Source organism: Natrix helvetica, assembly GCF_964273705.1.
Source record: "Natrix helvetica genome assembly, chromosome: 2".
Taxonomy (NCBI): domain Eukaryota; kingdom Metazoa; phylum Chordata; class Lepidosauria; order Squamata; family Natricidae; genus Natrix; species Natrix helvetica.
In genome coordinates, this window is record NC_138552.1 from 65,407,560 (window position 1) to 65,551,738 (window position 144,179).

The 144,179-nt window shown below is 40.3% G+C and overlaps 1 protein-coding gene across 2 annotated transcripts; it reads right to left on the reverse strand.

The window, feature by feature from the left end:
* Positions 1-11,206: 11,206 nt before the first annotated feature.
* On the reverse strand, positions 11,207-88,044 carry ERCC6L2 (ERCC excision repair 6 like 2). Of its 2 annotated transcripts, none has more exons than XM_081941701.1 (20): positions 88,027-88,044; positions 87,611-87,699; positions 84,241-84,662; positions 82,240-82,359; positions 76,512-76,705; positions 74,202-74,363; positions 73,062-73,269; positions 68,651-68,791; positions 65,300-65,413; positions 63,066-63,185; positions 58,079-58,150; positions 56,751-56,896; positions 52,225-52,320; positions 52,032-52,131; positions 42,195-42,347; positions 41,464-41,535; positions 38,691-39,855; positions 36,900-37,054; positions 17,364-17,551; positions 11,207-13,856 (listed from the first exon to the last, which is right to left on the reverse strand). In XM_081941701.1, exons 3-20 carry the CDS (start codon positions 84,592-84,594, stop codon positions 12,926-12,928), a joined length of 4,491 nt encoding a protein of 1,496 aa, XP_081797827.1. In that variant the 5' UTR covers positions 84,595-84,662; positions 87,611-87,699; positions 88,027-88,044; the 3' UTR covers positions 11,207-12,925. The 2 variants fall into 2 exon arrangements, with proteins under 2 accessions (XP_081797827.1, XP_081797826.1); XM_081941700.1 differs by having other exon boundaries at positions 87,982-88,033.
* Positions 88,045-144,179: the final 56,135 nt, after the last annotated feature.

The window sequence follows — 144,179 nt, forward strand, 5'->3', positions numbered from 1 at the left end:
CAGTATTTACAAATAATATGCTACATTGTGGATGTAAGTTGAGGACTAGCTGTAAGGACAAAACAGGCTGTTTTTTTTTAAATCTTATTAGCAAGAGTTCTGCCTCAGTCTGTATGCTGCATATGCCTCTAGAGGCCAGCAGAGTATTAGAAAACAGCTGCACTGAAAGATGAGGTAGCTGCTGTGCAAACCCCGAGTTGCTGCACTCAGTTTATTACATTACAAGCTTCTGCCAGCTATCCAAGATTGGCTTGGCTGTTTTTATCAATTTTTTTAAAGTTTTTATTTTAGAATGTGCACCAGGTGGCCTGCTCTTCCAGTTTCTGGCACTTCCGCAGACATGAGGACCAGCTGGCCGGTGCACTGGAACCCGGAAGAATGACAGGCAACTGCTCATGTGCCCGGAGAGATGGCTCTGTGTGCCACTTCCAGCACTGGTGCCATGGGTTCACCATCATGGTTCTAGGTGCTTTTTGATGCCTGGAATCCAGAATTTCTCCATTTGCCCTTCCATACTGAGGGCATGCATTTTTCTGAAAGCCAATGAGAATACCCTGGAGAAAAAGCAGAGTGGTTATAAAGTACCTTGCCAGAGGCTCACAGATCATTTGGAAGAGGATGTGGCTGAGAAAACCTGCCAGGCAAATTAAGAAGGCAGCAGGTTCCGCCAACTTCTTTATTTGCTGCCCAATATAAAACCATCTACAGAAATATTTTTCCCACTGGAATATTTGGGTAAAATGTTATTCACAGTGTGCAATATCATATACATCAATACAATACAATACAATAATACAATACAATACAATAGTAGAGTTGGAAGGGACCTTGGAGGTCTTCTAGTCCAAACCCCTGCCTAGGCAGGAAACCCTATACCGTTTCAGACAATAGCTACCCAACATCTTCTTAAAGACTTCCAGTGTTGGGGCATTCACAACTTCTGGAGGCAAGCTGTTCCACTGATTAATTGTTCTAACTGTCAGGAAATTTCTCCTCAGTTCTAAGTTGCTTCTCTCCTTGATTAGTTTCCACCCATTGCTTCTTGTCCTACCCTCAGGTGCTTTGGAGAATAGTTTGACTCCCTCTTCTTTGTGGCAACCCCTGAGATATTGGAACAATGCTATCATGTCTCCCCTAGTCCTTCTTTCTCTTAAGCTAAACATACCCAGTTCCTGCAACCGTTCTTCATATGTTTTAGTCTCCAGTCCCCTAATCATCTTTGTTGCTCTTCTCTGCACTCTTTCTAGAGTCTCCACATCTTTTTTACATCATGGCGACCAGAACTGAATGCAGTATTCCAAGTGTGGCCTTACCAAGGCATTATAAAGTGGTATTAACACTTCACGTGATCTTGATTCTATCCCTCTGTTGATGCAGCCTAGGACTGTGTTGGCTTTTTTGGCAGCTGCTGCACACTGCTGGCTCATATTTAAATGGTTGTCCACTAGGACTCCAAGATCCCTTTCACAGTTACTACTACTGAGCAAGGTATCACCTATACTGTACCTGTGCATTCCATTTTTGTTGCCTAAATGTAGAACCTTACTCTTTTCACCATTGAATTTCATTTTATTAGATAGTGCCCAATGTTCAAGTTTGTCAAGATCCTTCTTTATCTTAAGCCTATCTTCTGGAGTGTTGGCTATTCCTGCCAGCTTGGTGTCATCTGCAAATGTGATGAGTTCCCCGTTTATTCCCTCATCCAAATCATTGATGAAGATGTTGAAGAGTACTGGGCCTAAAACAGAGCCTTGGGGTACATCAAATGCAAATTCAACATAATTTTACCAAATATATTTTCAGCCAAGATATACCATGTTTTCCAAAAAATATGACATGTCCTGATACTAAGTCCAATTGGGCTTTTCAGCACATGGGTTATAATATAAGTCCCCCTCCAAAACTACTTAAACGCCTGCATGATGAGAGATGGCAGGCTTTTCAGAAGTTCACCAAATCTGAAAGATGGGGTAATGCGGGGTGGGTGGGGGTGGGGCTGAGGAAAGGTGAACGAAATAGTATTTAATAGTAAGTATAAAGTAAGTATAATATTCTCTTTAAGCCCAATGAATTGGAGCGTGGAAGAAGGAATACCCCAATTAGGAACAGTGAGGTTTTAAAGAGTCCTTTTTGGCTGTTTTTGCTTTCCACTAATAATTCAGAGTTTAAGAACAGACTTCTAACTATGTGAAACAGCTCCTACTCAATAGGATTGTACAGATCTGTGAGGTCATTCACACAATCAGCAGATCCTTAAGAAAATGTACTGCTGCTAACTTTTTTATTCATGAAGATGTCACCTTAATAAAGATGTTTCCATTATTCCTTCTGTCTACTTGATGTGAACAGTACAGTAGCAGGATTCTGGGAAAATTCTGGGATTTTGAACAACTTGTTGCAAAGATTTATTTTTCAACTAATCTCATCAATTAAATTTATTAAAACTACCATTTGGGAACTAAAGAAAACCATGACTAAGGACCTCAAGATTCTATTCCTTGTATTTTTATCCATGAGAGTGTGGCAATGACCCTTATTTCAATTAGCAAGTCTCTCTGGTTACCTTTAAATAACATGAAATGATCCACTTTTATCTTTTTAGCTTGATTGGAGTCTTGAGGAGTCAGTGTGAACCGGGGGTCTAGAAGGTTGTTGCTACTCTATCATCAGAAGGCATTTTTCAACAAGGCCACAGTCCTGTGGGTGGGCAGAAAGATGGATGGATAGACAGACAGACAAAAAGGGAGTTTCCTCTATGGGTTTCCAATAATTGTTATGTGGTTTACATTCCATTCATCTGAAGGACTGGGATATTAATCAGAAACAGGCACTGGCTATTTTAATACCTCTAGCATCCACAAACATGTGCCAGAGTCTTTTCTCACATGCCTCAGTACCCACTGCCCCTGGAGAGAAGCTGTGGTCATTTACTGCTCTAAGTTCAGTTCTGCAGGTACTATAGTAGGATCCTTTTTTCCAAGGAAAGGTTTTGCTGATTGCTGGTTTCAGAAGAGGAATTACTTTATAGTAAAGGAGACTATTATTCCTCCCTTTCCAACAGGCATAATTTATGTACAGGAGAAATTGGTGTGGGGTCCAATCCAACTTTGAATAACCTCATCTGGATGTAACCATGGCTGTCTGGCACTTGGTAGTTGGACATTAAAGAAGCCAGGCAATGAATAAAACTCCTCTGCTTGGCTGTGGGACTTACTTTGTGGTCCAAAAAAAGTACAAACTATCAGGATAAAAGTGCCTCATGGTAACCCAGATGGATCATTTGAATGTTCCCCTAGAAAGACTAAGCAACGTGGCTTCTGCATTCCATGACTAACTGTACTGAGAATAAGCTTATAAAGAAAGTTTAGATCCTAAACTATGATTATTGACGTATGATATAACATGCTGGAGAACAGAGTTCAAATCCCAAAATGAGCATGAAATTATAAGACATCCTTTGGTTGAACACTGAGCATCCCATTCTTCATCTGTAAGGAAAGGGAGCAATTAATATAATAATATTTTATGCCATGGCCTTCTTTAGTATGGTAAAGAGATCACAATACAGCTGTCCTGAATGGACATCCCCATAGATTTTGACTAACCATTCCTTATCATGTACATCAGTGGTGGGTTCCTACCAGTGGTGGGTTTCAAAAATTTTTAGAACCTCTTCTGTAGGTGTGGCCTGCTTTGTGGGAGTGGCTTGCCGGCCATGTGACTGGGTAGGTGTGGCCAACTTGTAAAATGTGGTGAAACTCACTTAACAACACTCTTGCTTAGCAACCAAAATAATGGCTCAGGAACTCTGGCATTGAAGTGTTCAAGTCTTAAAGCTGTCAAGTTACAAGACCCTTGCACCCCTAATCCTTTAGAAAAAAACCCACAGGGGTGTTCCAATTTGACAGCTTTAAGACTTGTGGACTTCAACTCACAGAATTCCTCCTCTTGCTCTTCATCTTGATGATGTGCAGATGGGCGGGGAGAGGGAGCTGGAACAGGTTCTGTAGATTTGTGGAACCTCTTCTATAGAAGAGGTTAGCACTGGCAGGATCCCACCCCTGGTTCCTCCAGGCTTGGCCCGGTTCGATTGAACAGATAGTGATTTGGCAGCCTGGATCGCTGGAACAGACAGCAACACAGGCCTGCCATGCCCCTGAACCGGTTCTCTGGGCGGTGCCGTAGGCACCACCATCTTGTTTTGTGCTTCTGCTCATGTGCAGATCAATTTTTATTTAATAGTGCCTGCCGGACCTCACCCCTGATATACATGACATGGTGCATGACAAGGAGTTCAGGAGGATCCCATTCAGGTCTTTGCAGAGATTCTGCACTAAAACAGTCCACTGCCTGGATGCGCCACAAAGCCTGTTGATCCCAGAATCAAAATGATTTCTTTAAGCACACGTGCGAAGACATAGCACTGACTAAGCCTTAATTTTAAATACTATAAAAATATTCAAAAAATATTTTAACATTTGTGTGCTTTATTTTGTTTTTAAAGAAAGGTTGCTAATATGGTGCTATATGAAACAATTTATTCCAAAAGGATTTGGGTACAAGGTCTGCTTAAACACACTATTTTGTGGATGTTAGAATTGTTTTGCATTCAAATTGTTCAATGAAAATTAAATGCTGATATGGTTTAGCATCCTAGTAGGAACATGGTGGCTCAGTGGCTAAGACACTGGGCTTGTCGATCAGAAAGGTTGGCAGTTCGGCAGTTCTAATCCCTAGCATGACATAATGGAGTCAGCTCCCATTATTTGTCCCAGCTTCTGCTAACCTAGCAGTTCGAAAGTACATAAAAATACAAGCAGAAAAATAGGGACCACCTTTGATGGGAGGATAACAGCATTCTGTGCACCTTCGGTGTTTAGTCATACCGGCCACATGACCACAGAGATGTCTTCGGACAGTGTTGGATCTTCAGCTTTGAAATGGAGATCAACACCGCCCCCTAGAGTCGAGAACGACTAGCATATATGTGCGAGGGAAACCTTCACCTTAGAGTCCTTGATACAAAAAGCTCATTCCCAGCCAACATTACTTTCTTCTTCTTCTTTCTTTACCAACCATGATTAAATCTCCTCTAGATATCCACTCCATGTAATCTAACATCAAAAGCTCAAGTGGCCTCTCTGAATGTTTATATTATTTCCTGACCATTTTTTTTTTTTGCTTTCAGATTATTATAACCAAGCATTCCAGGAGAAGGGAGGATCCATCCTGAGTCAAATAGCTTATTCGCTTTTGTGAATAGTAGCAGTCCAACACAGAACCGTTGTCTATATTTTGGAAGGCATTCAGAGACCCAGGTTTTGCTTGAACTGAGAATGAAACCTGCCCTGCAAAACATGAGAAACTGGCCTCAGACCACACACACACACACACACACACACACAGCAATTGCTGAACTCTGGCTCACTCCCTTCGTCATTCTCTCCACTTCCCCTCCTGCCACTGTCCCTCCCTCCTTCTCCTCCAAAATAAGATGATGAGTGACATTAAATCCTTTAAGCATCGGACTACAATGAATGGCAAAAGGAGGTTTTCAGAGCTTAGGCGGCTGATTGTTAGCAATGAGCTGATGAAAAAATGGATTACTACAGTATGCGCTTGCCACGGTGAAGAGGAAAGTCACTAAAATCCTTTCCCCACCGCATGCTCTTTTTTTCTTTTCCCAAAAGAAAAGGCAGCTGATCTGTATATTGTTGTCTTTTCAAGTATGCCTCCCCAACTCTAGGGGGAAGGGGTTGAAGGGGAGTCCTGGGCACTTTTCTTGTGGTTATTTGTAAAGGCAAGCTAGAAGTAATAAAAGTAATAAAAAGTGGCTTCACCTGGTACTCCGTGCCTTTGTTTGGTAGCTTTAAAAAGGCAGTCTATTTTTGTGCCATGCAATGTGCTCTCTAGCTTTAGTCTTTCAAAGTGGTGCTACTCATTTGTCATTTCCAGACAGTGCTATTTTTTCTTCCTTGAAAAATTGTTATAATTTTGACTATACAAAGAACAAATCTCATGCAATCTCATGCAATCTCTTTATAATCTGTTTTCTTCAAATAAGGGACTAAAATGTCTATCATTTATCTGTTTGCCTGTCTTTCTATTATCTATCTATCTATCTATCTATCTATCTATCTATCTATCTATCCATCCATCCATCCATCCATCCATCCATCCATCCATCCATCCTCTATCATCTATCAATCATCTCTATCATTTCTATCCATCCACCCATCCATCCATCTATTTATCGATCAATTCCATACAACCCTTCAGGTGTCTCATAATTTTGCTACATTTCCTGTCAAAAAGGAATTATAGAAAATATATACATGAGGTGAATTATACTTAATTCCTTCATATAAAAACCTAAGTGATGTGGGATCGATTATACTATTTATACCTTCAAATTTCTGTTATGTATTAAATATGCATTTCATACATATTATGTGTTTTGACATATTACAGTAGTTATCATTTTCTTCAACTTAATTGAAATCACCTATAGCTTTCACTTGGATACCTCCATGAGTGCATAACTCATTTAAGAATATTCCACATGTTGAATCACTAACATTCTGTTATCTTTGAGCTCAGATATTGCCATTCACAACATCCTGGTGAAACTTCTGATGGAGATTATTTGTTTAACAAGTGTGTATCATATACCCTTAATGTCTTTTGCTACTTCCTATAATGTTGAAGATGATGTTGAAATATCAGGTCAAATAGTCATCATACTATGGTGTCATCAGCCCCTACAGTCTTCCAAGGAGTTGTATGATGTATCATAGTGAAAACCTTAGGTTTATGGAACTGAAGTGAGTTGTGTGCGGGTGGAGGTGGTGGTTTTCAACCACGCTTAATTTGGCTGAGTGTATTTATCATACAAAATAATTCCTTGACACATTTATTTTAGGGTAGCAGTGGATATTTGATGTCAAGGAATGGCTAAATTAAAAAGAAACAATTCCGTACATTGGTTTTTAGTAGTACTGAGGGGACACTGAGTTCTACAGGCAGATAGTAAAGAAGGCAGTTATGGGAAGCCCACAGAAATGGGGCCTTTCCTAACTTGATTTAGCTCTACCGAAGAGCATTTTTAAAAGGTGGGATCTATGCCATGTGTACAAAACACATGGTACTATAACATAAGGGTTTTATCTTCCTTTATATTTGACAGACCTTTGCCACTTTTTAACCAACTCTTTATGGTAAGAAAACAAAAATGCTGTTATCGCTCTACGTAAGCACTTATTTTGCTCTACAATACAGCTCTTTATGATCAGGGCAAGATGTAATCAACAGAAGGAGGCAACCTTCTCTTTTGGTGGCCTGCTATCTGATGGAAAAACAAGTGTTGGAAACTTGGGATTTTATAATAATATAACCATATGTGCAAATGTTGCCTTGCAAAATACTTTTTTAAAAAATGCATTCAATGACATTGGCAAGATCATCTTCTGAGGGAAACATGCATTGTTGGGAATGGAAACAGGTACAAAAAGATTCTCAAACGCTAAACGAAAAGGGGGTGAGAAAGGTAACCTTCAGTACGGAATGGAAAAACTCGCCACAGCCAACTTGCTGTATAATCGATTTATAATCCACCTCATTTGCTCCCAGTTAATTCGAAGAGTTGTGGACTGTTAGGGATAGCATCACATTCTTGGGATATGCAGGGTGGAAACAAGTGTTGGTGGATCAGAGCAAAGATAGACAGCTCCACCATTCTTTCCTTTCCTGGAACCCCATTTATTTATTTGCTGTTATTTTAATTCCACTTTTCAAGCACCTAAACCTGATTCATACAACACACTTAACTCGTTCAGACACTAACCAACTACCGTGTTTCCCCAAATATATGACATGTCCAGATAATAAAACCATGGCACATTTTTCTGGTGGGCAAAATAAGATCTCCCCTGTAAATAAGCCCCCTGGACAACCCCACCCCCTCTGGCCAGGCAGAGCGCTGCTCACCAACCTAGTGGTATTCCGAAGGTGCCAAACCATGGGAACCGGGGGGGGGAAGGTGATCGCATTGCTTGGCGCCTTTGGGATACCGCTAGGTTGATGAGTGGCACTATGCCCAGCTGGAGAGGGGGGTTGCCGGGCGGCTGCTCTCTTGCAAGCGGACTCAGAAGTGAACAGCTGGGTTGTGCTGTCGCGGTAGCGCAACACAGCAGCCATGAAGCGACCATGCTCACGAGCAGCCACCCGACTAACCCCCTTTCCAGCTGGGCACAGCGCCATTCACTGACCTAGGGGTATCACCAAGCCACGTGAGCGCCTGATCGCTGCCGCCCGGCTCCCGTGGCTTGGCACCTTCAAAATGCCAGTGAATGGCGCTCTGCATGGCTGGAGACGGGGGGCTGTGCGAGCAGCTGTTCCACTCCCGCTCGCACACCTCCCAGCCTCACAATGCCCTGGCCCAGCTCTCCCCGCATAGCCAGGGCACCTCCACTGCTGCCGCCGCCATCCCAGCATAGCTTTTTCTGCGACTCCCAAGCCAAGTCTTCCGGCAGTGGCCACTCTGGGTATATGCAGTATGGTTGTGGGCTGGCTGCTGGCAGAGCGTACTCCCAGAGCATACAACCATAGAGCGTATGCCCAGAGTGGCCACTGCCGGAAGACTCAGTTTGGAAGCTGCCGAAAAAGCCATGCTGGGATGGCAGCGGCGGGAGTGGAGGTGCCCTGGCTCTGCAGGGAGAGCTGGGCCAAGGCATCGTGAGGCTGGGAGGCATGTGAGCGCGAGTGGAACAACCGCTCGCGCAATCCCCCCTCTCCAGTTGTGCAGAGCGCCATTCACTGGCATTTCGAAGGCGCCAAGCCACAGGAGGCGGGCGGCGGTGAACATGCATTCAAGTGGCTTGGCAATACCCCTAGGCCAATGAATGGTGCTGTGCCCAGTTGGAAAGGGGGTTTGCCGGGTGGCTGCTCATGAGCGTGGTCGCTTCATGGCTGCTGTGTTGCGCTGCTGTGACAGTGCATCCCAGCCGTTCGCCCCTGAGGCTGTGCCTGGCTCTTTGGTAGCCCGCTCGCAAGAGAGCAGCCGCAGGGCAACCCCAAAACAATAAGCCCTCCCCTGATAATAAGGCCCAAGCCAAAAGAAAATAAGACCACGGTATTATGTTTTTAACTTTAAGATATAATAGCACACAATTGATCTAACTGGGGAAAGTGTTGTCTGGTAGCTCACAAGTTCTTGAACCAAAGAATTGGCAAGGCTTCGTTATAATGATGCTGCTTTCCCTATTGAGCAGGTAAGCAACATTGAAAGTGGCTTAGGCACTATATCTGATAAGTATTTGGAAGCAGACTGTGATTCTCAAACATTGGTGGAGACAGTTTGAACAGAGTTCCTTATCTCTTAATCTGCTGTTCATCTTCATTTCATTGCTTCAGAGGATTGACCAAGGTCTAAGCATTACAGAACTCTACAGTTCATTGGGTTAAATTCATATATTTACATTAGTCCCAGCACAATTTTAGATTAAAAATTCTTGTTTTGCTCTAGTATTGACTGCATTAACAGGTTCACAAAGTCAAACGGAGCCTTCATGAATCTGGTCAAGTAGACCTCACGGTTTTATTAAAGTATCATTTCTTTAAAATGTAAATCAATTCACCAGAGGGTACCTTTCCGAGCACCCTTAGAAATTCGATGCCAGAATATGTTGAATAGTACCAGTCTAACACCTGAGTGTTTGTTTTCTGTGTGACTGCATGTGTAACACACCACATTTATCACACCTGGGCAGCATCAATGACCTCTGACCCTCATTGCAAATAGAATTGCTACTGAATGGAGGAAATTGTAAATGCCTGTAGATGTAAATGCAAGCACCAAGTTGGAAGGGAAAGAACATAAGTGTTATGGCTGTTGTTTCATAGTGGCTGTGCTGGGGAGGGAGGGGGCTAAAGTTGCTTACATACAGCCTGTCTTTTGCAAGGGATAGCATTTTATGAGCAGTTGAAGAGAAGTTGATTTTCAGTAAGGTAAGGAAGCAGCTTTTTCTTTCCTTATATTTTTAACTTTGCTGAATGAGAATTGCTGTTTCATTCTTCCTATTAACACTATATTATTTTACTTGCTTATTTCCATTATTGCCATCACGCAATCTCATGCAAAGTCTGATTTCAACCTTCTCCAGAGATTTCAGCAACCTACACGGTCTCATGCAGAATTGCTTCTGTGCTGCCAGTTCCTGATGTAATTATTTGATTATTCATTTTATTTTAATGTACAGTATATCACAGAAATAAGTACAACCCCTCACGTGTACTTTTCCTTGATGTACATGTAATTTAATACAATTTATTTTCCTAAAGGAAAATATACCATATTTTTCGGATTATAAGACTCACCAGAGTATAAGACGCACCAAGATTTTGAAGAGGCAAATTAAAAAAAAGTTTTTGCACTCTGCAGACCTACCAAAAACGGGCCTGTTTTTCATGAAAGCGGGCCCGTTTTTTGTCAAAAAAGGGGCATGCATAGCCTTTAGGAGGCTTGTAGAGTGCTCCTGGGGGTTGGGGAGGGCAAAAATGAGCAAAAAATGCCCCGTCTTTCACTCATGTTTGCCCTTCCCAGCCCCCAGGAGCACTCTGGAAGCCTCCTAAAGGCTATGCACGGCCATTTTTGCAAAGGGGGCATGGTTTCAGGAGGCCAAAAATGCTGTATTCAGTGTATAAGATGCAACCAGATTTTCACCCTCTTTTTTGAGGGAAAAAGTTGTGTCTTATACTCCGAAAAATATGGTATAGACACCTATATTTTAACGGTACATTGTAGGGCAACAATTTTTGAACCAAGGTACCTCAAAAGGGATAATTTACAGAATGTGTCCAAAATGTGAGACCCATAACTCCTGTGCTACTGAAATTTGGCAAATTTTATAAAATGTTTTATGACATTAAAAATTATTATAAAATGGTTTAGGACATAACGCAAAGTATCATAAAACATTTCCTGTGCTGATGTCTGAACATGCTATACAGTTCAACATGGGCTATTTTCAAGACAGATACATTTCTGAATGTATCCCAATTTTGCTACTGAAGGCAACATGTTAAAAGGTCATTTATTGTTTTTCTAGTAGTTCATACTTAACTTGCAAGGGATATTTTTAAAACCGTTTTATCATGTAGATTGAAAGAATATTCAGTTAAGAATTAACATTTAAGAGATTTCATGGGGGCATAAACTTTACACTTTTATGCTTTTAAGCAAGAAACATTTTTATTTGCAAATGGACAGTTTACAATAATATTATCCAAGTTAAAGTTTCCTAATCATCTTTTAATAATCTGTCACAACCACATAGCTTTGGTGAAATGCAGTTAGGAAATGTTTAAAATAATTTACAGTATATACACACAGAACTATTTATAGGTAAAATAGCGAATATCATAATGTGATTTTTGGTGATCTACAAAAATTCTGTATTGAAATGAAAAGATACAATCCACTTAACAAATGTTGGTGGGAAATTTTCAGTGAGGTATTATAGTTAACAGTTTTCAAGTTATTAAAAAATAGATGAATAGTAGAACATTATGAAAGATTTGTCTTTTTATGTGCTTAAAATTCTAACATCCAGAATTCTTATGGACCCAAGAAGATATCCCACACATAAATAATTACTAATTTCAGGTATTAAAATGCTTTTTTTTAAAATAAGTTTTTAAAACAAATATTAAAATACAATTGATTTTTTTTAAAATAGAAACAGATAAGGGGACATTACCATATACTTCATACACTGATCATTTTAGTTTTAAGTAGGTAGAAATACTAATTCATCCACTGCAGTCCTGTTCTGCTATTTACATCATCGCAGTGGAATTTCTCTCTGTCCAAATATTCTCCGAATTGTAGTGTACAACTATCTCCTCTTATTCACAGAGTACTTTCAAAACATTTTGAGTACATTGTAACCAAATTTAATAATGCTCAGGGAAGACACTGAAAAATTGGAATTGAAATCCAAAAGTCCCATTATTTTGATGAATTCATTCTAAGCAAGATTTAATTGGTACATAACCCCACAATTTCCAAGTGTTTACAAATTACTTAGTTTTTATTTTTAAGTCCAAGGCTATATTGTTTTCAGTGTAGTCCCAATTGAGTTTTCAATTGCTTCAGAAATGTAATATAAACCCCTACGATCCAAACATCATCAGAGCATGAACAATTTAAAAGAGTATGACACTATAATATCTGTTGTGCCCTGACCACACTAAATACATGATAAAAATACATGTAACTTAACTAAGTAGAAAGCGAGTAATGTGGTTGACCTCAGAGATTGCATGCAAAGAAAATGAGATTCTGCTTAACCTCCTCAAGATGCTGCTTTTTCATACAGAGAAGGATAATACTTTGCAGGCAAGGGGAAATTTCAATGTGGAGATTTAACTACAATGCAAATTGGTAAAATCTCCACATCGAAAACATTTTTGAAATTTGATTGCTAATTTGAAGTTGAAATAAAACTGATTCCCTTCAAATTGATCAAGTGACTCACTTGCCTTTTGCAAATATGCAAAAAGGCTGTTCAGTTTTTCAAATCTACTTGTTCCAGTTCCCACTGAAAAAAACAGAAGATGGGGAAAAAATACCCTCACTCAATGTCTCTGAATTTTCTTCAATTCTTTTTAAAGGCGTATCTTTTCCTTTCTTGCAAATTTCTTAAAACAGATAGAAAATGGCTGAAAAATAAATACATACATTTTCTTTGTAAGCTTTCTGAAAGGAAGGTATCCTTGAAAAAGCTTTTTAAAAAGCTTGACATGTGTTATATTGTTTAATTAACTTAATTATTTAATGCATTAAGCCAGTTCTGGGAATAAAACGTAACTCAAGGAGGTCTGTGAACATTTTTATCTCCCCCCCACTCAATATTTAAATTCCAGATTAAATAACAGAAAAAGATTCATCATCTGTGTCAGGTTTCTTATCTATTTTCCATAAGAAATTGTCATTTTCCTTCCAAAGTGATTTCTCACTCTCTTCTTTCTCTTTGGACAAAGAAGTGAAAGACGGTCTTTCACACAGTTTCTCTATGACTGTCACATCTGTGAGTCTTTGGAGACACTCCTCATTCTCTTCATTCAGCATGTCCCAGAAATCTTTTGGTCGAGTTGCTGCTTTTTCGGCAGGCCCATTAAGAGGCCTCCTGGGTCTGTCGGCTGGACTATTTTCATTACTTGTGAAGAGGTCATTTAAAATAGAGGTGTCTCCTAGCAAGTCTGCAACAGCATTTTTCTGGCAGATTTCAGCCTGACTGCTTGCCGAGTCAGACATGAGAAGTTTTTTGGGCGACAGTGTCCCCTTCAAATTCAGCTGTCCTTTAGAACTACTTGCAGACAGTCTCTCAATTAGTCTTGATTTACTGGTTAGTGACTCAGATGCCATAAAGTCTTTGGATGCCAGACTGTTTCTCCCATTAATGCCGTCTTCGAGAATATCAGCTGGCAATTGTTTGTCTTCCCCATTTTGACCCCCAGGAGCCTGTGCAGAAAGCTTATGCTGAAATCGTTTTTCTACAGCATCAGATCTACCTGGAACACCCAGATCTATAGGAAGATCAGGCTTCAATTGCCCAGGGTTACAACTGGAGTGTTTTTTCCTGAACTTGGTTTTACGCTTGCCGCCTTCCTTGTTTTCTTCTGAAACAGAAGCCGAGACATCAACTTTTAAAAGATCTTTTAATTCTGGGTGTTTTGCACTGTAAAATTCTGTCAACATTTTCTGCCTTTCTTCTGATGTAGCTTGAGTGATGTACTTTGCAAATTCTTCCACAGGAGCTTTATAAAAAAGATCTGCCATCTCCTCAAACTGCTTCCTGCAGCAATTGGGGAAAAGAATAGTTAATTCTCTCAAAGGACAGGAAAACAGATAATCGATATCAAGGTTAATCAATGACACTACTTTCAAAACCAGGTTAGGGCTAAGAGGGAAATATGGTCACAAAGTCTGATGTTATGACTACATCTAGATCAGTGAGTTATTTTGGAAGGGAAAAAGGTTGAGGTAACAGCATGGTCTGAATTCCTTGATTTATCATTCACTATTTTTATTGTTCTGCTTGTGAGATTATGCAAGTGAAAGATGTTAATATTAAGTAGGGAATAGAAAGACTTTTCTTAACTGGTCCCTCTGCCCCAGCTCCCAAATCTTATTAAGAATTCAGATTCAGTGGTGGGATTCCAAATGTTTTCCTACCAGTTCTTTGAGAGAGCACTCTGCGCGCGCGCACAGCACTCAAAGACCACCCTTGGTGTCAGTGCTGGTGAGCTGAGCTGCTTTTTGCTTAGCTGAGGCGTGGCAATCCGCTCTGCCGTGAGAATCAGCTGAGCTAAAAAACAAGGGAATATAGGACAGGAAATGACGGGGTGGGAGGGTGGGGCCAACCAGAGGTGGTATTTGTTGGTTCTTCGAACTACTCAAAATTTCCGCTACCGGTTCGCCCAAACTGGTCCGAACCGGCTGAATACCACCTCTAAATGTTGAGCTAAGATTTGTGAATGGCTACTAAATTATGATTCTTTTAAAATCATGGTTTGAAATCCAGACACAGGAAATGTTGGATTGGAATTTTGTTTAAATAAAAACAAAACATGAAATGGGTGGGGACCCTACTTAAACTTTGCAGATTGGGGTTTGGAATCTAAAGCAATGTTTGTGCAAACTACCTAAAACAACCCGAAATGAATTTGGCAATTAGGTAAACACTGTCATCTGCATCAGTTTTAAGCAAAATGCTAGAATTATACTATGGATCATCTGAGAAGGATAATTTTGTGATGTTGTCAGATCACAGAGGTTTGGTGTTGGATCTGAATTGATGCAGAATTTTCAAAAATAACTTTCTTATAGGGAATAGAAATTTTCAACCCCTGAAAAATAATGACATATGGACATCTGCAATTGTCAAAGAGATCAGGGGGGAAAGTTTTCTTTCCTATTACAAAACTTTAAAAAGCTTTCAAACAAGGACAGTGAAAAAATGTAGAGAGGTTTTTTAGAAAATATAAAAATATCTATTTTATCATTAGACTCTACGATCTGAACAAAAATACCAAGACCTATTCATTTGTTTAAACTTATTTACTCATCTCTCAATATACAATCTTTCTTCTTACTAAAACACATGAAAAAGCTCCCTAATTTTCTGTAAACACAACCTCTGGAATTTTTCCCAAGGAAGCATAAACCAAGTTTTTCAAACCACAAGAAATGTTTTCACAGAGCATGTTAAAGCTTCTGATCTGGTAAAACGTCTCTCTTCCTTCCATCTGCCTTCGATCTTTATTATATTACTATTTATACTGATTGTAACTTTAATAATTCTACTTTCACTAAATAAATTATAGTAAATTTGGCAATATTTGTGTTTCATACTTATTTTATAGTACATAAAGTATGATTTGTACTCTAATTTGCACAAACCAAATTGCTTTTAAAATATAATTGGTCTAATCCAAGAAAGCAATATATTTCATTATGGAAGTGTCATTAAGACCTTATGATCTCAAATGCTTATATGTTTCTTAAACTATGTTAATGATTTCAGTGACTGCTAAAACCATCTCCCTCAATTTTGGAGTCTAGCATCAGTCTAGATTCCTGGATATGGTAAGCTAAAGAGAGGTAAAAAGCCTCTAAAGGCCACTCCTTACTTGTATTTCTGAAATGACAAAGGCCCCAAGTAGGAGGACATTAACCTTAATCTGCCCCATATGAAAATTACCAGAGATCACATCAAAGAAAGCATTCTTAAACTACCATTTTGCTTCTTTTTCTATCCTAACCATTTTGGAGATTTTCAGGAATAATTCACCTCATGAAAAGGAGATGTGAGTGCTCAAGCTAATAAAACTATGATGCAGTGATTCTGGAATGAAACGTGACACTCTTGGCCAATGCAGACTTCATAAAACATTTCTTACAAATCTTGATGAGGTCAGCATAAATGAAATAGAGTGTTTCATTACCTAGTTTCTCTCAAAAGTCACTTTCCAATAGTTAGATCAAATACTTATAATTAAATATCTACACTGTGACTGCTCAGTTAGAACACAGGCTTTTCACTCAGCCCAATCTCTGGATTTTTTTTCTGTTTATTACTGGTAGAAGACTCTGCAGCTACTGGCAGACCTCGACTTACGACCACAATTGAGCCAAAATTTCACTTGCTAAGTGAAACATTTTGTCTCCTTTTACGACTTTTCTTGTCACAGTTGTTAAGTGAATCATGGCAATTGGTAAGTTAGTAACATGTTAAGTGAATCTGATTTTCCCATTGATTTTGCTTGTCAAAAGATTGAAAAGGGGATCACATGACCCCGGGACACTGCAACCATCATAAATATGAGTTACTTGCCAACTGTCTGAGTTTTGATCATGTGACAATGGGGTAGCTGCAATAGTCATAAGTGTGAAAAAATGGTCATAAGTCACTTTTTCCTGTGATATTGTAACTTTGAACAGTCACTAAATGAACTGTTGTAAGTCGAGGACTACCTATATTACCAATGGAGAAGAGATATTAAACAATGCCACAGCTGTAAATGTATATCATTAACAATTCATGTAGGAATGAAGGGATTTCAGTAAACACATTTTGTTACACTAAACTATTACAAAATAATTTCAGCTACATCTGCATGTTACACACAATAGCCAAAAATTAATTATTTATTATTATTTTTATTATTTATTTAAACTTATTAGTCGCCCCCTCTCCCCACAGGGACTCGGGGCGACGTACACAAGCAACAGTCAGCAAGCACAGTGTCATACAGAGGAGGTAAAAAATAAATAAATAATTACAATACTGAAAAAGGTTAAAACCCCAATAACATTAATAGTTTAAAAACTAAAATTGACAATTAAAAATGACCTAGGGGTGGAAAAGTTGTCGAATTATGCCAGGCCGGCTAGCCGAAACAGGTGGGTCTTCAGTTTACTGCGGAAGGAGCGGAGATCGGTTGTTGTTCTAATGTCTGGGGGAAGGTCGTTCCAAAGGGTAGGGCCCGCCACAGAGAAGGACCTACTCCTGGGCACCGCCCTCTGACAATCTCTAGAGGACGGCACCCGGAGGAGATTGATATAAAGTACTGCCAACGCTTGCATTAATTTGCAAAAAGCTATAATTGTAAGGACAAATATTTTAAATAGTTTCCAAAATATAATAAATAATAATTCCAAATAGATTTTATTTTATTTCTTTTTCTTATTTTATTTATTAATTTTAAATTTTATTTTAAAATCTTGTTCAGTACAATTAAACAGGACCCAGAAAACCTGAGGCCACTTAAAATTTTACAATCCCACATTGTAATCTTACCTGCGGATTTTTCTAGGTGTCTTTCCAACCAGGAAGGTAATTGAGCCTATACGGTGAACGCTCTTCCGTTTCTGGTGTACAGGATGTGTAATATAAAGGAGAGAAGGCCTGCTGGCTTCACTTGTTAAATGATCCTGCTTCACATTTTTTCTCTTTGATGACACATCTTCAGGACTCTGTCTGCTTCTCTAAATCAAATTTAAAGTAAAATATTGTAATAGTTATTTTTATTCAGCATTATTTCTCATAACACGCTTGCTTTTTCCTTTCAGATTTTGTGTCAAAATGATTGTCATCTTGTTACGTTGGGATTCATAATATCATCAACTGCTTGATGTTTTGATTGGGAAATTGATTTTTAATTAATGTTAGCATGCCACCAAAACGTTAGCCACTTTGTGAAAAATGATCACTCTCAGTAATGGTTCTTTTGCAGTGAAATTCAACAGAGCTTTTTCCTGCACTCATATAAAGGAAAAAGAGAAAGAAACAGGTAGCTTTTGAGAAATCAGTTTATGTAAACTGGTGTTTATATTTCAATTATATCCCCTTTTTGCAAGCTATAAATCATACAAACAGTAAATAATAGCCAAAATAGAATAAAACTTAAAATGTAACATCTATAGTAACATCAAGAATTAAACAAAAAAGTAAAATTAAACTAAAATCAGCATAAATGAAGACATGTGAAAATGAAATAGGAATGACAGTCGATTTCAAAATCTAATCAAGAAAAAGATGTCCAATTAATCTGTGAAGATTTCACACTTTTTTCACTTCTGTTCCTTTTCCCCTTCCATTATACTTTCAATGACAGTAGCATAGAAGTTTAGGAATTAAGCAGATCCATATAAAGTAAGTTCTTTTTTTCATATACCACATCTAAGATTTTAAATGGACTAACATGGTCTATTTTAGTTCCCAGCTTTATAATTGATTTCTAAAACAAGCAAGAAACCCAAGAAATAACATTGGCAAGTATAAAGTAATCCACATTCTTAAGAAATATTCTTCCTACAATACTATATTTTGGACCAACTGCAGTTTCTAAACAATCTTTAAAATAGATTAGTTTCACACACACACACCTCCGAACATCAATTGATTCCTAGCCACTGCCTGGATAAATCCCCACAGTTTTCTTGGTAAGGTTTCAGAAGTGGTTTGCCATTGCCTGCTTCTTAGGGTTCAGATAGATGAGTAACCTAAGGTCATCTAGTTGGCTTTGTGCCTAGAGTGGGACTAAAACTCACTCTCCCAGTTTCAAGCCACTCACAACTACTTTCAGTTAACACTAAACCAATTTAGATTTCAGTACTTATCTAGAACATACAGGACTGATTGTAAATATTAAGTAGGATTGGGTCTGGTTGTTATTTGATGGGAGACCATTTGGGAAATTGGGGGTCAATTGACCAGATTTGTAAGGTTGAAAAAGCATCCTAAAGGCAGACAATAGTAAACCAGTTAATAATAATATCAATACATATAGAAATAAAACTATATGGAAGTAGTTACCAAAGGTTGGTCTTGACTCAATTTCCTAGAAATTGAGGTCTTGACCTAAAAAAGTACCGTAGTCTTAATTTAGTCATCTTACTTTGCAGTAGGATTTCTGGCTTTCCTCTAAACTTTTCTCTTTTGTTATTTTTGCTTCTCAAGATATTACAACAGCTGTCTTCCAACTCATCATTTGATCGGAGTCTGCTTTTTTTCTATCTTTTTTATTGTCAAATTATAAATGCCATAAACAATTACAGGGAAAACAAAAGCATCTGCTATTCTTAATTTGTTAGTTGGTTTTATTTATTTACTTGTATCCTAACTGTATTATTTTTACACATAACAAGACAGTGAACATGCCGAAGATGACATCTTCCGCCTATTTTTCTCACAACAGTTCTGTGAATTGGCCTGAAAGTGATTGGCCCAAAGTACCGCAGGTGGCTTTCCTGCCACCTGTGTGAATTCACAATATCCTGGTTTCTAGACTGATATCTTAATGTCCTTGCTTTTCCAGATGTTTTCCATGATAATTTTTGCAATGCATCCCAGTAATATTCCTCATTTAATTCCTTGCCCTCCTGTTCGGTCAATTTTAGAATTGCACGAAAAAAGTCCTGTCCTGACTCAATTTGCTTGAAGTGAATTTTTATCTTGGTGCCACTATTTTGAACCACTGTATTTTAATGTTATTGATGTTACAATCCAACCTCTCCCACTTTTTTCCTTATTTTATATCCTCTTCATTATCTGCCAGAAGAATAATGAAAGCTGCATATTTAATATGAACTAGGCAACATAACATTTCTATTGCTTATTTAGTATCTATGACTATCACTAAATGTTGTATCTAATGTTTTATGATGAATGTATTTTTACACTGACTATGATAATGATCTATCACTATTGTTGCATGTACACTAAGAGCTTATGTACCGAAGAGAAACTCCTTGTGTGTCTAATCACATTTGGCCAATAAAGAATTCTAAATTTATGCCAAACATATATGTGTGGGCTCAACTCTGATCCAGGGAAACAGACAAGTCCCAATGGCCTTCTTGAAGGCCAGGGTGGTAGAGGTCCTTCAGCTATTTACTACCATTTCTATCAAATCAAATCAAATCAAATTTTATTTGTTAGCCGCACCCTCAACAGAAGGACTCGGGGCGGCGTACAATAAAACACATAAAATATACAAATATAAACAGTACATATACATATACATATGCATGGAGGAGGTAGTTTCTAGTCCTACTCCCTGTTTCAGGATGTTCTTTTAACGTTGCACTTTTACTATATATCTTTATACTTATTCTGTGCAGATGGGAAAATCAAAGCAGTAGACAGTATAACTTTTATTTTTAAACAAAGCAAGTTGGGTCCATTTGGGTCCTAAAGGCATTAATGAAAAGGAAGATAATACAGGAGGTTGAAACTCTGCCAAGTAATCCATTAAAAATATATACATTTTTTAAAAATCTATAAAAGGCCAATGGAAGAACAACATGGTAGGTGCCTAAGGAAGTTTCTGTGAGTATTTTAGTACCCTGCTCTCAGTTATTATTGCCCAGGTATTGAAAGTGGCTTATATCATTACAACCATTCATGTGAAACTGCCTTCCAAAAAATTATTGGTCCATTGATAGGATACTGCCTATCCTGAGGTGGAGATGATAAAAACGGCAAGATGATACAACTGGGAAACCTAATATGGTTACTTTAAATGCTGAATACCTACCTTGGTTCTATAACCTTGATTTTCAACAGATCAAACTGATGTTAGCAAGCAATACATATTACTAGGACAGTGGCCTCTCCTCCCTATAGTCTTATATAAACCACTGGGGAATTTAAAAGTATATTAATATATCATTGCTGAATTAATGGAAAACAAATATATAATCATTTCTTTCTTAAAATAATTTTGAAACCTCAGAATGTTCATTTATATGCCTTATTCATTAAATAGTACCAATCCACACGTGTTAAGCAGAAAAGTAGCATTAAAAAAATTGGAAAATAACCAAGTTTTGTAAGTAGACGAGAAGCCCACAAACTTTCTTGTCTTTAAGGGAACAGAAATGTTGTTAAAACTAATGCAGTACTTCTTAGTACAAATAAATTATTACAGATGGGATCTGGAATTTGAAAAGGGGGGACGGGGACATTGCTAAATGTGCTTACAAAGCTTGTATTTGAAACACTCTTCTCAAAATTAACTGTTAAGTTTCTGCCCAAAGGCTAAATAATAAAATTGTAAACAGAATATATTTCATACTAATGGCAGAATAAGCTTAAACTTTCATAAATTATCCTTGAAGTAGTATTTAGGGAAAGGAGAAGAAGAAGAAGAAAAAACCCTGCTAGCTAAACAAACCAACTAGCTATCTGTTATGTGGGAATACTGAATTCATTTGAATTTGTCAAACATTCAAAGGAAGGCAGCTAATCATGCTAAACATCTACAGAGTTCTCACAAATGACTATCAAGAAATAAAGCTCAACACATTTCAAACGGTATCATATAAGAATGAAAATGTTTGCTGATGTTATTTTTAATCAGGGCTTGAAAATCAGCAAATTTCAGAACAACACTGATGGTTCAAAATAGAGGGGAAAAACATGCTGTGCAAACTGTTTGAATCTTTGCTAAAGTGTAATTATTTGAGATCGTGACATCTTAAATGTCAATGCCATTCCAAAATTGTTTAAATTAATTTCTAGATGTTTATCTTACTGTAGCAAAACAGCTGAGCTCATGTATACAAGGCTGGAAATCTCAAACCGACTCTCCAAAAAGCCCCCGGCCTTGTCTCTTGCCTGGGCGATTATGGCTTGACTAGTTCTGCAGCCACCACCTACCATCGAGGGGCACATCACTGGGCATTCTCCCTCAAATCCCAGTGTGAATCAGGATCTTATAATTTGCTTTCTTTTTCCAGTTTTTAAAAGGTTAAAATGAAGGTTAAAAATTGAAGAATTGTTATGATGCAAACTCCTGGCTGTATATCTTGGTGCTTGTAACTTGAGGTTTCAACCAGCCCTGGGGAAATAAATCAATCTCACAAAACATAAACAAAATCAAATTTTACTTTTAAAAAAGATATATGAAATCTACTTTTTAAAAAGAAACATACAAAATATATGCAGTGAGCCAAGCAGGCCACAAGAAGCTTCTGCTGTGATAATGATGTTTTGTCTTGAAGTGATAGCATATCAAGACATTTATAAATAAATAGAGGGTTTTGATTTTTTTGTTCAGCCTAAAGGCTGGAAAGCAAAGCTGAGTTACATGTTTAATACCTTAATTTATAAATGAGAACAAGAGTCAATAACGCTTAATTAGCACCATCCAGAAAAATCAATCAAGATCTGATGCAAAATTATGAATAGATTTTTACCATTTCCACAGAGTTAATTCTGGACTTTCTCCAGCTTTCTGGGAGATCCAACTTAAGCAGAGGCTGCTGAGGAGATGGTAAGCCACCTTGTCATGTCCACCCCTTTTCTCCCACTTCCTCTTTGGTTCAACTATACATATATCTGTAAAAAAGATTCTATATATAACAGAGGGAGTTGTTAGATATCTCTCTGTTATCTGTGACAAAGAATATCTCTCCCCCACTGTAATTCACTGTTACTGTGAACTGGGGAAGTTTGAGCATCTGAGATTCCTTGAGCCTCTCCACTGCTTAGGAAATACATTCACAACTGTTACAATGATTTTTTTTTGTACTAGATTGTTCACAAAATTAACACTCCACTTCTTTCTTTTCTTTATATATCAATTAATTATATGTACATTTATTTAACATATATCCTATCTTTTCTCTAGAAATGCAGACACCTTATCCATTATGATCTCCTTTCATGTGAACCCCTAGAGCAGTGATGGCTAACCCCTGCCCAAAGCGCGCCCAAACCCCCAAAATGCAATGTGTGTGAGGCTCCCGCACATGCGCTGCGGCTCCTGCACATGCGCTGTGGCCCATGTGCATGTGTGCATGGCCCACATGCATATGCCCCGCCCCCCGCATGGGCCCACACATGCATTTGCAGGGGGCGGAGCACATCACACCCCCACGCACATGTGTGCAGCCCCCATGCATGCGCCCCACACACACCTCCCCATGCACATCCCCATCCCCCGCACATGCACACCGCCGCACATCCCTCCCATGCATGCACAGCAGAGACCTGACGACCAGCTGGCTGGCAGGAGGCGTGCTCCCATGCGCAGTGGAGCTGAACTGGGGCAATGGCTCACATGCCCACAAAAAGGGAGCTGCATGCCACGAGTGGCACGCGTGCCATAGGTTCGCCATCATGGTCCTAGAGGCTAGACTAAAACAGCCTCAAGTCATTTCTGTGACTGAGGTAGCATACAATGTAAGAAATAAATAAACATTCAATTTCTTTCTCACTTCACTCTTTTGGCTTTTTCCTCACAGTTTTCCTATAAGTAGATGTCTTCAGTCACTTTACTTGCCCTCTTAGAAAAATGTTACAAACTGAAATTTGTAATTCTTATAAACAGAAACACTAAACTGATTCAAAACTCCCCTAGCATCACTCTAACAAAGTATTGAAGGAAAAAAAACAAAAAAGAAAAGAAATACATTAAAAAAAATCTGGGAGTTTTGAAAATAAAATCTGAATTAAAACCACAAACATTTTCATTAGTAATGATTCCATAGTATAAATTTAAAATATCACAACTTATTGAAATATATGCTGATGGTGAAAAATGTTCACTTGACATAATATTGGAAAAAAATAAACTTGGCCAATAATACAAAACTGGGAGACCAAAAACAGAGAATGGGCGTTGGTTCTTACCTGATACGCTCATTTTCTGGTAGAGTAGAGACAGCAGCCAGACTGGGTATGCTCCGTCCATTAACCAAGAGGACTGAGTCTACACTTATGATGTCATTGGGCCTTGTGGCTCCTCCCCAGTTTCAGATGAAGGAAAACTGTAGACTCAAGTGAGAATTGTGAGCAAAAAGTGAAAGTCCATAGTCACTGTATCTCTGTCCTCCACACAAGGAATTCCCTCGCGTGACCCATACCAGGGTGGAGCTGGCTGCTGTCTCAACTCTACCAGAAAATGAGCATATCAGGTAAGAATCAACGCTCATTTTCCTGTTATCGTAGAAACAGCAGCCAGACTGGGACGTACCAAAGACTCGGCTGTCCACTAGGGTGGGAAATTGTAAAAAAGGTTCATTAAGCACAAGCACTTGTTGCAGCACCCTGCGCCCAAAAGCCGCGTCAGCCAACGCGTTTGTCTAACTTGAAATGATGTATGAAGACTGTGGGAGACGCCCAGGTGGCCGCCCGGCAGACTTCTTCCAAGGTGGCTTGAGTGGACCAAGTGCAGATGTTGCAGCGCTGCGTGTAGAGTGAGCTGTAATGTTTGCAGGGACCTGTATGGATTGAAGTTCATAAGACAGTTTAATACAGGCTCTTATCCAGTGCCCCAGACTAGACGATGAAGCTTTGGTACCCAAGGAGGCCTGGCGAAAGGAAATGAAGAGAGCTTCCAAGTGGTGGAACGAGGTGGTGCGGTCGATGTAGATCTTGAGGGCATGACGTACACCAAGAGTGTGCCACTTGCACTCCCTCTTGTGATGGGGAGACAGACAGAAATCAGGTAAGGTCAACTCCTGACCTCGGCGGAAACAGCTGCTGAGCTTCAGTATGAATGTCGGGTCCAGTCTTAAGACAACTCGGTCTGGATGGAACACGCACAAGTCATGCCTGACTGATAGAGCAGCCAAATCAGAAATATATCTGGCTGAGGTTACAGCCACCAAAAACAGTGTTTTAAAGGACAACAGTTTCAAAGAAGTGGATCTCATAGGTTCAAAGGACGCGGAGGTCAAAGCCTCTAGGACACGAGGCAAGTCCCAAGTCAGATATCTAGGTATGGCAGGGGGACACAGGTTGGACGCTCCACGCAGAAATCTCTGGATCAAAGGGTGAGAAGGCAGATGTTCGGATGCCAGGCTGTCCAAAACAGAGGCCAGAGCAGCCACCTGCGTGTTAGGGGTAAGCCCCTGATCAAGCCCCCTCTGCAGGAAGTCCAATATCTTTGGAATAGATGCCCTAAGTGGGTCAACAGTCTGGTTGGAACACCAAAGAGCAAAAGTCTGCCATGTGGCATCATAAATGCGGTTAGTAGAGCTTCTGCATGATGCCTGAATGATAGCAATGACGTCAAGGAAGATGTTATCAGCTGTTTAGGCTTGCCGCTCAATCGCCATGCGGTTAACTGCAGCCATTGGGGGTCAAGATGACAAACTGACCCTTGGTGTAGAGACAGGAGAGACCGTGGGATGTGCCATGGGGTGGAGACTGACAGAGTCACTAGGTCGGCATACCAGCAACAGTTCTGCCTCCTGCTCCAGCATTTTTTGAATTACCCTCTGAATGAGGGTAATGGGAGGAAATGCATACAGGAGACCCCTGGGCCACTGGCATCTGAGAGCATCTACTCCTTCTGCCATGTGGTCCATGAACCTCGAGTAATACCTGGGTACCTGGTTGTTGTCTGCCATTGCGAACAGGTCTAGGACTGGGAGGTCGAACCGTAGTGTCAGTCAATGGAAGAGGTTTGGATGGATGGTCCACTCCGCTTGATCTATCGTTGTCCGGCTCAGCCAGTCTGCTTGGATGTTGGAGATCCTTGAGATGTGTTCTGCCCTGAGAGATGACAGGTGAGATTCCGCCCACTGGCACAACAGGTTGGATTCCTGCATCAGGGACTAGGAACGAGTTCCCCCCTGTCTATGTGTGCCTTGGTCATGGTATTGTCCGTGAGGACTAATATGTGACGGGCCTGAACTCTGTGGTGGAAGTGTCTGAGGGCAAGGCAAACCGCCCACAATTCTAGCCAATTTATGCTGTTTTGCTCTCTTCAAGGGACCACTGACCCTGAGCCACTAGGTCCTGCCTGTGTGCCCCCCATCCTGTCAGACTTGCATCCGTGGTAAGTGTGAGACGGCACGGCTCTCTGAACAAGGTCCCTTGCAAAATCGCCGGGGACTGCAACCATTTGAGAGAGTGTAATACCTGTCTGGGAAGGGGGACCCTGAACGGAGAGCTGCTCTTGTCGGCCTTTTGATGTGGAAGCATGAACCATTGAAGGCTCCTGCTGTGAAACCTGGCCCACGGGACAATCCCGAAGTAGGATACCATCTTGCTCAAGACTTGAGAAAGAAAAAGAAGGGATGCCTTACGTAGACTTAGCACCTTCCTGAAAAGTTCCCTCAGACTGAGAATGCGGTCGTTGGATAGAAACACCCTCTTCGCCATGGTGTCTATCAAGATCCCGAGGTGGAGAAGGCGAGTAATGGGAATGAGGTGACTCTTTTTGAGATTCATCCCGAACCCGTGATTCCACAAGGTGTGAATGGTGAGGGCGAGATCTCTTTCTGCCTGAACCGGAGACCTGGACAAGAGGATGTTGTCCAGGTAACAGAGAATCCGAACTGGGGATAACTTGATGTGGGCAGCTAGTGCTGCCAGTACCTTTGTGAATACCCTCGGGGCAGAGGATAGACCGAATGGAAGAGCTTGGTACTGGAAGTGCCTCCCCCCATAGGAGAAGTGGAGATATTTTTGGTGGTCTATGAAGATGGGGATATGAAAGTAAGCTTCAGTCAAGTCTACCGACGTGAGGAAGTAGCCTTTCCTGACCGCCTGGAGGATGGTGTGCAGAGAATGCATTTTGAATCGCTGACAATGTGGCAGTTCAATGTTTTTAGATCTAAAATTGCTCTCCATACCCCGGAATTCTTCGGTACCACAAACAGGCGGGAATAAAAACCCGGCCCTTCCTGATGGGGAGGAACTGGTTGGATGGCCCAGATCTCCAACAGGTGCTGAATGGCCTGTTCCATCAGTTCCCTCTTGAGAGGATACCGAGAGACTAAGCATGGCACGAAGTGTTCCTGGGGGATGGAGAGGAATTCTAGCATTAGACCAAATTAAACAGTTTTGAGTACCCAATTGTCTGTTGTGGTCTCCTCCCAGCAGCGGGCAAAGAACGCCAGGCTGCTCCGATCGGAAGAGAGTCCAGATAGTCATTTCCTACGTAAAAAATGGCAGTTGCCTCCTCCACGGTAAGATTTCTTAGAGGTGAAACACTGTGTTTCTAATGGACCAGTCCTGGTGAGATCCCTGTCTGGGATTGTAGGATTGGCGTTGTGGATGGGGAAAGGAAGGTCCCCCATCCGCCGGTCAAAAAGGCGATCTCTTATAGAAGGGATCGGGCTGACTGTCCTGTTTCTTGTAGATGGATGAAAGGACCTTCCGCCTGTCTTTAGATTCTGTGAGGTACGGGTCTAAGGGAGTACCAAATAATTGGGTGCCACTGAATGGGGAGGCTGCTAGACACCACTTGGTACGGACATCCGCCTGCCATGGCTTGAGCCAAAGCAAACACCTGGCCGTGACCGAAGAGGCCATGGTTTTAGAAGTGAATCTAACAGCATTAAGGGAAGAATCAGCCACAAATTAAACTGCTGCCCTGATCTTGTTGAGATCCCTATGTGATCTAGTGTTAGTAGGAGTGATGCGCTCCTGAAGCTGTTCAATCCAAACCAAGGCCGCCCTGGAGAAAAAGGAAGTGGCCGTAGAGGCCCTAACAGCCCAGGCCCTAGCCTGATAGTTTTTTACTAAGGTTTGATCTGACCTTTTCTCCTCAGGCTTGAGAACCTCCTCAGGGGCTCCAGAGACCACAGTACGTGAAGACAGGGCTGAAACCAGTGCATCCACTGGAGGAGTCTCAAAGAACTTGGTGAGGTCTGGTAGAGATGTTTGTCAAGGTTGGTCGGCTGTGGGCCCCTGCCTGGAGATTCCCACTGCTTCTGGATGATGTTCAGGAATATCTTGGGAACAAAGATCACCTCTTTTTCCACCGTGGGTTCGGTGAATGGGGTTCTGGGACCCTCAGTTGAAGCCGGTTCTGCCGGTTTATCCTGTGAAGTAAACGCTGAAGCAGAAGATGGTAAGTTAGCAGCTTTAATGGCCTTAAATAGAAGGGACATGAAACGATCAGTTTTGAATAATCCAGTAATAGCAGGGGTATCTGGGGTAACCTCATCATCAGACAGGTCTGAGTCCCGCAGATTATCTTGCTCCCCACCAATTGAGGCCTGAGAAGTAGAGGCAGAGGGATCAGGTTGCTGAGCCGCAGCAGAAGATTTATGCTTATGGCCATGTGATGGAGCAGGTTGGGGTTGCGGTTGTAGGCCAGCAGCCATGACCTGTTTAATGGTTTCAGCAATGATGGTTGCCATATCAGCAGGAGAGGTGTACAGGGGGGAGAGGCAGAGCCATGTGTAACTGGGAGGGAAGCCTGTTCAAAGGTGCGCTCCCTATTGAGAGGGATATAAAAGAAATTGCCTCTGTTGTCAGGTTCCATCGAAGACGAGGACTCCGAAGAAGACAATTCCCCTTCTGAATAGGTTGGGGGGGGGGGGTGTCAGGGCCCATGGGAGGCAAGACAGATGGAGCTGGGGATGCCACTTGGTGATCCTCAGAGGGAGGGAGGGAGGGAGGGAGGGCTGGGCAGTTAGAATGTGTTGTTGCTTTTGGGCCCTCTGAAATTCTTTCTCAAGGGCCTTCTGCCTGCACTCTTCTGCCCTCGTAGTCGCTTTAGAGACCTTGGGGGTTTACTCCTGAGGAAGGGGCCTGTTTGGCTTGCCTCTTCCTGCTGCTCTTTGCCCCTGATGGCCCTGCCTCCTCTAATCCTGCATTCGTATCCATAGTTGGATCAGCCATTTCTCCAAACATAAATCAACACCCCAATAAGATAGGCAACGGTCTCACCCGTTTGCTGGCCAGGGGCTCCTGATCCGGTCCACCTGGGGTGATCCCGCATTGTTGAGCACTCCAAACGGCTGCTGTAGAGTTCACGCCTTTTTTTAAAGCATCCAAAATGGCCAACTTTTTTCTCTGAGGCTTTTCCGAGCCTCAAAATGGCCACCTTTATCTTCGCAGGCTTTTCCAACCTGCAAAATGGCCGCCGATACTAGGTGTGGCCAGGCGATCTGCAGAATGGCCACCTGACTTGCCTGGAACCGCTGCTCGCAAAACGGCCAGTCGCGCATCCCTCCGGGTGCCAAGAATCAAGGAGCGGGGAAACAGCCGTGGAGCTGTAGTTCGTGAGCTGGCCAATCTGATTGCAAGGCAGGCTTCCTGTGTGAACTCGTGGCCGCAGGCAATCAGACGGCTGAGGAGAGGCAGCCAGAGATCAGTTTCAAATTTCCCTCCAATTTGTAGAATAAAGAATTATTTAAGGAACCAATTTAAAGGAACAACAATTTTTTTTGGAAAAATTCACCAATTAAAGATATAATTAAATAATTTGGAGGAGAGATCAAGTCTCACAGCCAGTCCAGGTTGGACTGAGTCTGAAACTGGGGAGGAGCCACAAGGGCCCGATGACATCATAAGTGTAGACAGTCCGATTGGTTAATGGAAGGAGCCTACCCAGTCTGGCTGCTGTCTCTACAATAACAGGAAAATATATGGTAATGAATAAATTGACTATATATTTACAAAAGAAGGGACATGGTGGCTCAGTGGCTAAGACGCTGAGTTTGTCGATCAGAATGGTTGGCAGTTTGGCGGTTCGAATCCCTAGCACTGTGTAATGGAGTGAGCTCTCGTTACTTGTCCCTGCTTCTGCCAACCTAACAGTTCAAAAGCATGTAAAAATGCAAGTAGAAAAATAGGAACAACCTTTGGTGGGAAGGTAACAGTGTTCCGGGCGCCTTCGGCATTTAATCATGCCGGCCATATGACCACAGAGACATCTTCGGGCAGCACTGGCTCTTTGGCTTTGAAATGGAGATAGCACCGCCCCCTAGAGTCAGGAACAACTAGCACATATGCGCGAGGGGAACTTTTATCTTTATTTACAAAAGAAGTCTAACCAAAGTCAAAAAGGAATGGCTCCCATCCAACATATTATTACTTATTTATTAAACAGCTTTATATGTCTGTCCAAATAATGTACAGTGATTTACATTAAAAATTCAAGAAGCCATATACATTCTCCATCTCCAACAGTGACAATCACACAATCACACCAGCTGTCAGGCATGAAAAATCAAGTCCACACACAAAGGTTGTGCACCAGAATCTTCTCAGACTAGTAGTTTGCACCTGGACAAAATTAGGTGTCAATGATATCCAGGGAGAAGTTGAACTTCATTTACTTGTGGCTATGTAAGGATTCTAAGCTGATGACTCATTTAACTCCTACCCTTGGCTCTGCCAGTCTCCCTCCTACTCCAGCCACTTGATTAGCTCTGTATTACCTAGAGGTCCCCAAGCCTGCTGACAGAACCATGTCTCAGGGCCTTCCAGAAAACCATCATGGTGGGCATCAATCTTACCTACTGGGAAATTGTATTCTCGCTGAATCAAACTCCAGAAGAGATTATCAGTACTCAAACTTAATGCAGCTAACAAAACCTTTTGTTTACATGACCAATCAAAAGTACCTTTGTAATACAAAACTCAAGAGCCACAGTAAATTCTTAATAACCCTAATTTTTTAATGTACAGTATTCTGCAGAATACTTAAGACCTGCACTGGGCAGAAAAAGGGGACTTTTTCTCTCATTTACACCACATTGCAATAACATAAAGAGGGGTTTACCATTAATCCAGGTTTTACTACAAAGCAGCCTGTTATTTCTCTATCAAACTTTGTCAAGAGTGCCAAGTGTCTGTCATCCAATTCAAGGGATTAAGTCTTCTTTTATAGTGAGATACTTGTACCAATTTATAAAAATACAGATATAGTTTCTTAGCACTGATCACTGTCTATATTTTGGACTGGGTTCATGCCGCAAAAGTTGAATATGACAGCTGGCAGGAAACTGAGGGGAAAATGCATCCCCTTTTCAGTCACCACATTTCAGTTGCCATAGTGATTAATCCTCAATTGAATGGGTATCTTTGTATATTTCTTTTCAGTGAAACTTTAAGTAAACTTGTTGAAAACAAGCAATTGACAGAAAAAAGGGGTCTATATAAGCAAGGGGCAGAGTATACATTTTGTGACCTTGCATTAAAAAAAATTAACTATAATGCACAATGCAATTATATGATTTCTCTGCTCATATAGATATTATATTGGGCTAAGTAATTTTTTTCTTTTTTCTTTTTAAACCAAGACTATATCTGTTTTGTATAATCTCATGTTTGGGAGCCTAAATAAAAGGTTACCAGATTTCAGCTCTAAAAATCTGGGTAAATTACAGCTCTTCTCTTGGTTGCCATCTACTGCTTATCCAGATTTCTGCAGTCCCAATCCGGTAGCTACCAAGCAAGGCAAATCTACAATATATCTTATTGTAGTTTTGATTTATGTTACAGATTTTTGAGTATGAATTATGTTACAGACTTTTAAGATTCTTCATCTTATCCTTGGTTAGGATTTTTTTATTTTAGCTCCCTTTGCATGTGAAGCAAGGCATGAGTGTATCAACTCTCATCTGCAGGAATCTCCTAAATGGAAAATGAGAATAACAGATTATTTTTAGAGAAAGGGACTAATGGCAGGTGCTTTTAAACTTGCAAAAAGGAAGTGCTGCTTCTCACAAATTTCCAGTCAGGAAATGTCAGTGACCAATGTAGGTGTCCATTTCTAACCATGTTAGTATAAGATCACCATCATTTTGTCACTTACCCCCCTCTCTGTAGTGCAGCCCTCTACTAGGCCCTCAACAGCCTTTCCTAATTTCCTAACGCTTTTACCAAGTTCACCCGGACGCTTTGCCAATCTACTAGAAGAATTTACATGATAAGAATATGGAATATTCTCATATTCCCAATACTTTCGAAAATGTATTCCATTCCTAATTGTATTATTGGAACCTGTTTCTTTAGCCCTCAGACCCATTTCCTGAAAATATCAATTTTGACACTGAAAATCTGCCCTTCTACCTGTACAGTGAAAATAGATACCAAAATTAATTCAGTTTTCTCTATGAGCTCATTTTCTACTAATATTCATTTTAATTTCCCTGGTGTTCACTACTCTAGATAGACATTTTAACATTATGAATCTCTGTAGGTTTGTATCCTTTGTTATTTTGCATTTCTTTAGTGCAAATCTGCGAATCACATTTAATCATTTCCTTAGGTAGCCTTATTTTCTCAATTAATTCTCCTCAATATTACTGGTTAACAATTCTTGTGAACCTCTTAGCCTTGATAATGTTTCCTTGATATTCCATTTTTCAAAGTTTCTTTTTAAAAAAGAATTGTGATTTTCCAGAAACAAACAACCTTCCCCTTTCAAATTCCCTCATACAAGTCCCCATTTTTTAAAAAAAGTATTATTTTAACTCAAATATGACTATACTAATCTCCTGTAGATATAATTGAAATCTTATAACTCTCTGTTTATCTTTCTTATCATTTAACTAACACACTACATTCTAGGCATTGCTTGGTATTCGGTCTACCACTGCTTCCCTTCTGGTTGGTTCCATGACCAAGATATAGTCACTTAAAATTTCTTTCAAATTAAACCTCTTTGTAATGGTGGTTTCTGTGATGTTGATTAAAATCACATATCACTACAATCATTTCCCCTCTGGAAGCCTCCCTCATTGCTATATCCATTTCAAAATCACTCATTTTCATCAAGGAAGTAAACAATGCACCAACAAGTAAACAGAGGACATGAAAATTAGCCTTACACATAAAGATTTAGAATTAAAGATTGCAAAGGGATTATTAGGTTTGCTAAAGTAGGAGGCAAAGATGGTAAATAAAATCACCAAGCTATTTTTCCCACCAAGATTGAGGTTTCATTTCCAGTTAGGAACTCCCACTCAATAAATATAAAAAAGCAGAAAGCATGAAACATGAATCTCCTTCCATAAATGGAAAGGAGTGGGAGACATATATTCCTTTAACAAAACACGATTCCTACCAATCACTGTGGTTCTACAAGCTGCTTCTCATCTAAGTCCAACATGATTATAGCCTGACAAACAAGAACCATTGGCATGAAACAACAATTACAAAATGCTACATCACAGATTCAAATATTTCTCATACCGGTGAAGCGAGTGAACTAGAACACAAGGGAAGACAGAAAAGTAGAAATCACCCCAAAGGGAAAATCTTAAGGCCACAATAAGGATTGTGGAGCCAAAGAAGCATGTAAGCCGGGCTATGAACCGAAAAAGAGGCTTCTTGCTTCATCTGCTTTGATAGCTTTTGCAAATCTCCATGTATCCTTGGTTTTGATTATTCTCCATTAGATATTATTATATTTTATATATTTTTAATCTATCCAAATTCAAGGCAAGCCACTCAACCTCACCATACTACAAATCTATTCCTCAAATGTAGACTCAAATGATGATGAATTTGAACTTTTCTACAGTGAGCTTCAAGGTGCTCTCAAGCAAATACCAAAAAAATGATTTTTCATATATTATGGGTGATTTTAATGTAAAGTTAGGACAAGGAGAAGTTGCAAGAATAGTAGGCAAGTTTGAAGCTAGCTGAACATTATAAAGCCAGCAATCACCTAGTGTAATTTTGCCAGGAAAATCATCTCAACATATTGAACATGTGGTTTATACAACACAAGCAACAGTTATACACATGGGCAGCATCAAATAGACAACATTTAAATGAGATAGGCTTCACTGTATGCCAACAAACCTGGAAAAGTTCAATTGCATCTGTTAAGACACTTCTTGGTGCTGATTGTAGCTCACATCATTAGCTATCAATGGCTAAACCGAAACTCAAACTGTGCAAAATGAAGATATAGCCCCCAAAATTCATTGTGAACAACATCTCTCCGGTGTATACCATAGAAATTAAGAATAGGTTTGAGTCTCTGAATTTAGAAGGGAAAGACCCAAATGAACAGTGACGAGAGATCCAAGGTAACATCACGGAAATTGCTGGAAAGTATGTGTCAAGCCAAAAACCAAAGAGAATGAACAAATGGCTATCTGATGACACCATCAAAATAGTTGATCAGCGAAGGTGGTCAAACCAAATACAATAAGGACAAAGTTAAAAGGCTGAATTATGCAATTCAACTTTTCAGCATGACTAGGAACTGTTAAAGACCGCAACGGAAATGTACCAAGTGACCAGCAGAAAATCAAGAACAGTTGAAAAGAATATACAGCAGTTTGACTTACCATCAGGATGACGATGACAGCCCCATTAATAAATAATCAAACATCTTCAAAGAAGTAATAGAATGGGTCATGGGGAAATTGCCAAACTAGAAAGCCCCATGTATTGATTGAATACGTGCGGAATTTCTAACCCCAATGCAACTTAATATTATCACTCTCATGTCAAGAGATATGGACTACATGTCAATGGCCTCAGGACTATAAAAGATCTGGTTTTATCCCATTAATAAAGAAATAATAAATAAATAATAAAATAATAAATAAGGTAGACCATAACCTACTACTAGATAAAGTAGAAGAATGTGGGTTAGACAGCATCACCACCAGATGGATTCGTAACTGGCTGACCAACCGCACTCAACGTGTAGTCCTCAATGGAACTGCATCTACATGGAGGGAAGTATGCAGTGGAGTACCACAAGGCTCTGTTTTAGGCCCAGTACTCTTCAACATCTTCATCAATGATTTGGATGAGGGAATAAATGGGGAACTCATCAAATTTGCAGATGACACCAAGCTGGCAGGAATAGCCAACACTCCAGAAGATAGGCTTAAGATACAGAAGGATCTTGACAAACTTGAATATTGGGCACTATCTAATAAAATGAAATTCAATGGTGAAAAGAGTAAGGTTCTATATTTAGGCAACAAAAACGGAATGCACAGGTACAGTATAGGTGGTACCGTGCTCAATAATAGTAACTGTGAGAGGGATCTTGGAGTTCTAGTGGACAATCATTTAAATATGAGCCAGCAGTGTGCAGCAGCTGCCAAAAAAGCCAACACAGTTCTAGGCTGCATCAACAGAGGGATAGAATCAAGATCACGTGAAGTGTTAATACCACTTTATAATGCCTTGGTAAGGCCACACTTGGAATACTGCATTCAGTTCTGGTCGCCACGATGTAAAAAAGATGTGGAGACTCTAGAAAGAGTGCAGAGAAGAGCAACAAAGATGATTAGGGGACTGGAGACTAAAACATATGAAGAACGGTTGCAGGAACTAGGTATGTCTAGCTTAAGAGAAAGAAGGACTAGGGGAGACATGATAGCAGTGTTCCAATATCTCAGGGGTTGCCACAAAGAAGAGGGAGTCAAGCTATTCTCCAAGGCACCTGAGGACAGAACAAGAAGCAATGGGTGGAAACTAATCAAGGAGAGAAGCAACTTAGAACTGAGGAGAAACTTCCTGACAGTTAGAACAATTAATCAGTGGAACAGCTTGCCTCCAGAAGTTATGAATGCCCCAACACTGGAAGTCTTTAAGAAGATGTTGGATAGCCATTTGTCTGGAACGGTATAGGGTTTCCTGCCTAGGCAGGGGGTTGGACTAGAAGACCTCCAAGGTCCCTTCCAACTCTACTATTGTATTGTATTAAAAAAAATGTGATGCCAGAGACTGCTCCAACTATTACATGTTTGCATTGATTTCTCATGCAAGAAAGTTTATGTTAAAAATCATTAAACAGAAGCTACCGAAGTCATTGATCAAGAGTCACCTGATGTACAAACTGGCTTTAGAATGGGGCTCAACACTCATGATCACATTGCCAATGTTAGATTATAGAAAAGGCACGTAAATATCAAAAGTGATCTTATATGTGCTTTATATGATCTTGATATCCCAACTCACCTGATCAGACTCATCAGATCACTGCACACTGATCAGGAGGCAACAGTGAGAACACTTTATATGAACTCAGTATTCTGAGTTTTCCCTATAGGAGAGGCCTTGAAATCAAATCAAATTCTAATTTAAAGTCAGCAAAGGCCACCTCAAGAAGATACTACATCTTTCTTGAGCTTCATTTAATGCTAATCAGTGGAGACAAACTACATTTCCTAAATCTGGGTTTTTAAAATGCCTGTAATTGTGTTACTTCAAGACAGAATGTGACAAAATTCACAGTATTGACAGCCTCTATAGTGGCATTATATCTATGCTGGGGTTTTTTTGCAAAGGGAAAGGGAAAACAAAAACCTATCTCCCAGTCACTGAAGGATTGATAATCTTTTCTAGATTATTTCATTCTATCTCAAGACACAGGATTTCACTGGCTCCCCCTATTGATTTTCCCTTCTTTCTTCAATAAAGTTTGCAACTTCTCAGGGGGGAGAAGCTTCAAGAAATTAATTGACATTACAGTGTTTGTAATGCGGCAATTACCAATATAGTCAGTAGATAGACACTATATAATGTCTGAGTGAGGCATGAAAGTAGAAATGAAAAAGACAGAAGGGGTTTTGAAGGAAAGGACTGTAAACTGTAGACTTATGAACCAAATATAATGTAACTGGCTTGTCAAGTTTATACAATAGGACAGCTGATACAAATTTAAGTATTATATATGACATTCATCCAAAAAGCAAAAAAGACTTCTGCTATAACCGTATCCTTTTAACTCACAAGTCCTAAAGTTGTACTTTTAATAAAAAGATGGTGAGAAGGGGAAATTACAGAAATAAACATATCAATTTAAGCTTCTGATTTAACATATGAAATAAACATGCGGAGGTTCCTTTCTGATTGTTGTTGTTTTTTTAAAAAAAACTGCAGCAAAAGGCTATATACCATATCCTTGGCATACTTGACATATACCGTTAAGTATTTCTTAGTGAAGCTTCCATAATAATTTTCTCACTCCCTCGGTACAGAAATAGCAACATTCACTTTGTTAAGAGTCTGCTGTAGGCACCATTTTCCAGTAACTGTGCCTTTGATCGCTCACGGTGGTCAACAATGAAAAGCCATGTTTAGAAAGGAAAATACTGAGGTTAAAGAACAACAATAGCGAGAGAAACACACAGCTCAGTTCCTGCTCTTTACCTTGGCTCTGCATACTGCTATGTTTGCTGGGAGCTGGGAAAATTGTTGTAGTTCAAAAACATCGTGGACTGCCCAATGACTCATTTTATTTTCAGCGTTGCTTGCGCCAACCACATGTTGGTTTGAATGAACATATGGAACTTCAGCAACATTATCTAATAATTGAAACAGAATACAGAAATTAGTGGTTTAAGATTGCAATATGATTGACTTGTAGATGGATGTTCCATTAAAATTAAGTTCCTCACAAAATCTCAATGTTAATTTCCATTACTATGGATTCAGAAATTCTAAAGATCCTAGTTAGCTGATGGTACATTTTAATCTCTAGCTTTAAATATTTAGCAATTTGAAAAAAAATGTTCAATTCATCTTTCTTTAATAAAGAGAAAGCTTTTGTTTCCCTTGTAGTGACTTAAACTTATAATAATTTCATGGATATGACCATGCTGTTGTTGTTCTGAGACAATACAAAGTGTCTTCTTTCAGGTGTTTTGTTTTTTAATTTCCCACTGTAGTCTTTCTGGCTGGTGTCTCCAACTTTATCCAACTTGCTTAGCTTTCCTTAAAGTGAACTAGATAATGCCATCTGATCCAACATTAATTATAATCATTGTTAAATATTGCATTCTAATCATTATTACTGGGGCTGATGCATAACACAATAAAATACAAGATTACTGAAAATATTTAAAAATTATTATAATACTCAATTTTAACTTAGCCAGATTGGGCTTATGTTAACCAATTAAAATTATTTCTGCTTGATCAGCTTCAATGATTATAGAAAAGAACTAAAAACTCTTCTATGCAATCCACAAGAACCAATACCAATCTATATTCCGATTAAATATTCTACATGTTATTATTAATTACTTCTAATGACCACTGAATCCATAGGGACTCTTGGCAATTTACAAGAAACATACAAACATCACAGAATCAAGAATAGAATATATTAACAAAACCAGAGTACAAGAAAATTAAGGCAGAATGAAGACCCAAAACACCCTTTGAAGAGCTTTATTTGGATCAGTTTCTCAAAGGTAGTCTGGGTAACAGCCAATCAGATGCTAATGAGAGGTCATTCCAAGGATTTGATGCCAAATGCTCCATTGGCTTTTGCTACTGGTTTAGCAAAAGTTATGCAAGCCCACCTAAAATCAGTTAATAAGAACAACACCTAATATGTTTTGCTGACTTTGTAGAGAAGGTATAATGTAGGACCTCATGAATGGTATATAATATGCAGCAGGTAAATACTTATTACAATAAATACTTTATGTTTAATGTGTTGCGAATTCCTAGATTATCTCCTCCAGTAGCTTCTTGTTCAAGTTATATAACACTATCAACAAGATCAAATATTGAAGAATAATTTTTTATCAGTGACCAATGGTTCAACATTGCCTTCTGATCTCTCTGCTCTCCAAAAAATGGAATCATGCAAAGCTGACCCCTCATTGGGCATCTTAGTTTTTAAGCAACATAACAGAGATGTACGACAATCCCTGTTTAGGAAGAATTTATCATCTCAAGGAGAAAGTCTAAGGAAGAACTGAAGATGTAAGGTAAAAGATGAAAAACAGAAAAGAAGAAAATAGCAATAGCACTTAGACTTATATACTGCTTCACAGTGCTTTACAGCCATCTCTAAGTGGTTTACAGAGTCAGCATATTGCCCCCCAAAAAATCTGGGTCCTCATTTTACCAACCTCGGAAGGCTGAGTCAATCTAAGTCAAAATGGTAATTTTCTAGAAACAAATCCTTTGTGAAATAAATATAATTACCAAAAAGTCCATCCAGTGATCCTATTTTTTGTCCTTGGCCTGAGGGTGACTCTTTGCTTACAGAAGACTCCCATCTGCTAGAATTACTGTGTGTTCTCAATGTCATAGAAGGATAATTGAGATATGGTGAGAATCTGGACATCATATGAATTCCACTCCTCTTGCCCTTTAGTGTTAGATTTTTTTTACTAGCATTAAGCTTCTTAACTGGAAAATGTTCTTCTTCTGATGAATATTCCTCTATAATCTGAGAATCAGCATTGCTTTCTTTTCTACTTGGACTGCTTCTATGAACAACAGTTTTAGAAGACTTATTTCTTTCCTTGTTCTGGAATAGTTTTTGTTTCACAGTACTGGTTAATTTCTGCTTTCCTGAAATGGACATCTCAATATCTTCAGATTCGTCGCTAACATCACTTACTTCATTCCTAGCTGTTGTCTTTCGGGTGTTTTCAAATGGTTTTATTTTACTGAAAGGCAGAACATTCGTGTAGCTCTCCTCGGAAGTCAAATGTTTTTGCAATGGTTTAAGTAAATGCATTTTTTTTGCAGCTAAAATGTCACTGTTTCTATCAGTCTCTTGAATTTTTTTAATAGATTCCTGACTATTAGGAAATTGGGAAGGAAAGATAATATCATTTTCACTTGAGCTGTCTTCAATATCCATAACTATTCCATCTTTATTTGAATTATATATGTTTTTACATTGATCCTTTTCTCCTGCACAGCATGGTAAAACAGGATATGTCCTATTTGCTTCTTCATCTAGTTTCTCTTGTCTCTCCACACTCATTTTTGACAGTAAGGTTTTCTTACATTCTGAAATGTTCCTGCCTTCCATTTTCATAGAACCATCATTCTGGGCCTTCCCTTTGGATTGCTCTCTCATAAATCTGTGATCAGCATTTTCATCAACAGACATCCTGATACAACTGCCATCCTTGGCTGTTCTACTTTTCTTTTCTAGAAGCTTAGGAAATCCACACTGCAGTAAACTGAGTTGTCCCTCTGCAACTTTGTCATGTTTTGCTTTGTAATTTCTCTTTTTTGTTGCTTGGACCTTAGACTTTTTCTCATGTTCCTCATCACTGAAGTCACTGGAACACTCAAGTCCTTCCTTTTCTAAGGATTTTGTATCTTGATGTTCATAATCACACTCTGTCTCCTGTATAAAAGAAGCCACTGGTTTAAAATGTTTCATTAAATAACATTCGTAATAATCAGCTCTTAAAAACTGCACTGCTGTCATAAAAGTAATTGTCAGTGTTTAAAAGCTGTATCGTGATTTTTAAGATAAGGTGAGATATACCCTGGCTATCAGCTCTTGGATTGATTTTGTAGATCAGTGATGAAGAGGGTTTATTTTCCTAATTTCGCTTTTCACATGTAGCTCCCTGAAAAAAATAACTTCAAAAGTTGGGAGATACAGTGAAATATGTTGGCAGTTTCACAGGGAGATGGAAAGAAAAGTGACAGTGTCAAAAATAGACTTGTCTCATTTTCTTTGGCAGGATGTCTTGTGTTCATTGGCTCTGCCTGCATTCAGCATGCACTTATATTAAGCAGGTATGGACTGCTGTGGGGAAAAAATTGTTAGAAACTATTCAAATTCTTGGGATGACTATGTAACAACAAAAAAGCTACCTATTATTTACTTACTAAGGAGAAAATTTTTACCATAGCTTCCACTGTCTAATCTTTCAATATTTTTTCTTTTTTGTTTTTGTGCAAAACAATTATTCAAATCAAAGATATATAAATTGGCATGTGTAGCTTAATAAGAAAACAAATCCTATTCCATTCAACAAGTGTTGAAATTAATACATATGGTATTAGAAGTTTAGTTTAATTAATTTTAAGGAAATATATTGAAGAAATAGTGGAATATATGGTAAAAATATGTTCATGCATTCAATTGACTAATCTCCACATTCTCTATATTACAGTATATTTTGATGGTACAGTTTCTACATATACTTATCATACCTTGTTTATCAGCTGTATTAGGCTTCCTTTTAGAATGAAGCCTTTGAATATAACAAAATATAAATAATTCCCTTGACTCCAAATATAAACAATATAAACTCTAAAGTCAAGGGAGGTACTTCAGATAAACTTTGCAAATGTTCTCATGGTAGAGCTCTTGAAAATTGTTATTATTTTCTAATAGGAATAATATATCGGACCCTCTATATTTCATCGAATTACTTGTGCAACTTGCTTCCAATATATCATAATAAATTCTCACTTCTATTATTAGACTGAACATTCTGAATTCTGAATTTTAGTAAGGGGGAAATGTTCTCCTGCTCTTGAACTGAAGCGCAATAATGATATTAAGACAGTAAGAGACAAAAAAACAAATGTACAGTTTATTACACTAACTCCATAGTTACATCAAAAGCATCATCCCTTGTTATTTAACTTTTAAAAACCATCTTAACTGGCTGTACATTAATAAATGTTTTCTTATGAGATTCCTCTGTATTAGCTGTGCTCTGCAATGCCATGTAACACTGATCATATCTATTCAGCTCTACCTTTTCATGAACCGGATTCAAAACCTGTCAAAGGAACTGGAAAATAAACTTTGTATATTATAATGCAAGCAGAAAGCACTGAATTTAGAATATCAATGGCCTCACATTCCTAATACTTCTTTCTAATTCTTCCTGTTTTCTTCAGATTTTATTTGTAGAAGGAAATGTTATAAATCACATGTACAAAAACATTATACAGCATGTTTCTTGATATTATTGTTTATTATTTTTACCTCGCGAGGCTGGGATCCCTCTTTCAACCACGTAGCAGCTGTCATGACACCAGCTTCTACTTGGCCTTCTCTCTATAAAAAAGCAAAACAATTTTAAATAAGTCAATCCCTGAATTGGTCTACAAATTCTGACTATGTCACTAAATTGAATACTAATAGTATAAAAATTCTATTTCCTATGTAAGAAATCTGACTTCAATTTGTGCTCAAGGAATGGGAATAGGGAATATCAATTGGCACATTTACTAAGGTCTGAAAAGACTGTCAAAGTACCAGCTCAATATAAAGGAACTTTCTAAGTTTTTTTAATTTCAATATTTGATGTAAGAATAAATCCCTACAGCCCTAAGGAATATAACCCACCCAAAATAGAAATCTGGCAGAAATAAAACAAAGAGATATGTAATACAATGTCCCAGAAAAGAGGCTGATTGAGTAGCTGACATCCTGAGCACACACACACAAAAAAAACCCAAATCATAAAGATGAAGATAAAGGAAAGAATTATGCATTCACATTTCCCAGTAGGGTAAATTTGTACACAGTTAAAATTAAGTGAATAGAAAAACATGCTATTGTAATAAACTGGACTATTTTCATGCAATGAGAATTTGTGATTTTATCAGTGAATATTCTTTTGAATTTTCTAATTAGTTATTATTCAGCGACATAAAAAAACAACAGGGTGGGTAAATCAAAATGTTCAGAAAGCCCAAATAAATGCACAGTACCTCTAGGATCTCTTTTGTAAGACAGGATCCATGGTCTTGAAGTCTGAAAAGATTACGGATCCCAAAAAGTTCTCCTTGATGCTCTCTGGATCCTTGAACCGCCTTGAAGTATCGCTTGGCATTTTTATTTCCAATCGCCACAAAATGCAGTTGCTAAAACAGAGCAATACACGTTTCAAATGAGCATGTCAGCAATGTAGCAGAATTTCCAAACATACACAGTACCAAAAGAGGTTTATTAAAGTAAGCAGAATGTCCAACAAGGAAATAACATATTTTTATTTTCCCCGGTGGATGTGGTATCGTTCTACCACATTAACATATAGCACAGGACAGGTATGATCTTTCCTATTATTTTGTATAACATATGAAATTAATGTCTATTAAAAACTAAGACATACTGTCCAGGGCATCATCATCATCTTCATCCCTGCAATAATTCATTAACTAGAATAGCAAATGATATTAACATACTAGATAATACTCACTTGCTTACTGTCAAGTAAGTATTATTTGAGATAGGTCACAGAAAGGCCTTGAAATTGGTCCCAATATATTATCATCCAGGTTTCCCTTTAGCTAGACTCTAGAACAAACTCGCGGCCCATGGGCCAGATGCGTCATGTACTGGCCACGCACACGCCGGGTTTAGTGAAGGGGTAAAAAGTCACAATATGTCACATTACGATGCAATGATGCAAGTTTGACGCCCCAGGGCTAGAGTAATAGCCCACTTCCTCCTAACCACTCTGGTTCTGAACTAAGGTGCTTTGTGGGAGGAATAGCTTTGTAAAGGAAGCATGCGAAGCCAATGAATCATACATTGTCTGCCTCTGATATAAGATGGCAAAACCAGCATCTCTACTATACATTTTACTGAAGTCCAACTTCAACAATTCAGCATCTAAAGTATACTGCATAAATATGGAAATATTTAGATTGGTCGTCGGCCAAAAATCTATGTAACATAGCATCATTACAGGGCTCTTTGATACCAACGGTCGTGGGGAGGGGCAGGTGCGAGGACACATTAAGAACGCGCAGTCGGTTGGGAGACCGGGGTTTTTGGTCATTCCCGGTCGTTTGTACCAAGGAGGAGGAGCTTCCAACGATGGCGGTCGCCTCCTGAGCTCCGGAGCGAACTATGGAGCGCCCGACCGGGCAAAGGACTGCAACCGGCCCTGTGACACCAGAGGGGGCCGAGAGTTGATAGCCCGTCCACCCTGGCTTGTTTTGGGCCAGTTCTGGCCTTCCAGGGTGGTCGGTGGAGATCGGAGGGCAGGAAGGAGCGGAAGATTGTAAGCGGCATTCGGCTGGGAAGAAGCCTACGAACATGGCGACGGCGCAGTGCGGCTGCGCGGGCGGCGCAGGCGCCGGTAAATTTAAAAAAGAGCCGAAAAGCCGGATAATAAAAGGGAAGGAATGGGCACCATCGGAGAGCCCCCAGAGAGCCCCCAGAGAGCCACCGGAGGCACCGGAGGGTCACCAGCAGCACCGGAGGCACAGGGAGGAACAAGGCAGTAACAACGGAGCGCTGGAGAGGCACCAAAGATTGGTGAGGCACTGAAATAATGGCCGGGGATGTCTTGGAGCCTTGAGGCCACTGGAGATCTGGACTTGGGGCTGGACATGGGGCTGTGGACAGGCTGGAGCAGCCTGAGCAGGCATTTGGGGCTATGGACAGGCCTGAGCAACTACCCAGCCTAAAACAATTAGGATAATGAAGCCCCCCCCACCCATTAAGGAACTTATATTCATCTGGGACCATTTGAACCATCTGTCTCCCATTGACCATCTTTGCCTCTTTCCACCATTTGCGCCACTTGGATATCTCTCACTTCCCCCCCCCCTTCCTCTGGAGTTACCATCTTGACATTATTACCATCCAAACATTATTTACCATCTATCTATCATCTACTACTTACCATCTTCCTCTGAAGTTACCATCCAGACATTTTTACCATCACTTAACATCTAAACTTTAAGACTCTGGTCCCCATTGAGACCCAGCCCTGCCGGCTATTACCTATCAACTTTGTTTTATCAACACCTTACCCTACTGGGTCTTTCACTATTCAATCAATTTATTCAAGGTTAGACCTGCTCCACCTGCGAGAAGCCCCTCTCTCGCAGGTTTGGCCCCGGGCCCTTTCAAGGTCCAGCCTTGATGACGGGTTTGTGAACCCCGAGAGGTGGAAGAAAAGGAAGCTGAGGGGCTTTTTATCAAAATGTTTTATTGTGTTTTTAGGGGGTTCTAGGAAAGGGAGGGGGGATAACCAGGCCAGGAGGGAAGCCAACGCCAGACGAACAGGTGAGTCTACGAAGGAAGTGAGCGGGGTGAGGGGGGAGAGGGAACAAGTTATTCCAGTAGAGGGTTGTTTTATTACAACGGTCGCGGGGAGGGGGGGATGCGAGGACAAGAAAAGATCGCAAGGTCGGTTGGGAGACCGTGGCTGCTGGCTACGCCCGGTCGCTTGTACCAACCCCCGCAGCCTAGGTGGTCGGGAACTACAGAGCCAGGGCCTTAGGCTGATGCTCTGCAATGCAAGGTCTGTGACCAACAAGGCCCCCCTCATTAACGAGTTGATCTCGGAGGGGGAGCTAGACCTTGCAGGGATAACGGAAACCTGGTTGGGCCACGAGGGTGGTTTACCCCTCGTGGAAATGTGCCCACCGGGTTTCCGTGCATTCCATCAGCCTCGGGCCCTGGGTAAGGGTGGTGGGGTGGCGGTAGTTATACGGGATTGTCTAGAGCCGAGGGAGTTCACTGTTCCTCAGATACCCGGGTGTGAGTCGCTGGGTATGAAATGGGGCCCAGGGAGGCAGTGGGGTCTGCTGATTGTATACTTGGCTCCTCGCTATACGTCAGCGGCCCTGCCCGAGCTCCTCGAGCTGGTCTCGGAGACGGCGGTTGAGATTCCCAGACTCTTGGTTATGGGGGATTTCAACCTGCCGTCGACGGGAGCAGCGTCTGAGGTGGCTCGGGAGTTCATGGCTTCCATGACAGCCATGGGCCTGACCCAACTAATTCAGGGCCCCACACATGAAGGCGGCCACACACTGGACCTTATCTTTGTATCTGAACAGTGGACGAGTGATCTGGGAATAGGGGATTTAGAGATTATGCCCCTGTCATGGTCAGATCACTCATATCTCCGGCTCAACTTCCCTGGCGCTACCCTCCACCGCGAGGAGGCGGAACCAGTATGTTCAAGCTGGTACCGCCCCAAGCACTTGATGGAACCGGATAGGTTCCAGGCGGAGCTTGGGCCGTTACCTGTAGCCCTAACCCGCGCTCGGTCGGAGGACCTAGTCGACGCCTGGAATAGGGCGACGGCGGGGGCCTTAGACCGGGTCGCGCCTCTGCGACCTCTCCTGCGGCAGCGAGCCACCCGGGCCCCTTGGTATACCGAGGAGCTCAGGGTGATGAAGCGCCATAGGAGACGTCTAGAGAGCAGGTGGAGGTCCTCACGCTCCGAATCTGACCGAACACAGGTAAGAGCCTTTTTACGGACTTACCTTGTGGCATTGAAAGCGGCCAAACGTAGGCATTGTGCCGCTCTCATTGCGTCTGCGGATAACCGCCCTGCCGCCCTGTTTAGGGTGACCCGCTCTCTCCTGTTGCAGGAGACGCGGGAGGCGCCCTTGCAGGGAAGAGCAGAGGAGTTTGGAGAATATCTGCAAGACAAAGTCGCTCAGATCCGGAGCGGATGGGCCCCCCCCAGTGGTCCGGACGAGCCGACATCAGTGAGTCTTGTGAGTCCACTCTGGGAGGAGTTTGACTCTGTTGCCCCCGAGGATTTAGACGGGTTACGGGGACGGCTACGACCCACCACATGTTCAATGGACCCGTGCCCCTCCTGGTTGGTACTGGCATCCTGGGAGGTGACGCGAGGCTGGCTTCTGGGCCTGGTGAACGCCTCGTTGGGTGAGGGCTTCTTACCGGCTGCCTTGAAAGAGGCGGTGGTGAAGCCCCTGCTCAAGAGGCCTTCACTTGACCCAATGGAGCTAGCTAATTATCGTCCAGTCTCCAACCTTCCCTTTTTAGCGAAGGTTGTTGAGAATGTGGTGGCGCAGCAGTTTCCACGGCACCTCGACGAATCCGTATATCTAGACCCACGCCAGTCCGGCTTCCGACCCGGGCACAGCACCGAGACAGCCTTGGTCGCGTTGGTGGATGATCTCTGGAGGGCCAGAGATAGAGGTTGTTCATCTATCATGGTCCTATTAGATCTCTCAGCGGCTTTTGATACCATCGACCATGGTATCCTATTGCGCCGGCTGGAGGGGATGGGAGTCGGAGGCACCGTTTTACGGTGGTTCGGCTCCTACCTCTCCGGCCGGATGCAATATGTGTTGACTGGGGGGCAGAGGTCGACCCCGAGGCCACTCTCTTGTGGGGTGCCGCAGGGGTCGGTCCTCTCGCCCCTTTTGTTCAACGCATATGTGAAGCCGCTGGGTGAGATCATCCGTGGCTTTGGGGTTGAGTACCATCTGTACGCTGATGATACTCAGCTGTACATTTCAACCCCAAGCCACCCCAACGAGGCTGTCGAAGTGATGTCCCGGTGTTTGGAAGCCGTCGGGGTCTGGATGGGGGACAACAGACTCAAACTCAACCCCTCCAAGACTGAGTGGCTGTGGCTACCGGCACCTCGGTTCAGCCAGTTAATTCCATCACTGGCCATAGGGGGCGAGCAATTGCCCCCTGTGGAACGGGCGCGCAATTTGGGCATCCTCCTAGATGCCCGGCTGTCAATGGATGATCATGTGGCAGCCGTGGCAAGGGGGGCGTTCCACCAGGTTCGCCTGGTGCGCCAATTGCGCCCCCTTCTGGACCGTGATGCCCTACGCACAGTCACTCATGCGCTGGTGACGTCTCGCCTGGACTACTGTAACGCTCTCTACATGGGGCTTCCCTTGGGACGCGCCCGAAGACTGCAGCTAGTCCAGAACGCAGCCGCGCGGGTAGTCATGGGGAGTACTAGGTACTCCCACGTAACACCTCTCCTGCGCGAGCTGCACTGGCTACCTGTGGTCTTTCGGGTGCGGTTCAAGGTTCTGATTACCATCTTTAAAGCGCTCCATGGCATAGGGCCTAGTTACCTGCGGGATCGCATCCTCCCGCACACATCCCTGCGGCCAATCCGCTCTCACAGGGAGGGCCTTCTCCTGGTGCCGTCCACGAGGCAATGCCAACGGGCGACACCGAGGAGTAGGGCCTTCTCTGTGATGGGCCCAACCCTCTGGAGTGACCTCCCCCCCGACATTAGAACCACTACTGACCTCCGCTCCTTCCGACAGAAACTGAAGACACACCTGTTCCGACTGGCTGGTTTGGCATAATTTACAACGTCTACCCCCCTGGCATATACTTTTTACTGGCTTTTAGAGGGATAGTGTATAAATTGTATGATATTTTAAATTTTTATATTGTTTACTTATTAGCTGTACAGTTTTGGCCTATTTTATCCTCCTCCTATGCATACATGTATTTTATTTGGTGTTTTTTAATACGGACTGTACACCGCCCCGAGTCCCTTTCGGGAGAGGGGGCGGTATATAAGTGCTAATAAATGAAATGAAATGAAATGAAACCCCTGCATACTAGGTGGTCAGGTTTCACAGGCCCAAGGCCTGAGACTGCTGTTATGCAACGCGAGGTCCGTTGTTAATAAGGCCCCCCTCATTCATGATCTTATCTTGGAGGGGGAGCCGGACCTCGCAGGAATAACCGAGACCTGGTTGGGCTCCGAGGGAGGTTTACCCCTCGTTGAATTGTGCCCACCAGGTTATCGAGCATTTCATCAGCCTCGGGCCCAGGGGAGGGGCGGCGGGGTAGCAGTGATTATTCGGGAAGACCTTGAGCCGAGAGAGTTCACCGTGCCACAGACATCCGGGTGTGAGTCCCTTGTTGTGAGATGGGGCCCAGGGAGGCAGTTGGGCCTGCTGATAGTATACCTGGCTCCTCGCTATACATCAGCGGCCCTGCCTGAACTCCTTGAGCTGATCTCATCGGTGGCGATTGAGACCCCCAACCTTATAGTGATGGGGGATTTCAATATGCCGTCGATGGGAGAAGCGTCTGAGGGGGTTCGGGAGTTCATGGCTTCCATGACAGCCATGGACCTGACCCAGTTAATTCAGGGCCCTACTCACGAGGGAGGCCACACGCTGGACCTCGTTTTTGTCTCAGGCCGGTGGATGAGTGATCAGGGAATAGGGGACTTAGTCATTACTCCCCTGTCATGGTCGGATCACTATCTTCTCCGGCTGGACTTCCCTGGTGCTACCCCACACCGCGAGGAGGCGGAACCGGAAGGTATTAGATGGTTCCGCCCCAAGCGCCTGTTGGAACCAGATAGGTTCCAGACGGAGCTTGGGCCACCTCCTGTGGATTTGACCCGCCCCCGAGTGGAGGACCTGGTAGACGCATGGAGTAGTGCGACTACCGGGGCCCTGGACCGGGTGGCGCCTTTGCGGCCTCTCCTGCGGCGACGAACCACCCTGGCTCCCTGGTTTACCGAGGAGCTAAGGGTGATGAAACGCCAAAGGAGACGCCTAGAGAGTCGTTGGAGATCCTCTCGTTCCGAATTTGACCGAGCACAGGCACGAGCCTACTTGAGGACGTACCTTGTGGCATTAAGAGCGGCCAAACGTCAACATTGCGCCGCCCTTATTGCGTCTGCAGATAACCGCCCTGCCGCCTTGTTTCGGGTGACTCGTTCCCTCTTGTTTGAGAGGCCGCGGGAAGCCCCTTTACAGGGTAGAGCAGAGGAGTTTGGGAAATATCTACATGACAAAGTCGCTCAAATCCGGATGGGATGGACCCCCTTCAGTGGTTCAGTAGAGACGCCCGTGGCGAGTCTTGAGGGTCCGCTTTGGGAGGAGTTTGATTCGGTTGCCATCGAGGATTTGGACAGGTTGCGTGGACGTCTGCGACCCACCACATGTTTATTGGACCCGTGTCCCTCCTGGCTTGTACTGGCATCCTGGGAGGTTACACGTGACTGGCTCCTGGTCCTAGTGAACACTTCGTTGGGTGAGGGGTCTCTACCAGCCGCCTTGAAAGAGGCGGTGGTGAGACCCCTGCTCAAGAAGTCTTCCCTGGACCCGACGGATCTAGTCAATTATCGTCCAGTCTCCAACCTTCCTTTTTTAGCGAAGGTTGTAGAGAGTGTGGTGGTACAGCAGTTCCCACGCCACCTGGAGGAAAATGATTATCTAGACCCGCGCCAGTCCGGCTTCCGACCCGGGCACAGCACGGAGACGGCCTTGGTCGCATTGGTGGATGATCTCTGGCGGGCCAGAGATAGGGGTTGTTCCTCTATCCTGGTCCTATTAGACCTCTCGGCGGCTTTCGATACCATCGACCATGGTATCCTGTTGCACCGGCTGGAGGGGCTGGGAGTCAGGGGCACCGTGTTACGGTGGTTTGGCTCCTACCTCACTGACCGGACGCAACGTGTGTTGGCAGGGGAGCAGAGATCGACCCGGAGGCCTCTCACATGTGGAGTGCCACAGGGTTCGGTACTCTCGCCTCTCCTGTTCAACACATACATGAAACCGCTGGGCGAGATCATCCGTGGTTTTGGGGTGGGATATCATCTGTATGCTGATGACACTCAGCTATACATCTCCACCCCAAACCACCCCAATGAGGCCATCGAAGTGATGTCCCGGTGTTTGGAGGCCGTACGGATCTGGATGGATGGCAACCGACTGAAACTCAACCCTTCCAAGACGGAGTGGCTGTGGCTTCCGGCGCCCCGGTTCAACCAGATGTGTCCATCTCTGGCCATTGGGGGCGTGCAACTAGCCCCTATGGAACAGGTGCGCAATTTGGGCGTCCTCCTGGATGCCCGGCTGTCCATGGATGACCATGTAACAGCCGTGGCAAGGGGGGCGTTCCATCAGGTTCGCCTGATGCGCCAATTGCGCCCCTTATTGGACCGGGATGCCCTACGCACAGTCACCCATGCGCTGGTGACGTCTCGCCTGGACTACTGCAATGCTCTCTACATGGGGCTTCCTTTGAGATGCACTCGGAGACTACAGTTGGTCCAGAACGCGGCCGCGCGGGTGATCATGGGGAGGACTAGATTCTCCCCTGTAACACCTCTCCTGCGCGAGCTGCACTGGCTTCCTGTGGTCTTCCGAGTGCGTTTCAAGGTCTTGATTATGATCTTTAAAGCGCTCCATGGCACAGGGCCTAGTTACATGCAGGATCGCATCCTGCCCCACACATCCCTACGACCAATCCGCTCTCACAGAGAGGGACTTCTCCGGGTGCCGACCGCCAAACAGTGTCGGGGGGCGACACCCAGGAGCAGAGCCTTCTCTGTGATGGGCCCAGCCCTGTGGAATGACCTCCCCCGGGACATCAGGATGACTTCCGATCTCCGCTCCTTCCGTGTACAACTGAAAACCCACCTCTTCCAACTATCTGGCCTGGCTCAACCGTAATTTCCTCGTACTCCTCCTGACTGTCTGTTTTTAATCATTTTGAATTGGATTGTACATGGGGTATTGTAATTAGGGTATTTTAATGGTTTTTAACTGTCTATGTATTGTATCTGTCAACCTCCTCCGAACATGTGTGTCCTTGTACTTATGTGTGTCGTGGATTTATGTAAATGTTATATGTTTTTACTCCATTGTACGCCGCCCCGAGTCCTTTTCGGAAAGGGAGCGGCTAATAAATTTAAATTATTATTATTATTATCATCTTATCCAGTAAAATGTATAACTGTGACACAACTTTAAATCTCACAAATTATTCTCCCTTCACCATATAAAGTGCGAGCACTGAGGATCACTTAAGAGCTTTATATTTCACAAATTCAGATATTGCGTAGACTCTAGATATATGACCTTCTATGACATTGATCTTCTTTCCCAATCCTGAATCCTAGTGAGCACAATAGTACTCATTTCTATGGGTAGTATTCTCCAGTTTTCTTTTCTGTGGTCTGCGCTGGAAACTACCCTTAGCAGCTTGTTGCCCTCCAGCTGTGATGGATTATACTATTTGGAGATGATGAGAGTTGAAATCCAGCATAGCTGCAGGATATCAGAAGTCTGATTTAGAAGGATTAAAATTCAGACTGCGAGAATATATCACATTTATGGTTGAGGCATGGAATTTTAGGCTGTCAGCTGAGGAGCAGCAAAGGAACTGGAAGACAGAAAAAGAGAAAGAAGGAATAGACATCCTTAAATTCTTAATAGTTAACAGTAAATATCCTAGATGAGATATGTCAGCTATAAGATCAAGTAATCCCTATCTGCACTTTACAAGAATATTTCAGAAGAGGCAAAATAACTTCTTCCTCTCCCTTTTATTCTATAGATAAATGAAACACTCAACATGTACATTGACCGAGCACTATAAAGTGCAGCAGGGGGAAAAATCTTTTGGAATTTTACAGACCTCAGCCTGAAAACTACAAATCTCAGAGCATGAACATTCCCTGAGTTTTGCGACTCTTGTCTGCTGAAGAAATGTCGAGACTTAAAAGTTTCCATAACCTTTTGTGCCACTTCAGCTGTCCCAACAAATATCTTCTGATTATAGGTATAGTAATAAAATAAAATTTGATTTTTTTCCCCCCATTAAATACATTTGGATGAATGGCAGAGTTCCTTTTCCTTAATATTATCCAGTGCAGGAATGCTTAATTTTGTGAATCAGAATTAAATTAATCCAAAAGCTATAAAACCAAACTAAAGATTACTGAGTTGTATTTGGTTGACTTCCCCTCCCCAACAAACAGGGCAAGTCATAGCAATTTATGAAGAAACCAATATGACTGCAAATATAATGAAAACTTTTACCTGTTTGTAAATCTGTCGTAAGTATATCATCTCTTCCACAGTCCCCAAAGAAATTAGGCGAAATACTTTCACATTCCTACGCTGGCCAATTCTGTATGCTCTGCAAAATCATTATTTTCAAGATCAAAATAAAGATGAACCTTCCAACCATAGAAAGCAAACTTTTTTTAACAATTTAATAATTAGAATGTACCTGTCAATGGCTTGAAGATCATTAGCTGGATTCCATGTTGGATCGAACAGTATAACAATATTAGCACCAACAAAATTAAGACCCAATCCACCAGCCCTTAATAATAAGGAAAAGACACGTAAAGGTTAAGGAACAAATACAAGGGTACAAAACAATGTATACCACGTGGTACTCCTGGTCTAATTTTTTTCCTCTTTACAAATTAATGACAATTTCAAAATTATCAGCAATTAAAGTATGGCTACAAAATAAAATTAAACAAAAATACAACGTAGATCTTCATTATAGACAAACTGACTGCAGTTCCATAGTCCCTCAAAATTTTCCTAGAACCGTTTGAGTAGTGATACCTAATCACCTCCATAATTCACATCCTGATGGGAAAACCTTAGCCGTTTTTACAGTAGCAGAATAATTTTAAGATGTATAACTTGTGCAGCAACATTCTTTGCTCACTTATGTGGAGAAAACCTAACACATATATTTAATGTATTACTCTATTAAAAAGAAAAAGTATTCTGCCACAAAGTTAACCAAATCTATCATTCTTCCATTTGAAACCAGGAGATGTTATCCATGCTCATTTTGGTTACCAATAAAAATTCAAGAAATAAAATTATCTTAATCTTCTATTTTTCATACAATGCTTCCTTTCCATCATTTTTAAATTAGAGGAAAACAGACCACCCCTCGTGGAAATGTGCCCACCAGGTTTCCGTGCATTCCATCAGCCTCGCGCCCTGGGTAAGGTGGTGGTGTGGCGGTAGTTATACGGGAAGGTCTAGAGCCGAGGGAGTTCACTGTCCCTCAGATACCCGGGTGTGAGTCCCTTGGTGTGAAATGGGGCCCAGGGAGGCAGTGGGGCTTGCTGATTGTATACTTGGCTCCTCGCTATACATCAGCGGCCCTGCCCGAGCTCCTCGAGCTGATCTCGGAGACGGCGGTTGAGATCCCCAAGCTTGTGGTTATGGGGGATTTCAACCTGCCGTCAACGGGAGCAGCATCTGAGGTGGCTCGGGAGTTCATGGCTTCCATGACAGCCATGGACCTGACCCAATTAATTCAGGGCCCCACACACGAAGGTGGCCACACACTGGACCTTGTTTTTGTATCTGAACAGTGGACGAGTGATCTGGGTATAGGGGACCTAGCTGTTACACCCCTGTCATGGTCAGATCACTCATGTCTCCGGCTGGACTTCCCTGGCGCTACCCCCCACCGCGAGGAGGCGGGACCAGACGGTCCAAGCTGGTACCGCCCCAAGCACCTGATGGAGCCGGATAGGTTCCAGACGGAGCTTGGGCCATTACCTGTAGCCCTGACCCGCGCTCGGTCAGAGGACCTAGCGGCCGCCTGGAATAGGGCGGCGGCTGGGGCCTTAGACCGGGTTGCGCCTTTGCGACCTCTCCTGCGGCAGCGACCCACCTGAGCTCCTTGGTATACTGAGGAGCTGAGGGTGATGAAGCGCCATAGGAGACGTCTAGAGAGCAGGTGGAGGTCCTCACGCTCCGAATCTGATCGAACACAGGTAAGAGCCTATTTACGGACTTACCTTGTGGCATTGAGGGCGGCCAAACGTAGATATTGTGCCGCTCTTATTGCGTCCGCGGATAACCGCCCTGCCGCCCTGTTTAGGGTGACCCGCTCCCTATCACAGAGGGCGCGGGGGGCGCCCTTGCAGGGCAGAGCAGAGGAGTTTGGGGAATATCTGCAGGACAAAGTCGCTCAGATCCGGAGCGGATGGGCCCCCTTCAGTGGACCGGACGGGCCGCCAACAGCGAGTCTTGTGAGACCATCCTGGGAGGAGTTTGATTCTGTTGCCCCCGAGGATTTGGACAGGTTGCGTGGACGGCTGCGACCCACCACATGTTTAATGGACCCGTGTCCCTCCTGGTTGGTACTGGCATCCTGGGAGGTGACCCGAGGCTGGCTTCTGGGCCTGGTGAATGCCTCATTGGGTGAGGGATCCTTACCAACCGCCTTGAAGGAGGCGGTGGTGAGGCCCTTACTTAAGAGGCCTTCACTCGACCCAACAGAGCTAGCTAATTATCGTCCAGTCTCCAACCTTCCCTTTCTAGCGAAGGTTGTCAAGAATGTGGTGGCGCAGCAATTTCCACAACACCTTGACGAATCCGATTATCTAGACTCACGCCAGTCCGGCTTCCGACCCGGGCACAGCACGGAGACAGCCTTGGTCGCATTGGTCGATGATCTCTGGAGGGCCAGAGATAGAGGTTGTTCCTCTATCCTGGTCCTATTAGACCTCTCGGCGGCTTTTGATACCATCGACCATGGTATCCTATTGCGCCGGTTGGAGGGGATGGGAGTCGGAGGTACCGTTCTGCGGTGGTTCGGCTCCTACCTCGCCGACCGGAAGCAATGTGTGTTGACAGGGGGACAGAGGTCGACCCTGAGGCCACTCACTTGTGGGGTGCCACAGGGGTCCGTCCTCTCGTCTCTCCTGTTCAACACATATGTGAAGCCGCTGGGTGAGATCATCCGTGGTTTTGGGGTTGAGTACCACCTCTACGCTGATGACACTCAGCTGTATATTTCAACCCCAAACCACCCCAACGAGGCTGTAGAAGTGATGTCCCGGTGTTTGGAAGCCGTCGGGTTCTGGATGGGGGACAACAGACTCAAACTCAACCCCTCCAAGACTGAGTGGCTGTGGCTACCGGCACCTCGGTTCAGCCAGCTAATTCCATCGCTGGCCATAGGGGGCGAACAGTTGCCCCCTGTGGAACGGGCGCGCAATTTGGGCGTCCTCCTTGATGCCCGGCTGTCAATGGATGACCATGTGGCAGCCGTGGCAAGGGGGGCATTCCACCAGGTTCGCCTGGTGCGCCAATTGCGCCCGCTACTGGACCGGGATGCCCTACGCACGGTCACTCATGCGCTGGTGACGTCCCGCCTGGACTACTGCAATGCTCTCTACATGGGGCTGCCCTTGGGACCCGCCCGGAGACTGCAGTTAGTTCAGAACGCAGCCGCGCGGGCTGTGATGGGGAGTACGAGGTACTCCCACGTAACACTTCTCCTGCGCGAGCTGCACTGGCTACCTGTGGTTTTTCGGGTGCGTTTCAAGGTCCTGATTACCATCTTTAAAGCGCTCCATGGCACGGGACCTAGTTACTTGCGGGATCGCATCCTCCCACATACATCCCTGCGGCCAATTCGCTCACACAGGGAGGGGCTTCTCCTGGTGCTGTCCACTAGGCAATGCCAACGGGCGACACCAAGGAGTAGGGCCTTCTCTGTGATGGGCCCAACCCTCTGGAATGACCTCCCCCCCGACATCAGAACCACTACTGACCTCCGCTCCTTCCGGCAAAAATTAAAGACTCACCTGTTCCGACTAGCAGGCCTGGCATAACTACAACTGTTCCTCCTGGTATATACACTATTAACTGGTTATTTTAGGGGTAATATTTTAATCTAATGGGTGTGTGTTTTAGGGGTTTAAAATTATATTTACTGGCTCTGTACAGTTCTTTTAATTTATTTTAACCTCCTCCACATTTAACTGTACATATTTAATTCTATTTATTGTATTTTGATATATTCTTTACATGGACTGTACACCGCCTCGAGTCCCTTTCGGGAGAGGGGGCGGTCTAGAAGCACGGTAAAATAAATAATAATAATAATAATAATAATAATAATAATAATAATAAGAAGAAGAAGAAGAAGAAGAAGAAGAAGAAGAAGAAGAAGAAGAAGAAGAAGAAGCAATTATGGTGCATTATAATTTTACATTAAACTACTTAGCAAGGACATAGGGAAGGTATCAGAATGGGTGGCAGTGATGCACTTAAAGGAGAACTGGATTTTCATCACCTGTTTCATAGCATCATCTTCATTTTTTTGTTGCTACCTCTACAACTAAGTTTATTGTTGTTGACAAATCTTACTGACAGATTTAGATACCTTACAATATTTAGTCCAGAGACTGGAATCAAATTGCATGTGTCAATGTAACATTACCATGTGATAGGTTTTCCTTTTAAAAAAAAATCAGAGCAGCAAACTGTTTCCTAAATCAAATACTTAGTAGCTTACAAACTTTAGAACATAGCTATTTAATGTATTATATCAGAAAAAGTAGCCAATTCTTTTTACAAAAGCTCATATAAAGTCTATCAGTGATTCAAAAGTCTGTAAGAGATTTCTGCTGGTATCTATTTATAATTCTAATATTATTTCTTGGAGAGCATAAAATAATGAGATGCCAATAAAGAACTCTTATTTAGTTAACAATATTCAACACTGGTTTCAGATATTAGATTAAACCCAGGAAGGGAGAAGAGTAAAAAAAAACCCGTAGTAATACATAAGCACTTGATTCATTTCTAACTTCTACCCTCAGAGTTTTGAGTGATGAAGTCTACTTCCCAGTTTTATAGCAGCCAACAGTAAAGTTATTGCTTCTTCCCAAGGAGGTGACAAATGCAAGATCAAGCAAGAGTGTAATAAATTTGCAATATATTTCTATCTAGACAGAAGCAGACATGGCGTTCTCTTACATTGTAGAAACCAGGCAAATGTTAACTTCTTCCGTGCTGTTGAACTCTTTTACTATTTTGACTCTGTCCTCTGCCTTTGTATTGCCATCGAGTCTTCTGTAATCTAGCCCAGATGCCATGCAATATTGTTCCAGAACATCAAGTAACTAATAGAAAAGGCAGTAATTAAACAATTTAAAAAATACTATCAGTTCCTGTTAGCCCATTTTTTTCATCATCATTCCAAAATCACACATACTAGATTAAAAGAAACATTTCTCATTTCCATTGTTTGTATTTATTATATTAGTATTAAATTTAAATGGTTCCCTTTCTAGCACATGATACAATAATGTAATTAAATACAGAAACGTCACATACATTTACATCAGAATTTGTAAAAACCAGACAATTATGTGTGAAATTTCTACGCATTTGCAGCATTTGCTGCAGATCTTGATTGCCATGTCATAAGTCCCCAAAACAGCAAAGCAGGAATGCCACACATCAAAACCAAAGTGTTTGGGCTTAGTTAGAAGCACAATCTTATATATATGGTTTAAAAAAATATCCTGGGGTTCAATAGAAATTATTTCCAAGGAAACAACTAATAACTTTTATATTTAACAAGTGATTCACCTATCACTTTTCTTGTAGAAAAATGCTCAGTTTCAGAGATGTATCATATCTACATGATGATCCTCATATTATGATATACAGAAATTGATTTTATTGCATGAACCGAGGAGTGTTAGAAGAGCCTTGCTGAATTAAAGCCAAAGTCTCATAAATCCAGCACCCGCAATGCACAGGGGCCAACAATATAATATACTGGGGATCTCAAAAACACAAACAGGAGTATAATCTACTTTAATATCCTCTGGCAGTTCACTTTAATATCCTCTGGCAGCTAAAGATATTCTACATGTTATTCAGGGGATGTATACAGCCGTAGTAAATTTTGCTGACTCTATCCTTCACACATCTAAATTGATGTTTCTTTATATTTGATTTTGTGCATTCCACATTTTTAATATCTACTCTGTATTTCCTTTTGTTGGTTTTGAATCTGAATTATTTTCCATGAATGCTCCTAAATGTTAAGTGTTTTGAGAGAAGGAGAGAGGAAATCTCATATGTTCATTTGGGGAGCATTTCCTAAAGAATAGATTTGTTGTTATCAGAGTAGAAATGTATGATGTAAAAGGTTTTCTCCTGTAAAGAATTATAGCACTTGAAGATGCTTTGTTCTCTATTGTTCCGTGCATAGTCATTTCAAGCTAGAAAGCAGTAATGGATGAAAGATGCTAATAATTTCCCTGGCCTTACATTAGGATCATATAACTCACCTTTGTTGAAAAAGAAAAAAGAAGCACTTTATCTTTGTTTTTTCTGAAATGATTTAAAAGTTTCTGAAGGACCTGGAAGTGAACAATGGAAAATAACATTGACTAAATCTCACCCCAAATGTTTTACCATATCTATTTTACATAACATGATATTTTAAAATAAAAATACAAATATAGAAAAATCAATAAGTATCACAGAAAACTGGTCTATAGAACATATGTTAAATGGAATAAAACATAGTAAGTTGATAGTGTGCAATAGGCAACCTACAAAAAAAATGAATTAAAATTAAGTTGTGGCAACAGAAGCTATACAACCAAAATCTCTTGAAATAAGCACTAGCAGTATAATAGCATGTCAAGTCTGTTTAGCTCTGACTGGCCGTAATTCCTGATAATTTTTGCCCAATATTGCCAAGAATTGGTAATATTATGGGTTGAGTCAGAGATTTGTAGGGAGAACTAGAATTGCTCTGTAAGCTTATAAGCCTAGTGAATGGTTTGAGAAGGGTACTCTGGGCATCTATCTAAAATGAGCAAGCACAGGAAGATGTGCTTAATAGTTCCAACTGCCCAGAATTCCAGGGGCAAACGTATTGAAAAAGGGTCTTCCTATGTCTTCCATCTATCACAGCAGTGATGGCACTGCAGCAAACCAAAGGAAAGATCCTTATGGTTTTAGGCCCTCTAGCTGTTTAAGGCAGGGGTCCCAACCTGTGGGCTGCAGCCCACTACCCACAACCTGTTGGCCACTGGGGCCCATGAGTGATTGGCCTATGCACTTGCCTGTGCATGTATGCACTCACCCCCACTCACAGTAGCATCGCTGCATCACATATGCATTCGGTCACATAAAGTCGCCTGACCCTCCCCCCTCCAGGCTGCCAATCCAGAAAGGTTGGGGAACTCTGGTTTAAAATATGCAACTAATATTGCTCTGTACCACAGCTGTCAAACACGCGGCATCACATGTGACATTTCACACTGTTTTTTCCCTTCGCGGAACTGGGGTGGGCATGGACTGCAAGTGAGGCATCCAGCCCATGGACCACCAGCTTGACACCCTTGCTATACCTTAGGTCAGTGATGATAAACCTTTTTTGGCTCACGTGCCAAAAGGGGGGAGAACGCAGGGGGGGTCGCACAGACGTGCCACACCCATAACCCCAGTGCGCATGATCAGCGCTCCCCCCATTTTTTGCATGTTTTTTTCGCTTACCCAGGCTCCAGAGGCTTTATAAGAGCCTGGGGAGGGCGAAAACAGCCTCCCCCACCTCCCCTGGAGACCTCCAGAGGCTTCAGAAGCTTCCCTGAAGCCTCCGGAGCGCAAAGAAAATGGCCCTACGGGCTAACTGGAGGTTTGGGAACGGACCTCTGGTTTTTAGTCCTCCAGAGCCTTCAGGGAGGCCTCCTGAAGGTCCCTGAAGGCTCCGGAGGACTAAAAACGTCCCTATGGACAAACCGGAAGTGACTTCCGGTTTGCTCGTAGGGTCGTGGTTTTTTTGCCCTCCAGAGCCTTCAGGGAAACCTCCGGAAGGCCTCTGAAGGCTCCGGAGGGCTAAAACTGGCCCTATGAGCAAACCGGAAATTCACTCCCGAACTTCCGGTTTGTCCGTAGGGGCGGTTTTTTGCGCTCCGGAGTCTTCAGGCAAGGTCCTGAAGCCTCCGGAGGGCTTTGGGGGGGGGCTGTTTTCGCCCTCCCCAGGCTCCTATAAAGCCTCTGGAGCCTGGGGAGGGCAAAATATGCCCTCAAAAAAAGGCTGAAGTCATCTGGCCAGCGAGCGCATGTCTGCCCTAGGTGGAAAAGTTTAGAGTTTAGCTTGAATCAGTTTGGTAGTGTGTCCCCATTATACGCTGCTCACAGAGCAAATGAAATAGAAGAGTAGAGTTCAAGTGATAATTTTTCCAGCAAGATTCACTTACAGGAGGACTGAGATCTACCTTCAGCATTAGTGTGGCTAGGCCCATAGAGAAAAACACTGCCCTGGCCAAAAATTTAGTAACAACATCCATACTCCATACTACACTTCCATTTAATTATAGGCCAGCAAGAGATACAGTGTGATATCTGTTTTATGGAATTTGGACAAATGCCAGTGGGGGAGGGGGGCTAATTTGCAAAATGGTTATATAAAGAAGTTTCATCATGACTTTTCTTCAGATAGTGTAAGGGTTGCAGGTCTGAAGAAGCTATATTTTGATTATAATAAATTTTAAGTAGTAATAGTATATTTCTCAGTGATTGGAAGATCATAGTTGCTGTGGGCTTCCTCGACCCAGAAGTATGAAAGATCACATCTAAAAGCATGAGATTTACTCAACTTTGTTCCATTTCTGGGTCACAAGTACATGTCAGAAGTGTGCCTTTGATCTCCTGGCAAAGGCCATAAACTTGGTTTTATGTAAGCTTATTTCCAGATGATCATCTCTTCAATATTGAGCAAAGCCACCCCCTCCCTTCCTATGTTCTTTCGAGTCCTACAGGGGACCTAGAAAGAATCATCACTCCATCTATCCATGTAGTTTGACTGGGGGAGGATGATGCAGAGGGAGGAGAACAGAAGACTGGGCACAGCATTTGTGAGAAATTTAACAGAAGCTTTGCTCAACTTGTAATAGTGCTTGATTAATGACTTTGGAGTTTGCATCTGACTTTTAGGGACATACCATTGTGGAGATATGAATAAGAGATAGTAAGCACTAATCAATCACAGAAGCTTCCAGTTTTTACCACAAATCTTCCCCAAAGTCAAGAAAGAGAATGAAATGTAGACTTGAGAGCTATAAAGGTTGCCTACAGAGAAAGGACTCTGAAAGGAGTGTTTTTCAATTAAATGCTGGAGCACTAGGCAGTAGTCAAAGATACATCAATTTCTTTGGAACTAGCCTTTTCTTCCACTCGATTTTTCGTGTTTCTGTCCCTTAGACTCTAATCCAGATGACTGGTGCAGAGTTTACTGATTGTGCTAAGCGAATTACCGGGTCTAGTGTTTGCTGGGCATTCTCTTTCTTTTTTAAACTTGAAAAAATAGCTGGTACCCTCTTTTTTATCATAATTATTAAGAAGATCAAAATGAAAACCCACTACTGAGTTATTTCTAGTTAGCTCAGGAGGGATTGAATCATCACCAGACACCTTCCCATATATTTTATCTTACAAATTTTCAAAGCTGGAACTAACAATAGCCACTAAAATGGATCAACAATATATTCAGCCTCTCCTGAACTTCAGAACTAAGATGAAATTGTTGGGAAAGCTCCCAATTAAAATCCTAAGGAAGGGTTTTATTTTTAAGAGTCAAACCAGGGTATCTGGCCCTGGACAGATCAGAGATAATAATTGGGGTAGATAAGAAACCTAATAAGAACATTGCAATAACAGATTGTTAACGGAGGGCCTTGAACATTAACTTTGCAGTTGTTAACCTGTTAACCATTTATTTTTAAGGATGGATGGATGATAAATAGATATATAGATGTACAGATGACATAGATAGATATGACAGATCAAATTGGTTGCAAATAGGTGTAGAAATTTATAAATTTTGGATCTATTTTGCAAGGGGGAAGCTATTGTTGCAATATTGTTGCAAACAGCGTTCAAATAGAGGGGATAATATGTATTTTTGTTCTTTATCCTTTTAATTCACTTTTTCTTAATATTCTTGTCTACTTTTCTTTTGTCTTTATAAATTTTTTACCCTTTGCATTTTGTATTTTAATCTTTTGAATAAAATGTAAACAAAAAATCCCAATCTATTCATCCTTTTTTAAACAAGGAGGAAAAAGAGAATCAACAAAGTTAAGGTATGCTAAGATTTCTGGGCACCCAATGCTAAGAAGTGAATATCTGCTCAAAAATGGGATATCCCTTCTTCACCTCCTCACATTTCTTTGGTCTTTATGGATGCTCAAACCTACATTTTGAGAGCAGGGAGAAGAATCCTATCCTGTTCAATGAGTAGAAGAGCTCATGACACATCATACGATTCCAAATATTACGAACTACAAGCTAATACTAATTGATATGACAGCACTGTCTGTGTCTATGTTTTATTATAGAAATAACCCTCTCTATGCTAATAAAGGGCTTTGTTTAATACTAAATAAAAGAAAATGCATGGAACAAAAATAGCACCCACTGCCCTGCGACGCTCCAGCTGCTCAGTGGAGTGTCGCGCAGACGCCGTATGCTGCATTTGCATGTGCAAATGGCCCAGTTGGCTCAAATACAGGTAAGGAACGCGGGCGGGCGGGTGGCCCTTCCAAAGCACTATTCTGGTACGGTGCCTGCTGCTCCCAGAGGCACTGGTACGCCTATACTGTGGCGTACCAGCCAGAACCCATCACTGCAGTAGACCCCCTCATAACTTCTTACAAATCGTTTTTAAGTTACAATGGCTGCACATAGTAGTCACATGATCACATTTTTGTGCTACTGGCTAACCTCCATAGTCATTTATAGCATCCTGTGATCACTGCATTGTGATTCATAACTCTTTTTGCAGGTTTCCGGTCTTTATTTCCAGTTTCTGGCAAAAAATGCCAATTGGGAAAAATGGATTTTTTTAATGACTATGTGTTTGCTTAATGACCACCACACAAATTATCAAAACATTGGGACTAGTAACATAGTGTCTCGACTTATGATTGCAATGACTTACAACCACAATTCTGGGTTCAATTATGGTCCTAAGTCAAGGACTACCTGTATTGCAAATTCTAGGAAGACAGAAATCATAGGGTACTTTTACATATTCTGGTTCTTTTCCTTCCAGGCAGGTAGATAGAGATTTGATATTTGCATTGCCTGATTCCAAACTGCCAAAACCTCAACTAAATTCTGGAGAAAGGTAAAGTGTTGATGATGATAGTTTTATAATAACTATGTAATCATTTATGTTTTTTTCACAAATGGTGTGCTAAATGCAAGCAAAAAAAATGTACTGGAAAACAGCTCTACTCCATCTTTCCCTTATTTACTTACTTTCATTTTCCCACTATATTTTGGATCAGAAAGCGTTTCAAAAGCAGCATTTTTGCTAAGGTCCACAAAATCAGGAAACTTGGAAAAAACATGGCTGCATATCCTTGTGATATAAGCCTCCTAAAATAAAACACAAATCAAGCAAAAGAAAATGCTAAAGTTATTGATAGCTGAATTAAAAGAAGTTGGAAGAATACACTCAGCGCAAGGAGAAACTGAAAACATTTGAAAAACTCTACATATTCTACATTTGATGTAGATATAGAAAACAAATGTCAGGACCAGTATGCTCTCCCTGTATTAAAGACAAATAGCAGACTCATTCCACCTGTCTCTATTTAAGAATCAACCAATCCCATTTTTCCCATTAAAACAGAAGCACGTGTATTAAGCAATGTGGTATATATGAGAGTACAGTGTGCTTTCATTCAGGGAGTTTGCAATTTGCTTTTATTTCTGTCACATAAATTGCAAAATGAATAATATTGCTTATGAAATACAAGACCTGTTCACATCATAAACATTTTGTGGGAGGAAGGGAGGGAGGATAGGAAGTAAGGGTGAGAAATTGATAGTTAAGACTACAAATAGCAGGAACTTCATGAAGATATTCTGGAGGAGAAGGGGGGGGAAGGGGGGGAGGCCCTGAAATGAGAAGCAACAGTCTAAGGTATGATTTATGATACACCGGTAGAATGTAACCTAGATGGATATATGAGATTTTTCAACTATGGGGAGGAGTAGACTAAAGAAACTGAGAACAGTTGGCCATGGAATTTATTATTTGTCCTTTTGTCACTCCAGCTGTCCCCATTTTTTTTTCCTTTTAGCTTATTTAAAGTAGAAGGAATGTCTTTTTGCTATTGCTACTGTTACACAAATGAAAAATCCCTTGTCAAACTTCTGCAAGTAGCAGTCTATCTTCTATAGACTGCCCATCTCCAGGTAAAGGTTTCCCTGTCCAGTTGTGTCCGACTCTAGGGCATGGTGCTCACTTCTATTTCTTGGCGGTGGGAGCCATCATTGTTCAAAAACATTTTCCCTGGTCATGTGGCCAGCATGTCTATATACCAAAGGCACTCGGGACGCTGCTACCTTCCCACTAAAGTGGTACCTATTCATCTACTCGCATTTGCATATTTTTGAACTGCTAGGTGGGTAGGAGCTGGGCAAGGAACAGGAGCCATGACTATTCCCCCTTATTCCAGATTGAAACTACAACAATCAGGTTCAGGTTGTAATTTCATTTCCTTCACCTCTTAGAAAGAAAGAGGAGAAAATGAGGAATAGCAACTGAATCCTCTGCTGATTTTTCTTAGCTAGGAGATCGGACTGCTACTACACCATATTTATATTTCAAGACAGAAAGAAGGGAAATCAGAAAGCAGAAGCCCTCCATAACCCCTTTGGACATTCTTCAGTCATCCCTTTTTCTCTTCTAGTAGAAGGCAAAAAAATGAGAGAGCGAGAGCAGGCTTTTAGCTTAACTACTGATACTGGCTAGAGAAAGCTGCTCTCAGAAAGATTGTTTTGAAATAAATGAATGTAAAACACACAGCAGGTATCAAGGAGATTGCTAGGTTACAGGGAGTGGAATGAGGCAACCACACTGCCGCTTTACTAATGGGGTAGTTCTTGCTATGTTCCTTACAATCTTGTGTTCTGTCCCTGTTGCCATTAAAAAAATAAAGGCAGAAAACAACAGATCTGGGAAAAGAAATATAGGCAACTCAGTCGTTAAGCAAGCAGTGTTTAAGTGAAATGCATATGATCTTAATTCAGCTTTCCTCTGTTTTACAGATCCATGTAGGTCAGGGGTGTCCAAACTTGGCAACTTTAAGACTTGAGGACTTCAACTCCCAGAATTCCCCAGCTGGCTGGGGAATTCTGGGAGTTGAAGTCCACAAGTCTTAAAGTTGCCAAGTTTGGACACCCCTGATGTAGGTCATAAATGTGTGGATTGATTGTAAAGTTACTTTTTCTCCACTATCATAAGTGCAAACATCACTAAACAAGGACTACCTGCACTCAAACTGAATAAGGAGATGGCAGACACTATAATCATGTTTTTTATTACCAGACTCAAATAGTAAATCTATTGCAGACTTGGAAGTATATTCCTTGAAAAACAATATAGTTTCAACATAATTTTAACAGAATGAGTGAGATGTAAAATGAAAAATGGAATTTACTGGTAAGTTGCTGCTTCTAATCAAAGACTTGAGAAAACTAACCTGCTGTTTGCTAGTGTTCTCCGTCTGCAACAGGGCAGCATGATTTGCTATCTTACGAAGGACTGTCAAATAACTGAAATATAACGCATTCATTGATTCGCCATGAGCATTTGTCTGTAGAAATATAAACAGTTTAAAAGCTCAGAGAACTGTAGTACTTAAATAAGGCAGGAAATACTTATTCCACAAAATCCAGTGTTTGGATTTCTTTTCTCAGGGTTGGGGAGAAAACCTGAATTCTGCATTATGAAGATACGTACGTATTTTGTACTTTACTGAATGGAAAAATATACAATATTCTGCCTCTAAAGTTTCATGTCAGAGTGTCAAAGTAAACTGTTTTGTTATAATTTATAATGGGAAAATACTAATTTGAAAAAAAATGTCAATTTCCTTTTCATTTTATGAACAGCAAACATCCCAACAGTCTTTGAAACATAAAAAATACAGTGTGTTTTGAAACTATCATCTGAAAAGCACTCAATTCTAACTTTCTATATTCATTCAAGGTCTTCCTACGTGTAAAAAGAATTAGCTTGACTGCAGATCTATACCGTCAGCCTTTCAAGGTAGCCAAACAATGAATATTAATATCACCCTTATTTGAAGGTTACAGTAACAGAATCTTGCATGTCTGATAGCACTTCTCCCTTCCCCTGCCTTTACTTTCCAGAAAACTAGAGAGGGTCCCTTCTCCTTTCTTCCCCCTCATCCCTCCTTCAGACTCAGATTTCTCTTATTGAAGCATTGTCTGAGCTGCAGTTCTTCCTCCTATTTGCCAAAGTTATTTTCGCAGCCCATTACATGTACTTCCCCTCCCCCAGCAAACATTTAAATATATATTTAAGTGAAATAATTGCCATCCTAACCAGGCTGGAGAGTAATGAATTAAACCTGCTAAAGCCACCTCTCTATACAAACATTATAATAGGATTGAAAAGGCATAACAAAGGTCTAAGATGGTATAATAGATTAAAGTATTTCAGAATGTAGCTTGTACATTGTTCAAGATATTTTATGTTGACTATATACTCTCCTGCATAAAAAAGCACAGCACATCCAAAACTGACTATGGCCTAAACTTATCTCTATCATGTTAGCATTTTTTTTTTGCTTGTAGGAAGTTTTGTATAAGGGTAATAAATCAAAATAGTAACCCCAATGTGCATCTGGACCAGGTTAAGAACTCTTTGCTGCCCAGTTCAACTAAGATAGATCAGACCTTAATTCAGAGCACAGGTAAAGCTACAGAATCAGAAATATTGTAATAAATCAGAAATGATTTCTGTAATCATAGCTTGAAAGCCATGGACCAGGATTGAGTGATGCATTTTTGATTAAGTGATGCAGTTCAATTTCATTAGTCCATTTGTTAAACATCTTTTGGCTACTTAATGTTTATTCAGATGTGCCACTGTTATGCAGAGAGGCATAATCTGTAAACGCCACTCCCTATCTCTGGCATCTTGTGTCAGTTCTTCCGTGTACTTTGCAGACTTCCATATGTTTTTAGGCGTGTAAATCCTATTGTCAGCAACAGCTGTCACAGTCCCTGGTGTCCCAATATCTCCAATTATTATGAAGTCTGTCCATTCTTCTTGATGCCAGTCATCTATTAAATTATGATTGTTTCCTCTTCCTGAACAAGCAAAGTGAAGGAGCATGCAGTTTTATTAATGCACAAAAAATGATGGTCTACAGAATAGTTTATATTACCTTCCTTTAAATGCTGAAATGTGCATATGACTTTCATGGCTAAAACAAATAACGTAAAGTATAACAGATTGTGTGTGTGTGTGTGTGTGTGTGTGTGCGCGTGTACACATTTAAGTAAGTGTTAACTTTTGGCAACTGCCTAGATTAAGTCCTTGCAGTTTTCTTGGCAACATTTTCAGTAGTGGTTTCCCATGACCTCCTTCTTAGGATTTGTAGAGTGTGACTGGCCTAGGACATTCAGCTAGCTTTGTACCTTAGTCAGGCCTAGAGCCCAATGCCTTTAACTATACCAAACTGGCTTTCATAACAGCCAATACAGATGCTTAAATCCAAAAAAGTAACAAAAATTATCTAGAATAATCTTTTAGCTCATTTTTCCCTCCATATTAATGATGGCTGGGCCAAGTCCCCTGGACTTCCAGATTCTGAAAAATATTGCCTCCACTTCTTCTCTGTTGGCTATGTTTGAAGCCTAGGCAAAAGTGTATTTTGCCTCATCTTTCACAATTGTTAGCTTTGCTTACTTTGTATAAAGTTAGGATATAAACTTAAAAACACCTGGGAATTTATTCCACACCACATGCGTAAAATTCAAAGTATTCTTCTTCAAGTATCTGAGACAAATTTAAACTGAAAAAACTAAAAAAAAAACCCTCTCATCCGATAGCTTTCCAGTAGACCAGCAACGATATCAACAACTGTCTCAAATAACTACTTTCCTGGCTGTGCCTGGCTGATTTTTAAGTGATGATTCACTGACCATTTATGTTGTGGTAATTCCAATGAGGTAAACATGACAAAAATTAAGTTTATTCATTTTATGGATCACACGAGATGAGCAATAATAAAACAGCTTCTATTATGTCTTAGTAATATAGCTTGTAAAAGTGTGCCGCAAAGCCTTTCCTTGATTATTTTTTCTTTTGAGACAACATTTTCAAATACATCTGCTTAACCTGAGGTAAGTCAACAGCAATCAACGAGACCATTTTAAAGTGATGGTATGATTAGACACACATTTAGCATCCCATTAAAAAAACATCTATTTATCAAAAGATGCATTAGTCCCCACCCAATAGATACTTTTCTTTTTTCCATTCAGTGTGTGTCCAATTCTCAGAGACTGCCTGGACAAGTTCCTGCAGTTTTCTTGGCAAGGTTTTTCAGAAGTGGTTTGCCATTGTCTTCTTCTTAGGCCTTCAAGAAAGTGACTGACCCAAGGTCACCCAGCTGGCTTTGGGTCTAAGCAGGACCAGAACTTGGAATATCTCAGGTTCTAGCCTGACACCTTAACCAGTACATCAGACTGGCTCTCATAGACACGTTTTAGCATTGTTGTAATACCGTAGCAATAGTGATTGAACTTCTTTTTGGTAACTCAAATCAGTGCTATTTTTTTAAAAAAATTAAAGTTAGAAGCATTACACAGATCTGAGAATCCCCCCCCCCCCCAAAAAAAATAGCTTGTTTGTATTTATTCTATCTACAATACAGAATGTGATTATCCATCTACTCTATGGCTCCATTAACATTTATGAGGGGAAAAAAACAGAAGCCGGAAATGGAGTAGGTCAAAGGACTATTGTAGATGGTCACTGTACTTCAAACAAACTTAAGTTTAAAAAGAATGCTTACTTTGTAACAACAATTCTTCCTTTTATGGCCACTATTACAGCTACATGCTTCACGGGCCCGCAGAACTAACTGCACGTCTTCTGTCTCCAATACAGTCTTATAAACCGTTCTCTGGAACTCTGTCAAATAACAATATACCATCTGGCGAGAAAAAATCCAAAACAGGGGGAATAAAACAACACAAATAATACATCACAAACTAAAATATATACCAAGCTTGCAAACTGAAGAGGTGGGCTTTAGGATTCTTTTTCAAAGATTATGATCAACTAGCACTTTATATTCAAATAATACAATCCGCTAAGAATGTGAAAAATAAACTGTTGTGATCCCTCTCAATCCCTAAGACAATAGATCTTAAATTGCTTAAAAGATCCATTTGCCATTTCCTGGCACTATTGTAGAGACTAATGCAGGCAACAGGAATAAAAGAAAACAGCCAATTTTTAAGACTGACATTCTGAATGGTTGATATAGGAGGGGGAGATTCTTGGACAGTGGTATGACATACTTAATCCTTCCTCTTTAAGACCATGGGTGGCATCTCCATGACATCTTTTGGTCTCAACCAGCAGGATACAGATATTGTAAGACCCCTCCTGCATTTAGGCCACCCACAAAGCAGCAGCACCATGCTGTGCTATAATAATCGAATGCTATCTTGAACATATACTCACATTATCAAGAGAATGGGATAAAATAAAAGCTTCTAGATTAAAGGCAACAGAGTGACATTGCTGTTAATCTTCTCTTTAGAAAACACAGTTTAGACTGCATTATTACAAGCTTTAGCTGAAAGACAGGTATAAACAAGGAAGAAAGAACAGCAGACAAATGTGTATCTTTATTAAATTTGGGATTGGGTGTTCTCTAAAATGTATTTCTACATTTATTAAAACATTCTAGGCAGAATAACTGAAAAGTCGTACACTCTTCATAAAGGGAACTGTTGAAAGAAATGTCCTTCTGGGTTTGGCTCCAAGTGGGGAAAAAGACACTGGAGACATGGAGGCTGCTTGGAAAGATGGTTTAATGGTGGACAGGACCACATGGCTTGAGTCCTGAACAGAAAAGGTGATCACATGCTTCAATGTTGGGGAGAAGAAGAGAATGCCCTCTCTGGCCTTTGATCTTGAGCTTGTATTCTGATTACAAAGAACAAAGCAACACAGTTTTGGATCTATCAATTCTTAATAAACTTTTATACTATAAAAAAGAGGTACAAAAAGTATGGAACTTCAATTAATTCATGGATTTTGAACAGATACTGAACATATTATACATGCATGCATCTATGCATCTTCCATCAACCTATGAATGTCTCTGCTTGAAAATTATTCATATATTGTTATGTTTCAGAAATATTTACTGGAAATGAGAAGAAAAGCAAAGGGTTTATTTCAAACTCTTATTTTTCAAGTCAAGCTTTCAGTTCTTTCATAAAAATCTGCCTGCATAAATCATATTTGGAATCTTCTTGAAAGGTGAAAGTCTTGAGTCCTTTAATTCCACATAATAATACATCTTACATGAATAGACTGCCACAAAGAACAAAATCAAAACAGATATTTCATTTAAAGTCCTCATGACTGGACAGTCCAGAGTAGAAATTTAACAACCAAATTCCATCTTTATGCACTCTGGGTAGGTTTCACTCATGGGAAAAGAAGAATTTTAGATGATCTGAGCAATTTAAAAAATCTGACTATTATTCTATACCTTATTTCATATGCTATATAAATAAATAAATTGCATAGATGAACTAATACAAATATCATTGTTTTATAGAGATTTTAAGGTAACTACAGACCTAATAAAATGTTAGAAGACTGGACCTCACAGCAATACTAAATTAGTTTGATCAACCAAACAAAAAAATCACTAGTCTGATATGGACAGTCATACAAATTGAATAAATAATTTTCTCATTTTGGCTTGGGTTTTGTTTTTTGTTTTTTTACCCAAAGAAAAGCAAAAGGTAAATAAATTTATTATAGTCGGCCACTCAAAAGAATTTCAAAATTTTATTGCAAGAAACAATTAAACGCTATTAAACAAGCATAAATTGGCTCAGTGGCCTTGCATGGGGGGAGGGGGGAGGCACACAGAAACCATACAAACATGGGCCTAGCTAATCCCTTGAAAGCTGCTGCCCGCAGCCTGTTTTACTCCAACGTTAAATGGCCATCATAGGATTTTCCCATGTTGATGTTTAATTGTCATTATTCTATAATTGTAAAAAAATTAATCCTAATTTAATTTCAAACTTTAATTTTTATGTATTTTTATTTATCAGTTATATTATATTGTTCACCACCCAGAGCCCCTCTTTGATACCAGTTACACTGGGGCTCATTTCTATTTTGTGAAAAAGCAGCTAGAACACATATATAAGGACTTCTGGAAATGTGTTTTTAAAAGTGGAATTTTTCAGGCTCTATGGGTATAATAAGAACCCCATATTAACTCTCAAGCATGGTTTGTCACAGTTTGGAGATACCTTGCTGCCTGAAAACTCTACATTATTTAATAGAATCAAGATTTCTGCATTTAATCAGAGAATTCTACAGGGCAGTATCAGGCTATCCATCCATCAATTGAGGCTGAATCAGTGTGTCATATAGCAAAAAAGTGATTTTAAATATAGAAACAAATCTATAAAATGAAGGGAAAATAAGTGTTCAGAGTCCATAGAAAAATTATGGGGTGACATAGAAGGTTCATGTAAAAAAAACCTTGAATGTTATAACTGACCATGGAGAGGTGAATTCCTACACAGTGATGTGAGAGTATGATGATCAATTATAGAAAGCTTTTGGGTATTGTATCTAAAGTTGATGCAACAAGTTACTGAATCTAAAAAAAAAACCACACTTTTTTTTTCATACTGACCCGCTACTAGACCCACATGAAGTGTAAGATTCAGAGACAAAAATATGCAAACATTCCAAAAATCCATTAAGAGAGCAAAAAAAAATTTTCCGAAAGAAATGTGTAAAGTTGAAATCCAGGAAAACTGAGAGGCTAGTATTTTCTAAAAAGCTCAGACAATCAAGAATGCATTCCATAGGAACAGGTTTTGAGCCCCTTAGTCAATAGCTATTTCAAGACATGAACTTCCACGACAAAGACAGACAAGTTTATTTTAATGAGCAGTGGGAATGGAAGATTCACATCCCAATATATAAAAGAACCAAAGTAAGTCCAAATCCCTACTTGTTTCAAAGAAGTCATCAAGAGGAGAATAATGCCCTCTGAATTTTCAGGGACAATAACTGCAACAATCACTTGTGTAATTTTCAGAATGGGTGAAGCACTTCCATTCATTATTTTCAATAACACTATAGAAATCTAATATAACAAAGAAATTGTGTGCACATTGCTGAAAATCCCCGATAACCACTACAGGGCAAAGGTAGGTGCTAATAATTCATCCAGATTCTGCAAAACAAAGTATTTGGAATTCTGCTTTTATAACATACCATTTAATGATATCACTGTGACACAGACCAAATCCTTGCAAGGCTGAAAATGCACTTATGGAAAAACATTTGATAAAACATTTGTATCAAATAGCAACAGCTAGCTGACTATGGATGATTTTGTAAAAGCTAAGCAGAGTTGGATGTGATTTATACTTTGATGGGAAAACATAGGAAAATCCCAGCACTGGCGACTATATATAAGAAATTGCAAAATATCTTTTCCATAAAAACAGTGATTAGAAAGTAATATCCAGATTTTTTTAAAAAAAGTGACAGGAAAATAAAGGCTTTGTACCTCCAGAATATCATTTAGCAATATGTCACATATTCCACAAACAATTATGTTCCTTTTCTCTGGTTTCCCTACTCAAAGTTTTACCTTCACAGAATAGCCTCTATAATTCAGATATTCAAAAACCTCTGTCTTCCAAGTCAAAGAATATTACTGGTAACATCACACAAAAATAATGTTTTTATCATACATTCATTTGGTGCATAGGAAGAGCTTAGAAAAATAAGGTCCCACACAGTAACCTCCAGAATTCTCTGGAAGGGGAAAGTCCCTTCCTCCAAATGTTAGAAAGAAATGGCTTGAAGTATGGCTAGGTTACTCATAGCCTTTGAGAGGAAAGATAACCTATTTTTTCTTGAAGCCAATTATAAATGTTACAATTATTTATATTAATTAAATCAGCAATCAAGGAAACAATCAAGTCCTTTTCTAGTTTCCCACCCCCAAATGTGCTTTTACAGTCTGGCACGGATCTCCAGCCCCACATGCCCCACGGATCTCCAGCCCCACATGCCCTACCATATAGAACTACACATGGACAGTTCCATATGTAGGATACCCTAACATATCAAATATATAAATTGTACAAAATCCACAGTAACAGGCATAAATCAAGATAATAAATGGAGCTCACTCTGTCTTCTTTCTTGGGCAACTGGTCACTGATAAGAGCCTTTGTACGCCTTAAGAAATAGCCCGATAGTTTTTGAGCTAGTCTTGTCATTGCCTTTCGACCTGTGGCTAGCTCTCTTTTAGTTGCAGTGTGCCGCTGGCCAAGTTCTACAGGCTCAGAAAACTCTGTCTTGAAACGTGCTTCACTACCCAACAGCCCAGGTAGAGCCCTAAGAGAAAGAGAAAACTCTTGCACTTATACAGGATATTAATTTTGGCAGGCTTCTAGACTGAAAGATCTACAGTTGTCATTGAGTTTCATATACCAGCTGTAAGATTTACTCCTTAGTCCCATCCCCTAAGGAGATACATTTGGTGGGAACCATAAGAAGGGCCTTCTCCATGGTGGCTCCCTCCCTCTGGAACATCATCCGTCCTGAAATTAGACTGGCATCCCACTTTAACACTCTTTTGGAAGGCCCTGAAGACGTGGTTCTGCCAGCGGGCCTGGGGAGCCTAGAGCAGGATGGATCCCATTAAATGTCTGGTATGGATGTGTGTTGTCACTGGAGTTTTATTATTTTTATTTCTTTTATATCGTGTTTTTATGTCCTGTAAGTTGCCTCGTGTCACCACGTTCGTGTAGGTGGCAATATAAATTTTCTAAATAAATAAATAAACCTTTTCACAAAATTCCAACAGGTGGACTACGTGGGCCTATACATCCCCTGAAGAACCTTTTCTGTATCACATCTGAAGTGCTGCCCACCCTAACAGAAAGAAGAAGGCATTCACTTGGGTTTCTAGACTGCTCTTTCCTTGTATTGTGAAGCAACATATAAATGCCTACAATCAATGACATCAGGCATTGAAGGAATCATCTCACACATTACACAGTAATAAATGCACATTTATCACGGCTTGTATTATACAGTTCCATGACACACACTCACACAATGAGAAATATGTGTTCTATCAATTCTTGGCACAGACAACTAAATTTTGGTTTGCCAAAATTCTCTGTAAAAGACATCTGTAAGACATGTGAGTGCCAGCCACGCATAGTACATGAGAACTTTGTTGCGCATAGAGATAAACAAGGGGGAGAAAGGATGATAAACACTCCATTTGTGCTTGTAATATTAAATTTTATTTCACTTACCAGTCCATAACACACCAAAGCTCTTTCATGTTGTTCTGTAAAATTGTTCCAGTAAGTCCCAACCGAACTTTACATGTTAGAGCCTTCATTGTCTGAGTAATCTGAGATTTTGGATTCTTGATTCTATGTACTTCATCTGCAATGACAGCTGACCACTGTAGGCTATGAAACATAAGGAATTGGTAAAGGTTTTTCTAAAGTCTCTCCTTCAATTCAGTTATCATAATGAGCTAGTGCTCCTTTTTTTCATACTGAACTCATCCTATTCTGCCATATATATTAATAGCTTGAATCAATATATTGCAGGATGACAGCCTGTTTACTGAGGATAGGAACCATAATCTAATACACTGAATTAGTGCAGGGATAGATATGATAGATATGTTTTCACTTTTCTAATCTATGGATGAATGTCAGTCATTCAGTTTCTCTGTCTAAAGAAAGCTTACAGATTGGACCTCTCTGCTTCTAGTATAGCACCTTAAACACTACACCATAGTGGCTCTCATATATATATATATATATATATATATATATATATATATATATATATATATATATATATATATATATATATATATATATATATATATATATATATATATATATATATATATATATATATATATATATATATATATATATATATATATATATAGTGGCTCTCATATATATAAATTTGTGTTGTATTTGTACTGATAAATAAATAAAGGGAGACTAGTATAGATCTATTTTGAGCTAATTAGCTCTCATCAGCTAGCCATACCCTTACTGGGATTTATTTATCAGTACAAATACAACACAAATATAAAAAGGCAACATAAAAAATAAAAATATGGTTTTCTGCCTGCATGGTCTTCTGTGATGAGCCGAAGGACAGAAAGAGGGAGTAGTGACCTTCCTCCCATATTTAGGCATACCAGGGGTTGTAACACAAATGTATACATGTGTGTGTGTGTGTGTGTGTGTGTGTGAGAGAGAGAGAGAGAGAGAGAGAGAGAGAGAGAGAGAGAGGGAGGGAGGGAGGGAGGGAGGGAGGGAGGGAGGGAGGGAGAGAGAACCTGGTTTCAAATCCCAGTAAGGGTATGGCTAGCTGATGAGAGCTAAATAGCTTGAAATAGATCTATACTAGTCTCCCTTTATTTATCAGCACAAATACAACACACACACACACACACACACACACACAACCTGCCTGCATGGTCTTCTGTGATGAAGCCGAAGGACAGAAAGAGGGAGTAGTGACCTTCCTCCCATATTTAGGCAAACCAGGGGTTGTAACACAAATATATACTTATTTCCCTGGCTCAACTGATAAGGAGGCGATCCTGTGGCTCAGTGGCTAAGACTCCTGCCTGAGATATATAACAGCACAGGTTCAAATCCCAGTAAGGGTATGGCTAGCTGATGAGAGCTAATTAGCTCGAAATAGATCTATACTAGTCTCCCTTTATTTATTTATCAGTACAAATACAACATATATATATATATATATATATATATATATATATATATATATATATATATATATATATATATATATATATATATATATATATATATATATATATATATATATATATATATATATATATATATATTTCATTTCTCTATTTTAAAGAGTACAGCACATTTAAAAGTTTAAGGCAATACTCATATCTTTGTTAATAATTAAGGCTTAAAGGCCCATATGTATTTTATAAGCAATTTTTAAGAAGGAAAATAGGGTTTTATTTGGAAGGATGCCCAGCTGCTAAAATGAAAATGCAGAAAAACATAGGTCACTGAAAGAGGACTAGAAAGCAAACTCTCAGCTCTGCCTTCTACTAACGGGTATTCTTCGTGGGCAGCATTTGATGAAAAACCAAACCCCCACGTGAAAGATTGGATCCACTGCCTCGCAGTATTACTGATCCATGACCTATGTAGGCTTTTGGAGACCATGCTTTTTTACAAGAGTTCACCCATGTATTCTGTCTTATTCTAAATCTGTTGATATTTTTCTAACTTTCAGGGTGAAGTTGAACAAAGCCCATGTTGCAACAGGACAGAACCCAATGCCTGAATCTATTTAAGAAAAAAATGGGGTGAAGGAGTATGGAGGAGGGAATGAGGAACCTGAAAGTCTCTGGGACTCATTTTCATTTGTCTACATGCGTTTAAGTCACATAGATTTCAACAGGCACATTGTGTACCCAGGATTATATTCCTTACATACCTTTTCCTTTATCTCTAGCTATTTCAAGGATTGATACCCCAATTTATTTTTTTAAAGCTTCATATTCAGTAGCAGTCATTACAGAATGTTACCTGTTAAGCTCATTCAAATAAAGGCGAAGTGCTTCATAGGTTGTTAGCACAATTTCACATTTTCCCAGCTTGATTCGATTTAACTCGTGCTCTTTTCTGTTGCCATGCAGAACTATAACCTTGAAGTACCCCCAAACATCTAATTCTTCCTTCCAATTATAGAGCACAGAAAGAGGGGCCACAATCAAGAAAATCTGAAGCAAAAGAAACATACAATACTGCTGATAAATAAAGCAAAAAGTATCCAGAGTGCAGAATTCTCACACAGTTACGATTTTCAAATGAAATAGTTTTCAATTGTTGCAACAAGGAAAATGAGAGATAAATTCAGAAAAATACAGCACATTTATTAAGATGTAGATATAAGAATATTTTTGAAAATGGAATCAGGGTATGTTTTATGGCAGCTCTAAATAACACAGAACAATCAAGTTACATTCCACCTACAAGCATGAGCTAAATCCAACAAATGCACAATTCCTTTCCCTATATTTCGGCAGCCAACATTAAAAACGGATGATTTACTGAGTTACTATTGGCCCTACACTGCATCACTGGCAAATAATGATCCTATCAACAGAAAGTTGTTTTCGTAATTATAGCATCCCCAGGCTGTTTCTGACCAGAATGATTCTTTTGGCTCCTATTACTAACAGAAATAAAGTTACAATCAAATAAGCCATAGGGTCACATGTGGACCCTAGAAGCTCTGGAAATAGTCCCCAAATCCTTCTCCACATTGCTACTGAAATATTATTTTTGACTAGAGCAATATAAAAATAAAGGTCACATACCTATCAAACTACTAATAAAACTTTATTAACTTAATTTAATCTAAAAGAAATAGAATCAAATATATGTTCTTATCCTGTGCTAAGTTAAGGAGAGGAACTTGTAGCTTCATGCAGGGAGGATCTAATAATAAAAACAATCTTTGAAGGCATTTTGGATAGCAAATCAGACCTAAATACCAACAGGGATTTTTCCCACAATTCACAAACACATAAGATTCAAGTCAGCCTTTGTTACCAGCATCTATATTGAAGTTATTATAAATCCTTGTTAGATCAGTGCCTAAGAATATCTGCTATAATGTCTCAAACATAATGCCCCTGTTTGGTACTGAACACTTTGTAATAATATTTGTATGGAACACAAGACATTTCATTGCTATTGTTTTTCTTCTGCCTCTCAAACAAAAGCATCTTGAAATGTTTAAAAAATATATAGTACCCTAAAACACCCCCCCACAGACACACATAAATTAAAAACAATAAAGAACCACATACAGGGCGAGAAAAGTGGGGAGGGGAGAGAGAAAACAAAAGCAGAAATGAAAACCATTCAACCAGCTTTCACAATGAAGTGGCAAGAGTGAAGAGATCAACGAAAATCTTAAGATTTAACAGTTAGTGAGGTGCACTATGTAGAGCTCAAAGTCACACATGATCCCTGGAAGACTTGGGAACAGCCTCCAGATCCTTCCCCAAATTAGTACTGAAATATGATTTTAAATAGCACAACACAGGAATAATGATTGCGTAGATAAGGAACATCCCTATTAACTTTAATTTTAATACAACCAAATTTAGTTTTTCTCTCAGCTCCTCTTTCCATTGCTGCCTGCAGCGCATCACTCAGATGTTAGTCCACCCAAAAGTGGCAGTTCTCTGCCACAATAACCCAGTATCTAGTTGAAGTATGAGAATCCCTTTCTGCATGAGCAAGCTCAGATGCATTAAGTCAGGAGGCTAATGATTTCCCCAGTTTCAAGAGAAGTAACAGGAATAATCAAACAACAGAAAATTCAAATCAAATGAGAAAAGGAAGAGATTTGGCCAGAGTTAATGTCGGTGAAATTAAACCTCAGCATATTTCTTCTGCATAGAGCCATTGAGCCTAGAATTGCCAAAGTCTTCTGAATAATGAAATGACTTATACTACATTTAACAATGGATGGAAACTAATCAAGGAGAGAAGCAACCTAGAATAAGGAGAAATTTCCTGACAGTTAGAATAATTAATCAGTGGAACAGTCTGACTCCAGACGTTGTGAATGCTCCAACATTCGAAATTTTTAAGAAAGAGATTGGACAATTATTTGTCTGAAATGGTAAAGGGTTTCCTTCTATAAGTCTAATTTCCTAAATTGATTTCCACTTCTGGGACCCATCATACAATCTCCATGTAGAAAGGCCACATGATGGATTGGTAGCTTCTTTTCAAAAGTGGTGTTTTGGGGGGCAGGGAAAGTGGCCCAAACCATGGGAGCGGGAGAAAAGTGTGGTACCCAGAGGAGTGGGAAACAGGCCCAAGGCATGCAGGGACCCACCTGGGTGGAAAGTAGGCCCAAGGATGTGAGATCCAATGGGATGGGAAGCAGGCACACTACCTGCAGTAACCTTGGCAAGCAAGAAGTAGGCCAAGGAATCCAGTAGCTTGGGATGGGAAAGGATAGGTCACGGAGCTACTCCAGCATCTCTATCATCAGTTATATGGCCAAGAGTCAAAATTTTGTTTACATGATCACAAGGGCATTGTAGCAGCAATAATTTTGGATAAAGGATTATCTGCAAAACTTTGATTTTACAAAACTACAGATGGAATTAAGGGTTGAGGTAAATTTGAAATAAGATTTTAGAGTTAATTATAAAGAATCCTTCCTATGGGAAAAAATTTTTTGTTTGAATTCTTTAAAAAAACCAATAAATCTTTCAAAATTGGACATTAGAGGAAATTAGAAGGAATAACGATTTCAGTTAAAGGAGAAGAACACTCACACTCACCTTACTAATACAGAATGAAACAAAATATTCTAACATTTGATATATTAAAGACCATTTTTGAGCAATGGACTCAGAAGTTACTTTAAGAATGTCAACCTCTGCTGATATACGTTGTTTAAAAGATGCTATGGAAGAGGAAATAAAAGGATTAACTGACATGATTGAGACTGATTTGAAAGTGGATTTAAAAAAGAGAGGCTACAAAATGAAAAAGATGCTATACTGAACAGATAAAAGAAAAGGGACAATATCTTAGTAATGAAAAGGAATGTACAAATAATAAACCAAGAGTATGACCTTGATAATTTTCCTGTACTAAATTTAAAGATACAAAGAAAAAAAATGAAAAATCAAGTTCTAGGACATTATTTGAAGAGACTAACGATCAAGACTATTAGAAGTAAAAGGAAGGAATATAAAACTGATTTATTGAATCAAAATTAAAATACATATGCTTTTAATCAAAATTAAAATACATATGCTGGTAACCATTAGTGGACTTTGGCTGACATCAGAACTAGAATTATGAGGTTTCATGAATTTGTTTATAGATAAGAGAAGGGGTATGGGGAACTAAAATTGTTAATACATGTTATGATGAAGAAGGGAGTCACTACTTTATATATTTCTTTTCATTATATTATTTGTTTATTTATACTTTTTCTTTTTTTTCTTTTCTGCACTTTATTTTTATTTTTAATTTTTATTGTTGTAAATTGTAATCTTTAATAGAATTACTATGGAAAAGGAAATAATGAAGATAATTTCTAGGCAGCATTTTATTATATTGTAGGAAGTTATCACCCAGCCCTCTCCCAGAAAAATGAAATATCCTAGGAAATATTGAAAAGGCAGAATATTATATTTTCCTGGATGTGAAAAAAGGGAGAAACACATTTTAAACACAAAATAAATTCCTGCGGCTTCCAGCCCATCCCCACTTTGTCAATGGGCCATTAAGAAGGCCAAGCTAGTCCACTTTACATAATAAAGAGTTCTCCTCTTCAGCTGTGATGGGATTAAGGCAGGATAATAAGCCTTTACTCAACTGACCACATGGCATCTAAACTCAATCAAACCTGGATTCAAAACAGCCTAGAGGGTTGCCCTTGCACGGGCCAATGGGAGTCTGACAACCAATCAGAATACACTTCTTACACAGGAACAGGAAACAGAGAGGTGGGGCAGAACAGATTATAAAAATCCCTGCAAGCCCTTCTTCAGCCCTTCTTCTTGTCTGCTCTTCTCCTTCTCTTCCCTTCTCTTCTCTTCTCCACCAACATTGAACCATGTGATCACCTTTGCTGTTCAGGACTCAAGCCATGCGGTCCTGTCCACCATTAAAACCATCTTTCCAAGCAGCCTCCATGTCTCCAGTGTCTTTTTCCCCACTTGGAGCCGAACCCAGAAGGACATTTCTTCCAACAATATAAAACTGTACCATATAAATTTTAAACCTCCCATATCATGTAGTACACAGTTACAAATAGTGGTATTTAAATATTTGGAGATATTAGCAATGGCTTCAAACATATTGGAAGTATTTTGAATTTGAATTAACTAACTATCTTTCAAGCAGAAAACGCTTCTAAAATGCTCAAAATAGCTATTTCATATTTGCCTGGGGCATTTTATATACAAAATGGGGAATTCCAATTGTCAAAACAGTTCGTTTCAAAGGGCTACTAGTGGTAAATAATAGGCAGAGATCAACTTCGTGGAAATGCTCAATTAGCCGGGTTTTTGGTTGAAGGTTGCTGAAGGAATTGAAACAAATCGTCCATCTTTTACAGTATATTAACTCCTATTGTTATAAATGTATACATTTATGCAATGTAAGATTCAATTCAATTGCTTTTATTAGCTGCCAGATTTGGAATACTAGAAAACTAAAATATCTTTCAGTACTATTTAAAAATCTGAAACACTGTTTTAGATGAACAATTAATTCAACACAGAGCTTTAAAATTTTATAATAAACATTAAATTTATTCAGATTTGGTTGTCATTTATTAGATATATTAGCAAATCTTTTCCTAATACATTAAATTTATTAATGTAATCTGAAAATAAATATTGAATGTAGATGTTTATTATTTTTATTTCAACTACCCATAGTCGCTGGGAGTCAGGCAGCATATACATTCAGTCAATCGATCAATTTTGCCTTATGTTTCCTTATCCTTATTCCTTTATTTTCTTGTTCGTTTGTTTCTATCGATTATTATTTTTTGTAGGAGAAGGAGTGGTAGAATCTGGGGGATGGAATTAAAAGAGGTATCAGTCTAGAATCCCTACATAGCCACAAGCAGACTTAGTCCAACCTCCCTTGAATTAATCTAATCTAACTCCAAGCAGGTATTAAGTGTTAGTTGAGAAGATTCTCAAGGATATGTTTTTAAAAAATAAATCAGCTTAATTGAACCTTCTCATGTGTGGACCACATGGTCTTTTGTGCCTGACATTTTTATCTCTATGTCTTTTTTACTGGGAAAAAAAATCAAAGAAGAAAGTATTAAATGCAGCCCCTAATCAGTACCCACTCATCTTAGAAAGGAGTTCGGATAGAAAGCAAGAACTTGAAAGTGATATAGCTAGTAACTGCCCACCTGAAGTGAAAGCATAGTGCAAGAAACATCCAATCAACACAACTGGTGAATTCCATTAGATGCTCTTCAAGTCTTACTAGAAATATACACTATTTTCCAAGCAGCAAATTTAATCATTCCTACCAAGCGATTTCTATTTCAAGTTATTATAAAAGACAAGTCAAATTTCTGCATCTACACCTAGATTGTAAAAGTCCAGTGATTAGAGATTCCTCTCAGCAAATCATCTTTTATTTTACTCAGCAAATACTGTCATTCATTTTCCAGTGAAAGATTAATTATACTACATTTTCAAGACACTCAAATATAAAGGTATTTAAATGAAAAGCATACTTTCTTTGGAATAGATGACATTTCTTTTCTCATCGTTCGTAGCAAAAAATCAGGCATATTATTTTCAATATCTGCACGTGTTCCCTTTTTCTTTAGCACTGCAGCCAGAAATGAAATAACCTAGGGAAAGCACGGAGGAAATGTTCAAAGAACAGAACAGAAGCAGGCAATGAAAGAATATGTAACTATGTTTAAATCCACAAATAGGAAGAATGCAAACTAGTGGGATTTTGATAATGGGCAAAATGGCAAAAGGATATTTTACATCAATCAAAATCAAGATCCGGAACAAATACTGTGTTTCCCTGAAAATAAGACATGGTCTTATTTTCTTCTGACCCTCGAAATAAGCGCCTGGCTTTATTTTCGGGGAGGTCTTATTATTTTTGAGGTGCAGGAGGCGGTGAGCGTGACCACCTCATGGCTGCTCCTGTGTTGCAATATTTTTGGGGAGGGCTTATTTTGGAGGGAGGGCTTATTTTAGCACATGAGCTCAAAAGCCCGATTGGGCTTATTATCTGGGGAGGTGTTATTTTCAGGGAAACAGGATAGCAAAAAATTGTTAAGATTGGTCTTCAAAAAATGTAAAGATAATCAACATCAGTACAGAAGCCCATTGAAAAGGGTGCAAGACTACTGTATGTTAATTTAACTACACATATGTATGCTGGTTCCAGTCTCTTGTACCATTTAAAAGCACTATTATTCATAAAATTGCCTTAAAACCAGACTTTTAACTTTCAATCAGGTGAACACATTTAAAAATGCTTATGTTTAAAAAGAAACTTGCCCTGCCAATATATGTGTATTTTCTTTCAACTTACAACCAAGTTCAAATTCTTTTGAACAAAAGTTTTTTGTCAAAGAAATTGTTTTCTCGTTATAACAGCTTCCTACAAATTCTGTTTTTTCATTATAACAGCTTCCTGCAAAATCATGCAAGAAACTTTTATAGAACGTTCAAAGTAAACCGAGAGTGGTAAATTATACAATGAAATTGTAAATTGAAATCAACATGCAATTCAATCTCTAAATTTCACACAGAACACTGTTCTCTCTTGGACATAATAAGTTACGGTATCTTTCTGAGAGATAATAGTTATTTTTCCCTATGTGACAATAAATTACAGCTATTTTCTTCAGATAATGATTTTGTGCGATATATTATGAAGACTGATATCCAGAAATAATGCAATTATATTTCCAACAGGTAGAATAAAAAGGCATGCAGCAATCAATCTTGATTTTTAAGAAATATATGGAATTTATATTTTATAGTATATACATTTCCTAGCTTGTGATTTAAAAAATTCAGTTTCATCAACTGTTTGATTTCCAGGTTTATTTAGTATCTTAAACAGCATGGGAAAGCCAGTAAAGATATTTCCAACTTTGTCATTATCAAACTTTAACCAATTCCATAAGGCTTTTTAAAAGCCAAAATAGTCAAAGATTCAAAATCTCTAATACTGATCTGAGTGAAAAAGTAAAGTTTTGATTTATTAAAATGTTGATGTTTAGCTTTTTATAAATCAGTTATCAAAACTGCCACTTAGAAACTATGCAAGCATCCAAAACCAAACTAATATAAGTATTTTTTTCTCTGTGTTAATGTTCCTATTAAGTCCCTGAGAAAATTTTATAATAAGATTATAATTACTTGATTTAAACAGTATGGTATATTTTGAAAAGGAAAAAAAACCTTTAAAATTCTTTTAAAAGCTTCTCCTAAACTCTATGCCAACTTGTCACTGCTGTGTTTAATTCATCGCCCATCAAAAATAATGCAAGAAGCAATATACTACAAGATAGCAAAAAACTCACAAAGAAAAACAAAACTATACTCATATTCAACTGCTTCATTTATATATCTTCACCTCCCCTAAGATTGCACTGTGAAGCCCTACACAATTTAGTTTTCTAAATAAATAATTTGGATGCTTTATTCAATTTGAGAAATATTGTCAGGACCTTTACAGGAAAAGGAGAAGGCAGAAATACCTGGATTGTTTTCCCAAGCCCCATGTCATCTCCAAGAATGCACCCACTTTTACGAACATAATGTCCATGGAAAAACTGGGCCCCTTCTCTTTGATAATCACGTAGGTATCTATTAATGGTATAAGGGATCTCTTCCCCATTGTTGGACAGCTCAAAGGCAACCGTCGGTGATGGCAGACTTCGGTCTGGAAAATAAGGCTTTTCCAAATCTTCATCATCGAATATTAAATTCTTCTTTGTAGTTTTATTTGTTTTGATCTGGGAGAGTTTGGTTGTAAGTATTTTCTCTTCCTGATTTTTCCCAATGGAAACTGAGGCAAAACACTTCCCGTTGCCATTTGTTTCAAAAGACATAGTAGCATCTCAAAACTTCCAAAGTTCAGGAAAAGGTGCAAGACATCTATCTCCAACATGCCACTGCTCTGTTAAAAGCACATACAAATAAAATAACATTTCAGACTGAACAAAAAAGTAGAGCAATGCAACAAAACTTGGAAAGAAATCCTTGCTGAAAATAACACTGGAATGTAGATGTGTATACAAAGTACTAAGCTTTTGTCATTATCCATGCTGGGGATCAAGCAAGATATACATTTGAATAAATAAACCACTAAAATAACCAAAACTGTCAATTTGACAAATGCATATTTCTCATTGTGTGTTTACTGTATAATCTTCAACTTATTTTAAAGAAGGCTAACTCTCAAGGGATAAATTCCACAGAATAAAATTGAAGACAAGATTGCATGTCATATAATAATACTCTTATATGTGGAAATGCCCATGAACATGTTTTTGAGTAAATACATTAAGAATTGTACCAGATTACCAACCAAAGATTTACCACTGTTTTTTCTATACAATACACACAGATGCTGAAGCTCACAACACCTAGCAATTGCTGTAAAAAGGCTGATGCCTCTGATATTGGAGATAAGCATTAATAACAGTAGGCCAATTACCACCTTATAATGCTTGAATATATTTAACTTCTATTTAAAATTATCCTAACCGTAATCTTTACCATCTTTAATAAAACTCCTGTTATTCTACATCATCTATAATAGTATACATTTCCACCATGTTTCTCTTAATCTTTTTCCAGGTTAAAAAGGCCAGATATCAGCAAAGACCATGGTTACCGGATTTTGTTTTCAGTGCTTTATGAAGAACTATTGTCTTAACCGCATCGCTGGCAAAGAAGGTGGATGAAGAATTAGAATGGAGAAGTCCAATTCACTGTTTTATAGCGACATATTGGGAATTTTTTTCTGGATTTTTTCCTCCCTCAGCCCCCCGTCACAACTGTTCTATTTCTAAATGTGAATTCAAAGTTCCATTCAGTTTAAAAGAATTATCTTGCTAAAGAACAGAAAATCAATGGGAGAGTCCTGACTTTCTCTCGTTTTAGAAATAAAATGATCCTCAATTGACAACTGCCTTGTTTAGTGACTGTTCAAATTTATGACAAACTGAAAAAGTAGCTTTACCATCAGTCCTTGAACATAAGGCTATCTGAGTGTCCCCACAATCAAGTGATTATGATTTGGGCACTTCACAACCAGCACACATTTACAACTGTCACAGTGTCCCATGGTCAGGCTTCTAACAAGGAAAGTCAATGGAGATGCTGGTAGGGAAACTTGCAAAGGGCCAATCATGTGATATCACTCTTAACAACACCAGGTAATTCATTTAGCAAATAAAGCAGAATACATGATGTTTCACTTAATTAACACATTGCTTACCAAGGGAGTTTCCAGTCTTAATTGTGTTAAATGAGAAATTTAAAATGCAATAATGATTAGACAGCAATTAAACTGCAATATTTGCACTTTTACTTTTGATCTCTTATATCCTTACATAAGATTGAAACATCGATTCCAGCATTACTATATTCTCTCTTTCAAGGTAAGTAATAAAATATAACTCACATCTAGAATTCACATACCAAAAATTTTTTAAATCCCAAACAGGTAGGCAAAGGGCATAGCAAATGCAATGCAAATCCATCTGACTTTTTGCCATTAAAATCATGAATATATCACTAGAGAAAGAGGGTTGTATATGCACACAGAGCAATCTTTGATACTTTGAATGTTGTTTATACTTTGAAGATTGTTTATAAACATAATTGCAAAATCTGTCCAAATTAGAGCCAACTAATGTCTTTGTGCTATTGACAAAACCATATTACTATTACTGTATCAATACCCTGCTTAGATCTCATTACTATCAACTCTTAGACAATCATAAATACTTCATTGATTAATAAGTTAAAGAACACCCACAAAGTGAACTCACTTCTTAGCAACACAGCCTTCTTTTTACTTGCTAGCAATGCGTAAGTACTTAAGAAGTCACTTCTGCTTTCTAGATTTTTTTTCTTTCCAATCTTGCCCACAGTCCTGAGATTTCCTAGTGGTTTCACATCCAATACTAACCAAGCCAAACTCTATTTAATTTGCCACCTGTTAGCAATTGCTAGTAAGCTACATGCCACCTACTCAACAGCTAATAGACTATGTGGGGAAAGAATCTGAGATGAAAACAAAGCCCCAGCAACACATGCAATGTTGTGATAATTTGGTCATAACACATTCATACTGTTTCAACTAGACATATTCCTAAAATACAATTACTGTTCTTGCATATGATACAGCTCATCATGTTTTTAACTAATGCAATTTTCTGGGTTTCCAAATACCTCCCTAAACTATAAACTTCAACACATGAGTAGCTTGCACAACACAGTAAGGTAAAATTGATTTGTTTCTGGTTTAATGTGTTGAGCAAAGCCTTCTAAAGAATCACAGAAAGCTTTCCTGTTTGGCTTCTTCTTGCTGTCTTAGACATAATGAGGTGTCTATACAGTACTCTGTCTTATTAGATCAGGGCTTAACTTTTAATAGCTTTAAGATGGGTTGGACTTCAACTCCCAGAATTCTTCAACCAGCATGTTGGCATAAGAATTGTGGGAGCTGAAGTCCACGCATCTTAAAGCCACTAGGGTTAAGAAACAATGTATGAGACAGAGGAAGGCAATTTTAAAAAGCACTGGGGTTTTATTTGAGTTGATTTTGAGCTGCCATCTCCCACCTGCAATCATCTAAATAAGGCAACATTGTGATAAAGCGACACAAAAATATTCTAACTTCCTGCTGCTACCTACTGCTTATCCAGCCTTTTAGAGTCAGATGTGATCATCCTTGCAAGTTCCTGTGTAGCCTTTTAGGATGTCTCAGGCATAAATGTTGGGAGTCAAGTCGCTTATCCTTTCTTTCTGAAAAGAATTCATCTGAATATGTGTATCATATACAAACTGCGCACTGAGACGTGGTAGAAACGGCTCTCCAATCTTTTGACTTACTTCATCGAGGCTTTAGAGGCCGACTTTGTGAATGAAGTCCACTCAGAAGGCAGCAAAAACCCCATACACGTGTATTTATACACACAGACCTATAAGACATTTGTTTAAAAGGTCGGAAGCAAAACAGGACATTAGGATACATGTAAATAAACTCATGCTACCCGGATCTCCGCATTAAAAGATGGCTATTCTGAAATATCTTTCCTCGAGCGAAAATTTCTGCTGTTAAACGTCTCTTTAAAGTTTGAGAACTTTAAACCTCTCTGAACTAGACTAGAAGACCTCCAAGGTCCCTTCCAACTCTGCTATTGTATCGTATTGAACGGCGCTCGCTTTACTGCCATAAGCCACCCATCTCACCGCCTTCCTACCGGTACCACCATCTAGTCGCAGCCGATGAAATCTCGCGAGAATACCTTTCAGTTCGGCATCAGGTCTCTAAGAAAGGCTATTGGTGGCTGAGCCACTCTACTTTCGAAAGGAAATCACCATAGATGTATAATCGTAAAGAGTCACTTCTCAGGAGATGCATCCTACATAGAAGTCTTTTATAAAACCTTTTCCTGGGGACTGGCCGCCCGTGGCAGCGCAAATCTTTTCAGAGTATCGAGGTGACTCTAAAACCTACTTTTGTCTGCATGCGGGGAAAAGAGAGCCGATTCGGTGCAAATAGAATGGAATGAAAAGGAATGGAATAGAATAGCTTTATTGTCACTTTGAATGTAAAATAATTGGCATATATTAAAATGAAATTACGATGCATACAGCTCTAATACAGCTTAAAGCATTAGGCTAGGGACCAGGAGACGGTGAGCTCTACTTTTATTTTAAGCATGAAGTCAAATGGGGAACCGAGCTTAGATCATTCTTTCTCAGCCCCAGGAAAAAGGCAGTGGCAAATCGCTTTGGAAATTTTGCCAAGAAAACTGCAGAAATTGCCAGGAGTCAGCATCCACCCCACCATAAAAGTTGGAGGAAAGTAAACATTTATAATGCTATGCAGCCTCTCAGGCAAAGCAAATCTGTTTTTTTCCTTCATATAATACTCTGAACAGCAGAAGTTTTCCCAATTTCTCGGGGAGACTAAATGAAGCATGTTCCCAAGGCAGCAAAGAGGATGTGCAGTAAAGAGAAAAACACAAAGTCAACTGACCCCCCAAATGAATGAACTCTAACTCTACCCCAAAAATGCAGTTGTGCCTTATTAAACTAAGAACTTATCTTAATGGCTCACTAACCATAGTATGAAGTTGCCAACTAACCCACTTATAGAGGATATGTCCTCAAAGTACGGCCTTCATCTCATCCTCAGAAAAGGGCTTACGTTCATCTGTAGATAGCTGTTCTAATTTTGAAATGTTTTTGTGACTCAATTTCAATTAACAATATTAGCAGCGATAACATCTTTAGATTTCTAAACACTGGTTGACAGGTGAGTAGCAGTGATTAGCTCTTTTCTGATTCAACTTAAACTTCTCTCCCCTCCTCACACGTCAGCCAGGCTGTTAGTCCCACTCACCCAAGTACAGGTAGTTCTTGACTTACAACAGTTCATTTAGTGACTGTTTGAAGTTGCAAGGTCACTGAAAAACGTGACATGACCATTTTTCACACTTACAACTGTTGCTGCATTCCCATGGTCATGTGATCAAAGTTCAAATACCTGGCAATTGACTCATATTTATGATGGTTGCAGTGTCCCAAGGTCATGTGATCACCTTCTGCCATTTTCTGACAAACAAAGTCAATGGAGAAGCCAGATCCACTTAACAACCATTTCACTAATTTAACTGCAACAATAATGACTGTTGCAAGAAAGGTTGTAAAATGGGGTGAAACTCATTTAACAAATATCTCACTTAGCAACAAAAATTTTGGGCTCAGTTGTGGTTGTAAGTCGAGGACTACCTGTAATGATCTTTCTCATCAATAGCTGATCCCAAATAGAAGAGCACGTGAAGTGTTCCAGAAATGCTCAAAGGCCCATCTTTTTCCACAAGCATTGGGACAGAGTAAGGCTGGAGCACAGTGAAGTTGTTTGTGAATACCGATAGTCCTCACTTAATGACTTGCCCAATTTAGTAACCATTCAAAGTTATGAAAAAAACCCTCCTCATATAACCTTATATGACCTTCACTTATAACCTTCACATTATCCCTGCAGTTACATGGTCAAGATTCCATCACTTCACAACCAGCAGGTGTTACAATACATCCCACTGTCATGCAATTGCCACTTGTGTGAACATAGCTAGCTTCCAACAGTTAATGGAGAAGTAAGCAGTAACATTATAAATTGTGGCCACATGATGCTTCACTTAATCATGTTGCTTAGCAATGGATTTGCTCATCCCAATTGTCATTAAACAAGGACTATCTGTATATTGGGATGTGCTGCTTTTGGGAGAGATCAGAGCTTTTGTAATTGTGTTTATGGTTTTTACTGTTTTTATTATTATTATTGAGGCATTATGGCTTAGGGTCATGGCGATAAGATGGGGGGTTATATAACTATAATAAACGAATAATGAATTCAAAGTAATGCCCTTAAAAGAGTCCTAAAGAAAACTTGTAAGGAAAGGACCACTTTCAAGTCATATAAACAGATCAGATTAAAGCTCAACCTTTATTGGAGTAATTATAAATTATGCTGATAAGGTTTTCTTCAGAGTCAAGACCCAAAGGAATTTACAAGATGGCTGTGAAGAAGAGGACTAATCCATATATAGATATAAATACATGCAGATATATAGATACGTACATACAAACATATACATGTCTATGTGAAAAACAACTAAAATAGAGCTGAAAAAGCAAGCCACTTGGCTATAGACTCCATTGCTAAGACTGGGCACCAAAATACATGTCACACAAAGTCTGAATATGTTCAGCAGCCAAACATTATCTACTAATCCGGCCTAGCCAAAGGGGAAAGGGCTGTTATACTATTTATAAAGACTTGACAGTGCCTTCCTGCTAGAAGGGCTCATGGGATATTAGGCATTTGGGGGGGAGGTAGATTAGTTGGGATCATCTTCTCTCAACTCCCCACTTAGTGTGACTATGTGCTGCAAAACCACTGCTGGGTTCTGCTGCTTGACTAAGTTAGTGGCTGATTGGATTAAGTATACGGAGGAAATATGAACCTATATGTTTCCATAACAACTATGGTAGGTAATCAGACATTTAGGGTCAAATGATGGTCATTCTGAAGTCAGACCAGCTATATTCCAATAATTTGTTTCAAGAGGCAATGCACTTTGGCCCTTGCACTCTTCAGCCTGAATAGTCTTGAAATGTATTTGATTCCACTGATTCACTTCTGTATGTTATCTGTTTAATGGATGGTTTTAAGAAATCTTGTCTTTAAATAAATATTGGCTATAAATAGATGATTAGAGAAGCACTTAGCTTACCCTATTGCAAAGAATAAAGACTGTGCCATGATACTTTTCCTTCTATTCAATTTATATTAGATATTTATGTGGAATGTTCTTATTTGTTTTTGTCTGGATGAATTATTCTGACTTACGTAAGTGACTCTAATTCCACTGGATCAATTTAATTATCCATCAGGTTATTTTATTTTATTCTGGGTTTTTTGCCGCATAATTTCAAAAACAGAATGAGATTTTATATTAGGAACAATATTTTTAAAAATACTTTTAATCAAATCAGAAATAAAGTTCAGTGACTCAAACCATTAGTAAATAAAAACTTACCACATAAAGATGCCCATGGGTTTGAGCCTCCATTTATGGTGACAAATTAGAAATAAATTTAAAAGACAGACTTATATGTGCAATGTATAACTTTTTTATTTTCACTGATATTTAATACATACTTGTTTTATGATGCGACAAAATAACATTTTCACCAGGACAAAAATTAGGCATCAAGTCTAAGTACAATTTTCTGAGAACAAGCTTTATTTATTTATTTACAGTCAAGCATTCTTCTGAGTAAATTGTATGTAAATGGATTATTTTCTAAAGTTTTTCCAAAAAGACATGCTGTGTACGATCAATATATTTAAATAGGCCGTACCTACATTCTTATGTTACAACATAATTGAACTTTGTTGTAGCCTGCCCAGACTTTTCTAGAATTGGGGTCTGTTATACATGTAGTTGAATATAATTAATTAATTAATTAAAGACACATGCTGATTATTGATACAACATGCTGCAATTACTCCACTCCTGATTCTTATTTATTTTATAATAACTTCAGGGTGTTTTACATTATTATATAGAATATAATAATAGGAAAATAGGAAAGCTATGGCAAATCTAGACAGCATTCTAAAAAGCAGAGACATCACCCTGCCAACAAAAGTAAGTATAGTCAGGGCTATGGTTTTCCCAGTTGCAATGTATAGCTGTGAAAGTTAGAACATAAGGAAGGCTGAGTGCCAAAGAATTGAGGCCTTTAAAGTATGGTGCTGGAGAAGACTCCTGCGAGTCCCTTGGACTGCAAGGCAATCAAACTGGTCAGTCTTGGAGTAGATCAACCCTGACTGCATTTTAGAAGACCAGATCCTGAAGATGAAACTCAAATATTTGAGGCCACCAAATGAGAAGGAAGGACTCTTAGGCTGGAGAAGAGCCTAATGCTGTAAAAGATTGAGGGCAAAAGAAGAATGGGACGACAGAGAATGAGGTGGCTGAATGGAGTCATCGAAGCAGTAGGTGTGAGTTTAAATGGACTCCAGAGGATGGTAGAGGACAGGAAGGCCTGGAGGAATGTTGTCCATGGGGTCGCAATGGGTCGGACACGACTTCACAACTAACAACAACAAAGTTTTATAAAAGATTCCTTTCCTTAGGCTGATGGTGCCCTTTTACTGTATTGTGCATGAAAGCATTGTATAAATTTGCAATTCGAAAAGGCTTGTGTGGGAATAAATCCCATTGAATTCTGTGGGACTTATTTATGAACATCTAAGATTGGGCTGCATATGTTCCAGCAATTTTCCATTTTCATCCCCTCCTATCTAAAGCCAAGAAGTAGCTCAAAGCTATTGTTTTGTGACAGTGTTTTTAGAGCCCCTAGGCAAAAAGTCTTGCAGCTTGTAGAATCTCTTTGTCATAAACCACAGCTTTTAAAATTTCTGGGTGTTGGCTTTGCAGTTTAAAAATAATATGTGGGGTTTTGAAAGTATATTATTTTCCTGGGTATTCAGACCACACAATCTTTTTGCAAAGTACTATTCTTTGGAGTGGCATTTAGCCAGTATTCAAATTCTGCTAAGCTGGTGAGCTTTAGTATTCTGAGCTTGTAAAGAAAACTTGTAATATATATGAAATTAAATAGAAGTGCTCCATCTTGGCCTGTGGAGCAACATTGTGCCAACGAGGGCCTCCCTAGAATATTTTGGATAATTGCTATTGCAGCTTTGCAGTGGGTGGTAAAAAAAAAAAAAACAAGCTGGAACAGCTCCCAAATGATCTTTAACTACGCATTTTCCTGTCAGAAAGGGTAAAACTGCATGCCATCCCTGCAGCTATCATACTTGTCCATCTGATTAAAAGTAATAGGAAGAAAACCATCTGAAGTGCAGGTTGAGGAGAAATGACCTGGAAGGAATGATTGGTAGGAATGATTTGAACCTGGAAGAGGGTTCGGAATTATGAATTCTTTTCTACCAGTTTTTTCCCCTTTCTCCTAATGGTGAAATAAGGACCTGTCAGCAATTTACAGAACCTGTATCAGTTCATCTCCAGGTTATTACTGGCAGTGCTTAGACACAGGATTCAGCAGGCTGAAATTTTAGCATCTGGACAAAATTGTCAACAAGATTTATTTGATTGATTGGCTGATTGATAACATATTTTTTACTTTAGAATGCCAAGTACGGTTAGTAACACAATAAAAACCAAAATGTTAAAAACGTATTTTAAAAATCTAATACTATAACATATTAATAATTAAATATCTGGTGAAAAGTCCTTACCATTTTTTTCGAAATGGCACAAAAACAGAGGCAATTCTTCCCCACGATGAAATGTGGTTAATGGGATCCAAAATCCATTTTCAAACTGGATTTTGGAGTCTTTTGGAATTTTTCAAAAATAAACCCATTATGATTTAGCATGATATATGAATCCAGTCAATGATGGTTTATTAACAACAAAATAATAGTGAAATTTGCATTTTTGGATAATCCTGCCCACTGATTTTTCCCCTTCAGCTTGGAATGATTGGCTATAAGAACTGTCACAGGAAGCAAAGTAGTATAAAACAGCTCCTCCCAGATTATATTCCAATGGAGAGTATATATTTAGTGCCAAGAATGGCAAGGGTTGATAGTTTTTGAAGATATTGTAATATTAAAGGAACCTCTTTACAACCCAAGTTATTTAACAAACATTGATTCAATTTCTACTTTGAGTGTGCTATTCATAGCTTTCTCAAGTTCCACCGAATCACATTACCTCAGAAAGAAAAGAAAACAGTTCCAAACTGGAAAAGAATTGGCTGATAACATAGCGAATACATCTTTTGAAGATATCACTGCCTGTCTATAATGGTATTAAGCTTTAAGTTTGAAGGAAAATAGGACATGCGGCCCCACAACAAAGGTATGGGAGATAATAAAGCTTCTCTCTTCCCAGGTCCTCCTTCTTCAATTGAGATTCTTGTAACATATTTGGGGACAGTGACTTCACCCAAAGAAACAAAACAGCTGAAGGAAAACGCAAGTGAAAAACATTCAAAATCACAAAACATAGTTTAGTGTGCTTCATTCTGTGCCATACAGCACATTGGGCAACAACCTTTTTACAAATATTTTGATTGGCAACAATTGTTTGTGTGCTTTCATCACTCCAAGTATTTTCCAAATCTTATTTTTCACCAAATCCTGAAGAATATGCTTCTCTTCCTCTTCCTTCAGGTGATATACCTATGGCAGACTTTGGGTGATGCCTGGGTGGGATCTGGCAGTTGCAAACTACATTCAATAAAATATATCCTGAGCAGCTCTCAGGGTCTTATAACTAATGCTTCGTAGAATTTTAACAGAAATATAGTCATCAAAAATGACACCAAAAATTGTTCATAGACAATACTGATGAAATATATTAAGCTTTTGTGTTATGTGTTGCTTTTTGAAATTTCGCTTGCACAGATTGTTGTCAATGGAATGATGGTATTGTAAAGTCAAATCCTTGTTGCAGTATCAACTATAGATGTGGAAAAAACTTCTCTGCAATATTGCTGATGCTTTTCCATTTCTGTCATTGGCATTTATTGTGATGCCTGCAACAATTGCTAGCAGGCTGCTGAAACATATGGACTTTTGCACAACAAAATAGCATTTTTTAAAATACCAGATGCTAGAGAACAACAGTGAAGTGGCCAGATTTCTTTTCTCCATGTTTCTTAGTTTCATGAAGAAGTTAGGCTGGCCAGACTAGATGGGCCAAGGGGTGATTCATTGTCTTATGTTAAACAGTGGGCAATAAAAAAGAAAGAAAGCTTATAAATTGCACACTGTTTAGTAGAAGCAGAATAAACATTCAGAGATCCAAACGTTTGGAAATCCAACAAACGAAAGAGAGACAACACAAATCTTGAAAAAATATTGTAGTGAATGCTACAAGGAGGTTTTTCCCTATCTTTTGCTGGATTCACACAGTATGTTCTTATATAAAGTGATCATTGGTTTAGAATGGATTAGGGAATCCAAGTTCAAGATCCCTCTTGACCACTCACTGAATTACTCTGGGTCAGTCACATCCTCGTAGCATAATCAACCTCATGGAGTTGTCATAAGAATAAAATTAGGGGGGGACTTTCATGTAAGGAGCTTGACCTCTCACAGAAAAGATGTCATATAATATGATAATAAATAAGTAAAAATTCTCAAATGTTTATTCCTTTGTTATTAAATGATGGAACTTTTTAAAAATACTCTTTCTTCTTCCAAATGTGTTATGTTGTAAAAGCAACATGATGCTAACTTTTCATTGTTACTTCTTTCCAGGTCTCATATATAATTCATTTATTTATTTGTAAGTCTTGGGACAGAAAAATAATTGTTAGAATTATTAGATTACCACTGATCTTTGGTGACATAAGAGAAATTTAAAATTAACTACCAAATACATTTATGTAAACTGTGTATTCTCCTGCAGACAGAGTAATCCACTATGTTCACATATAAACAGAACCTTTAAATATGCACCAGATGTTCTTTTTTGAAATAGTTCTTGAATTCATTGACAGGCCTTTGGCTACACAGATGAATTAATTTGTTCGGGGCAGATTTCATAAACCCTCTAATAATTCTTACTCACGCACATCTTGACTTGATTTTTCGGATCTACAGCATGTGTTTTAAATGTTTTAACCTTTACTACTTTAATCAGGTAGCATTTACTTCAGGTTTGAAGATGATCAGTCATTGAAAGATACAGTTAACTGGGAAATAAAATCCAATTTGTCAGTTAAATCAGGTCCACAGACCTATATAAATATAAGAAATCAGTCAATTCTATTGACTTTTGAATGGTATCATATGCACCTTAGCTTACACTAAAATGTTCTTACAAATTCTTATGAATTGACAGTTTTAAAATTATTGATTTGCCAAACTAAAAGGAGGTTAATATATCTGAAGTACAAACTTCTATAACTGAAGCTAAAAAAAGCTAAAGTAAATTTCTCACCACATGTTTTCAGTGCCCTTGAAGGATTTCCCTAGATTTATCACTTTTAAAATCTGAATCAGAATGGCAATTAGGTGATTTCTTTTAATCATTTCACAGCATTTCCTTTACTATATAATTGTATTATAAATTATACCTGCTTTCTACTTCTGTAAGTACAATATCACTAATCACCAAGGTACTTCCCTTCCCTAATCCCACAGGAAGTGCCTACTGAGCACTTGTCTCTGGCAGCTGATTGGAACCATGCTTTAGGAGGGTAAATAGTTCCATAACAAGGACAGCATGTTGTCAAATGCCCCCTAGAAAAAAACAGATCCTGACAAAGATCATCCATCAGCACCACCAATGTTCTAACCCATAACTGAGCCTGAATTCTGCTGGGAAAAAGTCAAGATAATCAGTTTCCTGTTAGGCATCCTGCAAATGAAGCTCCACCATCTCCCAAAGCAAAAGTCCTCCGACATCTTTAACAGTGAGTGGATTACTGGACAATGACCAGGCTTTTATTGAACATAGAAGGTGATGGCCATGAGTTTTGAACAGACTAAGAACTGACAGTCTGAAGGAATATTTTCCTTGCTGTGAATCGGTCCATAGATCAGGAGGAGAGGCAATTTTAAAGGGGCCTCCACTGCAGTATGCTTGCCTATCAGCTAGATGCAAGAGAGTCTTTTAATAAATAGCTCCCAGGTTATGGAGCACTCTCCCCAGGGAGATATATTTGCCATCCTTCCATCTCCCAGTATTTAGAAAAATGTCAAATCCCACATCCAATTTACAAAGGTTTGAATCAGTCATTAATGTAATAACTTAATGATTAATTTTAGATTTTGTTTTAATTGCTATAAGTGATATTCTACTTACAAGAGTAGAAAGCAGATATAATGTATACTGTAGTAAAATTATATAATAATTTTATGATAAATAAAAATAATAAATACATTACAGAGAAGGTTTTTGATCTACAAGGTAGCTTTTTAGTGTAAAAAGTTTCAACTTCTATTTCTTCGCTATAATTTCTATATTATAGTATTTAAACAATGAAGCAATCAAACCATTTTCCCCCAAAATTTAGCACCCATTTTCAATCCAATTTTAAGAGCAGAGGTATATCAGAGATATAGCTAGCAAATGCCCATGGATTCCTCATAATTGTTCAGGATATGTATCTATGGAGATTCTCAGTTATCCAGGTCATGGTTGTCCCAAAAGTGCTTTTTCAAGAAGCAACTGGATTTTTTAGTTTTTCTTTGAAGATGTTTGGCTTCTCATTCTCTTCAACTCTGATCTCTTGGAAGAGAAGCAAAATGTCTTCAAAGAAAAACACAGTCCAGTTTCCTCTTTAAAAAGCACTTTTGTAATGATCAGGATAGGGATTTCCACCTAACTTTAGCACAAGATTTCGATATACTTGTGTAGGCTTCCAGGGCTAGCATCTATTGTGCAATATTGAACTTCAGAGTTTAGTAACTATGATCTAGGCAACAGATTTCCTGACATTTCACCAGCAACCAGCAACTGGCATCTTCGGTGGTCTTCAGAGATGAGGATGGGAGCTGATTCCTAATTGATCCTGATTTTGAGTGGCATCTTGGTGTGGCATAGGGTATACAACCAGGCTTTGTTAATTTTTGTATTTTCATTTTCCTTATTGAAGCTATTTGGTTGTTTGTGCAACTCAGTAGCCTTTCTGTGCAAGCATACCTAAATAGTTTGATGTTGTTGACAGCATTTGTATTTTCTTGGATTGAATTGCATCATCATTGTGGCGTAGCCTGGTCCAGTAGTTAAGGTGCCAGGCTAGAAACTGGGAAGGTTGTGAATTGAAGTCCTGCTTTAGCCCTGAAAGCCATCTGGGTAACTTTGGGCCAGTCGCTCTGTCTCAGCCCAATCCACCTCACAGGGTTGTTGTGGTGGGAAAAAGAGGAGGGAGTATTGTATGTGTTTGCCGCCTTGAGTTATTTTAAAAAATAATAAAGATGGGATATAAACAAACTAATAAACAAATGATGTTCTACAATGGATTGTTTTTTCAGTCTGTCCTAGTCTGCAGTGCCTTTCTTCTTCCTTCATTCAGGCACAAAAGCTGTATTTCGTAGTACCAATGTATATTTGTCCATAGATACAAAGCCTATGAGAGACAGGAGCCCAGTCAGTCCCAGCTCGGTTGCCTGTGGTGTGAATAACAGACCATCTTGCCTTTGAAAATGCCAGCTACAGTTTCTGGTGAAACATTAGGAAATCTGTTGTCTAGACCAGTTACTAAACCCTGAAGCTCAACATTGCCCAACAAAGATTTCAATGTAACTGACTTCTGAATAGCTGTATTCCTTCCTCCCAAAACTTTGGCAAGTTACCTGACATTTTGAATGTTTTACACACACACACACACACACACACACACACACACAATCCTGAGCAAAAGCAGCTGAAACTATTTTGATACCCAGCATGAGAAGATTTACAGCATCATGCCATACCTAGCCATCTGTTTTATACTTAATGTAAAACTCTATCTGTTGGGGTCGATGCTGTTTTCTTATACTCATGTATAATTTCTTCATCCTGCAACATTATCCAAATCACTGTAACAAAACATTACAATAGTTCAAAAACCATCGCTCAGCTCCAGCATCTGTTTTTAATGTAAATCTAAAAGGATCCTGTGATGCTAGATCCTGATGTTTTTGGTATGTAGGGAGTCTATATAATGTAGTCACTGTAGCTGTTGACATGTGGGTAGGTGGAGAGAAATCAAGAAAATCTAGCTTCCTGATTTATAAGTCTAATTTGTAATTGATCAATTCTTGCTTTATTAGAACAGATTATTGATACTTATGATACTTATATGGCTAAATCAGGCTTAGAATCACCAAAAGAAATCTTATTTGCCCCCAAAGGCAGCTATCATGGGTAATATGGGCCACGGGTACAAACACACCAGCCCAGCAGAGGGTGGCCTGGATCTTAGCTCAAGTGCAATGGGACATAACTTTCCTAACCATGAGGAGGCACTTAGGCCATGTAATTAGGGGAGTTATATTTACTCCCACCTCAGTAATTGTCTACAGCAGGGGTGTCAAACTCGTGTTGTCACAACGGTGTCACGTGATGTATCGGGATCTATCTGCATAATGCCCAACTAATACTTTTTGAAGTCAGAAAGAGCATCAAACCCATTTTTAAATATAGGGTTAAAGATGGCTAGATTTGTTGTATAGGATCAACATAGGAGAAAGCACTAGTCCTGAAGATAGTCTTTTGAAGCATATTAGGAAATAGATGCCAAAGGATATATAGTAAAAGAAATTTGAAAACCTGACAGAGATTCTCTCCAATTGTACACTAAAAAGAATATGAAGCAGCCTTGAGGTTTTTTTTCTCACCCTCTTGTCTATTCAGACTGAGCTGGTGTTTACATTAGTTGTTGAATTTGTTCTTCCAGGCTGCCTCCATAATCTTCCACACCTGATTGCTCTAGGAAAAGAGCCATATTTTACTGCATGTGTTCTTGCTTCTTTCCCAAAGGCCATTATAAGTTTTCCACTGTTTATATCAAAAATGCGTTTTGCATAGTCATTATTTTTGCTGTTTTTATTGCTTTGAGGAGGCCAGCACCATTTTGCTTATTCCAATAACATTGAACTAGATCCCTTGGTCTGTTAGCACTGTCACTTGCTGTAAAATCACAGGTTAAGTGGAGAAGATAAATTATACTTCAATTAAATATACACATTTGGGGGGAGGGATTAGTATTTGTCACATATGGTTACAGAATCCTTTTTTATTTAAATTGTGCTTGCCAAGTTCTTACAGTAAAGCTATCAATGAATGTTTTGTTTATCATCTAGCTTCTCACAGAGAATGACACTGATTAGAGCTGACAGAAAAAAATTGGCCCATGTGACTAGACCAGGGGTGTCAATCTTGCGTCGTCATGGTCCCGTCATGTGACATATTTTGACTTTTTCCCCCTTCGCTAAACCAGGCATGGACGTGGCCAGCACATGATGCATCCGGATGATGGGCTGCGAGTTTGACAGCCCTGCACTAGACTGACATCCACAGCTAAAGGAGAACCTGGTTTTTCCACTTCTAACAATAGCAATAGCACTTATACTTGTATACCGCTTCACAGTGCTTTACAGCCCTCTCTAAGCAGTTTACAGAGTCAGTATATTGCCCCTAACAATCTGGCTGAAAGGATGGAAGGCTGAGTCAACCTTGAGCATGCTGAGATTCGAACTACCAAATTGCAGACAACCAGCAGGCAGCAGAAGTAGCTTGCAATACTGCATTCTAACCACTGCACCACTGCAGCTCTAACCACTGCACCATCACAGGTCCTAGTCCAGGACATGATGGTAGTGCTCTCCTATTAGTGTAAATAACTCCTGGATTTTCATCAGAAATCTTCTCTCTTCATGGCCTATTGCTCAGATACTCAGTTACTCAAATATTCCATCTCAGATTCACAGCATTCCTGCCCAATCCCATTTTAGCACAAATTAAGAATGGTGGTTGTTTTTCCTATTTGTTGGGAAGGGAAGTTGGTGGAGATTGCCAATCACTTGCCTTAATATTTCTCACATTAATAAAACTTTTGAGACAGCATTACATCCCAACCTCACTACTGAGGCACCTTTAGTATATCATTAGGGAAGCAGAATATATGTCAGTATGCTTTTTTTTTTAGCAGATGAAGAAATAGAAAAATGCACATTAAGCCCACAGCCCATTACATATTTTTCAGCCTTTTAATGGTTTAGTTGGACCTGGAAACAAATGGATCATTATTTTTTTGTAAAGATTAAGGAGGAATTCAACAGCATTCAAACTGAAATTTAGAATAAAAAATGCATACAAGTCTATGAAAGCGTTTAAGCAATCATTCTGTCCTCCCACTACCATAGCATTCAGATTTATCAACTTGAGAAGATACAAATAACTTCCCACTTCACACAGTGCAGGAAAGCATAATGACTTTTCTCCTAGTACATGATCAGCTTGTTGGCTAAAAAAGAGTGGCAGTGAATTATAAGAATATTTGTAACTTATTTACCGCAGGCTGTAATTTTCAGAATCTAAATTAGATGTACAAGCTAACTGTGGGCTGAATGCTGCTGTTCAATCTACTGCTGTCAAACATTTGGAAAAGATTCAAATATTTTCCCCTACAGTGCTAGTAAACCAAGAAGAGCACAACAAACCAAGGTTAAAGCAATCTTGATTTCATTCATACTATGGGGTGCGGAGTGGGAGGAGAGGGCATGGAAAGGAACACATCCATTATCAAATGGATTTTCCTGGCTGATAGAAATTCTGTTTTCTGAATTTGGGACACCTGGCCTATAATTAATTGTTTCTTCTCATGATATATCTATTGCTACAGGGTATCCCAGTTATTTCCTGATATTTAAGGGAAGGTGTTGCTGAAACATACATGGAAGAATCATTTCAATACAATGTCTTTAAAACTAATGCAAGGAAGTACTAATTTTTAAAAAACGATTATAAAGTTCTTGCTTAGTCTGTCATAAGACATACATTATCTATATATCACATTATTATATGTGTCTCTGTGTGTAAATAAATTCCAGTTTGAAATGCTTTACTGGGATGATATATATTAGGATTTAGTCTACAAAATCTGTGATTGCATTGTAATTCCTTGCTTTTCCTGAATAATCTCACCTTCCATTGCTGCAACATGTGAGAGGTTCCAAGGAATTAGTCCTCATTGCCAGCAAAAAAATAAGCTTTGAAACCTTTCCTTCAAAAGGAACCACAGATGTTTTGGTAAACATAGGAATGAGTCTTGTGGAAAATTACTTATGAGAAGAAGCCTTTATAGTTTTACTTTTGAAGTTTTCCTTTTTTCCGTAAACCTTGCAGTAATCAAACCTTGCAGTCTTATCTTTGGTATTCTGGTCTGATTAAGCATACAGACTTTCATCATTTACAAGGGAAACTTTACAAAATATAGTAAACACCAAAATGATATAAATGTGAAAAACTTTTGCAAACCCTTTTTGCATTTATATCATAAAGTATAGCTTCCATAATTAACTCCTTGGTAGATATCACAATAGTTGGCAATACCCAACTGATCTTGGCTGACCTTGAAAAACCTAAGCCAAGTCTATCTTGATTAGTACTTAGATAGGGTTAGATAGGAGACTACCATCAAACCATGGGCAGGATACGTCACGCACAGGTCACGCCCACCCCCGCAAAGGCAAAAAACATTGCAATACGTCACGATCCAGCCTGTGATGCAGTCAAGTTTGAAACCCATGGACTAGATCAGGGGTCTCAAACTCAAGGCCCGTTGGCCACATCCAGCCAACGGGGTGCTTAGATCTGGCCTGTGAGGCAGTCCTGGAAACAGTGAAGGACTGGCTCGCAGTGCCTCTGCCAGCAAAAACGGAGCTTGGGGGGCCTGCATGAGGGACAAGCTGGGACAAATAACGGAAGCTCACTCCATTATGCGGCGCTGGGTATTCAAACCGCTGAACTGCTGACCTTTCTGATTGACAAGCTCAGTGTCTTAGCCACTGAGCCACCTACATTATACTTAGTCAATTATTACATTATTACTGAGTCAACAACATTATAGTTGAAGATTATTATTGGGTGGGTTCCTTTCTGGTGCATTGAGGGCAGATCTAATAAAATAAGTCAGAGTCAATAGTTTTCTGCATTCTGGCAGACGCTGGACAACTGCAATTAATGTGGAGGAGAAATGTGATATAAATCTGGCATTGTTCAAAGTGAATAACATTTGGAAATAATGCTATCAAGCTGAAACTGGCATTGTGTCTCCTAAGTTATCATGTGTTATTGGGCTTGGCTTTCTACGTTATGTTTTTAGACATGCTGCTTTCTTGCCTCCCCTCTCTTTATTGCATTGGGGCCCATGCGTGCAATCCAAAAAAAGTTCAGCACAAGGATTTAGTTCATATAAACTTGCATTTAGACTGACAGAAAAGTAAACCAAGGCTGGATTCCTAATTTGTATTTGTTTAACAAAGCTAGATTGTTGACTATAAACTGTCTTCACAATGCCAGTGGTTTGTCTACATATTTCACTGGAAAAACAAAAAGTTTTTTTTTTGAAAAAAAAACTTTCTAGACCATATGTGTGATAGAAAGGGACCATAGAAACTTTAACCTTCACTCTTGGTTCAGGGATTTAAAGCTACCAATAAATGCATGATTCCCTCAAGTGAGAGAAACTTTATGGATCTACCAAGCAAAATTCACTTACCAAGCATGGGTGTCGTACAGGGGAAGGCAAAGATGGGAAAACTGGTATCACACCTGACATCACTGTGACACCATTGTGGGTTTCAACAGATGCCTGTGTTACCAATCAGATATGGCAATACAGATAGTCCTCAACTTACAACAGTTTGTTTAGTGACTTTTTGAAATTACAATGGCACTGAAAAAACTGACTTATGGCTGTTTTTCACACTTGTGGCATCCCCATAGTCATGTGATCAACATTCAGATGCTTGGCAACTGACTCATATTTATGACGGATGCAGTGTCTCGGAGTCATGTGATTACCTTTTGTGACCTTCTAGACAGTGTGCAAACCAGATTCACTTAAAAACCATGTTACTAAATTAACAACTGCAATGATTTAGTTAACAACGGTGGCAAGAAAGGTCATAAAATGGGGCAAAACTCACTTAACAAATGTTTCACCTAGCAACAGAAATTTTGGGCGCAATTGTGGTCATAAGACAAAGGCTACTCTAAACCGCTTAGAGAGGGCTGTAAATCACTATGAAGCAATATATAAGTCTAAGTGCTATTGGTATTGCCATACGTCCCAAGTATTCTTTGTCTGGAGCCCATTCAAATTTATAATATAATTGGAATTTCTAAGACAAATACCACAATGCCATTTGTGGGGTAAGATTATTAAATAACAGTGATGGGATCTTCTATCTCAGACGTAGCATATTTCTAATCCCGTTTGCCAGGATTGAGCATCAGGTTATAGTCTCCTAATGTCCTGCTTATGTTATGTCCCAGAAACATTTGATTGGACAGCATGGGAACAAAAAGGTATCTACAGAAGGTTTAATCTGATCCAGCAGGGCTGTTGTTGCTTACTCTGTCATTCTTGGAGCCGAGAGAGTTCACTGTGCCACAGACATCCGGGTGTGAGTCCCTCGTCGTGAGATGGGGCCCAGGGAGGCAGTTGGGCCTGCTGATAGTATACCTGGCTCCTCGCTATACGTCAGCGGCCCTGCCTGAACTCCTCGAGCTGATCTCATCGGTGGCGGTTGAGACCCCCAAACTTGTAGTGATGGGGGATTTTAATCTGCCGTCGATGGGAGAAGCATCTGAGGGGGTTCGGGAGTTCATGGCTTCCATGACAGCCATGGACCTGACCCAGTTAATGCAGGGCCCTACTCACGAGGGAGGCCACACGCTGGACCTTGTCTTTGTCTCCGGCCAGTGGACGAGTGATCTGGGAATAGGGGACCCAACTATTATTCCCCTGTCATGGTCAGATCACTCACTTCTCCGGCTTAACTTCCCTGGTGCTACACCCCGCTGCGGGGAGGCGGAGCCGGAAGGTATTAGATGGTTCCGCCCCAAGCGCCTGATGGAACCAGATAGGTTCCAGACGGAGCTTGGGCCACCTCCTGTGGACCTGACCCGCCCCCGAGTAGAGGACCTGGTAGACGCATGGAATAGTGCGACTGCCGGGGCCCTAGACCGGGTGGCGCCTTTGCGGCCTCTCCTGCGGCGACGAACCACCCTGGCCCCTTGGTTCACCGAGGAGCTAGGGGTGATGAAACGCCACAAGAGACGCCTAGAGAGTCGTTGGAGATCCTCCCGTTCCGAATTCGACCGAGCACAGGCACGAGCCTATTTGAGGACGTACCTTGTGGCATTAAGAGCGGCCAAACGTCAATATTGCGCCGCTCTTATTGCGTCCGCAGATAACCGCCCTGCCGCCCTGTTTCGGGTGACTCGCTCCCTCTTATTTGAGAGACCGCGGGAAGCCCCTTTACAGGGCAGAGCAGAGGAGTTTGGGAAATATCTACAGGACAAAGTCGCTCAAATCCGGATGGGATGGGCCCCTTCCAGTGGTCCAGCAGAGACGCCCGTGGCGAGTCTTGAGGGACCGCTTTGGGAGGAGTTTGACTCGGTTGCCATCGAGGATTTGGACAGGTTGCGTGGACGTCTGCGACCCACCACATGTTTATTGGACCCGTGTCCCTCCTGGCTTGTACTGGCATCCTGGGAGGTTACGCGCGACTGGCTCCTGGGCCTAGTGAACGCCTCGTTGGGTGAGGGGTCTCTACCGGCCGCCTTGAAAGAGGCGGTGGTGAGGCCCCTGCTCAAGAAGCCTTCCCTGGACCCAACGGACCTAGTCAATTATCGTCCTGTCTCCAACCTTCCTTTTTTAGCGAAGGTTGTAGAGAGTGTGGTGGCACAGCAGTTCCCACGCCACCTGGAGGAAAATGATTATCTAGACCCGCGCCAGTCCGGCTTCCGACCCGGGCACAGCACGGAGACGGCCTTGGTCGCATTGGTTGATGATCTCTGGAGGGCCAGAGATAGGGGGTGTTCCTCTATCCTGGTCCTATTAGACCTCTCGGCGGCGTTCGATACCATCGACCATGGTATCCTGTTGCACCGGCTAGAGGGGCTGGGAGTCAGGGGCACCGTTTTACGGTGGTTTGGCTCCTACCTCTCTGACCGGACGCAACGTGTGTTGGCAGGGGAGCAGAGTTCGACCCGGAGGTCACTCACATGTGGAGTGCCACAGGGATCGGTGCTCTCGCCTCTCCTGTTCAACACATATATGAAACCGCTGGGTGAGATCATCCGTGGTTTTGGGGTGGGATATCATCTGTATGCTGATGATACTCAGCTATACATTTCCACCCCGAACCACCCCAATGAGGCCGCCGAAATGATGTCCCGGTGTTTGGAGGCCGTACGGGTCTGGATGGATGGCAACCGACTAAAACTCAACCCTTCCAAGACGGAGTGGCTGTGGCTTCCGGCCCCCCGGTTCAACCAGGTGCTTCCACCCCTGGCCATTGGGGGCGTGCAACTAGCCCCCATGGAACAGGTGCGCAATTTGGGCGTCCTCCTAGATGCCCGGCTGTCCATGGATGACCATGTAACAGCCGTGGCGAGGGGGGCGTTCCATCAGGTCCGCCTGATGCGCCAATTGCGCCCCTTATTGGACCGGGATGCCCTACGCACAGTCACCCATGCGCTAGTGACGTCTCGCCTGGACTACTGCAATGCTCTCTACATGGGGCTTCCCTTGAGATGCACTCGGAGACTGCAGTTGGTCCAGAACGCGGCCGCGCGGGTGATTTTGGGGAGGACTAGATACCTGTAACACCTCTCCTGCGCGAGCTGCACTGGCTTCCTGTAGTCTACCGAGTGCGTTTCAAGGTTTTGATTATGATCTTTAAAGCGCTTCATGGCACAGGGCCTAGTTACATGCAGGATCGCATCCTGCCCCATACATCCCTACGACCAATCCGCTCACACAGAGAGGGACTTCTTCGGGTGCCGTCCGCCAAACAGTGCCGGGGGGCGACACCCAGGAGCAGAGCCTTCTCTGTGATGGGCCCAGCCCTGTGGAATGACCTCCCCCGTGACATCAGGACTACTTCCGATCTCCGCTCCTTCCGGGTACAGCTGAAGACCCACCTCTTTCAATTATCTGGCCTGGCTCAACCGTAAACTTCTCTTACTCCTCCTGACAGTTCTTTTAAATTTTAAAAAAATCTTAAATTTTAAATTGTGCTTTACAATTGGGGTATTTTTAATGGTGACTTTTAATTGTCCAATGTGATGTAATTTGGTACCTCCTCCGTGTATGTATGTCCTGTATACATGTATGTTTATGTGTTGTATATGTTTTTATATGCCCCACTGTACGCCGCCCCGAGTCCTGTCTGGAAAGGGAGCGGCTAATAAATTTAAGTTTATTATTATTATTATTATTATTATTATTATTATTATTATTATTATTATTATTATTATTCTGAACCACAGTGGTGCAGTGGTTAGAATGCAGTACTGCAGGATATGTCTGCTGACTGCGCGCTGCAATTTGGCAGATCAAATCTGACCAAGCTCAAGGTTGACTCAGCCTTCCATCTTTCCGAGGTTGGTAAAATGAGGATCCAGATTGTTGGGGGCAATATGCTGACTCTGTAAACCGCTTAGAGAGGGCTGTAAAAGCACTGTGAAGTGGCATATAAGTCTAAGTGCTATGGCTATTGTTATTGCTATCCTAAAGATACCAATAAAGATCCAAATGTAAAGCTAATGATGTTTCCAAGACTGGTAGTAGCTCAGAAGCTCTGAGAAGGGTATTTTAGCATCAGAGTGAGCAATAAATGTGAAGCAGCTTGTAGCCTGCTCACCTGAGGACCCTAATACAGATAGTCTTCAACTTACAACCATTCATTTAGTGATCGTTCTAAGATACAACTGGTGACTTATGATCAGTTTTCATGCTTAACCATTACAGCATCCTCATGGTCGCATGATCAAAATTTGGGAGCTTGGCAACAGGCATGCATTTATGATTGTTGACCTGTCCTGTGGTCATGTGATCATTTATAACCTTCCCAGCTAACTTCCAACAAGTGAAGTCAATGGGGAAACCAGATTCTCTTAATGACCACATGATTTGCTTAACAACTGCAGTGATTTGCTTAACTGTGGCACAAAAAAGGTTGTAAAATGGGGCAAAGTTCAATTAACAACTGCCTTGCTTAGCAATGGAAATTTTGGGTTCAGTTGTGTTCGTAAGTCAAGGACTACCTATATTGAGCTTTTGAGTTTTTCTGCCTTGGGCCTGGCACCAAGCTTACCTCATGCAAGCTGAACAGTGTAGCATAAATTGTAAATTTGGCCAAATATATTTGGTTACATGAGCTTCTCGAGGAAGGATGGACAATCCCTCAGATGTCCCCCAGATTAACTTTTGTGTACCCAGATCATATTGCTGAGAGTTTGTGATAAACCTTCAGTGTGCAATGGCAGGAATTTGCACGCTTTCAATTTTTCCCCAATATACATCTTATCCCTCCCTCCCCCCTTCCATAAAAGAACTGTAAAATCCCTTTCCCAAAAGATATCATTACATCATTTCTAAGCTCCTGGGAATCCTTTGAGAATTCAAAACAAAGGAAGTGCCCCTCCCCCGATCTATAAAATGACCCACATTTTTAATTAGCATGCCATATTGAAAAGTACCAGCAACCAACTACCACACATCTTCCTGAATAGACATTCAAAGAAGGACCTCTAAAGAACAGTAATAAACCCATTGTATTGTTACATCCCCAAGGACGTGTTGCCTCATGGGCACGCATGCAGACTCTCCGCCCATTGGCTGAACCGTTGACAGCTCAGCCGGTGGGAAAAACAACCCTGCGCCATTGGCTAAGTTGCTGACAGCTGCTAGGTATAAATAGCAGCCTGACTGAATGTTGTTGCTGCCAGTTCTTACTTCTGTCGTTGCCTGTTAGCTGTTGTTAATTAAACAGAATTAAATTCCCTCTGCCTCGCCTCAGTCATTACTCACCCAGGGGTTCTTCTGAATAGAACAGATATAATTCACAGTATATAAGCAAAAAGCCCATAATCTCTTTTTTGCTTCACAGGGTATAAGAGCAATGCATGAATATCTAATGAAGCTTGTGAATTTCTGTCACTGAGGGAGCCACATCTGACAAGGGTTTGCATTAGAACTCCAAATGAATCCTACCAATTGCTGTTTTATTGTTTATCGCTGATTGGTTACATATCTAACCTACCTTTTTTCCTGAGGGTTCAAGCCAGCTTTCTGAGGGTTCAAGCTGGCTTCTGTGGGAGATAAGGATGCCTGCAGCAGCCCCAGGAAGTTGAACAAGGGACGCATGGCAGGCTGATAGCCATCCTATGTGCTCTATGATCAAAAGGTAACTCAAACCTACATCTGCTCAATCTAATGCTTCAACCCCCACCCCCCAAAATCCATTGATGTTCATGGAAGTCTAGCATAGAAGGTAGTTGCTGACGGTATTTGGTAAGATGCCTGGAGAACAATAGCAAGACAAAAGAGCACGGCTGTATTTACAGATGGGCAAACCTCGCTTTGAGGACCTGCGGTGAAAGGCATGCCCTGACAGCCAGCCGGGAGGATGTTTACAGAGTCTCCAAATGCGAATATACAGAAGACACAATTACCAAATAACTATCTTGGCCTGTGTGTTCTTTTACTTACAGAGCAACGTTTCCTGCTAAGCATTCAGGGTGGCTTGGAAAGCCTTCAAGGCAAATGGCACTTTTTGTTGATACACTGTTAGGCCACACACAGAGCTCCTACTGACATACATACACAAGCTTGCAAACGCACAAACAGCTTGCAAAAACACATCTTTCAGCGCACATCTCTGAGAGCCTGCCTTCTCCCCATGTGTTTTTCAAACCTTTGTGATGAACTATTTGGACAGAACATTTGGAGGAAAGGAAGATGGTACTTCTCAAACTATCGTGACCAGTCAAAAGATGTCATCTAATCTCCCAGTGGAAAGGCCTCAATGACACTACTAGGTGGTCCTGGAGTCATTTTGAAAATGGGAGAGCTCAGGTGTCTTAAAATCTCTGTTTACTGCCCCCCCCTGTGTACCACAACAAAGGAAGGACATTTCAAAGGACATTAAAACATCTGTTCCTTTAATACAGGTTGCAGTGGACGGGCTGAACCTGTCCTAGGAATACATGTGTTGTCTACTCTATACATATCTGGTTGGTAACCCATTCCATAAAGAGGAGAATGTCGAAGACCTAGCTGAGGAGACTTTTAGGTTAATTGAAAATGTGCTCTTTTCTAATCTCAGTCATTGCAAGTTCAAATTATCTCAAAGGAAGGAATAAAGAAAGCTTTATTGAAGCAGAATACAATGTGTTGGAAATTAGTTTGGTCACAGGAGGCTGGGATGCAGAACCCAGCTAGACAACATGAGGCTCAAGGCTGCATGTGGCCCCCAAAAGCCTCACCTCCAGGGAACTATCTAAAAGTTGCCAGCAAATTTTAACTTTAAATCAGGTAGATAAAGAAATGGTTGATTGGAACTAAAAAAAAAAATTTTTTTTAAATAATGCAGCTAAACAAAAACTATTTTTAATGATCTCGTTTGCTTCTTTGACCAGGCCAACTTTGGGAAGAGTAATCTTGAGATGCTTTTCAAAGCCCCACAGAGAACTGTATCCCAAGACTTCTCTCTTGACACACCACCTTATCCATCTCCTCCTGTAGTTCCTTTGCTGGAATCAGTTGGGAGCAACTGCTTTTTGCTGCCAGGAGATTTCTTCCAACAGAATATTTCTCTAAGCAGAATTTATCTGTGCCATATTTCCAACCCTTCCAAGCAACACCTCTTCGAGTTAAGCTTGCAAGCCTGGTTTCATCTGCAAACAGCTCACATTTTTCTTTCCCTTTCTTTTGGGTGCAAACAAGAAACTGCACTAAACTTTTTATATCCAGAGGTTGGTTACTCTCTTGCTTGGAAAGGAACTGCTAAAGCATCCTACCCCATTTAGATTCTTTTTAATTATTATGAGTCCCTAAGTAAGGACAGATGAGCAAGGGGAGAATGAAGAATGGAATGATGCATCCAGATAAGTTTTGTATACAATTTATAAACAATTATAAGTATCATCGAGATTTAATTTCCTGCAGCTTTGTTGCTAGTGAGGCATAAATTTAAATGAAGTATAACCTGAATAGTATATTTTCCGATCAGATAAAGGCTTTGGCAGACCATTTAATTACCCAAAGTAGGAATAACTATAACGTTTGTTTGGTTTCTTTATTTTGTCCTCAGGGAAGTTTAGAAGCCTTCCTGCTGGATGATATTTTTTAAAAAAATATTATTGGGTTAGAGTTTTATTGATTTTTTAAAAGGTAATGGATGTTGGAAAATTCCTAAATATACTAATATACATATAACTAAAGTTGCTGTAGTAGATTTTCCATAACTAGTATGTGCATTATGCAGAAATATTTCCCTAAGATTCAAGCTATAATTAACTGAGATGCAACTTCCACCCCCTGTAAAATATTTATTGGAATACATTTGTTGGAATGTTCTCTCAAGCTGCCATTGGTTAGACATCCATGTGATATCAGGGTTTTTCAACCTTGGCAACTTTAAGATGGGTGGACTTCAAGTTCCTGAATTCCCCAGCCAGCCTGGTTGAGAAACATTGTCATAACTCAATGTGATATCCATGAAAATTTCTTTTTCAGAGGTAGAAATATATCAAAAAAATGAGTCTGATTTTTCGAAATAAACCAGCCCTCTTATCACCTTTCTCGTTTTATGAATTTTATCCCCTCTTTGGTTTTTGATTGTTCATTGCAAACAACATTTCAGTGAAATCCTACCCATGTTTCTCCTTTCGAAACTCAGCAATCGCTACTGAAAACTTTTCCAGATTCCATTTTTTGATGAAATATTTCTATCAAATTTTATATTTCTCTCTGAAGAGGCTTTGGGTGAGCAGCTCCTTGTGCTCATAATCAAAAGACCTTGTGCAGAAATTCTTTATTTTGCTATTTTAACTATTCAGGTTTTTAATGAAGTATTTTTTTTTCCTGGCAAGAAGAAAAAGCAACAATGATATGAAAATATGGGAGGGTAGTCATGGAAGATCGCAATAACTGGATCCCTTGTAATTTTCTGAAAATGCAGCAGAGGCTTTGTGTAATAACATTTTGTCTGGAAGAATGCTTTTTCACTGCACCTGCCCTCTGGAACAACTTTGCATCATAAATCTGCAAGCTGCAACCTGAAGAATGTGCTGAAGATCTGGTGATCTGTCTCCAGTTCTGGGGAGCATCAAAAGAGTTACTGTATATATTAAAGGATCTAATTTTAGGATGGTAAGGAAACCAGCAGAGGGAGCATGTGAGAGAATGATGATTTTTTTCCCCCCACTGTGATATGTTAAGGTACTGAACTATGTGTGAGCGTGTGATAGGAATAAAATGTATCGGTCCAAAACTATATAAATTAAACTGGGTTTATTCTGAAAAATAAAATCAGAGAGAAATTTCTGCATCTTTGTATTGCTGTGTTCTGATGGCCCAAGGAGGTGACCCAGCAGAGACCATTAAAGCTGGTTTACATCTGAGATAACATATATTTTTAGATGATAGTTGCTGTACCTAAAGATTTATCATAGTCCTAGGCAACAGAAGCATATTTATTATGCATGTACAGAAGAAGCAAAACCCCAATACATAAGTTAACACTTCAAGATAAGTCTGATTGATTCTAAAATTTTAGGCTATTCTGATAATGCGAGAATAATTATGATACCGTTGTGGGTATCTGAGAAAGAGTGTAGTGTTCTCTGTATAATTTGTACTATCATCCCTTGCTTTGACCTTTGATGAAAGTTGAAGCACACATTTTCTTAGAGGTGGTCCTCATTTAATGGCCACTCATTCATCACCCATTCAAACGTAATATGGTACTGAACCATGGTAGTTATGACCGCACCTCATATTTATAGCTCTCACAGCATCCTGCAGTCACATATTCACAATTTGCAACCTTCCCTATCATCTTCCCCAAAATAATGGGTAAACTGAAAGGAATTTGGAAATTGCAGTCATGTGAGTCCTTACTGGATGACCTGTGTGGCCCTTCCTCAACAATGGCACCAGGACTATGGGAACTGGTTTTCGGTTTACAAACTCATTGCTTAACAATTGAGTCCCAACTATCATTGTTAAATAAGGACTACCTGTACTTTTTAATTGATTGTTAAAGCCATCCAACTCCAAAAATATTCTGGATAACTTACAGCATGTCCAATACATAACTTAAAGACAGAAATCCACAACAGTAACTTAACTCCCTCCTTTAGGTTGTAAAAGCTGAAAAATGTTTTATGTAGTCAGACATCACAGAGTTTCAAATTTGCAAGTAGATAGATAGCATGCAAAGGAAGACAGTAGTGTCCCGTAGGATTGCAAACTCTCTAGAAAGTGCCTTTGTCAATAAATATAATTTTTCTTCCTTCACCCCCTACCTATCCTTCTATTCCATGCCTTTATGTCACAGTGGCTCCTGTGGTAGAGGTAAAGCAGCAAGTGTAATGCAATGGCATCATTAACTCTGAAAGGATTAGATAACCATGAAATATTGGCTATGTGAGCCCCCTTCTTAACACGTACCCCCCAGAACAGTAATTATGTTATCCTGTAATGTGAAACCAAAGCTTTAGAGCGGTTAAGTACGTTGTAAATTACAGGCTCTGCTACACAAATACTTTGGATTGAAATGTTTATCAAGTCCTGATGTAGCTGCTTCCATTTATGAACTATTGTTATTGAAAGTTCCTCACCACCACTCTCCCCTCCAGCATCTGATAACACAACTTCAAAACAAGTCATGAAAATATTGGGCAATTATAGGATCCTCGGCTTGCCTGCATGTGGGTGGTCTTTTTCTGGAGGCAAGCCAGTGCCCACATGTGAGGATGTGAAAGAGTTTCCACTGAACTTATCAGTGTGAGAGGTCTGACATATGATTCCAGCACAGTCCTTCTTCTGGAATACAACCAGAATCGAGAAGCAAAATTCTAATCCTGAACATAGATCAGCTTTCTTACACTTGGCGCCTTTCTGATGCGTTGAGTTCAACACATAAGTCAATTTCTAAGCCAGAGCCAAAAAGCCCTGCTAGTTAAAGACTGGGGAATGAAAGACCAACATCCAGAGGATTAACAACACAACATGACCCCTACTAGAGACTTGAAACATTTCTAGACTAAGCCAGCTAACCTTGTGCTCTTAGAACAGTAAGGAGAACAAGCTACATTTTGCCTCAGCAATGGTTGAGTAATACTGTATTGTAAATCACATAATGAAAATAGTCCTAAGGCAAACAGCCTGTAGAGCACGGGTGTCAAACTCCCCACATCATGTTGCTGTCACGTGATGTTTTGCGATGTTTTCTCATCATGGAGCTGGGGTAGGCGTGGCCTGTGCATGACGCACCTGGCCTGAGTGCCGCCAGTTTGACACTCCTGCTGGTTTGGTGAACTGTGAAGACAATGGTGGTCTCAAACCATTCATGAGTCATGAATTACTTTGGCAAGGTTGCGCACTTGAAGATGAACAAACATGTGGCCATGTGCTAGTTCTTAAAGATTTTTAGTGGATAATAACATAATCCTTACTATCAAAGATACTTTTCCACTTTGTGTGCTCAAATTCCTTGGATATCTAGCTTTGTCATCTCTAATATAGTCTGTCTGTCTGTCTCTCTCTCTCTCTCTCTCCCCTCCCTCTCCCCTTCCTCCTCTATCATAGACATACACAGATACACATAGACACACACTTTGAAATCTCTATAATTGTTAAATCGGGTGAATGAAGGCACACTCAGGCTTGAGAGTAACAAACAGCTCTTTATTAGCATGTCAACTATGTACAATCCAGCGAAGGTTCAGTCTGACAGCAGCCCTTTTATAGGGAGTTGTCAGACCCTTCAAACAATCAGATTGAATCTCTTCCCGCCGGAACAGAGGACCTTGGTGTAAACTATTACCAATGTTTCTGGTATCTAACAATAATAATATAGGAGCACAATCAATAAAGGTAGGAATTCTACTTTATTGGGTCTTTCACTGTGATCATTTACTCTTTCTTTCATTTGCTCATAATTCTCAACATCTGGGGAAGAAACCAAAGCTTCAAAAATGTATTGAATGGATGATGGGTAGTTAAAAATACACTATACCACGTCATCCTTTTCATACCTACCGCCCACTTTTGTATCTCTGTTAATAGTAAAATTTTCTAACCACCCACCGGTTCCACAGTAATGGTGATTTATAAAGTAGGGAAATAACTTTACTTTATAAAATTTATAAAGCAGAGATACAGCAAACACCCACCGCCCACCATGAAAGCTGGAACGCCCACTAGTGGGCGGTAGGGACCAGGTTGACTACCACTGCACTATACTATCTAATTATTCTATAGAGCTAGTAAAATAGATTAGACATTGCAAAGTTAGAATGGGAAGTAACAACACAAAAGAATCCCCTTCTCTGGTGACAAATGTGACATTCCCTCAAAAACAGTGGCGCAATATTCTTAGACCATTAAAAAAAGAGCAGTCATCCAAACATAGGTCCTATGGCAGAGTAGCCCCAAAACTGACCTCTATCTAGTAGGAGAACTAATCCTATTTGCTTTAACATTTTGTACCATAAAAAAACCTTTTCTCCTTTTGCATTAGAAATGAAGCAGAATCCTTTATCAATAGATGTGAAGAAACCCTGAAGAAGAAACAGCCCATTGCTTCTTTGTCCTGTCTTCAGGTGCTTTGGAAAATAGGTTGATTCTCTCCTCTTTGTGGCAACCCCTGAGATATTGGAACACTGCTATCATATCATCCCTATTCCTTCTTTTCATTAAATTAGACATACTGTGTTTCCCCCAAAATAAGACAGGGTCTTATTTTCTTTTGACCCCCCCCCCCCAAATAAGTGCTTGGCCTTATTTTCAGGGAGGTTTTATTATTTTTGAGGTGCAGGAGGTGGCGAGCATGGTCATCTATTGGCTGCTGTTGTGTTGCAATATTTTCAGGGAGGGTTTATATTAGCACATGCGCTCAAAAGCCTGATTGGGCTTATTATCCGGGGAGATCTTATTTTCGGGGAAACAGAATACCTAATTTCTGCAACCATTCTTTATATGCTTAATCACTAGAGAAAAGTATTTTTTTCTGACTAAAGACAAACTTTAAAAAATATATATTATGCTGAGAATATTTGTCACAGATTGAGCATTTTTTTCACCCTCCCCACTACTCTTTATAGTAAATGTGAGATATCATTTTTGAAGCCAGGTATTTCTCTCAAGCACATGATTCTTGGTTGAAATTAAAGCTTTAAAATAAATGAAGTGTGTTAGGTTTCTGATTGCTGTTTCCTTTAGCTAAATGCACACTCAGTTTGCCCCAGGTTGCTTGTTCCAGCTCGTGAATCGGTATTGCTCTAGGTGCCAAATTAAATACTGCTTTGGGAATAAACATATATTACTAAATCCAAGAGCTACTATCAATTGGCACGTGAATATTCTGATACCCCTTAAAGCTCCATCTGGTATCTCAGCAAAATGACAAATGAAAATGGCAGCAATGATTAAAGGTCTCTTTATGCAAGAGAATCATTTTGGCGTAGCCTCGCTCCACCTAGACTGTTAATACAGTTAGTCCTTGACTTACAACAGTTCATTTGGTGACCGTTCAAAGTTACAACAGCACTAAAAAAAGTGACCTATGAGTGTTTTTCACACTTACAACCATTGCAATATCCTCATGGTCATGTGATCAAAATTCAGACACTTAGCAACTGACTCTTATTTACGATGTGTGCAGTGTCCTGGGTTCATATTGGGACCTTCTGACAAGCAAAGTCGACGGGGAAGCCAGATTCACTTAACAACTGTGTTACTAATTTAAGAACTGCAGTGGTTCACTTAACAACTGTGGCAAGAAAGGTTATAAAATAGGGCAAAATTCACTTAAGAAATGTCTCATTTAGCAACAGGAATTTTGGGCTCAATTGTGGTCATAAACCGAGGGCTACCTGTACTACTGCATCTCTTTCACAAATCCCTTTGATTTTAGAGGCTAAAAAATAGGGGAAAGAGCAAAACTGTATTGCTTCGGTTCCTATCACACATTTCTTGAAAAAAATCAGCACCCTAAATGTGAATATGATGTCTCATGGTCACTAAATGTAAAGATGGGAGAGCTTTTTTACATTTTTATGCTGTTATGAAATATATCTACATTACAGTATTTTCCATGCGGTCTTTTGGATACATTTGCAGCTTCCCTATCCACAGAACATCATGGATATTATAATTTCATTCCAGAACAGTATCCATACGACTTCTAGCAACCTTCCCAAGAAATGTTGATTGATGCCCAAAGAATTATATTACAGCAATCAAGATTTGGCCCAAGTGAACAGATCCACTCTGACTACTTTATTCTGCAGCAATTAAACTTTCCAAACTAGTTTGAAACAGAGTTGAACAGAGTTTATATTGTAATATATTGCAATTGGGGTGAGGGGAAGATGAGAATGAATTCAAAAACTTGAAATATCTTTTGTTGTTAGTTGTTAATTGTGAAGTCATGTCTGACCCATTGCAACCCCATGGACAACATTCCTCCAGGCCTTCCTGTCCCCTACCATCCTCTGGAGTCCATTTAAGCTCACTCCAACTGCTTCCATGACTCCATCCAGCCACCTCATTCTCTGTCATCTCTTCTTCTTTTGCCCTCAATCTTAGCCAGCATTAGGCTCTTCTCCAGTGAGTCCTTCCTTCTCATTAAGTTGCCAAAGTATTTGAGTAAATTATAGAATATACTCACATCTAAATATTTTAGATGTTAATATATTCTATAATTTAACAAACACCGTTTCATTTCTGTATTTCTGACAGTGCAGAAAACTATAGCTATTTCTACATTTAAAAAAAATATCACATAATATAAATATAATCATATTCATTCACTACCATATTTCATTCATTAGTCTATGATCCAATAGAAATGTTTTGATTTCTCTTTGATGAGGCACTCCATCATATCAGGAGGAGCAGTAATAGTGAAGGTAGCTCCCAAATGCACACCCTTACATTTTAAAATGAGCCGATCTTCACTTCATCTCTGGGGAATGTGCTTTGAAGCACTCTTGCAGTAGATTTACCATATTTAGGATGACTTTGCTACATGAAAAATGAGCGCAAATGGCTACAAACCATGACATTTATGTTAAATATTGACTGCAGTAACATTAGTGGCACTGACTTCTTCCTACCCAAGAAACCTTTTAAAAGGCCATGAAAAATTTGTGGCTTTCAAAAGGTTCATGGCACAAGAGGGGGGAGGGATCTCTGAACAGTGTTGCTTTTCCTAATCCCCTTACGTCTTCAGAGTTATTTAAGAATTGCAGCAGAAAGAAATATTTCTGGAGCGTGTTGTCTTCTCTCTGAATTCATGCTCCGCCGATTAGGTGCTGTTTGATTTACAAGGAAATGAAAGATACTGGAGTGTTTGTATGAGGCCCTTTTTCAGAACGGCAAGCTTCAACTAATTCAATAAAATACAGTGGAGTTATTACAAATACATTGAAAGTATATAGAAAGTTTCTTTTTCATGCTTTGCCAGTAACCTTTTCTTTGCCTATCTTCTTCTCACTTGGTACATCTTCTTTTAGTATTAATGGGCAAGAAGGCTTGAGGCTGTGCCAAAATGTCCCCATTAATGCTGACCTGACAGCTGTCATGTTGCCATCATTCTTTCTGGGAATGGCACATGCTGCTATCTGATAGCTTAACTAGAAAAATTTGTTCAGAGGGTCCAATCATCAATGTATCTTCTGCTTTTTAAAGAAAAAATATTGCATAAATTGCAATTCTTCCCTATGTTATTTTCAATTTACAAGTAGTCCTCAACTTACAATGACAGGTGGGAACAGAATTTCCATTGCTAATCAAGACAGTTAAGTGAGTTGTGGCTGATTTCATGACCATTTTGCCACATTTCTTAAGTGAATCACTGCAGTTGTTAAATGTGTCATTTAGGATTGATTCATTAAGCAAATCCAGCTTTTACTATTGATTTTGCTTGTCAGAGGCCAGCTGAGAAACTTGCAAATGGCAATCCCAAAATCTCAGATGTTTCAATCAACGTAACTGCATGCTAGTTGCCAAGTCCATGAATTTTGATCATGTGACTGTGGGGATGCTGTGGTGGTCATAAGTGTGAGGACATAAGTCACTTTTTGCAGTACTTTTGTAACCTTGATGGTCATAAAATGAATGATTGTAAGTCGAGAACTACTTGTATTCAAGATGGTTATAATCCCATTATTCAAATGGGATTTGAAGTTTTTAATATTTTCATGGGCAAAATTCAAAATAGTAACTGGGTCTATGTCTTGTCAAGTTATCTTGGACTTCTTTTGGCCTGTACTGGAATGAAGTAGCTATAAAATTTTCAATAGCGACACTCGTGTTCATATTGTATTATAGAAATAGATATTGATGAACGGCACTTCTTTCCAATTAAGCATTCACAAATTAGCTCTCTAAAAATGAGGAAAATGTAAATAAAAAAGATCAGTTATGAAATTCAATAGCAAGTCCTGAAATTAACATAGAACATAGAACAGGGGTGTCCAAACTTGGGAACTTTAAGACTTGTGGACTTCAACTCCCAGAATTCCCCAGCCAGCCATGCTGGCTGGGGAATTCTGGGAGCTGAAGTCCACAAGTCTTAAAGTTCCCAAGTTTGGACACCCCTGACATAGAATCATAGGGCTGAAAGGGACCTCAGATGTCTTCTAGTCCAACCTCGTGCTCAAGCCAGGAGATCTTATGCCATCACGATCAAATTTATTTATTTATTTTATTTATTTGAACTTATTAGTCGCCCCCTCTCCCCACAGGTACTCAGGGCGACGTACAAAAGCAACAATCAAAACAATATCATATAGACTGAACAAATGGTTGTTCAATCTAGTTTCGAAAACCTCCGGTAACGGAGCACTCAAAACTCTGGAAAGCAATCTATTCCATTGATTAACTGTTCTCACTTTCAGAAAATGTCTCAATTCTAGATTGGACCCCTGTCTGATAAGCTTCCATCCATTTCTTCTGTCCTTTGGTATTTTGGAGAATAAGTCAATTGCCTCTTCTGTGTGACACCCCTTAATGCTCCAGACACATCGAAAATATCCAAAGCCTTCATTGTGCAGGAAGCAGCATAAAATGCCAGTTTGAAATATTAGCATTACAGTTTTTAAATCGTCAACATTTCTGCAGCTGAGTATCAGCACTATTTTTAAACTATTCAAGATAAAAGTCGCAACCATTATGCACATATTTCTGATAAACCCAGTATTTATGTTTCAGTGATGTCAGAAGTGGGTGGGAGAGAGAATACATCCACTGGAGTCTTTGCTGAACTAAACAAAAGCAGCAGAATTAACAGTTACCTTGCTACATAGGAAACTGACCATTAACTGTTTTATAAGAAAGCCATTTGCCTGACAGGGATAAAAGTGATAAATTGCAGTTTAAAAAAAAACCACCAAAAGGTCAGTGCTTCAAGGCTAACATTACAAGAAAAACACTCCCTCCTCCCCAATTCTTTCAATACTTTATTTTAACAAAAGACTGGACTACATGTTATAATGAAAATATAGACACTCCTACACCTTTGTTTTCTTGTTACCTTACTTTGGGGATGAGGTGAGAATTGGGAAAGGGGTGTGGGATTGACAGGCTGGAGAGACAAGTTGAAAGTTTTCCCTTATGACAAAATTTCCCCTTTGGAAAGATGGCCCCATTTTGTCCCAGAATCTGTGTGGGTTTTTTCTCCCCTTCAACTAACTAATGGAAAATGTTTGCTCAAAAAAAGAAAAGTAAAAAAAGAAAGTAAAAAGTAAAAAAAATCAGCAAGGGCACAGTGTTTAACACCTTCTCCCATGCCCCAGTTGGCATCTTTTTTTACCTGGGAATTGGTATTTAGTACAGATTTAGATTATGCTGGAGCCTGATGGGTGGATTCCAGAGGTGGTATTCAGCAGGTTCTGATCAGTTCTGGAGAATCAGTAGTGGAAATTTTTAGTAGTTTGGAGAACCGGTAAATACAACCTCTGACTGGCCCCGCCCCATCTATTCTCTGTCTCGAGTCCCAGCTGATTGGGAGGAAATGGGGATTTTGTAGCAACCTTCCCCTACAGCGAGGTGGGAATGGAGATTTTATAGTATCCTTCCCCTGCCATGCCCACCAAGCCAAGCCCACCAAGCCATGCCACACCCACAGAAACGGTAGTAAAAAAAATTTGAATCCCACCACTGCCATAGACATATGGAGAATAATACATGCAAATCTAAACTACGTAAACTGGGAAGGGCCCTTTTGTTTCCCACGAGTTGCTGAAGATGAATAATGAAACATTGCATCATAGAAAGTGCAGAAAAACTTTTTCTGTGTCTTTCTTTAACATATAACATCTAATTCCTTGCTTCAGCTACTTGGAGAGCTTTTGTGCTCTCCCATCCAAGAGTATGTGTATGATGCTGTCATATTATTTGTTGTTTATTTGCTTCTGATGATTTAACCCCTACCTCAGGTGACTGGGAAATTGTCTGGATAATGTACTTACTATGTCTTTCTTTTTCACTGTTATTATGACAGCAATGCTTTGACATTTTTGCCTTCAGCGGTGTTCTGTGTATTTTTTATCTGCTGCAACCTGCAGAATTCATGTAACAACTTCAAAGATGGTTCCTTGCCAACATTCTAGGAAAAAAAATATTGGTAGAAACAGTTCTCGTGGGCTACGATATTAGGTGGATGTTTTCCAATAGTGTGAGAATGAATTGAGGGAGAGAGAGATGATAAATAGATATGGAGACATATCCTTAATTATCCATTGATATCAATAAACTAATCCATGCTTATTATATCATAAGAAGGATATTGTTCCTTCATGGAAATAATACACAATTCAATGACATCTTTTCAATGTACAGTATCGGTAGTTGAAAGTTTGCTTAGTAGAGCAAGCTTATTCTGTGCATTAACTTGTATTTAAATAAAATGGGAAGTTGAACTATACTGGGATTATCTTATTAAGAAATAGAGAATGCATCTCTAACTCACTATACTTTATCTTATACTAGAGAAGTAGAGGCCTTATTCTTCATCCAGCTATCATTTCATAGCTAATACATTAATACCATCCTTCTGAGGTTGTTTTGCAAATACCCTTTGTTCTTCACTCTCTGCTATCCTAGCTATTCAAGAGGAAATGGGACAGTGCCAAATGCAGTGTATTCTTCACTATATATGATCCTTTGAGTGTATATTCTAATGCAAATGAAATTAGCAGTTACTTTCCCAGCTGCAAGGATTTTACAGTATGGTGTGATGCTATCTGCTCTGACACATATTTAACCAACCCACTCGTCCTTTTTAAGTATAAATATTATCATGGAGCCTATCTTCAACAAACACATATCAGTTGCATGATGGAAAGGAGTAACCATGCTGCAATCTACATTTTAAATTTAAAAATGCCTCCATGGCTTGGAACCATAGATTTTAAAGGAAGCTCTCTTCCAGAGCTCTAAAACTCTCTTTAGTGTCCCTGGTGTCTATTTATGTAGAGGCAACATTTGTCTGGTTGGAAGTGTATTTTTTTTTCAATGGTAGTTCCTTTTTCAAAATACCTTTTCCGAAATGGCTGCCTAGAACTTGTCAAAATATTTCTAGTCTCTCTCTTGCATCTTTTAATGGTTTTCAGTCAATTGAAGTAGAATTGCCTAGAAAAACAGTGACTGTGATTAGAGGGAAGGGGCCATATTTATACTACCTCAAAGTGATATCAATGGGTGCCAGGGAGACTCTCTTACTCCTTAGAGGTCATCATACTAAACCACCAACAAATGATGAAATATCTCACATTATATTCACAGCAATAATTTGTCAGAACAAGAGATTAAAAAGTACTTTAACCCCAAACTAGATAAAGATGACATAAGGTTTAGGTATTGGCTGCAGAGAAGATGAAGGTATTAGCAAGTTGTTGTTAGTTGCGAAGTTGTGTCAGACCCATCGTGACCCGATGGACAACGTTCCTCCAGGCCTTCCTGTCCTCTACCATCCTCTGGAGTCCCTTTAAGCTCACACCTACTGCTTCAGTGACTCCATCCAGCCACCTCATTCTCTGTTGTCCCTTTCTTCTTTTGCCCTCAATCTTTTACAGCATTAGACTCTTCTCCAGTGAGTCCTTCCTTCTCATTTGGTGGCCAAAGCATTTGAGTTTCATCTTCAGGATTTGGCCTTCTAAAGAGCAGTCAGGGTTGATCTCCTCTAAGACTGCATCTTACTGTGGCACAAACATGTCCTAACAACCTCTTTTATTTGTTGTGTCCTCATACTAATACTTATGGGAAAACCCCATGGACAGTACCAAAAGTATTAGCATGAGGACACAGCAAATAAAAGTCTAGGCTAGGACATGTTTGTGCCACAGTAAGATGCAAGTAAGAAAAGTCCTACAAAAAAGAAGAAGAAACAAGGGCATTTATTGCATACTGGCATTAAAGTTTAACTAGAACTTGAGAATAAATATGTACTGTATATTCAACTAACAATGTTACCTGCAATAAAGGAGAATATTTGTAACTCAGGGTTGAAATGAGGCTCTTTGGTGCTCTCTGACCAAAATACCTCTCCACCAGCAATCAGCACTCAGATGGCATAGGTTAACTCCAAGATTAACATCAAACCAATAATCAAGCAACCAAGATTGACATCAGATGAGCAATCCAGTAAACAATACCCCAATCAAGGAACTGCCAAACAAGCCAACAGTAAACAGCACAACCAAAGAACCTCTTAAAACCACCCCAGCGCACGTCAGTAGAATATAAACTGAGAGCAAACCCCACTCCTTACTAGTACTGATGATGTTGTCTAGTTTGGGTAATGAAATGTCCCCAAGAAAACAGTGAAACTCAGAGAGCAAGCACCAAGGACTGCTCAATGTTACCTGCTTATTTATTGAGAAAACCCATTTTAAAAGAGCTCTCCAAAAGTATAAAATGATCAGTAGTAAAAGTTGAAGTTTTGAGGTGGAGATTTTTTTTAAAAAACAGATTTATTAAAATATCTTCCATTTCTCCTGCATGTTCTTTGAAACTACAGGGAATTGTCTTGGCAATTTTCAGCAATCACAACAGAAAAAAATATTGGTTTCTAACCAAACAAAACGTTCCTTATATGTTCTGGATTATTGTCTTACCTGGTAGATTCTGGGTGTGTGATATATAAATTATAAATCAGGAAAACCATCTTTGGAGATCATTTGAAACAAGGATCCAGGCCAGTGGTGGGTTTCAAATTTTTTTGGAACCTACTCTGTGGGTGTGGCCTCCTTTGTGGGAGTGGCTTGCCGGCCATGTGACCTGGTGGGAGTGGCTTGGCAGTCATGTGACCAGGTGGGCATGGCTAACTTGGAAAATGTGGTGAAACTCACTTAACGATGCTCTTGCTTAGCAACCAAAATTTTGGGCTCAATTGTGGTCATAAGTTCTTTTTCTTTCTTTCTTTCATCTCTCTCTCCCACTTTCTTTTTTTCTTTTTCTTTTTTTCTCTCTCTCTGGCTCTTTCTCTCTCTCTCCCTCTCTGTCTCCCTCTGTCATTTTCTCTGGGTGTCTATCTGTCTGTCTCTCTCTCTGTATCTCTGTCTCTCTCTCCTCCTTCCCCCATCTCTGTCACTCTGTGTGTGTGTGTCTGTCTGTCTCTCACTCACTCTGTGTGTATGTGTGTGTGTGTGTGTGTCTGTCTCTGTCTCTCCCTCTGTCTCTCTCCCCTCCCTTCCTCTCTCTCTGTCACTCTGTGTATGTGGGTGTGTCTGTCTCTCACTCATTCACTTAATCACTCACTCTGTGTGTGTCTCTCTATCTTTCTCTCCCTCCCTCCCCCTCTCTGTCTCTGTGTGTGTGTGTCTGTGTGTGTCTGTCAGTCTCTCTGATTCCCTCCCTCACTCCCTCTCTCTGTCTGTCTGTCTGTCTCACTCACACACACACACTGTGGTCACCTTGTTGAGTGTTCCAATCACATTTGAAACACTCAACAACTGGCTTGCATTTATGGTATTTTGCAGCATTCTGCAGTCATAGGACCAAAATATATGCTTTTAACCATATATTTTGGTCCTATGACTGCAGAATGCTGCAAAATACCATAAATGCAAGCCAGTTGTTGAGTGTTTCAAATGTGATTGGAACACTCAACAAGGTGACCACAGTGTGTGTGTGTGAGTGAGACAGACAGACAGACAGAGAGAGGAACAGAGAGGGAGTGAGAGAGGGAATCAGAGAGAGACTGACAGAGTCTGACAGAATCAGAGAGGTACTTTTAACTACCTGGCAGCGGCGTTTTTCCTTGAGGGGCTCCTCAGAACATCCTAAGACTTCGGAGGGAAGCCTCCAGCCCGGAGCAGGAGCAAAGCCCCTTTTCCAACTGGCCTTTCCTCGCTTGGAGGGCTTTGGAGGGAAGCTTCTGCATAAGCCCGGCCGAGTGACAACAAGTTCCCACCGTTACGAAGCCTCGGAGGCTGTAATTTTCTGAGCTGTGCGCGCCCGCTTTTTTTCCACGGCGTGGAGCAGCAGCGAGGTTTGTGTGGCCGGCAATCACTCCAAATGCCATCCGGGAAGACGAGGAACGTGAGGGGGGACCGTTGACGGCCTCCGCAATCATCGCTCGCCTCGCAGAGCCTCGTTGCTGCTCCACGCCGTGGAAAACAGGCGCGCGCGCACAGCTCAGAAAATTACAGCCTCCGAGACTTCGTAACGGCGGGAACTTGTTGTCACTCACCCGGGCTTCTGCAGAAGCTTCCCTCCGAAGCGTTCTGAGCCTCGGAGGCTGTAATTTTCTGAGCTGTGCGCGCCCGCTTTTTTTCCACGGCGTGGAGCAGCAGCGAGGTTTGTGTGGCCGGCAATCACTCCAAATGCCATCCGGGAAGACGAGGAACGTGAGGGGGGACCGTTGACGGCCTCCGCAATCATCGCTCGCCTCGCAGAGCCTCGTTGCTGCTCCACGCCGTGGAAAACAGGCGCGCGCGCACAGCTCAGAAAATTACAGCCTCCGAGACTTCGTAACGGCGGGAACTTCTTGTCGCTCGGCCGGGCTTCTGCAGAAGCTTCCCTCCGAAGCGTTCTGAGCCTCGGAGGCTGTAATTTTCTGAGCTGTGCGCGCGCGCCTGTTTTCCACGGCGTGGAGCAGCAGCGAGGCTCTGCGAGGCGAGCGATGATTGCAGAGGCCGTCAACGGTCCCCCCTCGCGTTCCTCGTCTTCCCGGATGGCATCCTGAGTCATTGCCGGCCTCGCTGCTGCTCCACGCCGTGGAAAACAGGCGCGCGCGCACAGCTCAGAAAATTACAGCCTCCGAGACTTCGTAACGGCGGGAACTTGTTGTCACTCACCCGGGCTTCTGCAGAAGCTTCCCTCCAAAGCCCTCCAAGCGAGGAAAGGCCAGTTGGGAAACGGGCCAGAAGACAAGGAACAGCAGTGGCGGCGGGGAGTCAGCCCCGATGCAAAAAAAAACGCCAAGGGGGCGGGGCCGGAAATTACTTCCGGGTTCATTCTTCAACCGGTTCGCACGATCCGGTGCGATCCGGTAGAAACCCACCACTGATCCAGGCCTAGTCCTTGTCACTATTTCACCAGTTCTTTGGCTTCCTTTTTAAATAAGAAGAAAACAAGCTGAAACTTTTTGTAGAGACATTTCCATGTGTGGCCATTAGTCAACTCTTTTCTATGGGTTTGCTTAGAGTAGCTGAAATATTTTCTGACAAATGTGCCTATAAGTTTAAACTTATTATTTATGTCTTTGTTATAGTAAATGCAGATTGTGTACTTATAGACTGTATTTGCCTGTACAATATATCGTTAAGGAGTCAGATGTTTTCCCATCATAACTGAACAAGCAGAACTGTATCATAAATTTTAAAGCAAGGGAGAACAGTTGTTTATTCTTACTTAATACAGTAATTTGGTTTCAGTCCTTGTCCTATAATGTCCATCATCTGCTGCTCAATTTATGAAGTCAATTATTCTTTTTCCACAGAGCTGGGCCAGTTTTTAACAAAAGCATGACAAGAAGCATAACATGATGGGGGAGGGGGAGCGGGCAAGCCTAGTACTTCCCACATTTCTTTTCCTCCAGGTCTTTGCCTGAGTCAGATTCTGTAATTTCCTTTAATAGTAGCATTTTCATAATTATGTGGACTAAGTTCTGTATTCAGCAAATAAGTCTCCGTCAACGAGAAGGACAAATAGCAACTAGTAAGAGGGAAGTAAAGAGGGAAATAAAGCATAATGTGATTTGAATCTCAAATAAGATCTCTACATAGAGATAATCTCAAAAAAGGAATGCAACGGTCATTACAAAAACATGTGTTTAGCCTAAAAAGACAAGAGAGAATGAGAAAGAAGCTCAAGATGGCCCACCTTGGCTCTCTTTGCTATAAGAGGGAAGCATAGAAAAACTGTTAGGAATCCCTATATGGAAGTGGGGTAGACTTTGGTAGGTACCCAGCAAAGCAATACCTATTAGTAGTACAAGCTCCCAGGCTGCGTGCAAGGATCTACAAGAGTAGCAGTTAAGTTAGTTTGGTTCATGCTGGTTCTTCATGGTCCTGGGGATGTAAAATTGCACACATTTTATTTTCAATTTAAGACCAAATTTTAATGCAGAGCTCTGTCTAATTCAAGTCTTCCTCAAGTATTATAGATCTACATTAAGAAAATTCATGAGTTGGGTGTGGCATAACTTTGGTCACAGCCTTGCTCTTAATAGTTGCTCTTCCCATAACAGAGAGCAAGAATGTTTAGGGGAGAAGCTTTAAAGATACACAGATCCAGTTTCTTCTGCAAACATTTGCAGTACAAGAATGCAAATTGAGGTGGTGTGCCAGAGGGGGAATAATCTACATCTCAGTTCTTTTTCCAGTCCCAAAGTATTCCCAAATTGCACCACCAAAATCTAATGATAAATTCACTTATTTTCAGTAGGGCAATGTTTTGCTCTTTTCGGGGAAAACAAGGGTGAAAATGGATGTATTAAATTACTGAGAAGCAAAATACATACTCAGTCTTCCAGTGCTACCCCTCTCCCCCCACCCCCCATCTACTAGTAGCATCACTGCATCATCTGGCATGCCTTCAGAGACTGAAATAAATGAAAACAAATTGCATTTCTCCAATCCAGGTACCAAAACACAACAACAACCCACCACACTAAACAACCATCCCTACCCCAAGGCTCAGAGCTTCTGCAAGTCTTAGTTCCCAGAACTACTCCATAATTTTAATTTGCCGTACTTTCCAATGGGGAAGAATGAGACATTGCATACCTGCAAAATAATTACATTAGAAGAATTTAATTCTTCTGACCCTGTTTCTACTTGCTTTTTAGAATGCAAGCACCAGTGTGTAAAACAAAGTCCTGGGGTGGCCATTTCCAAAAAATATTGTGCACTGGAATTTACATTGAATGCATGCTGGTAAATGTCTGAGGAAAGGCAGCACTCTCAGGGTAGTACAACACAATCCTTAATGTGTATGTTTTCTCCATACAAATCTATAACCATATCTACACAGCTGTTTTGCAATGCTCCCCTCCCATCCTTGAGTCAACAGGAAAACAAGCCACCCAAAATCTTGCTAGCCATACAACATGACTGTAGAGCAGGGGTGGCGAACAAGTTCGACAAAAAGAGCCAAAATTTTAAACTGTGAGAGTCAGAGAGCCACACCACGCAGTGACCTGCCAAAACAGACCCGGAAGCAATGTTCCCTCTAATTTTTTTTCGATGTGAGCAGAAAAGTATAGTGTTTGAGCGGCACATTTTCATGCCTGAGCACCCGAATTTTTTTCACAGATGTCACCTAAGACAACAACGAAATCAGTATTATTTGAAACTCAAAGTTATGTTTCTTCAAGGTACCCGCTTAATTCAAAGTGTTATATAATATCAGTATGACTTAACAACGCTCCTGCTTAGCAACCAAAATGTTGGCTCAGAAACTCTGGCATTTGAAGCACGCAACTCTTAAAGCTGTCAAGTTACAAGACCCTTGCACCCCTAACCTTTTAGGGAAAAAACCCCCAGGGGTCTTCAAACCTGACAGCTTTAACACTTGTGGACTTCAACTCCCAGAATTCCTCCTCCAGTCAGCGCTGACTGAGCTCAGCTGCTCCGAGCGGAGGGGAGGCGCCGCTGCCACGCGCGGAGATGCCGGCTGGAGCTTTGGCGGCTTCATCTCAGCCGCAGCGCCGGGCGGCAAATCCGGCAGTGCTGCCTGTTAGAGGAGGAGGAGGAGGTGGTGGCAGCAGTTCTTCCGGTGGCGGTGGGGGCTTTGGGGCTTCACAACTAGCCTCAGTCGCCCCGTGCTCGTCAAAGCAAGTCTGGGGAAGTCCTTTGCAGGCGGCCCGTTCTAGCTGCCTGCAAAGGACCTCCCCAGCTTCCAAAAGGGAGCGCGCGATCCGAGCCACAGTATACTAAATAATGACAAGAGGCAAAGAGCCTCATTTATTTTGGCCGGGAGCCGCATGCGGCTCGCGAGCCGCGTGTTCGCCACCCCTGCTGTAGAGTGTTGTGTACCACAAACTAGTCTGTGCTACGCTGCACTCCATACAGATGTGCAACATTAAAGCATACATTTAACAACAAACCATAAATATAAATACTTTTATGTAGTGGTTAAGGCACTGGGCTACAAAGCAGCAGACTGTGAGTTTAGTTCCACCTTGAGCATGAAAACCAGCTAGGTCACTTTAGGCCCATCACTCTCTTTTAGTCAACTCACTTCACATGGCTGTTGTGGTGGGAAAAAATAAAAAAAAGAGTGATCACCATTTTGAGTTATTTATAAAAGTAAATGTGAGATATAAATCAATCAATAAATCTATGGATTGACAAGGGTTGAGTTTGGTGAATCTCTTGTCTGAAATTCCAGATCCATCCGCTTTGAAAAGCCACTTGACATGCACATTTTTTACTTCCCATTGCATAGTCAATTGATTTCTTTTTTTTAAATCCTTGAAAGTGTGGGTCAACTGATCAGTTGTAGAACAGATTATCTGCTAAGTGAAAGCAAAGAGCTAGGAATTTTTTTTTGTAACGTTTGGCTTGCCATGTAGTGGTCATTGGGATTGCTGTATCTGAAATGTAACCCTGGATAAATATTATTGAAGAGCTGGAGTTTCACCCAAGAATTTAACTATGAGATCAGCATCTCCCTAGTTATACACTACACCAAGGACATAATGTAAGTTATACACTACACCAAGGACATAATGTAAGGGAGAAAGTGAATAATCTGGACTATCCTGGGAATGTAATACCCTGCCACAAAGGTTACGGAAGTACAAGAGCAATTAAATTCTCAATCCATATAAGTCAGAGATATAATAGTCAATTTATCATCTATGTGTCTGGGTCAAACAGTTGACAAACCCATTTAAAAGCCCGTCTGTGAGGGGGAAGGATGGTTAATAAGTTTGATAAACAAATAAATAAATAAAAAGGAAAAGGGAAAAGTGATTGAAGAAGCGAGAGAAAGTTCCAGTTTTTCTTGCAACTAAAAGAGGAGTGACTGGTGGGTGAAGAGGTCAGGAACCAAACTGAAGGGATATTCCCTCAAGAAACAAGCAGGACCAATTGGAGCTGAACCAAGGAGCACTTCATTTCAGGAGCATGCCATTTCAGACAATACATCATTTCTCTAATATACTTCAATAGACTCTACATTGGCTGCATAGTGTCTTCCATCGAGGTAGTAAATAAACACCACTTCCAGGAAACGGGTGTCTCAATCGTGAGAGAATACTGGGATATAAGTAGAGGCATATGGTCATGTTTGGGAAATGGCTAGTGAACCAGCCTCTGACCTTACACTTCTGACACAATTCAATAACATACTTGAATCTAGATTAAGCATTGAATCTAATTCAATGCTTAATCTAGATTCTGCCTGTTGTACAGGCAGAAACTGGGTGGAAGTTCTTCCCACTTTCTCATTCCTCTCTAAATGCCCCGATCAGGGCATTCGAGGATCAGAAGACCCTTGAATTGAACTTTTGGACAAGAAGAGATCCATGAAAATTGAGAGGAAGCCCCTTTCCTCAGTTGAACAGCCTGACAATGAAAAATAAAATAAAAGCCCCTAATAGCCAGAGCTGAGCCTTGAAAAGCTCTGTGCTTTATACTAAACTAATGCAATTAAATGAAGTTTAAACAGACCAACCGTGTGCAAACAGCAACATTCTTCTATAATGTAATGCTCTGGGAATTCATTTGGGGTAAGACAAGAGAAAAAAGGGGTACCCTGTGAGCATTCTGAATGCAATTAAGTATTAATAATGCTGAATGACATCAGGCTGTATGACTACTTCAATTACAAAACCAAATCACGACTTAATCATTCCCACTTGTTAATTTCTTCCCTAACAGATGGAAACCACTTTTTTGCCCCTGGAATGGAAGTATTTCTTATTCTCACATATTTTTTTAAAAAATAAAACAAAGTAATATTTCATTCAAACAGGGCCTGTATTCAAAAAAATGGGTGATGTTTTTTTTTTGAAAAAGCATTATATTGTCCTGAATATAGGCCCAGAACCAAATAACACAATGGATGGTTGCTGTTACAATTAATGTTTGTGATTTAAAGGAATGTCATATCCATGTAATAAAGCATGCAGTCAAGAAGAATTTTCTCTAGTGGTTTCCCCCCCACAAAAAATAAAGCATTACAGGATTACAGTAAGCCTTAAATGATTAACAAATAATCACAAGCCCTTAAAAATTATCATGAAGGTAACTTCAGGTAGAATTTGTTATACTAGTGTTAGATAGGGCAAGGAGAAGGCAGACTCTGTCTTAACGCAACAACAGTAACAGTCAAGTATGTACAATCCAGCAACAGTTCGGTCTGACAGCTCTCCTTTTATAGGGAGCTGTCAGACCTCTTAACCAATCAGATTAAACCTCTGTTCCCGCCGGAACAGAGGACCGGAGTGGAAACCATAGTAGCTAGTGTTAATATCTAACACCCCTCCCCTCTTGGTCGGGATGTTCCTATTGGTCACATAGTCTTTGAGGTAGGCGGGTCTTTGTTTCGCTCTACCAGACTTCCGCAGTTCATTTGGAAGGCAGGTCAGATGGACCTGTCTGTTCTCCAACTCCGCTCTGTCGAACCTGCTGGAACTTACCCCAGGCCGCGGCTGGAGTTCCCTGGCTTTGCTCACATGGATCTCACTGTGGGCCTGCAACAAATTCAGATAAGCTTTCCGGACTTTGCGGTTTTGAGCTGTCTGTGGAAGGAGTGAATGTTTGCTCCTTTTGGGTAGGGCCTTGGCTGCTTGGTTCCGGAATTTCGTCTGGTGCCCTAAGATTGGAGTGGGAGAGGGGACCACGGAGTTGGTCAATATGCCTCCTCCAATTTTTACCATCCCCTAGCTCTAATAAGTAAGAGCGAGGCCCGGTGATGCCTATCATCGTAGCAGGAATCCACAGAGTTCTTCCGGCATAGTTGTGGGTGTATACTGAATCCCCTATGCTAAAGTTCCAAATCTTGCTTGTGGAGTCTGGGGGCGATGTGGCAGAGTAGTTTGGGTGTGTTTGGGTGAACGGGGCCTGCAAAGTCAATGTGCACCCTAGACCAGGGTGCCTGAGGGCGCTCCCACTCCTTAGCGGGCGCCTCAGGGGGAGCTGGTTTGGATTCTTGACAAGGAGTGCAGGTAGCCATCCACTCTTCTATCTCCCTGTCCATGTTAGGCCACCAGATATAGCTCCTAGCCAAGGATTTCATCCTGACGATACCAGGATGCCCCACATGTAATGCCTCCAATACTGCCTTTCGCAGTTTGCTTGGAACAACCACACTGTCCCCCCACAGTAAACAGCCCTTGATTACTGACAACTCATCTCGTTTAGTAAAAAACATTTTAAATTCAGCCCCAACAGGCCCCTTGGGCCACCCCTTCCACACCCAGTTCAGAATCTGCTTAATAGTAGAGTCTTTAGCAGAAAAACGGGCAACGTCATTGGACAAGACAGGTCCAGAGTCCAGGCAGTCAATAAGTAGGACCGGTGTCTCAGGAGTGGGGTCGGCCAGCAGTTTGGGTAGGGGACAGCAGCTTAAAGCGTCGGCATGTCCCAACGTGGAACCAGGGCGGTGAATCAGTTTGTAGGAGTAAGCAGCCAGGAAAACAGTCCACCTGCTCATGCATGGAGACAAGGAAACCGGGGTAGGTTGGTCCCCAGCCAGTAGCCCCAGAAAGGTTTGTGGTCCGTCACAAGTTCGATTCTCAGCCATAAAGGTACTCATGGAACCTCTTGACTCCCGCTACAGCAGCCAAAGCCTCTCGGTCCATTTGGCTATAGTTCCTTTCAGCGGAAGACAAGGTTCGCGAGTAGAAAGCAATAGGGGCTTCCATGCCATTGGGCATTCGGTGGCTGAGGACAGCGCCGACGCCAAAAGGGGATGCGTCGCACGTTATCACCAGCTGCAGGGTCTGGCTGTACTGGACCAGCAGGGAGTCAGCAGTAAGCAGGCATTTTACCGCGGCAAATGAGGCGGCCTCGGCTCGGCCCCAGGACCATTTGGCATTCTTGGACATGAGGCGATGCAAGGGCTCAGCGACAGTTGCTTTCTGTTTGAGAAAGACGCTGTAGAAGTTAAGGAGCCCGAGGAATGCCTGCAGCTCAGCCTGATTGCGAGGTGTGGGGGCTTCCTGGATAGCTTTTACTTTTGGGGATGTCGGGTAGATCCCAGAGCCATCAATCATGTACCCCAGAAATTCTACCCTGGGCACATTAATTTTTGCATTTAATTTCTAAGGAATTGTCTTAAAAGAATATGCAACAGTAATAAACTATTTTTCTCTCAAATCAGATTTTCCAAAATTCCACATACTACTAGATCAAGCAATACAACAAACCTCTTTAATTTTCAGTTCTTTCTTTTGTATCTGGTTTCTAAGATGATTCAGTTCTTCTTATTTCTTTGCTCAAGTTTTTTCTGTAAGAAGAATTGGAGGGATTCATGAGGAATTTAATCCTAATAAAAGAGTTTAGCCTTACTCAAACAAACTTCATTATTAGGATGCACAGATAACTGACACAGCATAGAATAGATAAGTCAAAAGTAAGCATGCTTATGCAGGTGCAAGAATGACATTTGAATTAAATGGAACTACAAAGTGGATTGCAAAACAGCTGCTGTAAATATATAGTAATTTGCAATGAAAATGCCACGCTTTATAAATGCTCAAAGGGTTTTTTTATTTTCTACTTAGTTAAAAAATTGTAAATGACCAAATATGGATTAACCAAGGCATTCTGAAATGCTTTGTGTGAAATTGACTAAAGAAGCTTGCTTTTATAAGTCTAAAGGGGTTCTTTATGCATTGTGAAAACAAGTGCACTTTAGTTTATTTGGAGAGAGTATTCAAGTACTCTGGCTAGATTCAAGTGTGCTGGCCAGCTGAGTTCACCCCTTTTTAAAGCCATTTTTTGCCCTCCCCAGGCTCCAGAGGCTTTATAGGAGCCTGGGGAGGGCGAAAAGAGCGCCTCCCCCCCCGAGGCCCTCCGGAGGCTTCATGAACTTCCCTGAAGCCTCCGGAGCACAACAAACCAGCCCTACAGGCAAACTGGAAGTTCAGGAACTGACTTCCAGTTTGCTTGGAGGTTCATTTTGACTGCTCCGGAGGCTTCAGGGAAGCGTCCTGAAGGTCCCTGAAGCCTCCGGAGGGCCTCCGGGAGGGTGGGTGAGGCTGTTTTTGCCCTCCCCAGGCTCCTATAAAGCCTCTGGAGCATGCAAAAAATGGGGGGTCGCGCCTGTAATGTGCACATGTGCACTGGGGGGTCGCGCATTGCATTATGGGTGTGGCACACCCGCACACAACCCCCCTGCACTCCCCCCACTTATGGCATGTGAGCCAAAAAAAGTTTGCCATCGCTGTCTAGGCCATCTAATAATTGAAGCATCATTTATATTTTAAATAATCATATACTGGACCAGTATATGCCTTCATCTTACAATTGGTCACGATTACTGGTAATCTATAGTTTGACATGGGGCCCTGTAATTGCCCATTGCTGATGTGGTAGTTCAAAGCCTGGCACCATTTGGGAGGGGGGTGTCATTTGTATGTCTTCCTATGTCTGGTACATTCTGCAATCCATTTAGTTTTCCATTAGGAATCAATGTTAAAGTTGTTGGGCGGATGTTGTGCAAGTGCCAATGGGGGCTTCCTGGATTTGAGTCTTCCGGTTAATAAATGAGAAAGGTTGGTATGCACTGGTAGATATGAATTGCTAATAGTTTTTCTGAATTATCTCACCAGTGCAGCTTGCCTTCATAAAGCTGGAAGCACTATATGGCTCAGAATAGGAGGCCAGCAAGTTGAAGTGGTTTTAATACATCTGCTTATAATCCTCATAGTGTTGTTGAGTCTGGCATCTAACTTACTAGTATGGCAGCTGTTAAGTCATATAGGGACACAGTATTCTGCTGCAGAGTAGACAACTTTAGTGCTGATGACCTAGGATGGCAGTTGGAGCTCCCAATTTAGTTCCACATAATTTGTGTGGAATGTGTTGTTTTTTGCTGCTGTATTCTCTAGATGTTTCTTATAGGAGAGAGTCTGGTCCAAGTACTTCAAGGTACTTACAAAAAGAAAGGGGAAGCCCTCCAATTATTAGAAAAAATTAAATTTCCATCATTTTCTAGAATTGCCCATATTGATGAAGTCTGCTGAGAATAAGAATATAGCAACATCTGGAAGACCACAGATTCCCAACCTCTGCATTAGAATTTTATTAGAGTGTTTGGCCTCCATTTAAAACTAGATTCCATTAGAAATAAACACATGTAGAAGTAGTTATATTTGTCCCCCAAAAACAGAATACCATTAGATGACAGAGTTTTCATTCTGCAACCATCTATTGGTGCTCCATATTGTTGAGTGCTGATATAATAAATATTAAAAAAAACAGAGTTGTATTATGGGAAGTATTTGAACTATAACTAAGCAGTTATTCATTGCACACAATTGAAAATACAATGATAGAAAACGCATTCTTTTTGACTAAAACAATACTGGTTAAAAAATAATCAGGAACACATTTTCTCCTCATTAAAGTAGTTTGAGATTCTTTTAGGAGGCCTTCCCATATGTGCCTGCAAAACATGTCATTAATACTAAATAATTACATTTTATGCTAGTCTTTATTTGAATTGTAAAACAACAGAAAACAGGGTGACAAAGAGGTCTTTTAAGAAAAGTTTCAGAGCAAAAGTAGGCCTTAGTGGTTTATTTGAACAGGGCCAAGCAAAGACCTGCAAGTACTTTGAAGGATCTTAAAGAAAAAGTCAAGAAATGACACTGTCCTAGCCCAATGCAATCCCAAAAAACGAAAAATGACATTTTTTTAAATTGTTAATTTAACCAAGTCTGCAGCTCACAAATCTATACTTACTTTCTTCTGAACAAATGCTTATGTTTGTAGTCTATATTTTACTCACCTATGAAGATATTCTCTATAGTGCATGTTCCTGTATACATGTGTATTTTGAATACATACTGCAGTTCTTACCTTGAGTAGCAGAAAATGATGAATGGGCATTGAAGTATTTGATTATGAGTAAGATCACGCTCGGGTTTTCAGCAAATGTTAACAAAGCTACTAAAAAAGTCCAGTCAAGTTCTAACAAATTACTGAAAGTTGTCTTTGCCATGACTGTGGGTGGGCAATACCGAACTGTTTATGTATGCTGGCCAGGAGGCAACACTAGGAATTCCAACTGCTGGGAACCAGATGAGAAGTTACTACGTATTGTAATCAGACCATGGAGGAGGAATTGGATAGAAAGCAACACAAACAAGAGAGAACAGATCATAATTATGCATTCTGGAAGGTTTAGAAAATTGGCATTTTTTAAAGGATGGTCACAGTCTGCCTTTGCCATTATTTGAACAGTGATTTTTTTTTCCAATAAACTTCCCTTGTTATAAGTTTTCACTAGAATCATAGAACTGGAAAGAGCCAGTGAGGGGAAAACCCTGCTCAGAGCAAAAATTCACACTACAATCTACCATTCTGTGGAGAGGGCCGTGAGTCTCTGCTTGAATACTTCTCTTTTCATTGGTTTGGGTGCATACTTCTCTTATTTAGGGAGATTTTTTCTTCACATTCAGCCTTCCTGTAAGTTAAATCTATTATTCTATGCTGAGGAATAATGAAGAACAAATCTTGATTTCCTTCTGAGTGGTATCATTTTAGATATTGATACGTGCCATCACATCAGTGCTCGATGTACTATTCTCAGTTCCTTCATTCTTTTTTCATAGATGTTAGTTGCTGGTGCTTGATCTTCCACAATACCATTCTCTTATTATTTTTTTTAAGTATTTCTAGATTTTTCTTTTAAAAAACTGAACACAATACTAGAAAATGAGGAGTCTGATTAACACAGAGTGAAGCAAACCAATTACTTCCCCATTATCTGGCATCTATTAATGTAGCTCAAAAATGTTTTTGCATTCTGTATGGTGACAAAACAGTATTAAATCTATTCCAAGAACTTTTTTATCAGAGCTGGTAACTCTGATACCAGAGGTGGGTTGCTCCCAGTTCAGCCCGGATCAGGCGGACCGGTAGTAGCAGCGGCAGAAAGCTCCGCCCACCCACCCGGATGCTTCTGCGCACGCACAGAAGCTTCTGCACATGCGCAGACGTGTTGTGCTTGCGTGAGAGCCCAAGCGCACACACAAGCGAACCGGTAATAAAAAATTTTTGGAAACCCACCACTGGATAGAACCCATCCTATATCTGTGCTTTTGATTTCATAACTATGGAATTTGCATGGGTCTCTATTCAATTTCATTTTCTTATTTTCAGTTCTTTCTCTAACCAGTAGCTAAGTTATTAGCTAGCAATATAATGAAAACATAATGAAGAAATGAGGTTAAGAAAAAAAAGATTTTCTAGAAATCTGGAATGACTAGACTCTAGCAAATCAGTGGATCCTGATGGCATCTGCACAAGAGTTCTTAAAGAACTCAAGCATGAAAGTGGTCAATTCAGTTGTGATCCTCCAGCAAAATTATGTAAATTGTCACTCAGGCTCAGTGCCAGAGTATTGAAAGGCAGCCAGTGGATGTTTCTTTTTAAAAAGGGACCCAGATCAGATCCAAGATATTATACGTCAGTCAGTTTAATGTTTATTCCAAGCAAATGGATAAAAGCTAATCTAAGAAACAGTAACTAGGCACATAGATTCTGGATGAAAATCTACATGGATTGCGCAAAGATACGTTTTCTAATATGAGGTACAAAAGAAAGATGTGCCCATTACAGGAACAGTGCTCATTAATATCATCATACATTATTTTGACTTAGTAGTAAGCAATAGGTTGGCCAAGTTTCTGGATGAAACTGAACTAACGATTCAGGATGGTAAAAACAAAAAGTCTCAAACAGTTTCCATTAGAGAAAAACCTAGAAAGTTTGGGACTTTTTAGCTTGGAAGGTAGAAGTCTGAACAGAGACATGATTGAGATACATAAAATAAACAAGGTGTGAAGAAAATTGATAAGTTTTTCCCTTTCCCAAAATGTTGGGACCAAAGTGAGAGACAGAGCTAAGATCTGTAGATCTGAAGGGTTTGGGGGAACAGTAGATTAGAAACCTCCAAACCTTTCACTTTATGCATTCATCCATTCAACATGAATAAAAAGGATGAGATAACATCGGTGGATGATTAGCCTTGAAAATTGTACTGTGATATCACTGATATGTGCTTCTGGCAAGTAGCAACCATTAATCAATGAGTCACCAACTACCTTAGTTTTTTTTGGGGGGAGGTTGCCTACTTGCAAGCTACAGCAAAAACAGTTGGCCTTTCTAACTGTAATCATTATGCAAATATAACAGTTGGTATGATCTTTGACACCTTCCAATTCCCACTCTCTAATTTTAAAGTGTGTACTTTTTTTTAAAAGAGAAAGAATGGAATATCTGCAGTTTCAAAAGAAGGCACAACTCTCACATTTTCTTTTAAAATGTTATTGTGGAAAAATGAAGATATTTTTTTTCCTGCATCTGTTAGTGTTGGCCAATGACAGTTTTCAGGATAGCTTGATTCTTCTTTTGTTATGATGTGATTGCTTTTTTTCCTAATGTTTTATTGTATTATAATGAAACACAAGTAGTACATTATAATATTTGGCACCCTGTTGTTTATATATTATTGACTGGAGATTATTATATCTGCAAGAGATGGGTGGTTATGTAAAATAGATGATAGATCGATAGATGATAGATAGATAGATAGATAGATAGATAGATAGATAGATAGATAGATAGATAGATAGTTTAAACTTTAAAAGCAAAGTTTATATAGACATTAATTGTAGTTTCTAAAATGTTGATATTAATAAGCATAAATTCATTCAAATTTTATATGTAAAACTAAATGGGGCTTTAATAAGATTCTGTTAAAGCAGCTTTACAATACAGTTGTGATGTGAGGCAGTGGGAAGGTGGGTCCCCAGGAGGGAGGGGTTTAATGCTAGATGAATAAGGGGCAACTCTTCCCAGATATCATATTTGAGAGAAAGGCGATGAAGCCAGCCTCTCTGTAATAGTTCACAAACTATATTGTAGGTGCAGATTAGCAGAGTCTTCAATCTGGCAAGATTTTATCTAAAGATGTGAAACAATAAAGAATGCAGCTTGGAAGAACTGCTATGTGTCATCCTTGGTTTGGGGCATCACAAAAATAGTATTAGCTCATCTGGTTCCATTTCCCTATAAAGAGCAGAAATCCAGAAGTACTTGCTTATGCCTTCAAAATCACATCCCAGTTAAGCAAGCCAGCAGGTGAGAGCTAGAGGTAGATGGCTACCTCAGGTAGGCACTACAGAGCATGGCAGTTGGGCATATGGAGTACTACCAACCTCTTCTCAGCTGCCCCATTGATTGCATTTGAGGAAGCCAGTAGGGAAGGTCACACATGGTGATCACATGACCACAGGATGCTGCAGGATGCTGCAATGCAAGCCAGTTGCCAACCATCCAAATTGTGATTACATGACTGCTAAGATGCTGCAATTGCTGTAATTTCAAGAACCAGTAGCAAGTTGCCCTCATGAAATGCCATCGTAATTTCAGCTACTGAATAAGTGGTCACTAAACAAGGACAATCTATCATTTGCAAGTAGTTGATGAAATATCTTGGAGTGGACAGGATCTTTAAAACAAATAGTTTAAAACGAAGCCAAAATGAGCACAGGAGAAAAGCAGCTGAAATGGTCATTATAGTACTTCTTTGAGGGAGATGAACAGAAATGTGAAAAATAAATATAAATAAATAAGTATACAATAGATATGCCCTTGGATGAAAACAGAGCAGAAAGTAACATAATTCACAGCAATTTTTATTCCTGAAAATCGTTTTCAAAGAGGAAATGGGGCGAAAACTCAAGGGTAGAATATAGTGCTGTTGAATTATTTACCTATAAGTGGTCCAAGGTATATTCTGCCTTCTGATATATGATACCATCTGTGGTGTTCGGCCACCTTTGTAGTTTAAGTAATAAGAGTATAAAGCAGATTTCAGTCCAACATCAATGGTAAACCAGACAGGATACATTTTATTATCTTCCCCTGATTCTGACGAGTGGGCTTATATGTCTACCTCAATATCTTATACTGTGTCAGCTTCTGTCTCCATCTGTTTACTTTGGATGTGTGGGAGAATGCATTTTAATATCATCTTGGGACAACAGTTCTTTTTTTTTCAATGAAAAGAATCTTGGATTTTAATTACATTTGCAATTCTAATGATTGAATATGTAAGATGTACTTAACATCTCAATAAACCCTCTAAAAATCAGCACACAAAATATATTTCCTTTTGGGAAGGTTTCATACACCAGCTAAATTTCCCTCTCAAAATCTACTTTGCCCAGTTTTTCATCTACCAAAATATCTCCCTTTTTTCCCATAGTGCCACCAGTGAACCAAGCAAGGGAAAGAAAAGCTTCAATTTTTGAAAGAAAACCAGAATAAGTACACTTTTTGCAGAAAGAAGTCCTGGATTCCTGCGATCTTAGAAGATTTGGGGTGTACAGTAGCTGATTTGTTAATGAATGTAGAAAAATCCAAGAAAAGAAAAGACCTACTTTATGAGAGCTTTCCTATAGTTAACAACACACTTTATTTGGCAAGTGTGCACATGGAATAAGAACCATTTAATCCAATTGTTCTCTCTCCTCTGACTATAAGACTATCTTCAAGAAATACATTAGGGGGCTTCTTTGAAAGGACAGTTTATTTGTGTTAATTGATGAAAAGGGAAAAATTGGATGACCTTGAATATAAGTATATTCATGAGACGTATGAACAGAAGTTTTCAATATTCCTTAAACCCTCCCTTCAGTGAGACAAAAGGTCTCCCCTCCACTGCAGCTCCACAATGCCAAGTTGCCAGGCAACTTGGGTTTTTTTATGGTGTGTTGCCAAGACAACTTATATCAACAAAATGATAAATCCCATTACCTAGTTAAATACTACACTGGTGATATAAAAACAAGAATAAATCTCAAAGTATGATCTTAAGAGTGTGTGAAGATTTGAATTTTAAAAAGATGTTATGGATGATAAGGCAGATGGAGAGGATTTTGACTGACTAAGATTTAGCTAAGGATGTTACAATTAATCTGCTGCAACCAAACCATCGTTCACTCCATGTATTTTAACTATAGCAATCTCTAGGAAACAGACACACCGGATCTGTGTGTCAAAATGGGAATATCATAGTTTCAAAAACAACAATTTTATGTAGTGTAGCTAGTGACTTTCCACCATGTTTAGCATTGCTGCATCCTCAGGTTCTGCAAGAAAGGGTCCAAAATAAAAGGAGAACATTTATATATGTAAATAGCTTCTGTGGCATTGAAAAAATTCCACATTTTGCAAACAAGTACAGCACTGAAGCATAAGGCATCATTGAGCTCTTGCACTGTCACTTCAAAGTGACAGGGGAGGTGGGCGGAGCTTCCCGCCGCTGCTACTACAGGTTCACCTGATCAGGGCCGAACTGGGAGCAACCCACATCTGGTATCAGAGCTATCAGCTTTGATAACTATACTTAGAAAAAGTTCTTGGAATAGATTTGATACTGTTTTGTCACCATACAGAATGCAAAAATATTTTTGAGCTACATTAATAGATGCCAGATAATGGGGAAGTCTGAAGCAGGGGTGGGTTGCTGCTGGCATTACTGCCAGTTTGGTGCGCACAATTTTTTGCACACCTGCACCAGCTGGTCTTTGGGTTTCTGGCACTTTGGCGCGCGCATGCATGCGCATTCCAAGTTTGGGCACTCAGTGCCAAAAAGATTCGCCATCGTTGTTGTAGATTATAGCATAAGTTAGTTTCAGATCTCCTGAAAAATAGCTGTATGAGCTGGAAAAAAATCCCTGTTATCTAAGAATAGAAAAATGCTGTCACCCTTAAAGTAGGGCACTAAAGTAGTAAAAATTAATAGCAAAATTTTAAAAAAATCTATGAATTTTTTGCATGAAATAATAATAGACCTCTGATTCTTAACAGAAATCCCTGGATTTACTCTGCAAGGGCTCAGATTCAATTATTCTTTTAGATCTATCAAAAGTGAGTCTATATTTGTCTTCCTCTGGATTAAAAATATTAATGCAAAACAAATGTGGTAGACTGTGTGATGGGGATGGTAAAGACAAGAAATCAGAATAAAACCTGCTATTCCTTACCGTAAAAATATTAGTTTGAAGTCTTCTCAGAGTAAGGCCCACCAGCATGTGTCTGGAACTATGGGTTTTCTCAAACGATCACACCACACAATTTTTCCATCAATTGCCTCCAGATGTTCTAAAGCCATGCGTTCCCCATGGGTGTCTTTCTAGCACGACTGATGCTAACTAATAAAACACAGAATAGCTAGCTGTTATGTGATTGCTGTGGCAAGATTACTGTATGTACAGAGATGGAATGTGTTAGATATTAACATATATCGGGATAAGTCTTCCCTCTGGTCCGCTCCTACAGCGGGAAACAGGTATCCCTCTGATTGGTCGAGGGGCGTGCCCAATCCCTATAAAAGGGGAACCCTCCGACTACCAAACAAGCTGGATCACTATTATTACTAATAAAGAGCTGTTAAGTCACTTCGTGTCCGCAGTCTGTCTCTCGTTGCCCAGATCTAACATTGGCGACGAAGGTGGGATCGAGAGACAGATAGGACGAAGAACGCTACCTCCAGAATCTCCGGATTTGATCCAGCCCAGGAATTCGGCAGCAATTCCGACAGCCATCTCAGATCACCACAGCGCGGCAAATTCAAACAGAGAAGATGGCGATGCATGCTCCCCCCGCTCCTTTCGACCCAGCAAACGACGAATGGGAAGCCTTCATGATTCGTTTCGAGTGTTTCCTCGAAGCGAACGAATACACGGGGATCACCGATGCGAGGAAGAAAAACATCTTCCTCGGCTACTGCGGAAAAGAAGTCTTCAATACGGCCAGAGACCTCACCGCGCCTACTCCAATACAAGCAGTATCGTGGACAACGTTGCAACAGACTCTGCAAACTCACTACGCTCCAAAACCTTCCCGCCATGTCTGCCGCAAAGAATTCAACATGAGGACTCAGAAGGCGGGAGAATCCATTAATCAATATGTTGCAGCCCTACGAAAAGCAGCAGCTCACTGCGAATACAGGGATCTGGAAGAACACATCTTAGAGCAACTCATCTGTGGGTTAAGAGACATTTCGCTGCAAAAGAAGCTGTTGGCAAACCCGAATTTAACCCTACAGACAGCGTTAAACGAAGCAAGAGCGTCAGAATCAGCGGAGAAATCATCTGTAACCATACAACGAGGGGCCAACATAAACCAGCCAGCAGCAAGGCAAACCAGAGTGCACTACGAGGACGCAAGCCCTGACTACGAGAATCCCGAGTTCGAGGACAGTCACCTGATGCAGAGCAGTCACTTGAGGCCTGGGGGGAGACCCGGATCCCGTTTGCCGCCCTGCGCAAGTTGCGGAGGGAATCACCCCAGGTCTACTTGTAGGTTCAGGAACGTTGTTTGTTCGCATTGCAACAAACTTGGGCACATCGCACGAGTGTGCCGGAGCGGAGTCCCTGCCTCAC

Coding starts and splice junctions, on each gene's coding strand:
- ERCC6L2 (XM_081941701.1), bottom strand. CDS start 84,594: ATGTCTTTTGAAACAAATGGCAACGGGAAGTGTTTTGCCTCAGTTTCC. Junction 74,364..76,511: donor TATTTGAATGAGCTTAACAG/GTAACATTCTGT, acceptor TATGTTTCATAG/CCTACAGTGGTCAGCTGTCA. Junction 37,055..38,690: donor ATCACTGGATGGACTTTTTG/GTAATTATATTT, acceptor TTCAATTATTAG/ATAATGTTGCTGAAGTTCCA.